Source organism: Phaenicophaeus curvirostris, chromosome 9 (genome assembly GCF_032191515.1).
Source record: "Phaenicophaeus curvirostris isolate KB17595 chromosome 9, BPBGC_Pcur_1.0, whole genome shotgun sequence".
In the NCBI taxonomy this organism is placed as follows: Eukaryota; Metazoa; Chordata; class Aves; order Cuculiformes; family Cuculidae; genus Phaenicophaeus; species Phaenicophaeus curvirostris.
In genome coordinates this window covers 31,249,483-31,393,661 of record NC_091400.1, presented here as the reverse complement: position 1 = coordinate 31,393,661, position 144,179 = coordinate 31,249,483, and the positions used below count along the sequence as shown (strand labels likewise).

At 42.1% G+C, this 144,179-nt stretch overlaps 1 protein-coding gene across 1 annotated transcript; it reads left to right on the top strand.

The window, feature by feature from the left end:
* Positions 1 to 40,452: 40,452 nt before the first annotated feature.
* Positions 40,453 to 140,933, top strand: TCERG1L (transcription elongation regulator 1 like). The gene is made up of 13 exons (XM_069863362.1): positions 40,453 to 40,778; positions 42,803 to 42,949; positions 43,805 to 43,985; positions 57,305 to 57,493; positions 101,161 to 101,286; positions 109,755 to 109,849; positions 111,927 to 112,015; positions 115,865 to 116,019; positions 121,683 to 121,752; positions 129,367 to 129,502; positions 133,275 to 133,364; positions 136,535 to 136,653; positions 138,971 to 140,933. The coding sequence occupies exons 1-13, from the start codon at positions 40,488 to 40,490 to the stop codon at positions 139,125 to 139,127; spliced, it is 1,845 nt and encodes a 614-aa protein (XP_069719463.1). The 5' UTR covers positions 40,453 to 40,487; the 3' UTR covers positions 139,128 to 140,933.
* Positions 140,934 to 144,179: the final 3,246 nt, after the last annotated feature.

Below are 144,179 nucleotides of genomic sequence, written 5' to 3'. Positions count from 1 at the left end.
AGAAAGCGCCTCTTAAAATAATTCTGCATGAACAAATGCCTCCATTCACCCTAGTCTTGCTCTTGACTTTATGGCTTCTCCTTAGCTGCAAGGTCCTCCTTTGCTACGCCTTCTTCCAAATGATACTCTTTCATTTCAAAATCCTTATTCATAAATGTCAACACTTGCACAGATAAGAATGGAAATGTGGGCTCTAAATCTTTATTTAAACTCATAATGACATCCTTCTGATTTTTAGAGTACTCAGCGTTAAGCAGTTTCCATTGGATTCCCAGCCTAAATCAGCAATAATAGGATGCCTCCCAACCCTGTAATATAGTCTTTCAACATATCAGTCATTAAAAGTTTGCATCTCATACAGACTCAGGGTTCACAGCTCTAAGACCTACCAATCCATATTTTGAGATTTATTGGGTGTTAATCTGCCTTTTAACTATAAATTTACTCATTTACTTTTGTGATGAGATGTGTCAAGGTAGTGTCAGCATTCGCTTGATCCTGGTAAAATAGGGAAGCCTTTCAAAGATGAATTGAGCAATTGCTAAATTATTCATAAGTAGTGTCTAGAAATCTTTACATTAGTTTCCTAAATCAGAGGAACTAGAAAAATTGGAAACCTCAACTAATGTCCTGGTAATAATGTGTCATTCTGAAAGGAATTAGAACTAATATTTTGTCACTTTTCAGCATTTTTTGTGAACACCGCTACATATAAATGCTTTGTGCTCTTTGATGGAAGGCTGTGGATGGCATATTTTGACCATTATCTAGATTGCAATCCCAGGAATATTGCAGGCTTGCATCCTAGTGACAATAATGGGAAATGATTACTGAAAGTGCATCTGCATTGTTAGCGTGGTGGGAAAGCGAGGTGCTTGTAAGCAGAGTGAAAGGCATTTTGCAAGGTGAACAGAGCCAGAGCCCAGCAGGCCAGAAGGATGCTCTGACTGATGAGTGGTCAATCTGGGTCACAATGACAGAGAGACCGGACAGAGAGCTGCTGTGTCCATTTCAAAGACTGAGGTCATTTTGAAACAGCTCCTAAAGGACATTACCTGGGGAAACGGTTTTAACATCATTATTACCAACGCAGGGTAAACCGTAGCCAGTGATATGTTGACATGAAGCCACGATTTTTCTCTTTGATGTTCTCTTATGCTGTTTTGTTCTTTTAACCTTTCTGGGGGCATGAAGGGGATTAAATGACCCCATCGAGGATTACATTTCAGGGCATGGAGGTAGACTCCTTTACCAAGGATGCAGAATGTAGATTTAATACTTTCTTTGATCTTTCCTTTGCACTGTGTTCCTTCAGGTGCAAGCTTCAGAATTACTGTATGTGTATGACTTCCAAAAGCACATTGTACTCAAGGGATTAAAAATATGAGGTTCCACATTTGCTATACATGCTGCTGGCTTGCCTCTCAAAGCAGATCTCATGGGCTAATTTTGTCCTGGCATTAGAAGGTGGAGGAACAGCAGGCTCAGGGGGCTCATTCACCATTACTTGCTGGGATAGAGAACTGCTGTCTGCAACACCGCTTAAATCTCACTTGCATTATTTGTGCTTTGGCATTGACCTTGCTGGGATTTCTAAAGGTTGTACAGGGAGAATCAAGGCAGCCTGGTTTGAGGCAGCAGCAAACACAGGGTCTATCCTCTGCAGGGCACTTGTCCTAGTGCAGCTCTGATGCGTGATGGGTGAACCACCGTGCTTCAGGACTGCATCAAACTCACTCCTGTTGTCCCAGCACAGTTTCCCAACAGGGGCATGGGGAGGATCCCTTTGCAGGGATCCTGGCTGGCAGTATCTTGTGCCTCTAGCCTCATACTCTTGTGCATGCACTTGTACATGCTTTCCAAACCCAGGATAGGGCAAGGCAGTCACCACTGAGAGGGGACCTCTTCATGTCACATCTCTACAGGAAGTGGAATACTGTTTTTATTTTATAATCACAACTGGTACATCCTTAACAGACTTTATAACTGTGATTAGTGAGTAATGATATGTTTGATTTCTTGTTGTTCTCCATGCCAATGACTAATTCAAGAGTCTCTAAGAAACCATCAGGGGCTGCCAGAGCTTCCAGCATTTCACTGAAGTAAGCTGGAAGGGGTTTCCTAAAAATACATTACATGCTGTAACCCACCCTACAAGCTTTTTCTGCCAATTTGCTGTTTACATCCACATTTACAACTAACATACCTAAAGTATCCCTAACCTAAAGAACTTCTAAATGCTTCAGGCATTTCAGTCAGATAGTCTCTCTGTGTATGTTTTATCGGCTGTCTCCGATGTTATTAATTCTATTATAAAAGCATCTTTGATGTGTAACTGATGTGGATGAACATCAAAGTTCTTTTTCCCTGACAAATATGTTCACGTAGTCTCAAAATGGAAAAGTCCTCATGTGACATAACGGTGTAACCTTAGATCACAGCAATGACCTATGATCAGATGAGGTTTGGCTTTTTGGACAGTCGGTGTCTTCTGCTTGCAGAAAGGATTTCTTTAAAAGTAAAATATCTTACTCAGAATAGCCTAAATCAGATGGAATTTAACTAGGTGAACATGAAAATAAAAAACTCAGAAATCTCTTTAATGTTTATTTTGAAGCAAAGTTATTTTAATGAATTCCAATTAATGGTAAAAGGAAAAAAACCTGCTTTTCATAGTTGGTCTCTATGGTTAGCAAGAGATGCAGATGTTTTTTTCACTAATTGTTCTAATCTAAATGTTTCCCTACTTTGCATTCAGAGTGCACCAGCTCATATTGCCCTATGGTGTTTAAATAAGAAAAACTGATTCCATGATGCTTTATTTCACCAAAATAGAGAAATATAACCTGATATACTTTGCATTTCAAAGTTAACTGACAAATTTTATAAACTTCTGAATTGAAAAAAAAAAAAGACAATGTTTCAAAGATCTTTTGCAACAAATTCACTAAATAGGTCTAATTTATAATTCCACTTGTCCTTGGAAAATTTACTTCACCAAACTCTTCCACTGCCTCCAAAAGAACTCCTCACTTGAATCTCTTGTTAGGCAGCATTGCCAAATAGATTTGAAGCAAGGATAAAGTAAACTTAAGGCCTGTATCTCTTAGTTATTGAATAGTCAATGTAAATCGTGAAAATGAGTCTGAAATTAAACTGCAGTACTCCAGAAGAAATACTGTAAGCTTCACTTGACATCTTTAGTTTGCTTTAGACATGAAAATGTTCCTGGGGAAATGTTTCTCTAGTTAAAGGAAAATTGTAAGGCTTCAGAAAACACTGAGCTTGTCAGAAACTTTGCAGTTATGCTCTTGAAAAACAAAGCATTGACTGGATTTTTCTCATATTTTTCGGATCAGTGTCAGAAAGTGCCGTTTCATGGTGGTGAGCCTGCCTTGCAACCACTCCCTGCTCAGGTTCCCTCAGGCTTCAGGGTTTCAGCCCCTTGCTTTTAGTCTGGATGTACTACAAATGACATTGCTAACGTTCAGCTGAATGTTGTCAACCACCAGGCCCTCTTTTTAAAGCATTCATTTATTTAAAATAATCAAATCAATGTTTTACCTGGGTTTAGTTTCAGCTGTCCAGATAAGCCTGGTTTACTACAACCTTAACCTTAAACCTGTCCTCTAATATAAAGTCATATTGTAATGTGCTGATAATCAGAATTATGAAAGAACATCTCTCTAATCTCAATTGGAGAGACTTTCATACATGCACAGTTTATCTTAATGAAGTTATTCAAAACTACTCATGGCTACTTGCGAAATCTTATTAGGAATGGCAGAGTAAAGGTAAAGCTCCCAGGAGATATATATACACACACACATATGCATAAACACACATAAAATTGTAATTACTAGCTATTTTTATGTTAATTATTTATACTGATCTCTACCATCATATATGGAACAGTATCCTGATCTAGTTAATAATTCTATGTCTTTGATCTGCCTGTGACCTTCTGGGATTACTGCCACGATCACTGTCCCCTTGTCTTCCTGAAAATGACATTTCAAGGAGACCAAATGGGGTTTTGACACAAAGCACTTAAATATATCAGCCAAAGTCAGTGTAAATTAAGCATGTGCTTAACTGAAGGCAGCGTGCTACTGATATGGATCTCAGTGAGATTTAACAGAAACTTAAAATAAACCTTATGCAATTCCTCAGTTTACACATGATCTACTCTTTTTCCTCATGTGCTGGTTCTTTATTGTGTTACAACACTGCCCATAAGAGTATGGGGAGACTATCAGAGACTTTCAGGTTCAGGAATGCTTATGGCATGATCACATAGAAATGTAGAATCATAGAACCATAGAATAACCAGGTTGGAAGAGACCCAACGGACCATCAAGTCCAACCATTCCTATCAAACACTAAACCATGTCCCTTAGCACCTCGTCCACCCGTGCCTTAAACACCTCCAGGGAAGGTGACTCAACCACCTCCCTGGGCAGCCTCTGCCAGTGCCCAATGACCCTTTCTGTGAAGAATTTTTTCCTAATGTCCAGCCTAAACCTCCCCTGGCGGAGCTTGAGGCCATTCCCTCTTGTCCTGTTCCCTGTCACTTGGGAGAAGAGGCCAGCACCCTCCTCTCCACAACCTCCTTTCAGGTAGTTGTAGAGAGCAATGAGGTCTCCCCTCAGCCTCCTCTTCTCCAGGCTAAACAACCCCAGATCTCTCAGCCGTTCCTCATAAGGCCTGTTCTCCAGCCCCTTCACCTACTACTTCATGTAGTACTACAGTTAGTGTTTTCTGTAGGAATGCACATGAAATAAAGACGTTTTCCCACTTAGAAACTTACTATCAGGGCGTGAAATGTTGCCGCAACTCAACAGAAAGCTAAAAACATTTTAGACCCCTGCTTCTAGCGAGCCAGATTCTTTCGAAGAGGTTTCAGCAGGCAAGCTGCCAAGCCTCAAACTGCAGCCACCGAGAGAGATTTCTTTTTGCTCTGGCTCATTAGCCAGAAGCAGCTGTTAGTTCATTCAGTATTAATGTCAGCCATAATGAAAGACACCCACTTGTAGGAAGAGGTGAATTTGGAGAGAACTATAAAGAAGGACTCTGTGCCAACTTGCATGATGTCAAGTCAGGCTGGTTGAGTTATAACAAGACTCAATTTTTGCGAAACCATAAAGGGATAATGATAAAAGTAGAAAAAATGTACCTGCTCCTGACTCAGCAGACTCTAGCCATAATGCATGCACTTGACTTGAAATTAATGCAACATATAAAATTAAGAAGACTTTCGCTGGAATGATTTCAAATGTCGCAATGTAAGAGAGACAGAGACGGGGAGAGATGTATGATACTCTTCATGCTTGATACAACCTGTCTCTGCTGCTGCTTCAAAATTTTGCCCTGGGGAATATCTGAAAAAAACCCTTTCTGAAATGAAACTCACTTAATTTATTTTCCACTTCTGAAAATGCAGGATAAGACTTTACAAATACTTACCTAGTTTTCTACCTTTTATGAATTAAAAAGGAAACAACAGATCTGCAGTGAAGGTATTCAAGCCAGAAAACACAAAGCCAAAGTATCTGCTAGAGGAAATGTTTTTTTATACAAATTGCTCATTTTGCAGAAATACACAGGGACGGGGCTACTAAATGAGGGGAGGGCAGGAAAGAAAATAACCCAGAGGGTGTCAGGTCTGCTTGCAAAGATGAGGAGTAATTGGATGTACTGCTTGTGTGCAAAATTCAGATGACAGCAACTGATTTTATTTTATAAAAGAGAGGGAAAAAAATAGCAAAAACTATCTTGTGGATTGTTGGTGATGGGAAAGAATGAAGAATGGGCATGGGTGTTTCAGCAGCTCCCCTCCCCAGCTGGGAGAGTGTTGGCACTGCTGGCCTGAAAACACACTGCTCCTGCACTGGAACAAACAAACAAACACACACACCCCCAAGCACCTTTTAAAATTAAAGTTACAAAAAGGATGTGTGATCACAGACTTGTGTCGTGCTGTGACCTAAAGCTACAGTGACCAGTGTCACTATAAGCCAGACTCACGCCCTGGTCCCAGTAGCATTTCACACCCTCCCAGATGCCAAAAGATGTCAGATGATATTAAAGAAAAAGAAATTAAGGAACAATTACTTTGTGACTTAAAAAATATTGTCTGAATAGAAAATATAATTAGGTTTTGGGGCTTTTTGCTCTATCTGTTCCTGAGCTGAAGCGGCTAAGATCCTTTCCCTGCTCCAGGAGCTGAGGTGTTGGTAAGGTAGAAGAATTTCCATAAGCAAAACCCTTCTTCACCTTTCATTGCCATGGACTAACTGTGGTGACACTCAAATAGCTCATGTCTAAGCAACCTTCTAATTTTTGCAGTGTGTCACCATTCTGGAATTACAGAGCAATATGGTGCCGTGTAAGACCCATCTCCTGCACCACTTTACACAGGCTGGTTGGGTTTTGGCTTTCCTGAATGACTCTGCTGCAGCAGACTGCTGAGCCTGGGCAGCTTTCTCATATGCTGCACCCCGAAGTGGTGTTAGGACAGAGGAAAATCAGATCAGTCCTCGCATGTTAACAAATAAATATTATTAGATGTTGGTTTAGTTCAGACCCTCCCTCTCCCTCTTCCATTTCCAGTGCTGATGTACAAAGAGAAAAACACTTCAGTTCACATCTGCAGGATGTTATTTTTTCCAGATCGCTTTACAGCATTTTGATCCAGCTGTCAGCATAATGCTTTCTTATTTGTACAAATAGCCAGCCAAGTGCACAGGGTTTAGCAACGAAAAGATGGATCTTTTTGGCCACAGTGGAGACCACATTATCCCCTGGGGTATGAGAATTTCACTGGTAAAAAAGTCTGACCTAATTAGCTACAGCTCCTGTTGGCTTTTTATTCGAGTCACCTCTTTTTGGACTGAACAGGGAAGCGCAGATTCCCCTGATAGACAGACTGGGTCTTTGTTAAGTGCTGCATCCATGGAGCAACAAGGGGGTTCTACACCAGTTTGAGGCTGGGCTTCTCCCACACAATTTCATACTGGCCAGCAGCATCCACTCCCTGGGATGGAGAGGAGATGCAGAACAGCCCTGGCTCTTTGCAGTCCCTCCCGCTGCAGGGGATGACAGATGAAGGATGCCAGCACCACCCGCTCAGGGTGGAAACGTGTTTATGTGCAGCATTTAGCACAATAAACCTCAATGCTGAGCTCGGCTTCTTGGTGCTAACAGTGTCTCTGGATAATTAAGACAAAGCAGAAAGCTTAAGGGATTGAGACGTGTCATCTATTAAAGTTAATAACGGATATGTAAAGTTCGCTGCACTCCTGCAGAAACCTTTGCCAATTTTTATGCAGGGCAGTTCTAGGGAGTTTTATAGATTTAAAGTTAGTGAGATTGTGAGGGTGGGGAAAGAGGAAGATGGGAGATAAGAAATGGGAAAGCAAACAACTCGGAGTTGATTGGGGCTGAAGGGAGAGAAATCGAATTCTCGTTGCAGCTTTAAAGCAAACAGATAAAACCAAAATCAAAGCAAAACAGATGAAATGGAAAATATTAAAACCATATTGTAATGGGAGAGAACATGTAGTGTTAGTTCTGCTTCAAAGCCATGCACAAGCTGTACATGTGATTTATGTGAGGCAAAGTGTGCTCGTACATGAAGAAATAGGAATGCAGTTATTTTACAGGTTTCCTCCAAGAGCCCTTCAGCTGCCTTTCGCAGCCAGCTGTGCCGGCATTTCTCCAATTCTTTCACTTTATTTGGTGAAACACCCAGAGAGGTAAATTCAGCTTGTTTTGAACATAGGTAAGAGTAACGCCTCCTGTGCCCAGCCCCACTGCTCCTATAAGGACCAGTGTTGCAGTAAACAAGTGCAAAAAAAGCTGATTTTTCTCCTCTTTCTCTTCTTTCAACAGATACACACTGGTTTTCCCCAGCAAATTGGCATCTTTCATTCTCATCATTTCCAGCACAGCCTGCGAGTGCAGAAAATGAGGTTTCTCCTTAAGTGGGAAATATTAAGGTCATGAGCGTAATCTTAGTGTCTCTCTCAAACAGCTTGAAATGTGTTAGAAAAACACCTTTTTGCACCAACTTCTCCCTAGGAGGGGGAAAATTACGTGGTGTGCAGAGCAAATACAGGTGTGTTTGCTGGCAGGGTGCTGCTGCTTGCCTAACCACATCTTAGCCCATGAAGCCAAAGATGGGAATCAGAGGCTTCAGCCAGGAGGAGACCCAGGCAGCCCTTTTGCAGCTCTGCTGTCAACAGAGAACTGCTTGATATGTACAGCAAAGGGCTTTAAAGTTTTCAGGGTAACCTAAAGGTTCGAGGAGGTGGGACACAAGTTCTCCCCCTCTTTCCACCCATGGAAATGCAGGAGGGTAAGGGCAGGGTGGGTCACTGCCTTCACTGCCCACACCTGGTGGAAATCCCACCCCTGAGAAAAAAAAGCCACAGTCAGAGGGGATAAGAGGGCTGGGAAGGGCAGAGGACCTTTTGTAAGGTGATGGATAGAAATTCTGCTCTGCTATTCTGGTGAGTGCATCTGAGGGTTTGGGTGGGTTTCGTAGTACCCTTCAACACACACCTGCTTGTTGTAGTTGGTTCTTGTTGATAATTTCTTTGCTACCTGGGTTACAGGGGGTTATCACCAAGCTGCCCCAGCCTGCCTCCTCCTGTAGCTTCTCTGCTTCTTGCTCTTGTGTCATCTGCAGGCTGAAACAGTGATGTGACTAACAATAACCTATATTAAGAGTGGTATCAGAGTGGCATCAGTCTTTCTACATGACTGGCAAGGAAAAAAATCCTTTCTTTTTAATAATATGTGTTGTTTGCCTGTGTCCGTCAGTCTACTTTGAAATTATTTTTGCATCAGCTATGGCTAAGGGGATGCCCAAAACACAATTTAACCACTGGCAGATAATCTAATACCACAGTGGTCAGTTTTGACCAAGGACAAGTTGTGTGTTCCTTGTCCCTGCTGCTCTGGGGCTGTTATGGTTTGCAGTGCCACGTACAGATACATTGCAGCTACATATCCTGAAACCATGATGAGATGAGTCATGTTACACTTAATCTGAGTACGGCTTTAAACTTACCTTCTGAATGTGTAACATTTCACCTGCAGCTCTTCAGAGCTGCTAAAGTGAGTCTTAACTGTGATGTCTGCTCATAAGCACTTTTACATCTACACTTCGGGAGAAGCCAAAACTCCGGGAGGGAGCTGCTGCTGCTGCTGCTAGCAGCTAAGTATTTAAGCAGTTTTTTAGGTGAAATTGGTGAAAATAACCACTTGTGAGTTTGGATTTCCTCCCTCCTCAAATCTGGTCACTAACTGCTGCTTGCTTTTCCTTAGCTAGGCAAGCAGGTTTTTTAGGTTCAAAGATAATATGAACTCATTAATACAAGCTCTAGCCACATATTTTATGCAAATACTGGATGAATTTATAAGCTGTAACTTCTTTTCGATTTAGTATAGGATAGTTATAAATACCTAGACCAAAAATAGTCTTATTAGGAAAGCACTGTTCTCATTAGGAAATTCAAATGCACGTTGATTTTGCATATACATATATTAAGTTATCTGGCTTCAAGGATTCCTATGGAATAGCATTATGTATGTGATTAGATTATGTGGGCTGCAAGTGATGGGAAGGCATGACCCAAAGCTCACAGATTAAATTTCTTCTGTGTTGTTAGTATTATAAAGAAAATAGATACTGTGCAATGAGTGCTTCATTTTATTTTGACCTCATTTTCTGTTGCACTGCACCCTTCTTCTAACTCTCCAAACCCTTTCTTTTTAGAAGAGGGGGAGAGGTGAGGGAGTGTCCTTTCTCAAGGTGCTTCTTCGAGCTTAAAAGAAAAAGACATTCAAAATGGCTGAGAATCATCTTTCTGCTACTCAAGGTGAAGCACTGCCCCTGACGTGCACAGTTTTATAGTAAACAAAGAAAATGGACAAGGTGAAATACCATTACTGCTGTTTTCTAGAGTGGCAGCCTGCTCCCAGGTGAGCAGATCTATTTCCCTGCTGGAGGTCACCCTGCTGCCTGTGTGGAGAAGACTAAGGCTGAAAGGAGAAATGTGGCAATGACAGCCTGAGCCATGGTGTTTCTTGGCCTTGCTGCTGGTCTGTAAGAATAAAGTTGTGTTGAGAAGCAGCACAATGATGTTATTCTAACAGGCAGCTGGCTGGGGGCTTTATTGCAATGTGGCTGGTGCTACCCACTGCTCTCCTGAAGCAAGGGTATTTCTGGCCTGGTTATGAGCAATGTGGACCTAGAAGGTTGGGATGGAAGTGAAAACGAGCAAAATATAGTGAAAAGTTAGAGTGGGTCTCTATGCTTATACAGCAAAGGCACAGGAGGCGATCCAAGTTGTCTGAGTGCTCCTATGAACATCTGAACATTGCTGTAGCATCAAAAACTGAAGTTCCTTACTCACACCTATCGTGTAGCCTCCAAGTGAAAGGCTAGGAAGAGAGAAGCAAGATTGCCTGGTCTGTGGTTTCTGACAAATCTTTTGCTACGGGAGCGTGGTCCTTGCCCTGATCACCAGGACAGAGGTCTTGGCTTGTGTAAGGCTGGAAGTGGTTGTCTGGAACCCTGCCTGAGCCTGAGAAGAAAAGCAATAGCAGATTGCATACTGAATTACAGGCTTGTTTAGGATGTCTAAATACTGGAACTAGACACATGCTTTTAAATGTGTAATTTCAGACATTACAATTTTTTTTTTGTGAGAGCTGGACCCCTTGTCTCCCTAGGGATATGCAACTGGCTGATGTGCAGCTATGGCTCATTTATTAAAAAACTTTTTTTTTTTCTAATGAAGCCACAACAAATTTGATTTTTTTCCTGAGTGAAGCCTTATATGATGATGCAGGATGCATTCATTTGCAGCTGTCATCATTGATTACATGTTATCAGGCAGTTTTACATAGTGCAATTGATGTGGCAAACTGAAAAATGCATCAAATGTATTACTGAGAAGGGACCTAAAGGTGAGCTTTATGGAGAATCATAGAGGAAAAGTGGATTTTACGGTAAAACATCATTTTACAGGTGGCAATGTGGGCATACGAGTTGTGCACTTGTTTTACTTGCTAGGTAATATTCAGTCTTCATTATGCGGTGAAACTAAATAAAAGAAAATACTCATTTAGGAGTGTCATGGTGCTGTTGACATGAAAAATCTGCAAAAATAAGCGGAAGACTTGAGAAAAAGACCTATTTGTAATGACAGATAGCAGTAGTCACTGGCAGGCACGAGGCAAAATTTGTAACTTCGGAGATTTCTGAATTAGACAAGTTCTAGAAGCAAAAATGCTTTTTTTATTGATCCAAGACATGCTTTCCTTATTCCCTACTGTCTCACAATGAAAGTATTACTGCTTTTTCTTTTTGTACTTGACAGTTTTACATCTGCTCTTCCTGCAATTCCTGTCCTGATGGCTAACGCAGATACAAAAGAGATGCTCTTGCTGAGTGGCTGGGGCAAGTAATTAGACCATTAATTTTTCATTTTCCATATTATTATCATGATCAATTGCAGCCATGCATAGGCAGAAATATTATTTAGAAGTATGCATTAATTTTATACAGTAGTAATCAACTAAATAATACATTTTGATGGATTAATGCTGGAGTGTATTTTTGAAAACTGTTAGTCTGATGCTTTACACAAGAAAAACAATTCATGGACTTGCAGAGGTATTGGGGGAAGGCACCTTTGTGTGCCAGCAGTGCATGCTTTCTGTGGGCTGGGGGTCCTGGTGTACAGGGAAGCATGTTGGCTGCTGGAGGTCAGCTCTCCAGCCCTCCGAATCAAATTTACAACTCGCAGGAAATAAATTGCTTATTTCAGTATTTCTTCCTTGGTTGTGTTTTGTGTAAGTGCACTCCAGTGCTGTCTTGCCTACTTTTTAATGCATATGTGTTTTCTGCTAATTTTTGTTCAGGTGTCTTTGTGCAAGTTAAATAACTAAACACTTTACCAGTGTCTGCAGAGCTGGGCATCCCAGTGATGGGAGTTTCCTGGTGCGTTTGCTGTATTGACTTGTCAATGATTTAAGTGAATAGAGAAACAAAGTGGAGTCAGGCTAAATTTGTAGAAAGCCTGTTGAAACCAATACCTTGCTGGTAAATAATGTACATGTTCTAGTCATCGCCAAAGGAATGCAAGGAGAGGCATTAGAGACCCTGGTAGGTTGTAGATCTAAGCCGTATCGCTCAAAGTTTGGAAGATGCTATTTCTCAAATACTTCAGGAATTGGCTATATCGAAGTTTATGTAACCCAAAAATATTACCATACCTTATTAGTGGTATGAACACATTTCTAAATCCTTGCTTTTCAAAGAGATGTAATGTGCCATTCAAGACTATAAAACATTGAACTCAGCAAGCTGTTCTCTGCCTGACATCCAGGTAGTGATTAACTTAAATGATGCCTTTCTACACAGGGTATTTCACTGTCTAATGAACTTCTGGATGATACTGATTGCAATCAGTTCTCTGTCCAGAATTCAGAAAATGATAGCTTTTTTCTTTTGCAAAACAATTTACAGACTTTAAGCATACATCTTCTGCCAACTGTCCAATGAATATTAATCTACTCATAATAAACTGTCTTATGAATAATTCTAGTTTCACAAAATGAGTGAGTTTAAGATATTGCAAAGTTAAATGAACCATTAGTGATGTATCTTTTGTAAATATAGCCAGTTGTTGGATGTTGTTTCAGAATTTTCTGTCACATACTTTTATTCCTTCATTTATGAACATGTTACAAAGAATCTTTATCTTTACTTCCTTATCTATCTTTTTATTGCCTCTATTGAAATGATAGATGGATTTATGTTAGATTACAATGGCTATGGACCATTGCTAAGCATGAAAAAGACTGAAATGCTATCATCCAGCAAAGAACAGAAAACAGAAGATGATGAAGTAGCTTGATAAAATGAGAGCTAAGGATGCTTGAGTTAAGACTTAAGATCTTAAATCACCTCTGTTACCCAGAGCAAAACTTTCAGCCTGCCTCAGTTCCCTATGCTATAAAATACAGTTGTTATTCCCTCTTTTGTTTAAAACCTATTTTATTGATGAGACTACTTGAGTGACTTTCAGTGCAAGTGTGCTGCTTAGCTTAGGGTACTAAGCTCTACTACCAGATTTGTAATAACAAAAAGTTTGCAAAAGTTGACCAAATTAATCTCTAGATAAGTAGAGAATAAAATAAATGAAAGCTTTCTCAGCTGTGTCCTCAGATTATGAATTCATTGCAGTGCCTCTTTTTCTCAGACCTGTACTCCTGCTCTCATCTTGGTGGGTGACATCAACCGTTGCTTCTGTGGAGCCTCAGGACCCAACAGAAGTAGCAGGGGGTGGTCAGGAGGGCCCCAAGCTCACCTGGTCTGCATGGGTACCTAACCGCAAATTACTATAATCTCTGATTTCTGTGAGATATCTGTTTTTAGGAAACTTCATTTAAATATTGTAGTAGCATATGCCATGTGAAAGCAGCCTGTTTGGGATGATGCCCAGAGGTATCGTCAGGAAGAAATGTAGGGGAGATTTTCCATATCTACTGTATATAAATGTCAGTGCACAAGGCTGGTTGAGCCAGCATAGGCTCCTACGACTACAACAATGGGTGAATGGGAATTAGAAGAAACCCAAGGAATTGAGGGAGAGATTGGAAGGAAAAGAGCACAGGGTTACCCCAAAGTAATGGCCTCATCTTGTGGGAGCCTTTCTAGGACGAAGCACTTGCTTCCTTCACCTTGACTGCTGTGAACTGCTGAAGAGCTCTGCAAGACACCCGATGTGGCTCCTGCCTTTGTAGCCTCTTCAGGCACTCTGTCTCTACCCTGGTGTGAAAGCAGTGCGCATCCAAAGAAGAATGGGAAATAAGCACAGTGAGGTTTTCAAAGTAATTGTGTCATTTTAAACAAATCCACACTATCTTAGTAGGTTGCTTTCCTATTGTTCTCTTTTTTTGAAATGCAACCTACTCGGTTTTGTAGGTGAGCATCAGAGATGCAACATGAAGATTTGCTTTTGGAAATCATTAGAATAGTCAGACCATGTGAGCTTAATTATTAATCACTCAAACTGCAGTGAAAAATTCCTTTAACTGCTTCCTTCAAAATAAAAGATCGAGTAAACTGCGAGAGAAAAGCAATTTTAAAGAAAATGTTTATAGCCGTTACATGATTTATCGCCTAGAAACCACTCTCTGCTTGACTTTTTGGAAGTTCTCAGTAAAAAAAATAACTACTTTAAGCCATGCAAAATTTTGAAGTAGACAATAAAGTCATAACTACAGTGGCTCACTTTACTCTGCAATTTAAGGCATATTAAAAAAACTAGACTGTTCCTACTCAAAGCTTTTAAAGCTGTTGTTATGTGCAATTATAGGAATATCTTCATAATTGCTGGAATTCACCCTCTTTTGTTGAAGAACATACTCTACATGGGGAGAAGTGAATGGGGAAGAAAATGCACTGTTCTTTTGTTTGCATCATCTAATCCAGTGATGGGAGAGAGTGTTTTCCTTGAGTGAACACAGATCAGAAATGGTGCTTCGTCAGCAAGTTACTTATTCCTTTTTAAAATGCTACCTGTGATTTCCACAATGTGTCAGTGGCTGGACTGGTATTCACACAACTGGTGTTTCAATATTGTGGAGGGTTCACTAGACTAATCAAGCTAAAAACCTCTGATTAATTAGAAGTCAGCTGTACAGCAAACACAAATCCATTTCCTCTGAGAAATGAGGTGAGACATGAATCTCTCAGCTTCCAAACTTTGAATGGTTAAAGAATTTAGCTATTCATAAAAAATATGCAAGCTGTACAGAGACAGATAAGGCTTGCTTATGAATAACATTACCCTATAATTCTCATCTGTTGCTGTTATCCTTTCTCTGCAATGCAACAAAGATTGCAAAGTAGATAATAGAACCATTTGTAAATTAAACAAAATGATTTTTATGAATTATTCTATCATTTCAATTTATGCCTCTTTTTACGCTTTGGGCTAATTTGGACCTGACCTTTTTCCTTCACTCTTCCTAGCCCAGCTTTCAGCGCAGTGCTCGTTTCTTCCTGGCTCCTACCCACTGCACAGAAGCCCCTGTGTTCTGTGCATCCACTGCAGCATCTGGGAGAAGGGTGCAGTGTAGTTTGGTTGTAACTGTATTTGTGCTCTGAGGTGCATCCTTGCAGAACACATCTGACCATACAGAATCATAGAATAGTTTGGGTTTGGGACCTTAAAGATCATCTATTTCCAACCCCCCTGCCATGGGCAGGGACACCTCCCACTAGATCAGGCTGCCCAAAGCCCCATCCAGCCCAGCCTTAAACACCTCCAGGGATGGGGCAGCCACAGCTTCCCTGGGAAACCTGTGCCAAGGCCTCCCCACCCTCATTGTGAAGAAACTCTTCCTTATGTCTAGTCTAAATCTGCCCTTCTCCAGTTTATAGCCATTTCCCCCCTGTCCTATCACTACAAGCCTTTGTAAACAGTCCCTCCCCAAACAGGACTATATCCCGTAGTCCTGTTTCCATCTTAACTTGGATGAAAGTTACCCTGCAAGTCAATTCTCAATAAAACATTGCAGGATCTTGCCCCTCTGGTATAGTCCTGTTAAAAGACTTATATTGGTCCTCCATCTAGAGAGCTGATGATGCTGACAGCAGACAGATCCCGCCACGCAGCTCGTGATGTGTTGGATGGCTTGTCTCTGCATCCCCAGAGAGTGTGAATTTGGTGTAGCCTGAAGGTGTTGCTTTCTCCATTTTCAATTTGGTGATTTTTAGCTCTATTTTCTGCAGGAGATGGCAGCTAATTTTCTTCGTGCTGTTTCTGTAGCTTCAGGTGCTCATTTAATTTGCACAAGGACCTACAAGGGGAAGACCCACACCAGCCTGTGCTTGCAGGGACACCAGCCAGGCTTTACTGGAGAAGTCCTGTGCTTGGGAGAGATATTTACTGCAGGGTTGCAACTTCAACAAAAATCTATACAAAACAAACACATTCAGCAAAGCACTGGCCATTTTTCCTGTACTGAGAGCACGTACACATCCTCCCCGAGCGCAGCCGTGTGTATGTGGCTGGGAAGGTCAGGAAGGAGAGAAACTGGAGCTGGTTTGTACAGGTGATTATTCAACTTTGTTCTTTTATAGAAAATTAATTAGACCATTATCAGGGGCTCAGCAGCAGCAGGTTGCCATGTGCTTCTTGTGTGTGGGTGTAGTCCTGAAGGTTTTCTGAATCTTTTAATTACTAGTCGTAAGTGTAGAAAAGCCTTGTGGAGATATGTGCCTTTGGAGGAAAATATTAATACTATCTGGATCAGAGGCTGTGGAGAATATTTCTAGCTAGGTGCCTGGAAGCAAATCTGCTTGAAACAGTCTCTGAGAGAAACAAAATGAGAAGGAACAATTCCATGGGTTTGGATCAAGCTTACTACAGCAGTGAGGATATGTACATTATGGTTTTGATTTTAACAATCTTATCAAATCTGGCTACCACAGACAAGGTTTCAGAGGGCCTTTAGCATTCCAATATTTTTTTCTTCACCAAAAGCATCCTTTTGTCTGCTCCCTTCTGGAGAGAAAAAACCAAAAGAACTTCCTGTTTTTTCTTAGCTAATCTGGTTTCTTATACAGATTTTTAAGGCTTGTTGCTTAAGAACACAACACCTCATCTTTAAACAAGCAGTGTTACATTCCTCAATTGTCACTTAAAAAAAACCCCTTGCAATAATTATGTGCATTGAAAGCTGCCTGCATAGCATCACCTAGCACAGACTACTATGCTTTTCAGTAGCTTGGACTTGCTAAGGTCCATTAGGGTTTTTTTTCCAACATCTGGTCCATAATGCCCTTGTATATATTCTATATCAAATGAAAATAAACAAAAAACCCCAAACCCTGACTTTCTGGATTTATTCAACTTGTCAGAGGAACCTCAGTCTTTATCTCACACTTGATGTACAGCTCCTGCTCCGTTTGGTGGGCATATCTCCTATATTTTGGAACACCATATTTCCTCACAAAATGGTGTGTGAACACTTGGGGTTTCTTTCTATTTGACAACTCAAAGGACTGAACGTTTTAACTATCTCTTCTACCCACAAGCTCTGTGCTGTGGTGGCCACAGGATTATTTTAGGCTAACACTTTTCAAAAGTTGATCATGCAAAGCAGCATGTAAATGAGATGGGGGAAGGGGGCATAATTAGTCAAAGGTAGAAAGCAATTTTCCGTGGGGAAAAAAGGGGCTAACAGGAGTAGTAGTATTAATAAATGTATTTATTTTGGACCTTGCAGGGTCAGAAGAAAAATCCAACACTTAGTTCTGCCCTGAAGTAGAGAATAACTCCAAAGCATTGAGTGTTTTGTCTGTAGCTTTGTATAAATATACTGAAAACAGCATTAAGTACTAATAATCCTACCCAATAATCTCCAACAGACTACTGGTTAGAACAGCATTTATTACCTAGAATGTCACCTGTGATGTTGTGTAGTCTCTGGCAAACCTTAAATGTCACAAAGATTGTTAAAACTAGAGATTTTGAACAACGTTTCCTGCTGTTCTAAAAAACAGTCAATTTTTTCTTTTGTGACAATCTTCAGACTATGTTTGTGCAATCGCAAGTAGAAGTTTCTGCATGTAATTTTTATTCTGAAGACAGACATTAAAAAAAAAAATAGCCTGTAATAACTCATAATGTCAATTCCTAAATTGTGTTTCTGTGGAATTGAGATTGGCACTGAGATTACATCAATGTTTTCCTTCAACTGTGGATCAGTGAAAGACCTGCATATTTATTTTGTTGATGAAGACAAATTCTTCAAATGTTCAGTTGCATTAGGATAATGTCTGAGTGTGTTTCCGCAGGACTATGATGATAAATTAAATTGGTTGGTGCTTGGTGTACGCGTGTGCAGTTAATCAGTAAAATGTTTCAGGATAATATGTAGAAGTTACCTACCTATGAATTTGTTCTACATGTAACAGTTCACATGTGTTGCTGCCACCATATCTGCTGGGTTTTCTCTTGCCACAAGTTCAGTTAACTCTGCTTTCACCTCTTCTGTGCAGAGATTTAGCTGACTTTGAATGTTCACCTGAAGCATTTGGTAAAAACAGAGTTCTGCCTGGAGTTCTACCTAGCCTTGGTTTCATCATGTAAAAAAAATTCATTTGTGAGACAGCGTAAAACTTGTTTTAACTGAGCTTTGTTCTCTTTTTCATAGATTCACAAAATCATAGAATGGTTTGGGTTGGAAGGGACCTTAGAGATTATCTGATTTCAAACTCCTGCCAGGGGGAGGGACGTCTCCCGCTACAAGTCACTCAAAGCCCCATCCAGCCTGGCCTTGAACACCCTGAGGGATGGGGCAGCCACAGCTTCTCTGGGTAACCTGTTCCAGTGCCTCACCACCTTCAAAGTCAAATATTTCTTTCTATGTCCAATCTAGAACTATACTCTTTCAGTTTAAAGCCCTTACCCCTTGTTCTATCACTACATGCCCTTGTAAAATATCTTTCTCTGGCTTTCTTGTAGGCCCCTTTTGGTACTACAAGGCTGCTAAAAGGTCTCTCTCCAGTCTTCTCTTCTCTAGGCTGAGCAACCCAAACTCTCTCAGCCTTTCTTCACAGGAGAGGTACTCCAGCCTTCTGATCATCTTCAAGCCTTCCTCTGGATTCATTTCCTTCCTGTGCTGAGGACTCTAGAACCGAATGCAGTTCTCCAGGAGGGGTCTCATGAGAGCAGAGCAGAGGGTCAGCATCGCCTCCCTCAACCTCCTAGTCATGCTTTTTTGATGAAGCCTGGGATACAATTGGCTTTCTGGGTTGCAAGTGCATATTGCTGGGTCGTGATGAGGTTCTTGACAAACACCCCGAGTCATACTCTTCAGGGCTGTTCTCAATCCATTTTCCACCCAGAAATCCATTTTCCACCCAGGGCTTGGGATTGCCCTGACCCAGATCACATGCACGACCTTGCGCTTGGCCTTGTTGAACTTCATGAAGGTTGTGTAGGCTCACCTTTCAAGCCTTCTTTTCATTGTTTTATTCTCCTTCTTACTGAACTTGCTTGTTTTCAGTATCCATCTCATCCTACCCTTGGTTTTACTCATTATTCTTTCCATTTCTTTTCCACCTTCTTGATGATCTTTCATCAGTCTGCTTTTTGTGCTTTTTCTTCACGTTGCTTCCTTTAATTTTCCTTTTGACATTATTTTCTTAGAATTGCTTTCTGGCTACATATTTTGAAAAGCTCTGATGGGAGGGCTGCTGAAGTGGTTGGAGGTTTTTGGTGTGAGGTCACATCCATTCCTTGTTTTCTTTCTGTGCATAAAGCTGACATGTTGCTAGCTTGGAATTCAGAAATGCCTTCCACATCCTTGCAGTCAAACCCAGATTTTGGTCCTGCATGAAGATGGCTAAACTCATATGTTAACCTTACTGGGAATGGGATAAACTTCAGGCCATTCAATCTCTTGTGAGGTTAGCTACAAGAGGGAAGGGTAAACCTGGGGATGCTTATCTGCACCAGTAAAGGGCTGGTTGGGTGTTAATGGTAAGTTTTTTGGTAATCTCATCTCACTGATACTGTACTCCTATGAAAAGGAGAGAGAGGGGGGAAAAAAGTAATTCCAAACATATTTCATTCAAGATAACGTCTATCCTTCCTGCAATAGTGGCTTGACCATCTATGGAAGAAATATGTTCTATTTAGTTTCATATTTCAGACTACTTCAGTTTCAACTAGTACAGCAGTAATGAATCACTGACCCTAGAAAAATATCACTGATTTGATTAATTAGCACTTAAAAGAGTTCTTCAGAAAGGAAACTTTCAAAGGTTGGAAATAATGCTGGTATTTTATGTGTCCTTTCATTAACTGGAATCCTAAGAAAAATTCTGCCATGATTTTATGGGGATTACTTCCCAGTTGGTGCAGTGTAACCTCTGATTATGCAACCTTTAGCACAATCATTACGATACATAGATCAGAAGGGAAATTCAAAGGGAAGTAGATTTCATTCGACTGAGTTGGAATTTCTGTTTAAAATTAACTTTTTAGATTCAGGAAGCATGAGATCTATTCAGGCTAGATAATGTATACCTTCTCTTTTTTTTTTTTATTCATAAAGATGGTATTATATTGCGTTCCACTATTTTCAAGGAGATATGTCACATACTGACCCTTCTACCAGTTTCATCCTTCAACAACAAAACTACATGATAATGAAGGAAAGTTACATTCTGTACCCCTCTGCAGGAGATGGTCAGGTTGGGTATTTGGTAGTGCTCAGAATTTCTGATGAGGTAGGTGAGAAGCTCTGCAAAGGAGTACAATACTTAAGAGCTGACTGGTGCCATTGCAGGTGATCATCTTCATCTCTGCTGTGTATACAACCTACCAATGCAGTGTTTGCTCTAGAGACTTGCCCCAGAGTCTCATCAGTGGACCAAAGGAACTATTAATGAGCTACAAAAGACTTTGAGCAGTCACAATCTGTTTTTGCTAGAGGGAGTGTAAAGCCTTGCATGTAACCAATGAATGGTGGAGAACAGTTTCTGAGTAGAGAAGCTCAACAGACACCTGGGGGGTATTTTGACAGCGATTAAAAATGTCCCAACAGAAAGCACAGTCATTGGTGTCTGTGTAGCACTGTGCAAAGAGTCACAGTTAGATGGCAAGTTGGTGAGAGGAGGACAGAGAATTTGACTCTGCTGGCTACCTGGAAGGCATTCTGGGTCAAAAAGTCACCTTGCTGCAACCTGGGCAGAGGTACATGGAGTAAAGAATAGAGAAAACTAGGCAAAGTCCAGTGGAATTACAGAGAACATTATCCCGACCTCCTCCTGCTACTGCCTTCCCTTGCTCTGTTACTTTTCTCTCCTTTCCCATCTCTGTTTTGTGATTTGATTTTTCCACTGCCCCTTCCACTGGACCTAACCTGTGCTGTAGCCAATCTCTTATCCCTGTGTTCACACAGAAAACTATGTTGACAAGCAAAGATCTTTCAAAGCGCTATGAGCTATTACTTACCCTTTTATCAAGATTGATGTTTTGAAAGTGATCTTTATTTCTTCTTTTCATGCTTTCTAGTAGACAAAAGCAGAATTTTAAAGAGGTCACTGTATAAAGGAAAGAGGTCTGGCAGTGGGAAGTCCCCCAGGCTACAAGCCTTGCTGCTGGAGGCATCTGAAACCTGGGAAGTGGTCTCACCTTGCTCCTAGTTTCCTTTGAGAGGCCAGTGTGATGGGCTCAAGAAAAACTCTCTCTGGGTCTGAATAAAAACTGAAATACCACAAGTGGTGTCAGAAATACCAGCTAACTGCTGTAGATTTGGTTGCCTTTTATGATAGCTGGTGAACCACCAGATTATAATAGGGTCTGATAGTCCAAGTGGTTTGAGCCAGGGAGGGACAAGCTGACCAGCACCGTAACAGGGCAGTGGGAGCATTCTTGCATCAAATTCTAGTTGCTGGCACCTACCCTTTATAATTCAAGAAGCACACAAATAGTCTTGGATGAATTAACACCCATCGATTTAATGAAACCCCTACATTTGCTTAATTAATTCAGTTTTCTGGCACTCATGCCTGTGCCTGTTCTTAAAAGGTGTTAGGGAGAAAATAGAGAAAAGTAGCTTTATTTTTTTTTTTTTCCCATTTAGGAAGGGACAAGTGCTGCAGTAATTTAGAATTTAATCTGAAAACGAGTCATGGTATTATCTTTGTATGATGTGAAATTATTACATGTTAATTAAATTAATTGAAATATGTTAACTGGTGATTAGTCAAATGCACTTTAATTGGATAGATGGTATTATGGCACAGAGAATAAAGCAACAGACACGTCTTATAGACCTCTCCTACCTTGGGGTGTCTACATACGCAGTAAACAGGCTTTGCATTTTATGTTGCTGAACTTTACATGAGCAGTTTTCTGCATATTGTGCCTCTGGGATATTCTTTGATCCATGCTGCTTATGCTTTATTGGACTAAAACTACTTTAATAACTGCAGAAAGCTGTGTTTGGATTAGAGGGGAAAATTAATGCTACAAGGACAGAAATAACAAGACTGATTCTACGTCTTGCTTGTCTGACTCCAGACTCATTGCACAAGCGAAATCTGTTTGTCAGTGTGCAGGACTGACTAAAATGGGCATTTCTGTTTTCTGTTAAATATCACATATCAGTAGGGGAAAGAAAATGTTTACTAAACCTAAACCTCTGCAAAAGTTTATAATTTGAATTGCAGCACAGGTCAGAAACCTGGTCAGTGCCTTTTGGAGGACAGCAGAGCAGCCTTGCCCTTTCAGGCTGCTATTTCCATCTCACACGTTACCATGGGTCAGTGCTGGGGGGCATCTCAAAGAGGTGAGCTGAGCAGCTGTGGCAGAGGGTCCTCCTGCTCAGGAGCTGAAGGATCAGGGGAGGGACAGCTTCTGCTTCCAGAGACTGCTTCAAAAGTTATCCAATTCAAACCATTTCTTGTCTTTCACCATCTTATGCGCATTTCTAAGCTAAGTGAGGATTATAATGGATGCTGGATAACTTTTAGCCACGCATTATGAAAAATTAAATGTTTCACAATGCAGCAGTCCCAAGTGTGTGTGCTTCTTGAGACTAGTAGAAAACTCACCTTATGGAGAATTCACTTAAATTTGGAAGAGAGTTGTTGTATTATGATTAGAACTGGTATAATGTGAAGAGCCAACACTTTTGCTAACAATATAAGAGGCTTCAACAATGGAGCCATAACATTAAAATGTGATATTGATTTAGAACATTTCCCTGTGGTGTGATGCTCCCTCTCCTGTCTGTGCATCTGAAGGAGCAGCCCGCAACTAGGGGCTCGCTGCACGCCACAGAGCTGGGATTTTGCTGGAGGCTTTCACCACTTCTCCAGAATAAACAGTCAGCTCCAGCTCAGCTCCAGCAACAGCTTCCAACACAGGCTTGTTGTCATCTGTTATGACTAGATTTGATAGGAATGGTTGATAGGAATGGTTGGACTCGATGATCCAGTGGGTCTCTTCCAACCTGGTTATTCTATGATTCTATGACTAGCAGTCTGATCGGATCTGATGATTTGGCAATTCTTTCAGAGAAAACCCCAAAATAAGTCTATACTGTTTAGGGTGACTACTTACAAACGAGATGAACATTTTTTTTTTTTAATTGTTGTTATCATTCTGGTCTAGTGTAATATTTTTTTCCTACCTACACTAGTGAAACAGGCTTTAAAAGAGAAAGCATAAGTAGTAATCTATTGCTAATAACTTCTTCACTTCATAACTAAATTTGTCAGCCTGAAAAGACCTTTTACAGACATGTGCAAACATAGCGATTCATGTTTGGAAAGCTGTCTTCTGGAGCAGGGCAGCCTCTGAAGCCATGGTTTTCTTTTCTAAAGATTAATTGCTGACTTCATTGAGACAGTGAATTGTGTAACTATGATGACTTAAAACTTGCCTTTTTAAAAATATATCCTTTTTGTTTATATTGTTCCTAAAACACTGCTGGCATTGCAGCCCCACTGCAGAGCCTACGGGGTGGGGGGGGGTGTTGGTGCATCCTGTTCCCCACCAGTGCTACTTGGGGCTGCAGGGGGCAGCTCCCCTTCTATCTGCAACCTGGCTCAGTTTGGCGAATACCTCGATCATGTCTGACTTCCACTGGTGGGGATTTGGACTTGTACCAGGAGGGTAGTGGTATAGGGGTGCACCGCTGGGCTCCAAGAGGTAGCTCTTCTGGTGCTCAGGCAGCCAGGTATTCATCAATAACCACACAGAAAATCTTCCTAGGATAGTTTGTGTTTGTGAACGTACTGATGATACTAGAGGCAAGCCTAAGTCTTCCTGCCCCTTTTAAAGTACCCTAGTCTGGTTTTGTTCTATGTTTTGGAAACAAAATGTTTGCCATAGGCACTAAGACATTTCTAGGAAAACAGATTTTCCCTTAGGGGCTGATTGGCTTTTGGGACTGGTGGGGCTCTGCAGTAGCAGAGGTGAGAAGAGAATAAATGCCAGTACATGAAGGGGACCTACAAGAAAGCTGGGGAGGGACTTTTTACAAAGGCATATAGTGACAGGACAAGAGAGAATGGCTTTAAATTGGAGGGAGGAAGATTTAGATTAAACATTAGGAAGAAATTCTTCATGATGTGTGGTGAGGTTGCCCAGGGAAGTTGTGGCTGCCCCCCTCCCTAGAAGTGTTCAAGGCCAGGTTGGATGGGCCTTGGGCAGCCTGGTCTGGTCGTATGTGTCCCTGCCCATGGCAGGGGGTTGCAACTAGGTGATTTTTCAAGTCCCTTCCAACCCAAACCATTGTATGATTTTATGATCTTGTCTCAGTGAATTGCCCTTCAATGCTGGGGCAGTCTGCAGGGCTGCAGCAGTTATAAGCATAAACTGAAAACTGGATCTCTAACTGCATCAGACCTCTAACTACTTTATTTTTTGGTTATATCTCTGAGTCGAGAGGTGAAATCCTCAGCTGCAGCTGGCAGGGCAGTGCTGATGTTACAACACAGAGAGTTTAGGAAAAGGTGGAAGATACGTATTTATTCAAAGGCAGTTTTTCACTTGTAATTAGGAGCAACATCAGGCTCCTGGAGAAGCTGATTTATTCTCACAGAAGTAGCACAAGTGCTCTCTTATTTCCTTCCTTGTTGTCACACTTAGATCCAAGTCACAATCTTCTTCATTCCCTTTGAACTCTATCTAATGTATTTTGAGGTCCAGGCTTGGTAGCATAATTTGTAGTTTGATAAACTTGGATAGAGTCCTCACTACTAAAAAGGGAAGAAGGCCAAGACAATTTCCCAGCCATCCTTCTGTGTGCAGAGACCCCAGAAGGAAGAGTGCATTCATGGGGCTACATAAATATTGCCTCTAATACTCCAAGTGCTATTACACTCATCAGCACCCTTCATTTGGACATTAGATCCACAGCCAGAGAACAGTGTTTTACCTTATTGCCATGGCTTGGCAATTTTATCTGATTACTGGAGTAAGTGGTGCATACGAAAGCAAGCTGCCTAATGACAAAGCCTTGATATGAGGGATCTAGAGATTAATCAGGCACATCACTTTTTCTGTAGGAAACAGCCAATTTCTTTAAAATTAATGGCTTGGAAGACTTTATAGTAGATGGAAACAAAAAAATAGAAAACAACTTGGCAGATTTGCTCAGCATGTGAAGTGCACGGAGACAGGTTTGAAGCAGAGTCTATTGGCGTAAAGTGCAGCATTGATGCTGTGGGATGCTCTGTCGTGGGAGTCAACAGTCCTTGCTTCATGGATGGATTCTGGCCCCGTGTTGGTGCCCACCAGGGTCAGCAGCAGAGAACTGGTGGCTCAGGGGAGCTCGTGGCAAGTCTTCCTGCTTGCTTCCATCCTGAGGACTCACACTCGCCAACATCCACTTGGGGAAGTCATGAGAAATGCCATGTCTCCCCCATGATGACCAGTCACAGCACATCTCACAGCTACAAAGCAAGCAGGTTAAAGATAATATTACTTTTTTTAAAAAATCTGATATTATTGGTATTCAACAAATAATAATAATGTAATCAGAGCAATCAAATCTTCAAATACTGTCAAATTATTTCTGGAATACGAAAACATGAAATGTTCTGTGCTTTAGGCAGCTTTTTGCTACAGAAACTGAACAAACTGCAGAGTTTCATATGCGTTCATGTTACAGGTTTTAAGCAGAGCTGTGTAAAATGCTACATTTCCGTGCCACGGGTTTGGTGGGGGTTTTATTTTTTTTCCTTGTTTTTTGGCATTTTGAGGGTTTTCTCTCCCATTTCTGCATGACCATGCTCAGCTCCTACATAAAACCGTGTTTGCTCCCAGCAGTGCAGCATCACCAGCTGATCTGGTCCCACTTGTGGGGAGTCTGAGCTTTACAGTGGACTGGGAGCCAAAGAAACTGCCTCTCACTGTTAAGCTCTCAGAGGACATTTGAGGAAACAAACCCAGTTGTAATTAAATGTTTGGGTATCTGCAAAACCCCTAGGGAATGAAAAAGAGCCAGTTAAGACTTTGATCATGTATTTGTCCAAACTGATACGTACAAGGCATTTTAAAGGTGTATAATGTGGAGCGAGGGGAGGTGGTGTGAGCTGGGCTGCGGTCTGGACTGGGCTGTTGAAATTCAAGATAAGAGGACAGCCTGAAAGAGGTTTTGCTCATGAGATCACAGACAAGGACAACTTTCCTGCTTGTACCAAAGGAAAAATAATTGACAGACTCAAAGTAAAATAAGAAAGCAACATAAAAGAGTAACAGCAGGTAGTTCAGGCTGCTCAGACACGCAGGAACTGATCATCATTTGGTGATGACGTCTGTGCTGTGTTCCTCATGGATGGAGATGGGTACCACTGCTTGTATCTTCACTGGGGCCCTAGTGAGGCTTCCAGAGCTGAGGCTGCACATGTTGGGCTGGGCAGTGGGTGCCAGAGCTCAGCAGTAAATCTCCAGTCAAGCCCTTGGTAGGGAGGACTCTGGCTCATGTTGAGTTCGGCTTGAGGGTAGATGCTCATAGAATCACCAGGTTGGAAGAGACCCACCGGATCAACAAGTCCAACCATTCCCATGGCTGAGTTACAGGCTGGGTGGGAATAGGTACTCCTATTTATTTGTTTTTAATTGGCTAGCTGTCTCATTAACTCAGAAAACCTTTGCCAATGGCAAGTGGCAGGCTGCACTGGAAACGTTACACTTTCCCCACATGATAAGAAACTTTTTGAGTTCTGCTGGCTTGCTGCCATAAATATAGGAGGATTTTTAATGGGAGAGCTTAGGAGAGGGCAGGCCATATAGTTAATCATGTCACATTATGTAAGTGGATAAATAATTTTTCAGGAAAGACATTAAGCTGTCACAGTCTGCTAATTATACAATTGAAAAATCGGCCATGTTGCTTTGAAATATTTGTATTTGGGTTTTGTTTTCTTTATAAAGTTATTGGAAAATCCAGTTCACCTCCTTCCACCATGTCCACCCCTACCCTAGCATACTCAAGCAGGCCATTAGCATATTGTTTTTTCTGAAAGACCCCATGAAGAACTTGGAAAGGACTTAAAAAACCCCAACAACCAAGCCCCAAACAAACACGCAAAAGACTGTTGAGCTCAGGGACTTTCCCTTGATTTTTACATGGGGTCTTAACAAGAGACACAGAACTCAATTACCAAGAAAAAAACTTGTGGAAGATGTAATTGCCAACTACCAGCAGGACCCTCTTGAATTGATTACTTTTTCCCTTTAGGAGCTTCCTTGTCAGTTGAGCTTTCCTTTCATTAAAGTACTTCTTTCAATTTTCATCTGCTCAAAAATATCCTAAAAAGAAACTTGGATTTTTTTTCCCCTGCCTAGTAGAATAGCACTACCAGCAGTTGCTTGGGCTATTTTTAAATTAAAACAGAGTGAAGAAATTCTCTAGGAGAGGATTTTGGTAATTATTAGCCTCCCTTAAAGTCCAAGCCTAAAGCAGATAGTTTTCTCCACCACTATCTGTCTTTTTGGAGAAGAAAGGCAAAAGTCTGTTGTTGCGCCAGGGATGGAGTTCTTGTTTGTTTGTTTGTTTGTTTGTTCTGTAATGTAAGAGTTTTCCCTCTAGTCTTAAATTCAAGGTGTCTGGAAAATTAAACTGCTTTACAAGGTCAATCACAAGTCTTTACTGAGTAATAATGGTGATTTTTTTTCTTTTTAATGAGCAATGCTAAGATGGCTAGATGTGTGCTCCTTCCAAAATGCAGCCTTAACTGATTTTTTTTAAGCTGCTTAGAAATTCTCTTCTCTGTCCCTCTATCTCTTTCTATCTTCCCATCTTCTTATAAAAATTTAAGATTATATTCTTTGCACATTAAAATAACCCTTCCTTTTCCTATAGGAGAAGAAAGTAATAATTTGGGATTCTTTCTCAATGACATTTTAGTATGTACTCCTTTAAGGGAGTTAATCTTATAAAACAAAGTTTGTAAAGTGTTATTATAAATGGATGAAAACCGAAGAACATTATTACTTAAATGAAAGGAATTGATTTGAATGTAGTAATGCGTCATTTAATGATAATGATTAGCTATAAATACTTTAGGCCAATAATATTTTTTCTAGGTAAACTGGATATTGATATATGCTTTTGAGATGAGGACTTATAGTGTCATTTTTAGAGCATGTAATGGGTCCTTTTTCCTTAACATATTTAGACAGATAAGGAACAATGGGTACACTAAGATGAATAGGGCAATTGGCTATTGCAGGAATTACCACTGTCTATGACAATAAATGCAGTGGGTATTTATCAGGATACAAGGGCATATGATAACGATTCCAGTTCTTCTGGTGCCAGTTTTGCAACATCAGGTTAAATGGTACATGAACTTTGTGTTTTCACACGGCTGAATTTCAGCCACTGTCAGCTCTCCGAGCAGGGGCAGTGAGAAAATTTAGTTTTGTGAGATCTTCCAAACCAGGAGCTGGTCCTCTGTTAGGAGGATGTTTCTGTGGATGATCTCAAACACAGTTGCGCTCAGTTCATCTCGCAACGCTATGTCTCTGGAGCGGTTTTGCTTCTTTCTACACTTTAGCATCTGCAATGAATCCTTCTGCAAAAGAAGCCAAGTGAAGAAGGTTCTTGATGTCAGTTCATAGCCCGTAGGAAAAGTCATTAAGAGATGAGCTGCTTCACAGACCATTTTGAAAATAGTAGTTCTCACACAAGGCAGATTATTATTCAACAAAATGATTTCTCCAAGCTGCAAACAAAACACAAATTGGGCTTGTGAGATGAATGACACACCGCGAAGAAGCATTAGTTGGGAATGTTGCATTACATCCAACCCAGCTGGAGGAGAGTGTTCTTTTCGTGGAGCCCTCCTTCCCCAGAGCACTGAACAGAGAGAAGAAAGAAGGGATCAGAGGGAGTCTCCAGCTGTAATGAAGGGAAGAAGGCACGAGAGAAAATCATGCTTGCTTCTGCCCTCCGGTATTTGCTTTTAACACTGGAGGTGTTGTCCTCTTCAGTTGAGCAAAACATAAATAAGTTATGATGCTGATAATGCTCAACCCAAAGACAGAAATGCACAGCTTAGAGAGCTCTCTAGAGAGAAAGAGAGCATGCATTTACCTACTGTGGACAGAGATAAAATCAGTCCTTGAAGGATGTTTTTGTTTGGGTTTCTTGAGGTTTTTTTTATTGGCAAAGATTTCAGGGAAATGAAGGCGGAAGATGAACTCCAAAGGCCAGCTAAAGAACAACAACAAACAAACCCAAAAATGTACTTGGTGATTACGAAATCAGTTGAATCAACCTAACCATGTCAGAGGAGTTAAAACAGACCTAAAAACCAAAATTGACACCAGCCTGATCAAATCTCTAAGGCTGGGAAGGAGAGGAGTGACTGCCTGGCAGGGGCCTAGAGAAATATGGGATATGGAATGATCTTCTACAGCCTGATAATGAGTGATAAGAATAATTTTTTGTATTTGCTACTTGAGTCAATGTCATGTAGCGGGATAATACACCAGTAGAAACTGAAAGCAAAAATATATATTACGTTAATTTATTTTCATCTTATTTCTTGTGGTAATTTGCCTATTAAAAAACTAGTAAAAAAGAAACAACAGGATTACTCTACCGCCCTACGTAAACTTTCCCAGTCTTTCCCTGGCACAAAGTGTTGGACAGTTTCTCTCCTTAACTCAGGGGCTGTGAAGTCATGTCCACCTGCATGTGGTTCTCTGCAAGCTAGAAGGAACATCAGTAGCATCTCCAAGCTGAAAATTCACGTTTGGCTGTTTCACAAGATGATTTAATAATTTGTGCAGTTTTTAACATAAATTCCTTCCGAACAAGAAGACTCTTCTTATGAAACAAGAAAATAACCTTTTTTAGTGTTTTAAGCACTCATTTTAAAACAGAAAGCCACAGCCCAGCCAATGTTCATAGAATCATAGAATAACCAGGTTGGAAGAGACCCACCGGATCATCGAGTTCTTCACAACCTGTGTGCAAACAGGGTGATCAATAATTCTCTCTGTCTGCAGGAAATGTAAGAAGCTGCTGGAGAGTTCTAACAAGCAGCTCATCTGCGTCCATCACTATGTTGACCAATTGCTCAACTTTATCAATCATTTTGTTTTGTGCTGGACTGTACCCCGACATGGGTAACTGCATTCTGAGCTGTAGATGGAGCCTCAGGCTTGGGCTCCCCATAGGAAGGAGGGAGGCATTGCAGCTCCTGGACTGTGCTGGTGGACCTGCTGTGCCTGTGCATGGGTGAGTGCAAGTCCTGCTGGCATGGATTCAGAATGGATGCTGGTGTGAGGATGCAGTGGTGCTTGCCCTGGTGGGATGGAGAGGTAGGGCTGGATGTAGGGGCTGTTCTTTGTTTTCTGTGTCTGGTTTGAGGCAGCCGTTCCTGGGCTGGGAACTGAATCCAAGAGAGATAGATGAAGCCTCCTGAGCCCCCTCAGCATCTCCTCCTCTTCCCACTCTCCTGGAGCTCCTCACTGGAGGTGGGGGAAGCCGCAGGCTGTTGCTGCTGTCTGTTGTGTGGTTGCTCTGAACTACACGCCCCAAGTATTTGGGCTCTGACCCTTCCAGGGCATGGGACATAACTGCTGCTCTGATATTGTGGCTACCCAAGACAACAGGGCAGAGTCCTCTCCTAAAACCCAAACTGTCAGGTATGCATATATTTTATCAGCTTACCATGTAGTAGCTGAGAGCTCAGTACTTACCAGGGAAGCTTGGACTGGGTTCTGTTCTTGGCCAGAGGACTTTCAGGCACCAGAGGTTTCTAGCAGACCACAGACCCCTCTTCTCTCAGGCTCGAGTGCCTCCCATGCTCAGCATTGCTGCCTGCTCAGGAGGACAGCAACAGCCGTCTAGCTTGGAGGCAGGAATTTTAATGCAAGCATTTGTTTTTTAGAATGATTTTGTGTTCTACCTAATTCCTAAGTGAACGGCTGAGCACTTTAATATGTATGAAAACCAGACATCTTTTTTTCCAGCCCGAAGCTGCTTACAGAGAAAGGTGGCTCTGCCGCTGCGAGGTGATCCCTGCCTCGCTCACAAACCTACTTGCAGAAGCAGAGAAAGCTCGCTGCACGGGGGGAGGCGAAATGCAGCATCCAGCCCTGCCTGTAGGCTTGCCAGTCACCATCCTGAATTGCAGGAGAATGGACTGCGGGTGGAATAAATGGCCTAAGCTAACAGCCAACTGCAAAGTAAAATCATCCCTGAAATGGGTAATTAGGCAGTGAGCAAAAGTAACCGCAATAAGGAGAGACTGGCAAGCTCTATCCTGAAAGTGCTGCGAAATGCTCTTCTGAGAGCAGCACAGAACCCATTTCAGCTGAGTGACTGAAGAATGATATCGGGGGATTTAATGTTGGAGAAATTAAAGTTGAAGGTTTCCAGATGGAATAATTAGTTCTTGGTATTTTTTTTTCTAGCTTGACACTGATATTTCCACATTTGGTTCCCAAAATGGTTTTGAATAGAAGAACGTGGTCTGGTATGCTGTCTCCAACACTGAATCCAGAATAATAGTGATGTTATTTAAGAGCAATAATCTGGGAAGAGAAATAATTAGGTAATTAAAGTGTGTTAAAGTTACTACAAAGAGGAGAAATCCCATAAACATAAAATTTCTTGGCTGATAAAATGAAGTTTAAAACTTGCAATGAGCTTTGACATAAACATGTTAAGATGGGGAGGTAAACTACATGATTAAGAAGATAAAAACATATATTCATACCTTAGAATAATTTGTAGAAAGTAGAGGTACTAATGATTTTCCACCTTCTGCAGAGCCCAAAGTGCCCATGAGTCACTCTTCCTCCCCTCATATATTTTAAATAACCTGAGTTCAGTGTAACCAACTGTCTCATAATGCTGTCATTGCAATAAGCCTTTCTAAGCAATTTGTGAAAATAGCGTGTGGGCTGATGATAATTAGGTGCCTCAGGAAAAGTCTGTCCTTGGCATGAAACACTACTGTCTCTTCACCAACTGATTCGGTGCTTGTTGTGTACAACAGTAGTATGGTGGGTGGGTGCAGCACCTTTCAAACACTCCCACTTTGCATCCAGAACGTTGGTTTTGGGCACCATGTCTGCACCCAAAAACCTCCTCCCTGTATGCTGTGTGACATGACCATTGTTTGAAGACCAGCAGTCACTGTGCATGCTGGAAACAGCAGCTCCAAGACAGAAAACTGTCCTGTGGGTAGATTCAAAGACTTTCTGCAAGACACAATGTGATTGTTTCCAGCCCACTGCAAAGCTGACCACACTTGTTCTCAGCATTGCCCGCATTTCAGAGCTGTTGCTATTGTTCCTGCTATTTCTAAGGTTCACTGCTGAGTTTGAACAGAGCAGGTTTCAGGAAGGCTCTTACGACTATCAGATAAACCATGGGGCTGCTCTGCTGTCTGTTGTCTTATAGGTTAATGCAGTGTTGCTCCTGTGTCTTTTCTGGAAAACTGATCTTTTTTAAACTGGAGATTAAGCAATAACAAACGCTTGTTTAGGACTGTAAGAACAGATATCAAGGCTTCTTCCAACTTCCATGCAAACCACAGTGTTAAAATGTGGAGTGGTCTACAGCAGTGAGGATAATTTTTTATCTGTCTGAGATGAAATGCAACTTGTTTTTGAGAGAAAATAAAAAAAGTCACTGAGTATGTGACAGACTTGCTGGACTGCAATATCTTCTGCCTGCCACGCTAGTGCTGTGAAGAGTGTTCAGAGTTGATTACTGCTCTTCACCTTTTATTGATAAAATAGCTACTAGTGGGCACTAAAAAATAGTGAATCTTTATACTGTGAAGACTACAGTTAGTCTTTTAACAAGGGAGTTCATCTGATTATCCATCAAGGATCTTTTTAGAGTAGTAGGTAGATGTGAGATGACACCATCTGTTGTTTGTTGGTTTGCAATCCACAGCTTTTTGATCAGCTAGATGTTTTGAGCTTATCGCATATTTTGCTGAAATTCATGAAACAGTTAAATTCTAAGCAAGTTCTTGTGAGTGAGTTCATTGATCTGACTTCACTAAGAACCTGGAATGTTCAAAACTTCTTCCCAGCTACCTAAAGTATTTGAAATGCATGCAAGATGTGGTGATGCACAGGACCAGATCTCCAGGCTTTCAGGCTTGGTGGCTGAAGAATATAAATCAGGAAAGCATTCCACTTTTGAAAAGTTAAAAATAAAACATCCTTACTGATTTTCTCCTGAGGTGTACCAGCTGCAATCCAACATCTTCTCTTCAAACCCTCAATGCTAAGCATGTGCCTCACTACTCTGGAGAACTAAGAAGATGCAAATGTGATTCAGAGAAGTCTACCTTTCTGCAACGTATCTCCTTCGAGATCTACAGAGTCCTTCCAGACAATCTGTAGGCTCAAAAACATGGTAGGGAATGAGGAAATTAATCTCTTTCTGCTAGTGGTCAGCAATGCTAACTGGGAATATCTTTTATGGAAACCCCTTAGAGCCCTCCTTGAGCATGCGGACCAGTGCTGTGTCAACATATTTGCCTCAGAAATGCTTGTACTTAAGGGAAGGTGACCACAGGTGGCTGGGAGGGAGCTCCTCCCTCATAACCATTCCCTGACATTGGGGAGAATATCCTTTCCCTTCCTATAATGTTTTGCCTAAACCAGCTACTGCACTTCCAAACTCCACAAACAGACGTGGTGCTTGAGGGCAGCATCACTGCCCTGACTGTATTACACAAATTCCAGATGCATATTGAGGATTCCTTTCTTACGGGTTTTAGCCATCCTCACCACACCTGTCTGGATGTACAGGGAAGACGGGTGGATGCATCTAGGGATTGCTTGGTCCCAAACTAGCATGGAAGCCTTTTGGGATGGTTTAAAAGGTTTAAAGTAAGTTGTGTGTGTTCTCAAGAGTGCTCTGGGACAAAGGGTGGCCAGAGGTAGATACCTTTATCTTAGAAGTTTTCTATCCTTCTGCCACTGCGGAGTGGAAGCAGGAATGGCTACCAGAGGGTTAAAATTCCACCAGAGATGTATTCCATCCAATTAGTTAAAAAGCAAATCTTGCCTCAAATGACTATGCTCTTTACTTTTCAATTCAAAAGGGAAATGTTTCCAGCAACTTAGTATCTTGTGTGAGCATACAAAATATGCCATTTTTTAAAATATTTTTCTTGATTTGAACGCCTTTCTGTTTCTTTTCTTAGCTGCCTGAATTGATCTTCCTATATGCAAAACTCTGCAGAGCTTTACTCTGGACTATGTGTAAGTTGCTCTGTTTTTAAATAAAAAAGGCAAGCTTGACTTCTGCATCCAACACGATTAGAATAAATTGGGGATTTTAGCATATGGGTCTAGTTGCCCCAGCAGTCCTGGCAGGAGATGTTTGCCTGTTTCCTCTGTGCTCCTGTTTTCAGTTGACCATGGTCAACAGAAGGGCAGCAGTCTCTCATTAGTTTTTCCTACCCATATAACCAGAGTTTGAAATTTTTTTATCAGTAACTCCATCTTTGTATAAAAAAGCCCTTAAGAATATTGTATAAGAAATCAGAAAACAAAATTATTGAAGTATAATGGAAAGAAAATTAATATTTTACAGCTTAACTTGTATTAGTCATCTTTACGCAAGCATGTCCTTCTCTGATAGCTGCTCAAACCGCCATTGGGTTAATCGAGCACCCAACAAGGTGAAAATTAGCCGTAATCTTCTGGTGGGCCATCAAAAAACCTGAAGGCTGGCAAGTTTGAAGATAGAATGAAAAAGGAGCAAATGGCAAAATTGGAAATGGAGAAGTGTCAATGACAGAGCATCTCCAGAGATCCCCAGCAGCATTAACAGGACTTGCTTCATCCGCACCAGCAGAAGGTGTTGATGTCACCCGTTTCCCCACTCAGAGACCATTTTCTGTGCTCACCTTCTTGTAAGTTATAAACCAGCCACACTCTCAGGTTGGCGGAGAGCTGTGCCGACATGTAGGACAGATCCTGGGGTGACAGGACCATCTGCAAAGCCTCAGCTGCTCTGTCGGGTCTCCAGCCCATGGCCAAATCCTGCTTCTTGCTCTTCCACCGCTCATTCTCACATTGGCTCTTTGCAGTATCTATAAGCTCTTAATCCGGGGCAGGTTAAGTGGGGAGATCCCTTCATTTAGATGATCTGTTTGTATTTTCCTGAAGTGTTCCCCTTGTTTAACCACTCTTCTCTGCGGTTCATCTTCTTAATTCTCCTTGTGTGACTCCAGTTGCAGTTCAGGGTGTCCTCTGTGTACTCAGTGGTGCTCGCCTGACTGCCTGGCCAGTTTTGCCATGGATCACCTCCTGGCAGAGAGGCCTTAGGGGGAGCCAGGTGTCTTAAGGCAAGTCTCACCTCCCCCTTTTCCCCTGGAAAAGGGCTTCGAAGAAGGCTGAAGTTATGAGCCACGCATGTTGTCCTCAAATGATTTTTATTGCATTGAGGCAACTATTAATTTGACTTTTATTTCTGTGATTTCTCTTAATGGGGTTGAAATGCTGCTCATGGAAATCAATGGAATTTAGTAAAGATCAGATAAGAGATTGAGTATTTCGCATTACAGGAATAGAAACAAAATGTCATTCTACTTCAGGATTTTTCAGTTGATGTGTTTGCCTTGGGGACTCTGTTCAGTGCTGGGCTGTCTTGTGCTCTGAGGAGTGGTGGAATCTGCTCCACTATCCACCACTCACACATACTGCGTACCTCCTTCTCGACACAGCCACTGGCAGCGAAATCACACGAGAACCTGACTGGTTTAGACATCAGGTTTTAATCCCTATATCCAGGTATAGAGGGACTGCTGCTTGGTTCACATAATTTCCAAAAATGGGGATTTGCCAAAGCTTCAGATGAGTTGCAGAGGAGAATAAAAATAGCATCTTTGATTCTGCTAGTTAGAATAAAAGATGTAGGAACAACCAATGCTCATGCTACAGATGATATGCTGATTGCTAGCTGGACTCAACCTCATTTCCTTTTGTAGCATGTTATGTGCATGATGGTTTTATTAGATACATTTCTGAAATACCTGCTGTTTACCACTGTTGGAAACAAATGACTAATGCAGCAGATAAGGATTAACCTGAGGGACAGACTATTAGTCTGTGTTGTTATGAGAAAACTCAACAGAATAATCGCCTAGACAGGTCATCTGTTTGGCCAGATATTTTGACAGCTCTTCTTGGAAAGGAATAAGAGCTCCTCGTGTGGGGTTCCCAATTGCTGCTATGGAGGAGTAAAGCAGGTGGTTTAGTACCGCAAAAGAAAAATCTGCTTGTGTTCACGCTTACTTTTGCACACTGCGTGAGACGCCCAGAGACGGCAGAGAAGATTCTTTCTTCACGCTCCAGCCCCTTCGCACACTATGAAATGAACAGTTTAACCTGAGAGGCAGATGCTAGCAAAGATAGCTTCAAACCTCATTCCCTGCGACTCTGAGATTTCATAGAAATAGGGAGGAATTTATTTATTGGGAATTTGCTGAAGCATGTAATTCTGCCAAGATTCCGGTCAGCTATCAACTACAGGGAACTTCAGCACGTTCAAATATACATGGCTACAAATATATCTGTCTAGAAGGGTTCCACATAATGTCGTCTTGATCATAGTACAGGATACTGTTCTGTTCATGTGTGTCATAGCAAATTAAATTTATCCCTATAGGCAGCTACTGTGCTACAAAGGAGACTTACATCACCTGTTCTGTAAAACAGGCTAGTCATTGCCTGATATTGTCTTACAAGGCAACATTGGCATGAAGAAAGGTGATTAATAATGTCCTCACAAAGAAAAGTCTGTAGGTTAGGTATTAATGAAAGGGATCCCTTTTTGATGGTTTAGAGCTCTTTTTCAGACTTAAAAATGAAGAGGATAGATCTAAACCTTTTATTTCAGTGCTAAATTGGCTTTTTGGCTACATAAAGTGTACTTTGTGGCATATAAGGTCTAATGTGTGCTTCAGAGAGGAAACAGATTAACTGTCTCAGGTACGTTTTTTTTCTCTAAAGCTCTTCCAAGTTGAAGTTGCAATAGTGGGAAAAAGTTATGCTCCACACACCCCTCTTCTATTTTACTGTGGCTTTTCTATTAACCCTCCCTTTTGTCATGAAAAGTGAAAACCAACCACCCCTTGCTGACATGTCAGGTTTCCCCAGTTTGAAGACCCAGACCCATGTTGCTTCTCGTTTAAACGCAAGGGCATCCCTCCAGCATTTCCATTATGGAAAACACTACAAGGACTGGGCAGGAGGAGGACGCATTCAAGGCAGTTCCTGACCAGAATGAATCAAGAGACTGTGTATGGTTTGGAGATCGTAGAAGTGGTTGATGGTAAACAGCATTAGGGATGCTGCTTCATCCTTTAGGGGAGGCCACGCCATGCCCTGAAGATGACCGTGATGCAGATCTTGTGCTTAAGAGCACGGGATGTAAGTCCTTGTTCACTTTGTAAAGAGCGGCTTCAGAGCCAGAGAGCGCCCAGCCACCACCCAGGGCTCTGCAGGGGTGAGCAGAATCTGTCCTCTCTCTCCAGGTCCCACAGTGTGTGGCTTGTTCCCAGTAATGGCAATAGCTGCCTGGGTGCTCACTGTGGGCTTGGCTTCATCTCTGCGCTGACGCTGGACTCGGCATCACTGCCACTCACTGGGCTGGCTGGGAAAAGCAGAGCTCCAGCAGTGTACATCACCTATTTCTGGTGGGTGATACGGCCCCTCGCTCCTGCTGGCATCTGCCTGCAAGCTGCAGCATGGGAGCACTGAGCTTGGACCACAATGTGTATGGACTCCTTATCAACCCGCTGCACAAACAGCCTGCGAAGCACTCAAACGCTTCCCCAGCTCCAGGGAGGAAGGGTACAATAATTCTGTTACTATTTATTAAACTGTAGGAAAAGGAAGCCTAAGCCAAAAAAGCAGCTGATGCCTGAGTGAGCATCCTTCAGCCAGGCTACAACACAGCTGTCTATCAGATGAAAATCTCTCCTCTGACCCCCACTGACGTGAGACAGCTGATACTTTCTGAAGCCACAGTACATATACGGACTTTCCTAGCTAATAATCAAAGAATCATAGACTATTGGAAACTGGAAGGGACCCCATGAGATCATCAAGTCCAACTCCCTGCTCCTTGCAGGACTGCCCAAAGCTAAACCATGATTAAGAGCATCATTAGACACTAAACAAGTTGCTGAACTTCTTTGATTTTTTTCAACGTTTTTCCTCCCCAAAATAACTCTTCAGGCACTAATAAAAAGAAAATGTTCTGTATTGCTGTTATTTTCAGTATTTTACAGATAAACTATTGCATATACATCAGACTACTCAAGCATGTTTGGTAGGAAACAACCCTTTTCCCCTCCTTTTTGTTGTTGTTGTGTTTCTGTTTCTGTTTCTCTGCTCACTTACAATTACCAGAAAGTGATTTTTGAGTTTTATAAATAGTCAAGCAGTAAAACATTTAGATGTGATCTTCCCTTTATCTGATTCCAGTCACTTCATAGATTACTCAAGTTTGTATTTCCCAGTATCTTTCTGAGGGTAATTGTAAGCAATATATTTCCCTGAAATTGTGTTTATCCACAGATCATAATAATTTGATTTCAAAATTTCTTGGGAATTACCTTCACTAAGGTTATTCAGTGCCAGGGGAGATCCAATTCCCTTGCAGACCAAATAAAATTAGAGAGGCTGAGAAGAGAAGATTAAATTCAGAGACCTTTGACTTTCTTCTGTGCAGTTTTAAGAAGCCCCTGGTTTGCCTGTATACAGCTGTGTGATTCTGATGGAGTAAGTTTTCCTTTATGCTCTGACACTCTGAGACTGTGGTGATTTACAAACTGGGAGCCGGTGCAGCTGGATATTTGCCTTTTCTCACCGGGCAGCACTTGTGCTACTATGATGGAGAGCTGGAGAATGCTGGTGGTTGGGCAGGGAAATGTAAACAATGATTTTTAACCGTAAAGTTGAAGCGTTCATGTGTTCTGTGAACCTAGGCTCAGCCTATTTTACTGTTATTCATTCCTTTAATTTTTTTGCCGGAGAAGCTGGAAGCTGTGATGCCATCAGCAGCTAGGAGAGGCTTGCTCAGCTCCTCTTTCCTCCCAGCCATGGAAAGCAGGGAGAAGACAGGAGAAACAAGCCTACAGGTTACAAGCAAAGGATTTGCTTGCCCTGGGGACCACTTGAGCCCAGAAGGGAGCTGCTCTGGGGCATTTGCATAGGTCGTTTTCCCTCAGATCATTACATGAAGTATGATGACTCACTCCTTGCTGCTAAAGGTCACGGATGACCAAGGGTCAGAAGGCTTAAGCTTTAATGAGGAGCTCTCAGTGGCTTCTTCCAGGGCATGGCAGAAGCAGCGGGGATGCCTGGCATGTCCCAGGCACTAGGACTGTGGGCACCTTCGCAGCAGCACTTACAGAGGTCAATGAGCTGGGGTTGTTTAGCTGGAGAAGAGGAGGCTGAGGGGAGACCTCATTGCTCTCTACAACTACCTGAAAGGAGGTTGTAGAGAGGAGGGAGCTGGCCTCTTCTCCCAAGTGACGGGGACAGGACGAGAGGCAATGGCCTCAAGCTCCGCCAGGGGAGGTTTAGACTGAACATTAGGAAAAAAAATTCACAGAAAAGATCATTGGGCACTGGCAGAGGCTGCCCAGGGAGGTGGTTGAGTCCCCTTCCCTGGAGGTGTTTAAGTGATGGGTGGATGAGGCGCTGAGGGGCAGGGTTTAGTGTTTGATAGGAATGGTTGGACTCTATGATCCGGTGGGTCTCTTCCAACCTGGTGATTCTATGATGCGCCGGGCACCTGCTTCCCAAAGCAGCAATGGCAAGGGGCTCATCCTCCCCTGCCTGCGAGCAAGTTTCTGTCTATAATGCTTTTATTTCTGCTGCAGACAGGAGAAGGGCCTCACCGGAGGGGTGCCCATGGGTTCCCACGCCTGCTGCCGGTGTCCCTGGAGAAGATCTCCCTGGGGAAAGGCTCCCGGGGAGGCTGCCGAGGCTCCGCGGTGCCGCGTCTCCCCGCCTCGACGCCTGGTCCTCCCGGCGCCCCTCTCTCCCGGCTCGGAGCCGCGGAGCCTGCGCTCCCCCACGAAAGCAGGAGAGACGATTCCCCGCAGCCAGGCGCCGGCGACAGAACCTTAACGCGGTGCGATGAGATGCTCAAAAGCCTTTCCCCTCCTCCGATCCCCGCGCCGCTCCCCCGCCGTGGGGCTGAGGGGGGGAGGGAGGGGGAGGGAGGTGAGGGGGATGCCCGGAGGCAGCCCAGCCCGACTCCCGGGCGCTTCCCACCCCTCTCCCCGCCTCCCCGCGCTCCCGCCCCGCTCGGGCGGAGCCTGCCGGCGGCGCCCCGCCGCGAACTGGAGTTTATCACTCGGCGCCGGTGCGCGGAGCTGCCCGGCTCCGCCGCTGCCCGTGCCATGTAGGATGCTGCCGGCTCCCGCGGCCAAGCGGCCGCCTCCCCTGCTCTGGCCGCCGCCGGCCGCCGAGCCCCCGGCTCTGCCTTGGGCTTGGGTGGTCCCGGGGCTCATCAGGGTCGGCGGCGCCGCCGGGGCTGCTGCTGCTCCCCCTCCTCCTCCTCCTCCTCCTCCGCCGCCGCCGCTGCTGCTGCCGCCGCCGCCGCCCCCCCCCCACGCCGCCCTGGGCTGGCGCGTCCCCTGCGAGCCGCTCCTGCCGCTCCTCGCCGACCAGCGCGCCGCCGCGCTCCTCCCCGGGCAGGTAAGGGGCCGCGCGGCACCGAGTCCCGCGTCGCCGCTGCCCGTCGGGAGCGTCTGCGGGACGGAGCCGCCCGGGGCAGCGGGGGCAGCGCGGGGGAGAGGAGGCTTGCTAGGTTGGAAAAGACCTCTAGGATCGTCGGGTCCAACCGCTCCTGTCTGCCGCTAAACCGTGTCCCTGAGCATCTCGTCTCCCCATCTTTTAAACACCTCCGGGGATGGGGACTCAACCACCTGCCTGGGCAGCCTCAGCCAGCACCCGATGACCCTTTCGGTGAAAATTTCTTTCCTGATATCCACTCTGAACCTCCCCTGGCGGAGCTTGAGGCCATTCCCTCTCGTCTTGTCCCCTGTCACTTGGGAGAAGAGCCCAGCTCCTTCCTCTCCACAACCTCCTTTCAGGTAGTTGTAGAGAGCAATGAGGTCTCCCCTCAGCCTCCTCTTCTCCAGGCTAAACAACCCCAGCTCTCTCAGCTGCTCCTCGTTCTCCAGCCCCCTCACCAGCGCCGTTGCTCTTCCCTGGACTCGCTCCAGAGCCTCAACATCCTTCTTGTGGTGAGGGGCCCAGAACTGAACACAGGATTCGAGGAGCGGCCTCACCAGTGCCGAGTACAGAGGGAGAATAACCTCCCTGGACCTGCTGGTCACACCGTCTCTGATCCAAGCCAAGATGCCATTGGCCTTCTTGGCCACCTGGGCCACTGCTGGCTCATGTTCAGTCGCTGTCAACCAACACCCCCAGGTCCCTCTCCTCCGGGCAGCTCTCCAGCCAGACTTCTCCTAGTCGGTAGCTGCACAGGGTTGTTGTGCCCCAAGTGCAGGACCCGGCGCTTGGCCTCGTTAAACCTCATCCCACTGGTCTCTGCTCAGCGGTCCAGCCTGTTCAGGTCCCTTTGGAGCCTCCCTGCTCTCCGGCAGATCCACGCTCCCTCCCAGCTCAGTGCGACCCCGCCCCGCTCTGCAGCCTCTGTCCCGGGGTCCCTGTCCCGGGCTGTCCCCGCGGCTCGGCCCCCGGGGCAGAAGGGCTGGCAGAGGGGCTGCTGCTCTCTCCGGGGAGGCTCATCCCCATCACCCGTTAAGCGGCGGCTGCAGGGCGCGTTCTCTGCAGAAAAGAGACCAGAAACGGGGAAATTCTCTAATACTGCTCGCCCATTCGCGTGTGATGTCGGCTGCTTCTGGTTTTCTGAATATTTATAAAGGCTAAAGTTTTGAATCGTGTCGCTTGAGCCAATCTGTCTCACCAGCGCTTTCCCTGATGACTATTTCAATTATTAATTGCTGTCGTAAGGCTGCTTGCGTTTTGGCTGGAGCGTTTGTCCTGTTACGGTGGAGGCGTTGGAAGCTGCACTTGTATTTTTTCCTTGTCTTTATATATATTTTTTTTTCAAGAAAGAAGTAACAATACAACAGAGATTTGAGCACAGTAGTATCCACTTATTTCTTGAGAAGATTTCCAGCCTTTTCGAGCATGAGCGTCTCTTGTGGCTTGGGAGCAGAGTGAGTGGGAGGGAGAAAATAGGTAGTGCTGTGTCTAATGAAACAGTAACATCAATTATTCCCCCGTGTGAGACCACTTAAATAAATTGCAGAGGTGGTTTCACCATGGGAATCTATTTGCCAAATGAATTTAAGTTAAGAGAAAATACTTTTCCTGTATTTCCTTTGGTCCTTGCTGTCCTTAAGACAAATTTTAAAAACAGTTTCTAGTGATGTTTTTGTTTCAGATGTGAGATTCTGTTTGAGTAGGGAGACACCAAGCTTCCCTGGCGACTAGCAGCCATTAGCCAAGTATTGCTTTTTTGCTAGGCTACTGATTTGTGGCTTTTAAAAGTAGTTTATAATGTCTGTGCTATGTATCCCTCACTGTATAATGCCTAAAAACCCCACAAAAGGTTGTTGGACTGAAAAGACAAGTTTGAAATTTTCAGTACTCGTCTTTTATGTAATTAGGAAATTGTGAAAAGCATCAGTTTACTCAGGGTAAAACAATTTTGTGAACTTTTCTTCCTTTTTTTTTTTTTCCCCTAGTGGATATTTGGGGCTCATTCTCCGCTCATAGGATTTTCACCTTCTTCAAGCGTGGAATTTGTTCCTGTTTTACCACCTGTGTACGCATCTACAGTTCCGCCTCATGCTAGGAAAAACTGGATCGATAAAAGGCTACCAAGCTGCAAAGTAAGTCTGATCTTGCTCTGCTGAAGTATTTTTAAGGCTGACGTATTTAAAGTATATAAGCTGAAAAACGGGATGGGTTTTGTGAATTGTGAAGGCGTGTGAAAGGTCAGTAGTTTGTTAGGCAAAACCTCACGGAGGAGGAGTGTTGTAAGGGATGGTTACTGGAGGAGTCTAATTCAGCAGTTATACACGTTCACTTTTCTGAAGCTATAAAAAGACTAAAGTATGTTTACTATCTGCATTACTTTGGCTAGAATGTTTTAGTTTTACTGTGGGATGCGATTATGGAAGTTTTCCACTTTCCCATTCTTCTTGGTACTTCCACTGGTTTTTCCCCAAAAGGGATGCTGCTGTACAGCACTGGCAGTGGTGGAATCGCCATGAATGCTGCCATGACCCACGCATCAGTGTCATTCGCGGTCCTGCACCCCCAGCCTGCTCACAGTTACCTACATCTGTACATTTATGTACTTGAATAATTAAAATGCGGCTTTATCCCATTTCCTTCCCTCACCCTGATCTTCCCTATTCTGAAGGCACGGACATCTCTGAATTGCAGATGGGCTTGTTCTGGAGTAGCTATGTCTGGGACATGATTGCCTTCAGCTATTATTTTCTTTTTGTGATGCTGCATGAGTTGATTAGTTGTGTTAAAAGCTGGTTAGTTTTTAAATCATCAGCTAAACTCAGCCTGCAACATTTATGGAGCAGAAATTAACCTATTTTTGCATTTTTTCCTTGAATTGAGACGCCATCTGTATTGTAATAGTGACTTAAAGACACTTTATTCTTACTTCTATTTCAGAGTTCTGTGTCTCAAATCTTAGCATTCTTTTATTTATTTATGTTGGACAGATATACTTGAATAATGCATTTGCTCTGGATTCAGCGTGGATACATCCTGAGGAATCAAGACTGTTCCAGGGAAATGAGAAACCTCTGTTAATGACAAATCAAGTAGCTATGACTATAGCCAGGCCAGCTGCTGCCTCCAGGCCTCTTCCCACAGTAGTGTTGGCACCCCAGCTAATACCAGGTCAGTGGGATATAAATAATTACTTACCGTTGTTGTTGTTTTTTTTTAAATGGATCTTCTGAAAGATGTCTAAGCCATTTACTAAAGTAACAGTTTCATTCCATTCAGCTGAAAATCTCTTGCTTGATCTGAACCTTGATGGTAAAGTGCATTTTATCCTCTAAATTACTTTTAAAGAATGAAAAGACCTTGTATGTTTATAGAATATTGTAACAGATTATTCCATAACTGGTTGTCAGCTTCTGGAATGAAGGGGCCAGCCACTCTGAGCATTCTTGTTTTTTATTCAGACAAGAATATTCTGATGCAGTTAATGTAGAATTCTCCTGTTAGGTGCTAATTTTAAGAATTTGGTGTGATCTGTGTAGACAGCTATCAGTAGACAGGAGGAGTTGATCCATCATCTCATTAAGACTCAGTTACGCACAGTGTTATTTGTGAAATAAATTCCATTAATCTGCATAATTTGGGTACATTGCAGCTGTTAACAGAAGAGGTAAGCTACTTGAAAAAGGCCAGAAAATACATTACAGGAAAGCTCAATCTATTTTGGTGCTACAGTAATAATTTGAAATAGCAGTTGTCTTGTTGCATTTTACTTCTTAACCTTTTCTGTTCATGTTTAAGCCCCTAAAATATATGCTTAAATTCAGAATCGGGATATTCTTAATGGCTTGATGTCATTGTTTCTTCCTTTCTTAGATCGAAGGTAATGTCCATGTGGTTGACAGCAGAGCCCCTCTTTGCCCTATAAAGTACTACTTACTTTGCAGCCACGTAGCACACAGGAAGTTTTCTTGTATTTTGCCAGTAATGCAGATTCAATGGGAGTGTGCTGGAAGAGTTCCTTACTGTTTGGGTTCACTTGCCAGACTGATTAATTAGCAGTGAATATTGTTCTGTATTGAAACATGTTGAACCACTCAAATCGGTTCCGTATTTTGATGTTTTAGCAATCCGTTGCAGTAAGCTGCCTTCTCCTGCCAGAACCGCCCGATGCTCAACTGGAATGCTGCTCAGCAGTGCTCGGAAATGAGAATGCCACGGGCGGAACCCCATTATATTGATGCATTCCTCCCAGGATGCCAGGGGGAATAGTTGAGCAGTGTTCCCAGACAGGATGCGTTGTTTGAAGTGTTGTTCCTAAGGTCAGGCACAATGGTGAGGGAAAAGTTCTGTGCAGGGGACCGACGACCCATTTTTTTGTTTGTGTGTAAAATATTTCAATATTTTAAACATTCGTAAACGTTTTTTTATCGCATACAACATTTCAGACATAAAGCAGGAGTGTGCCTGGCAACAGGTTAGGGAAGCGTGCCTGGCAGAACAGGGGCATTCCCAGCCTGATGCCATGTTTGTAGTCTGCAAGTAGTACAGAGAAAAGATGATTTTTCTCCCCCCTGGACAATATGTGCACACGCAAGCCTCTTTTCACAGGAAATCTTCAGCTGGATCCAACTTTTCCTCTGGCAGAATGCTCAGCATTGTCTTCCACCTCTTCAGAAACCCCCTGAGCTGCTATTTGTGTGAGAGAGGTGCACAAATGACCCCCAGCCATCTTTCTCAAATCTGCCCACTCCTCTTTAAATCTTATTTCTGATTGATGCGATCAGTGTTAACCCCAAAAGATGGGATTATGAAAAAACTCTTGTGCTGAGAAGCCTGCACGGTGGTGGCGTTACTGCAGGATAGCAATATCGGTGCCCTATGGCCATAATCAGAAGCTGCTTCTAGGAAGTGTTATGGTAGGTCTTGAAGTATTTCCTATATAATCTTTACACTTAATATAGGGAGTAATAAAAACACCGAGAGCAAATTGCTTAGTTAAGTGGTTTAAACTGAGAAGTTAATAAGCTTTTTGCAGGCTGTGTGGCTGTATTCATTTTGAAAGCCTGTCTTACAGCAGGTTTGCCTTCTACCAGTTATTGGTAATGATATAATTGTTTTCTCAATGTATCAGCAATGTCACAAAGATAAAGGAATGAGGTATTGGAGTTTGGTGAATTATAATGCACATAATTTAACAGCTGCAAGCTCCAGCTACTAGAAGGTGTTATTTTCTGTAAGAAAAGGAAGTAGCTATTATTCTCACACATATTATAAAATGTGAATTTATGTACTTAGCGTTTTGTGCATCTAAACCGAATACTGGCATTATATTTTCCCACCTAGTAATGATGGCATGTTTTATGTCTACTGGGTGCTACAATTGTTGTGAGGAAGGCAGCGTCTAGATGATTTTGCAGAGAAAGGACTAATATTTTCGTCCCCTGCATTGTGCTCTCTGCTGTGTGGATGAAGTCATGGCTGGCTTGGTTCTGAGTTAGGTGTGCCTGACTCCATGATCCGGTGGGTCTCTTCCAACCTGGTGATTCTATGATTCTGTTCAATCTATGCATTCCGCACATTCTTGTGTTCAGTGGCTACTGGATGTGGGATGAAGGACCACCCACAAGACCCTTTGGTGCCACCCACTACATGAAAGCTGTAGCCCTCTGGTACGTGGTGTTCATTGGTTTTATTGTTATTGATGCTATTTGAAATGTTTGAAGGTACCTTCTTGCAGTTTGGCATTTCTGCCTCTCAAGAGCATCACCGATAGTGGTTCCTTGGAAAGGGTGTGTTCTTATTGGTGTGTTCAAGAAGGTTTTCCCATGAAATCTTGGAGAAAAAGCCTTTCATCCAGCCTCCTGTGAGGGAGGGAGCAGGAGACACGGATGGAAGTGTGTTGTCATCTCTTCAAGAAGCAAAGTGTCCCAGAAGTGCTGCATCAGCCGCCCGTGTGAGAGTGCCAAGCTGAGACCACCCGAGCAGAGCCCGCAGCAGGCTGCTGCTCCAGCAGTGGCTGGGTGGTGAGGGGACTGAAGGAAGTCCCCACCGATGTCAACAGTTCAGTGGTTTTGTTCAGTTGAGAATGGTGGCTTTCAGCTTATAGCCCTTGAAATCTGTGCTTGCCTTCTGCTTGCTCGAGGGTGACTAAAATGCAAGGTTAGTGAGTCAATGTCTGCTCTAGTTGTTTGTGTGGTCCCACATTGCCCAGGCTCCAGTGATTGCAGGGACTGAAAGCTTCCTGGCTCTCTTGGATATGCCAGTGTGATGCTAAACCCAGCAGTATGTGGGCTCTCTGGTACAACCAGTTACACGGTGTCATTACTGGGCTCTTTACTGGGTACTGTAATATTCTACAGCTCATTTCAGGGTATTGTGCTCTGAGCAGGTCATCTGCATGAAGACTGAGGAGTTCTGTAGGGAGACCCTCAGCCTAATGGGAATGGTTGGACTGTAGGGAGACCCTCAGCCATGATGGGAATGGTTGGACTCGATGATCCAGTAGGTCCTTTCCAACCTAGTGATTTTATGATTCTATGATTCAGCCCATTATAAGGAATTCCTATCCACACTTGAACCAGGTCTTGGCCACAATCAGTTCTACAAGTGCGTAGAAATGAAAGTTGCTTCTGTACCTCTTGCCAATCCCTTACCGAACAGGTACCCTCAAGAGATTCTAGGAGTTGAAGTTGGGGGCAGTTGCTCAGCTTCAGTTTGGAGACCTGCATAACAGTTAAAATAGAGAGTATATAGTACAGTAGCTTTGGCTGGGTTGTTGGGTAAATGGAGCCTGGAGGCTGCCTTCTGCGTTTCCACTCAGAGTGAAGTAAAATCTAGCACCTGAACATCTTTTTTTTTCCTTTTGACATGTCTGACAGTACTCGAGTGGATTGTTTTTTAAAATTTATTTTATTTTGTTTTACACTTTTCAAAACAAATTAAATTTTCTTACTGATCTTGAATGTGGCAGTGGCCCTGGTACCATGGTTCACTTCAGGAATAGCTGCTTAAGGTGTATGCAGATGAAAGCTTGATGACAAACACTTGTGTTCTTGGAGGTCTCCTTCAGGGAGCCTTGTCAGAGCTGTGAACACTGGGAGGAGACATTGAACAGGTGAAAGCCTTTTAATGGTTTTCATCTTTAACAAAATGCTCAGAGTATTGTTTTTATTGTTAGTGGTGGCAATCTAACCTGGAATGAAGACTCTTAGTGTTTTTCTGTGTCAGAAGAAAATAGTCATCTTAAATCAGATGTTTTCTTTTTTTTTTTATGGGATGATTTTCAGTAGAAAATATTTTGTGCTAAGTCAAGTCTTTGTTCCTGCCTCTACATTTCCACAGCATCCCTTTGTTGAAAAGCAATCGTTTTCCTCTTTCATACATTGGCACTGAAATCAGAAATACCAGAAAGAAGAGTTCATGTATATTCTTTCATGAAATTGCTTTAGCATTACTGATCCTATGTAGATAACAATTTTGATCCTTCCTTTTAGTGTCCTTTTCTTTCTTTGAATCCTTTTTCAGAACTGATCTAATATTTTTTGTCGGAAGCGTCAGTATTAGATGTACAGATACAGTTTTCTAGGTAATTTCAGTTTAAATTTCAGACATTACAAATCTATGGAGGAATGTATTTGCTTTGTGTTAAATTTGGGTTCCATTCTTTTATGCTTTTTCACAATTTTGAAATACATGACACAGGACCTCCAACCCTTTGTATTTCTCAAACACAATCTTTGTATCCGAGGCACGTCAATATATGTAAGTAGTCAGGTTTTGGGTCTCTCAAATTGGATTCTCTTTTATTTACTGTGCATGTGCTAGGGCTCCCTGTTTGTAAAACAAGAATAGCACCGCAGGAACCTGAATATCCCTGAAATGCCATGAAAACCCTCTTTGTTTGTGGAGCATTCAGGCACTGCAGAGACGAACACTTTATTAAGTCTCTGTGTGTGCTTGACTTTAATTGTAGCTGTTGAGAACTTCTTGTTTTGCTTAAGTTTGTGCTTTTTTGATGCTTTTTGTGAAAAGTGAAAACATTATCCCAGTTAAATTTAATTTTTTCCACTTCAATTGCAGAAATAAAAGTACTTGTAATATTTTCATGGGAAAGGCTCATAGTTCTGATCCATAATATTGTCCTACCTGGCTCCAAGACCTCATTATAAAGAAATTCAGATCTTCCAGTACCTTGCAGAGGCTGTTCATGTTTGTGAGGAGCCAGGTTTTTTTATTTATTGCATATGAGCTGGAAAGTGTGCTGTGAGTGATGCTGTTACTGGCAGACTCATGCAATAGCTGGAGTTTTTACAAATGGAAAAAGGCAGTAAGCTTTTTTCTTCCCTTTGGGCTACAGAAGATGTGGATATCAATATATTTTCCTTTGCATTGCGATAAATATGCTATATAAGTCAATCCACTGCTTCATTTTATTGATTGATAAATGTTACTGAAGTTGCTCAGCATCTGACATTTCAGACCACGTGCAGTTTAGGTGGTGATGCCAGCAGGTTCTCAGTCCTCTACATTCTGCAAGTATCAATATTGGTGCTGTAAATGTGTGTGCTATAGGGGTTCCAAGTATTTCTGCTTGATAAAAAGACAAAGTTCCTTCTAAGAGTGGTTGGAGGCTCCCTTTACAATCATGACAGCGTAAGGGGTGAGAGGGGCTGTACACCTGGGAGGTTGTGTGTGGGAAGGGGCTGGGGGGCTTGGGGAGGATGCAAGGGGTGTGGAAAGAGCACTGCATGCAGGCAGGAACAGGAGTTAAATTCCAGGTGGCTCTTGGGCTCTGGAAGGAAAGAACCCAACCTGTAGTGTAGCTGCACCAGACAGGAGTGGACTCACCCTGATGAGCTGGTAGGCTGGGATGTTTATAAATTGCTGTTCAGTAAGGTTTGGGTCTTTTTAGGAATGACAGGGGGAGATCAAATGAGACGCAAGCATGTCTCCATCTTCAAAGCTCAAACTGATTATTTCAAGGATGCCCTTTGTTGAGGGAGAAAGTGACGTTTTTGTCCTGGTTTGGAGTGCTGTCCTGACCCTGGCTGGTGTCAATGCCTGGGCTGATATCCTGCATTCGATACTCAAACAGCACAACATTGTGTAGGGGCAGGCTGAGTTTAACTGACACCCCATATTTCCTTCTCCTTTTAGAGATACTTCTACCAGAATAAAAATACCCAACTAGAATGATGTCTTGGTCTGCTAAAGTGTATTGGTCCTATTGTGGGAGGTGTCCCTGACCATTGCAGGAGAGTTGGAACTAGATGATCTTTAAGGTCCCTTCTAACCCGAATTATTCTATGATTCTTATTGCCTTTATAATACCAGGAAATATCTTCTAAATGGTAAGAGAGCCACATGGACCAAGCAAGGAGGATAGCTAGTGCTTGATACTAAGGGCTTGTAGTAAATACCCTTCTAATCCTGTTGATGAATAAAACAATAATAAAAGTAACTTATCTTTCCAATTGCTGCCTCTTTATGGGGAATTAACTGAAAAAAATTAAATAACTCAGAATATTCATAAAGTATTCACAAAATTCCTACAGGTATGACATTTACCTCTCTCAGTGAACTTGTATCTCCTCCTTTTTGTGTTTTGTGGTTTAATTTTTTTTATTTTTTTAAACTTCTTTTCACTTGGCATGTTGCATCTGGTCTATCAGTGTGCAGGGCAATTTATTGAGAAAGTAGAGAATTCAACATTTAAGTTGAGGGAATGTGTGCCCCCAGTCAGCTGCTCAGAGAGAGCCGGTGACAGCCCCCTCTTCTCAGCCCTGAGAGGAAAATCTGAACCAAACCAGTGTGTCCTTGGATGTACTGAAGCCAGTATATTTATGTGCATTTATGTATAGTATAAATATCTGTATTACTAAAAGACTCATGCCTTCAAATGTAACACTTTTAAAATCAGTAGCCTTTTAATCCTAGCTATCATTTTTTACATCTAAGTGATCATTTTTAACAGCTCTGTAAATGGTCCAACGTGTTGAGTTTTCAGAAATACTGGATTTGTAAGCGGTGGCTGAAATGCTTCTGAGGAAATGTTTTTTCGTCTGGTGTCTTGTCATATCCAAGCCCAGAAGAGCCATTCACAGGGGGGTTTCGCTTGCCAGCTGCAGGCACAGCCTTGCTGGGCAGCTCTGCCTGGTTGCCTGCTCCTCTGGCCAGGAGAAATGGGGAAAATAAGCAGAAAAGGCTTGTTTGTTTGGTTTGTTTGGGTTTTTTTTCTGTAAATTGTCAGGGTTTGCCCTGTTGTATTATTATTATTTTTAACCTTGTATTATTATTTATAAGCTGACCAAGACAGCTTCTCTGACACTGCCACTGTGGTCAGGAGAAGATGGAGAGGGCAGGAACTCCCTCTGTGGAGACTGGTGGCTGTGATGTGGCACCTTCTCACAGCAGGTGGAGCTGGGAGGATGAGGGCAGAAATAAATCGGCAATCTCTGTGCTGCTTTTGTTTTGGTATTTGCCCTTGTAATTGTTCATCTTCAAGGAAGGAGGATCAAACTATTATAGTAATTTTAGCATATTTCAACTACCTTCTTTTTTTTTTTTCCCCCCTCTCCATCAAGAGACAGTTGTTGTCAGTTTTAATTTTGTTAACAGTCTCGTGAAGAACTGTCATCTAAAAGACTTTAGTTTACAGACTCTGCAGGTGAGGGAAAAGGGAATATGGGATAATAAACAATAATTCACATTTCAATTTTTTTTTCTTTCTTTTGAGATGTTTCTTCATACATCTTTGGGAGCAGTGATAGGTATTCTATGACAGCTGCTGCCTTAAAGCTCAACTGGATGCGGTGCTCGGACAGCATCCTCGCCAAGCTGGGTTATGATCTCCGTCATCCTGGGCTGGTGGGTACTGAGGATGCAGGTGTGATGGAACTGTCAGGTTGGCTCTTCATTATTGCTCCCCGTCCTCAACCCATCTGGCAGCAATAGCTGATCAGGGAGTTTATTCTGTGACAAGTGTACCTGTTTGTCAAAATGTAGACTTGAGGCTGGTACGTAGTTTCTACACCACGCACAGGTCCCACACCGGTGAACCGGATTGGAAGGATCAGCTGGCCATGGTTGTGTTATACTACAAGCTGTAGAGGATTTGGGCAGCTTCAGCTGAGATTCAGTGAATGTTTCTGCTATGACTTTTTAGCCACAAATTAGGAACTTTTTATTTTATTTTATTTTTTTTAAACAGTGCTTGGATGCAGCAAACTCAGTAACAGAGGGACTGGAAAACAGTGTGTGTGTCTGAAGAGTGGCACTCTACCTGAGGTTGGGGCAAGTAGCAGGGAAACCCCAAAAGACTCATGGATGCAGGCAGTCAAGGTGTTTAGGGATCAGTTGGTTCAGGTATAAAAGTAAGGAGCTTGCGTACTGCTTTAAAAAAAGAAGTGAGAGTGGTATACGTCCTTCCATGGGTGAAGTTTAGTACCTCAGCGTTACTAACTTCTGTATTCTATGGTCAAAGCATTCAACTTATGTTTATTTGAATTTGTGTTTAATTTTACATGACTTCTGTGGCATACGCATTTAAAGTGAAATTTTTCAAAATATTTTTTTATTTTAAGCATACATGGAAAATATTTCAGATCTCTTAGAAAGCTACTCAGCACTTGGTTTGATTTTTCCTAATTGTGTTGAGTTCTAGTGTTCGTTTCTGATGCTAAACTACCAGAGATTAGCATGGGAAACAGCACTGAAACAGGAGATGTGGTGGTTGGAAAGCTCTGACAGAAATCAAGTGCTGTGTGGTTCCACATGCTTGATGTGTGTTCACCTGGATAGAAACAGATTGGCACACTGCAGTGGAAATCCATTTGTGTTATAATTGTGTCTTTGGGCTATTCCAGGCAAAAAAGAAGAGGCAGCCAGGTCTGTGTCTGCCGTGGGGTCCTTTGGTCCTCACCTGATGGAGAACTTCGTATTGCAGAAGAGTTCTGAAAGGGCCTTTAGGCACTTGCAGTAGCTCATGGGCTGAAAGGATAAGCAAAACACAGTGATTTTTTTAGTCATTAAAATAGGTTACACGGAACATTATGCTGGTGTGTATTAATACTTTTTCTCTCCAAGAGTGAGAAAGGGTTCAAAGGTTTTTAACCTGCATGGTTTTTTTTTTTTTTTTTTTAATATGGGTCTTTTGGGAAGGGTGTTCATAACCTTTTGGGAAAGGTGTTTTCCTGTAGCAAAACTGAAGACAAAGAATCAAAGACTGTAATTATCAAGTGCAATTTAAAATTTGTTACATTGTCTGTACAGTAAGTTTTCACAATACCAGTAACTTTTTGTATCCGAAAGGGAAGGTCTTGAAAGTACCCTTTTAGGTAAGGATGGATCTTCATATCTCTCAAGCATTAGCAGTCTTTCTTTTTGTCTTGTTAAATAAAGTAATTTCTGTTGCTATGGGTGTGTTTCCCTTCAAGGAAGGAAGTCTTATGGTTTCAGTTGTTAAGGTGTTAGACAATGTCAGTAGCCAAAAGGCAGTTTTAGCGTGCTCAGGTTGCATAGACCTTGTGTGAGTGTAGAGAGAGCACTGGGGCAGACAAGGGGGAGTGGAAAAGTTTGATGGATTTTGGAAAGGATGCTGAATATTCTGTGTTAGGCATGATACATCTGGTGGGCTTAAGTGGGTTGGCCTTTATATTGCTAAGGACCACCTTCCTCCCTGGCAGGTGACGGACATCACTTGAGGGTAGTGGTTTGTGCTGTGCGATTTTGCACGTGCCATGGGACCACCATGTCTGTCTGTTGCGTGTGGGGAAGTCTCACAGCTTGCTCTTGGTGCCCTGAAAACCCTGGGAGTGAAACAATGGGTTTAGGTGGTAGAGATTGTGGTGTTCCATCATGTGCTGGTTGGACATGGCAGCATGATCCAGGCTGGTTCTTCCACACTAGGAGTGGCACATGGCAGGTACAGGTCTGCTGTGTGAAAATGGGTTGTCTTATCAAGAGGAGGAAATTAGGTACAATTCACAAGTTTTTGTAGGTGATGGTGTGCTAGAAGGTACAACAGAAATGGCTCCTCTTCTGCACCTGTGCATGTAGACCCTTTTCCACATAGAATCATAGAATAGTTTGGGTTCTAAGGAACCTTAAAGATCATCTAGTTCCAGCCCCACTGCCATGGGCAGGGACATGTCCCACTAGGCTAGGCTGCCCAAGGACCATCCAACCTGGCCTTGAACACCCCCAAGGATGGGGCAGCCACAATTTCCCTAGGCAAGCTGTTCCAGCGCCTCACCGCTCTCATAGTGAAGAAATTCTTCCTTGTGTCTAGTCTAAATCTGCCCTTCTCCAGTTTATACCCATTGCCCCTTGTCCTATCGCTACAAGCCTTTGCCAACAGTCACTCTCCCATGAATGTAGGAAGTAGATATTTGGAGATCGTGCTTCTTCCCTTGTGATGGGTTTGTTGGCCGGTTCCAGTGCCTTCACCGTATTTACCCGCTGTCAGTGAATTATCTCTGAATCAACTGTTCATTACGTCAGCAGCTGCTCTCCACTCTTCAGTTGCTTCAGGTCAATATGTGCTGCCCATCTTGGATGTCTCCCCCTAGTCTGTTTGTGTGAGAACAGCAGAACTGGAAGGCTGGGAAAGGACACTGGGATGGGTTTGTTATTTAAGCAGATGAATATTACCTTACCACCAAAGATGCAGCTTGACTTGACAAAAACAGTTTTGAAGAAACCACCGTTGCTAGGAAAAAAAAATGTGGGAAAAAAAATTTTTTTCCCCTGAAGGGTATATCAATGATAGTATTTTACTACTATTTTCAAGACATTTGGCTCTTGAAATTCACATAAATGTGGGGTGATTAATGATGATTCTAAAAACCCCTTTCAAGATTTTTTGTTTAAATACTTGGTGCAAAATCTGATTTGTTTCTGAGAAGAACAACTTTTCTCCAGCTATGCTGAGTGCAGGTAGAAGTTGCTAGCTCTCAACACGTCACATCCCAGGCCAAGTTCCAGTTGCTTTGGCAAATTGTATGTTATGTTAGAGGCTGAAAAATTACTAAGATGATTGTTCAGTTGAGTGCAAAGCAAGAGAGTGGGCTTGATGACCTCCAGACACCCTGCCCATGCTCTCATCTCAAGTATTAACAGTTATAGGGATAGTCCTTTCTTCATGGAATTATTTAGAAGGGGAGAGAGAGAGAACATCAAAGGCAGGGAAATCACCAAAACTTTTCTTTCAACTGACTGATGAAACTTTAATAGGAGGACTGATGAAACTTTAATAAGGAAGCCCTGCTCCAGGAGCCTTACTCATCTGTGCTGGTGGAAGACTTTGGCTATCTAAGCACCTAAGACTTACATTATTTTGTTGCTTTTCTGGGCTCTTTGGGGAAATGACTTCTTTTCTAAAATAAAGGAACAGAATGAGAAGTAAACAACCGTTCTGCTCAAGTACCCTATAGGAAACCATTAAAAAAGTAATTTTTCATGACAACATTCGTTTTCATAAGAGCTTGAAGATATTTTGTGGGTTTTTCTCAGTTGCAGAAATTGAAATTAGGAATGAGTGGAAGCTCTTGGAAGCCAGGTATTTAACCTAACCTAACAGTCTGTGCTAGTCCTTATGAGAGTGAATAAACAATAAACTTGTGTTAAACAGTTGGATTACTTGGACATGTATTTATTTATTTATTTATTCAGTTTCTATTGTGACTGGCAGAATAGTCTATTTTTTAGCTATCCACAGCTCAATGATCAAAACTATATTTTTGGGGTTTTACCTGCATGCCTGTTAAAACACCTGCATATGCACTAATTAAATGAATTTTTCATGGCATTGATAAATACAGTAGAAATAATAGATTTTTTTTTTTTGTGATGCTTAACGAAAAATATTTGACTTTTGTTTTGCTAGTGCAGAGAGCTTATTTTGTTGGCAATTGTTTTTAAAGAGTTATGAGCAAAGCTGCCAAAACCTAGTATAATAGATAGCCTCAGGAGCCCCAATTAGCTGCAACCAGAGCAGGTTCCTTTCCAAAAACCACTGACCCGCTCTTTATCCAATGCCAGCTGAGTGCAAAACAGCATTTGCCACCTGAAAGTTAAAACCTTTTAGGCTTGTGAAGCCAGAGCAGGATGGAAATGCCTGGATGTGAGTTCAGGATTACATAGCTGTGTAGAGGATAGTTACCTGCTTGGAAATACAGTCTTAACTGGGCTTACTCAGCTGTAGTTGCCTTACCCAGAGCAGTGATGCCACAGAGGGGCTGTGCCACTCACCCCAACACTCTTGACAGTCGTGCTTCCCATGGTCGTGAGCCGATACCTTGTTCTCCTCACAGATACATGAATATAAAAAGCAATCCTGTGAACTCACAGAATGTGTGAAGTGAGGAGCCTGATCAAACTGATTTTTTTGCAGAGCTACAGTTGGCTCTTATTGCCTGAAGGATTTCCACATGAACTGAAAACATTTGCCAAACTACATAATAAGCTAATGATTGCTTAATTTTTGAATACATAGCTCAGTGTAGAGGGAGCAACAGCTGGTGTTTGTCAAATTAGGTTTTCTCCTTAAGATTTTTACTACTAATTTTCTTGTTTATTTAATGTATTTAGCCAAGATTGAGCTTTGAAGTCCTTCTCCCCTTAAGGCTCCAAGGTAAATGTTACGTAGTCTGAAGCGCATTTCAGCCCAGATTTGGCAGACTTCTGAGCTCCTGAGTGAAACCATTAGAAGTTTCCTGCATAGTGTGTTTTCAAGATGAAGGTTACTAGTACATTAAACCTATAAAAGTCAGATATTTGCCTGCGTATTATGGGAGAATAGCTGGGCAGATAATGGTAACACTGAGTGACTGATGCAGCAAGGAACAAAACCATTCAGATTTGAAATTGGACAATTTGTCCTTAGTAAAAGTCAAAATAAGGGTGATCATGAGTCGTTGTGATGCTGTAGGAGCTAAATAAAATGCCAACCAATGTGTTCAAATATTTGACTTCTTTACTGAGTTTTTTTCATTTGAATTTAATAGCTCTGCATAGTTATATACTGCCTTGTCCCTCTAGATTATAGAATCATAGAATCGTAGAATCGTTTGGGTTGGAAGGGACATAAGATCGCCTAGTTCCAACCCCCCTGTGATGTCCCACTAGATCAGGTTGCCCAAGGTCCTATCCAGCCTGACCTTGAACACCTCCAGGCATGGGGCAACGTTCCCAGGGCTGGGGCAAATATAACAGTATGCTCACATGTATGGGGTTTTAATATCTAAAAATACAACAAACTGGGACTTCAAGAATTACTATTAGGAAAGGGGCTTTGAGAGTACTTAGAAAATATAATATATTCAAAATCTAGTGTCTCACTAAGAGACGCACGCAAGCAGTGGAGACCGGGTAGAAAATGTTGCAGACTTTTGTTCCAACTTGCATTGAAATTCGGAATGCTGAAAACATCTTCTGTAGAACTAATGGTTTCCAATTAAAAATAAAATTTCTTGTATCTCGCCCTTCCACAGGTGGTTGCCAGAATAGCCTTAAACCACTCAGTGGCAATCAGGCTCTGACACTGGCCACTGCAGCCACCACCGCGATGGTGGCAGTAGAGCCTGAAGCACCCCAAGGACCTTCAGCACCAAGTGTCCAGCCCTGCCATGTGCTGACCTTCTCCCCTATCAAAATTCCAGTTTTGACTTCGCCTTTTCCAGGTAAGATCACTCTTGGTGGCACCAATGAGCAGGTTTTTATGTTTAAAAACAGAGACGGACTTCTGAGTGCGAGTTTTGCTGTTGGTGTGCTTTGGTAAATTAAATATTCAGGAGATAGAGGTGGCATTACTGTAATCCAAAATTAAAGTTAATTTTTCCTCATGCTGCTTAGAAGTGTTGTCTGAAATTGTGTATTAAAAGTGAATTCAAAATTCCGTCTACATTTGCAATGTTGATGTACACCATGATGTTTGCAGGCAGTAGATGAACTGAGCTGCATCCTCTGTCATCTTAGTGGCTTCTGTAACAAAGTGTGGTCTTAATGTCACCAAGGCTTTATAGCAGATCCTCAGGTTGCAGTGCTGGCAATTGAAAGGTATCTGCTCAACATACAATAATATTTGATTAAGACTTAAGTAGCTTGTTTGAGTCTTTATAGTTATAAAATGTGGTGGAAGAACACAGTCGTATTTTGTATTTTTCTAGTAAGTTTAGATGTGATTACTTACTGGAAAAAATACTATTTTCTCAGCATGACTCTGTGTAAATACTTCCTGAATATAGCAGCTGGGGAAGTACTGTGGCATCCCAGACTGGCTGTGGAAGTCAGACTGATTTAAAGTCTTTAGGGTAATTTTTGAAACTGTACTTCAAATGCTTGAGGCTATATTTAGAATCATTTATATACCAATTAAGTTAAAAATTTAAATTAGGGTGCATTTTCCATCTTTTTGGTAGTTGAAGTGTATCACAGCAAGATTCAGTGAGATTGAATTTTGCAGCAGGTATGCAGTTACGACTCTCAGTGCTAAGATGAAATCTTTTTATGTGAAATGTATCTCAGTAATTACTGTTCCTGTTGAGCAGCCATTAGAATCACCTGGATAATTCCTGCCAAGGACGTACAGCAGTGGTTTTGTGTTGAGGGAGACTGAAGAGCAAACTGACCCATAGGAAAGAGGGTACAAGTCTTTTAGACTTTGTTGAGAAAGGATGGTACCGGATTAAGAAAAGAAAGCAGAGTCAGTTGCTGCTGTGGGGTGGGAAGTTGGTGATGCTTCCCATAGGCTGTTATTTGATCCAGAGAAACAGTTTTGCCTGTTTGTGAGTGTCTTAGAGGAGAATTGAAAGGGGAAAATAATATTCTGTATCAATGCTGAAAAGCAGAATTACATACCAGATGTGTTTTTCCTTGGATTGATATGCTTGGACAATCTGGGAAGGAGCCATGGCAGGACTTTTGATGTACAACTGCGAAGGTTAGCTCTGCATGAAGCATGTTAGACATGGTCGAATATTATAATGCAGGGAAGCTCTACCACGGAAGCTCTACCACTTCGATAACTGGCTGAGCTCTGCAATGATAAACAGGTCAGGCCATGATAATTGTTGCTTTCCTTTCCAATGAATGTGTGATAGGCTATCAAATATCATGCCTTGAGTGCCTGAGCAATCATCCTATTATCAATCGTTCACAGTAAACCACAGACTTCTGGGTTTTTTCCCCTACAGAGTATATAGTAGCTTTTTAGAAAAGAAAGCTTGAAAATGCCCAATCCTTGTACAATAAACTTGAGATTCGCCTAACCATTTTTCTCTATTAATCACCATCTCTGGAGGGAAGGCTAGTGCCTTTGCAAAGACGTACATAAAACATTTCTATGAAATTCCTTTTTATTGTGCTGGTGGAAAAGAGGACTCAAAGGTGTTGGGTTTAGATTATCTTTGTCAACACCAGCTTGATGAACAGCTTCCCCAGCTGGTGCTGGGCTGGCTGCAGTGCACGATGGGAGGGAAGGAGCATTTGCGTGCCCTTGGGAGCCAAGGACCACTCTGCTAACATCCTCTGCCTGCGCCCAGAAAAGTATAGCCTGATAAAAGAGGGGTGAAAGTTCTTGTAAGTGCTAACAAAGGAGCCAGGCTTTTGATAGCTGTGAGTGGGAATGGGGGAAAAGGAGGTGTGGAAGCCTCAAACTCAGCATGTGCTCTGCACAATGGGGATGACCCTGCTTTCTCTTGCCACCACACCAGGGACAAGGTGCTAAACCTGGGTTTAACTTCACTTACAGGAAAAGATGGGTCAATTGGCCAAAGGCTGCTCTCTGCTGTCAGAAAGAGATGTTTGTATTGCCATGTAAGTTAATGGCTGGGGAAGCATCAAGGAATTGTAATCTAATGTACAGATAATCCCGAGTGTGGAGCGTGCTTTATAGCCCTGTTGGCCTCTCAGTTAAAAACATCTGTGTGTTGGTGTTTATTAAATATGACTTATTGTTCTCAGAAAGAAATACATCTTGGAGAGAATATAATCTGTGGGCCATGGGGGCAGCTACTTTTTTCTTGATCCATTTGTGATTTATGAAGTAACATGGTAATTAATGAACTTTCTGTGTTCTCCTTGTCTAAACTTTATGCAGGCGATGTTCGCATAATAGGAATGAACTTGGGAAACAAAATTATTCCCAGCTTAAATCTGCATGTATATTGGTGCCTGTAAGGCTGAACACTATGAGCTCAGTTATACACTGTTAATTGGTTATACTGGAGATTGGTTTTATAATACCACCCTGTGCAGTACTGTATTTCTAATCACAGAAGTTTGTTCAGTCAATAACCTGATTGAATATTTAAGGAGGCCTTTTAATATGATTAGCTTTAGAGCCTTACATTTTGGCTGTAGTACTTTCTGCGAGTCTGATTAGTAAACTTGTTAAGTTAGGAAGAAATAGCATGTTAATGAAGGAAGGTGGGCTGTTGGGGAGTTATGGCAGCAGGTGCTGGCTGGACAGGATCCAGGCTCTGGCGTTTTCCCAACCTCACAGAGGGAATTTTCTGGGGCTTCCTTGAAGCAAATCGCCGTGTCCCACGAATTGAGAAGAACTCGAAGTTTGCAGAATGCTGTGGTAAACTTCTACAAGTTCATTTTAATACAATTTATTTTATATTTTGTAAAAGAAAGTCAGAGGTAGAAGCTGTAATAGAGGACGGGTTTTTTTGGTAATTCAAAACTTGTTCAGCCTTTCTGTGTGCGGGATCCTCTGAAGTATCCTGCTGGATCTTTGGCCCTGGCGATAAGCAAACAAGGGTGGGATGTGCGGGTGACTTGGCTCTGTGGTAGAAGAAACTTCTGTAATTAGTTTTGCTGTTGGATATTAGTTTGGCACCATGCTGATCTTACATTTATTTCATCATTAAAAGTTTTTATTTGAAAGAAGAAACATAGAAGTACCCTATGTTTAAGGCTGAGGAAACTTTGTCTCTACATGAAGTGTTCTGTGATCTTTGGGGTGGCTACACTTGGATGTTACAACATAATGCAAACTGAAAATGCAAGCAAGGCTCTGACCACTAGTGAACAGTAAAAAAGGAAAAAAAAAAAAGGAGGGACATAACTTTCACTTTTTCTTCTCATCCTTGGAAGTTTGTGTTTAGATGTTTGTATTTTATATATCCTCCCCCTCACGGCTTTTAGGTCTCGGACTCAGTGCCTCTGTACTGAGGCTAAATACCAACTCAGAGCATTGCATCCCCCAACATTATTGAAATCTACTGTCCTGATGGGCAGTGGCTAGAAATGTTTCTTTTTTCTACTGGTAAATAATTTCTTTTGGTCTGAGAGCCCACTATAGCTGCAGTCTCTCCTGCTAGAGTACATGAATTTTCTGCTCTTGACGCTTCTGGACTGAAGATTTAAACTGTCAATATCTGTTAATAATCAGAAACCCAACTGAATTGCAGTATGATGTGGTCATTTGAATAAATTGGTATTATTAATCCCTGTCTGCAGAGGGGTTTTTCATGATCTGTAAAAGGTGTTTTCTGCCATTGCCCTGATTCAGAGCTGTGTAAAAATCTCAGAGTCAAGTCAGTGCTGGAGTAACTTTATGGAAGCGGGTTTGTGTGATGTTCTAAGCAGAAATGGAAGGAGCAGGGTGTTGTGTCACTCCTTCCCACTCCTACTTGCACTCTAAAAAATCTCAGCTTTGAATGTGCATGGAGAATGTGTTTATTGAAGTTCTTCCTTTTATTATTTTTATTTGGTAATCATTATGGACAGGACAACTCCGTTTTTCTTAGGTGCCTGAAAGGCACATTATTCCTCCCTGCCCTCAAAAAACACATCAGTGGTCAGGTTCCTTGCGGACTGGAGTGTGAGAAGACTACCAAGTGCCTGGTGTCCTGACTCCAGCTCAGTTAAAGCTGCAGGGGCTTTGCTAATGATTTGAATGGCCATAGGGTCACATCCACAAATAGCAAGCAGTTGTTTGATAAGTCTGAAAAATCTTGAAATCCTTGTATGTGTTGTTGCAGGAGGATAAAGCTAAATGCAGACAAATGTGATGTGGAAAGCCAATGGTGCTTGGAAACACTGAGGCTCTAGGATATTACAGAAAAAAAAGCTGGAAAAAAAACTCCAAGCAGGCTGCGTTGATGCCATTTCTGTTTACGAAAGTCACTTTCCCCCCAGTATTTATTAAACAAAGTTAGATGCTTCACTTTTCCTTCTTGATGGGGTCTTTAATATGCTTGTTTTCCTTTGTTGAGGTTTCGTTGGGTTTAAGACTGTGTCTATTATCATTCCCTTATGGTAAGCTCTGCTGCTAACGTGCTAAAATGCGGAGCGGTGGCAGCAGTCACTTGGAAAACTTGGCTAGAGCAGTTTTTTGAGTTTTAAACAAGCAAGAAAGAAGAACTATTTGATGTCTTCCATGCAGAGTATAGGATAATGACAGATAGAATACTGGTTGAACCATCTTCTAATGATGACTATCCTGAATATTACAACTAGACTTCCTTATGAAAGTGGTTAAAACTGTAATTATTAGAGGCTCTCGCAATGATAGCATTAATTCTTTGGTGCAGTTTTCACTTTCTTTTAACCGCTGCTGAGCCTCCAGCAGTTGATTTTAATGGGGAGGACTATGATGTGGTCAGCCAGCATTCGCTTTTAGGGAGAGGGATGTTCAAGACAGTAGTGGATAACCTAAAATTTGTCATCTGCATTTTCATCTGGCAGCTTCTGGAGGGTAAAGTGTAGTTATTTTACCTTACGCTTTATCTGTGATGGCTTGAGATAAACCTCAACCAAGCTGTAAATACAGTATCAATTTTGTTGGCTAAACAAATATGAAAATGTAGGCAGCTGAGTCATTTATAAGCTGTTCACTGAAACATCCTTGTGTATCCAGTGTAGCCACGTGAATTCTGACTGTAATGGCTTCAATTATTGGCATCTAGTGGGGAAAAAATACCAAAATTTCAATACTAGCAAATAATCTTCTCCCTGTGAAAAAAATCATCCTTAAGCAGAGGGAAGCCAGCTGGGTGAATCTGACGCGATGACTTGTTACATGGCACCATGACCTTTTGGATGCAACTTCTATTTTGCATCCCAAAAGATGTTGGACCTTTTCTAGCTGTTTTGTTAAGTGATCCTTTTACTCATCCTTTTTCTAGAGAACCTTGTGATATAACTTAAATTGTTTGCAAACAGCAAGTGTGTTAAAAGCAATGCTTCGTTAAAAAAAAAAAAATCACATTTCTTTGAATAATTCTAATCTCCATCATTTGGGATCAAGAGAGGGTGTAAAAACTCACAGGCAACAGCAGTAGGAAGGGATTCAAAGCAGAGTGGAGCCTGGGGTCATCGCTGATGCAGGGGTGGGCTCAGCCATGGTCAGACTTGAAGCATGGTCATGCCTGGACCACTTCTTCAGTCTCTGTCCCAGCCCAGACAGTCATCACTTGCTGTTCAGTTTTCTTTCCAAATAAGTTTTGTTCCAGTGCAGAGATGGGCCATCCTGGGAACAGCTTTGTCTTGGGATCGTGTGTGGGAATGTTCACAAGACTAAAATGCAAGTATCGAGGGAAACGCAGTGTAGTGAGAAATGTCTTAACACAATATTTCTGTGCTATCTGCTGAGCAGAAAGACAACTTTTTTCACATTGGTGAGCTAAAATGGATGTTTCCAGCAATGCTGTTTTGAACTCTATTTCGGGTAATTCGTTAATTTTTTCTTTTCTTCTCTTTTCACCCACTGGTGGTTCTTTTCATACATGTACTAGGCAAAATGTTCCCTTAAATATTTAATGTCAGCCTTGCTGTTAACTTAATTTCTATGCCAGATTTAACATGAAGTCTAAATAGAAGACTGTGGCAATGCAGCTACTCGGTGATCTGCATTGCATCTTCATGCTTATTTGCTGTGCTAAATAAATTTGCTCTGTTGTTTACCAACAGAAAACTTAATTTTCCAGCACCGATCAAGCCCAGTCTTTGAAGAGGACCCTATCTTAAAAAAACCTAAAATGCAATAAACCTTGGGAATATAGACAGTTATGTGAAGTAATTGAGGTATGGGATATCTAGTAGTCTCTAATATCACTTTTATAGCTACTGTATTAAGAATTGGGGTATTTATTTTCTTATGCTCACATATGATTTCTTAATTATTTGAGCGAAAAAGGTAAGATAGGAATCTGTGGTTATGGACTCTGTAAATTAGCAGTGAGTACAAATATTAAAAAAGGCACCATCTGCCATATAAACCATTTGCCACCTGTTCCCTTGCTTTCAGAATTATTTAATGGTTTGAATTTAATGTTTTAGCCTGCCACAGAACAGCTGGGAAGTGACTAAGTATTTTTCCTATCAGTACCTTAACGGCCAAGCAACATTATATGTTAAAACCAGCTCTTAATGCCAGCGTTTCTCTACGTGCTCTTCCATTTGTCTGTCAGCTTGCTTCATTAGCAAGTTCTGCTGATGCAAAACACATTTTCATAACAACAATTACTCGATTATTTTTATGGTGGTTTTTTTGAAGAAACAGCTTCTCTTCTACAGCAAACAAGTGAGGGCTATTTCAGCGCTTAGGAAGGGTTCAGTGCACGTTGCAGGGAAGGTAGTGTTATAGCAGAGTTACTTGTGTGAAGCTATTAAGCTCAGCCTAAAATCTTCATTCTCTAGTTTCTTGATGTTTTCATTGCTGAGGTTGTATGAGTGAGGTGAGATAAAATTTGGCTGTAAAAAAAATATTTTTTTCCTGGGAAAAGGAAGTTTAGAAATTCTCCAGCGCTTTCCAGTTACCTGGGGGTTTATTTTGTTCATCTTCTCCCAGCTCCTGGCTGGTGGAGTTAGGGTGATCCAGCAGGAAATTCATAGATCATAGAACAAATTAATCCAGGCTGTGTGGAAACTGCTAACTCTTTTGCAGTTTCTTTTCTTCTTTTTATCTTAACAAGTTCAATTAAAAATGTAAATACCTGGAAAGATTGTACAGTTCTGGGCATTCGGATTGTTTCTCCCTGCTCTGCTGGTCTGGGTGTGTTCTGCAGGGCTTCTTCCCCAGGCACTAATTCTCATCATCAAGACAGATTCATTCAGTGATGATTTTCCTTGTGTATTTGCTATTTAAGATAGTCTAGTCACTATGTATACTGGAACCCCTAGATTTTAAGTGAGCGAGAAATAGCATTATGGAAAATCAAATGAGCAAATCCAAATATTCCAACCAAAAATGTTATATTAATCTACTCGGCGAGCTTTTCTTTCCCTTTCCTGGGTGCTCCACATGTCTAGCAGTAAAACAGGCTTGACTTTGAATACTGAGTAGTTCTAACAAGCTTGTTGTAAATGATCTGCCCAGCTTTAATGCTGCGTAACGAAGCAAGCAAATGAATGTTTATAGTTATTAAAGTGATAACTTCCTGCTTGAGCTAATATTCCGCATAAAATTACTTTTCAGTTTCGTATCTGTGTTGGCACGTGCATGGAAGGCTTGCATGTACAGTGGGTTTCTAAGCTAAAATAATGCAGGGATCACATTTAAATGAGTATCAATTTTCTTCTGCTGTTCAACAGTAAATCTCTGCTGGAAACTGCAAGTGCTCTGCTGCCCAATTAAGACTCTCTAAGAAAATGGGATGATTGTTCCTAAGATGGTTATTATTGTTTGTGTGAAAATTCAGCCATCCTTTTCTGTCATTCTCATAAAGCTGGATGGCTCAGCACGGCATTTATACTGAGAAGGGCTTGCCAAGGCAAACATATTGCATGAGAAGGAGATGTAGAGTAGGCAGAACTTTTTGATATTGCCAGTAATTCACATTATCCCCATTGAAAAATAAAGTAACTAATGGAGCATTTATTGATGCAAATATGTAGATGGACTAAACTGGCTTTATGTGTCATGTTGCAGTCAGTCTATACAAATAGACAGGGATTCCCAAGGTATTAAGATGATGTGTGTCTGAGCCTATCCTGTGTATCTATAGAAAAATACATCTCTAATCCTCCTTTTCCTGGAATATCATTGACATGATTGACTAGAAGTAGAAGGCAAGATCTTCTGGTAGGATAAAAATACACTTGCAGAGGGAACGTACTGCTTTTGTACTTCATCTTATCTCTTGCAAGAATCCTACGGCCAAGCTGGTATCAGTTATAAATTAGTCCTGCTTCATTTATGCAGTGTTCTTGGATAAGCAGCTGTTTTCTCTAGTGAGGACCAGAAGAAACTGCTTCAGTGTCTTCAATGTAATATCAAGATATTGACAATAGCAAAAACTAAATTAAATATTTCATGTAGCAGTTGGAAAAGACAAACAATCCAAACCATTTCATTCATGCCCAACTATTTGTTTGGTAAATGTCATGAAAGTCAGACTAAATGTCCTATGTGTTTAACTCCTTGTTAAAACAAGTAGTAGATGTTTTCCTTCAAAAAATGCCGGTGCCCTGCTGTAGAGTGTGTTTAAATCAGATTTCATGTGTTAGTAATAGCATTTACACTGTTAAAATACCTGCGGGGTGGTATTTCCCCATTGAAGAGACAAGCAAGTGGTGCTGACCTAGGCAGTTATTGCTGCTGATGCTTGGAAGATTAATACTAATACAGCAGTTAGTTTCCCTGTGGAAAGCACAGGAATTTTGAAAAATCCTGTCTGAATTGGTCACATTTTGCTTTTTTCCCAGTGGGACAGACTTGGGTGTGTTGGGCCACAGTGCTGCCAGCTCCCCTTGCTGTGGCACAAAGTCAGCTAACAGCACACTATATATCGCTTTTCTTCCTCTTTTATGCTTTGTAATTATTTGGCCAGCTTCTTACTATTTTCATTTCTGTTGGGAGGTTTGAGTTTCTGCCTTTGTGGGATACGTGTGCCCTGTCTCTCTAGATCTCATGTGTAAGATGAAGGGTTATAATGGGAACTGGTGGGATCTTTGCAGGATCTCTCTGTTTTAAGGGCTGAATTCCTCCCACCTGTGGCAGATGGAATGGTTGGGGATCCACAGGGAAAAGCTCTTCTTTTCCTGAAGATGCTAACCTGCCCACCAATGTTCCTGAAGAGTGATTGCTCAGCAGGGGCCAGATTCGGGTGTCAGGGTGTATGTTTCACACCCTTGCTCAAACATTTCATTTCATAGAATCAGAGAATCATAGAATCACTAGGTTGGAAAAGACCCACCGGATCTTTGAGTCCAACCATTCCTATCAAACACTAAACCATGTCCCTCAGCACCTCGTCCACCCGTGCCTTAAACACCTCCAGGGAAGGTGACTCAACCCCCTCCCTGGGCAGCCTGTTCCAGTGCCCAATGACCTTTTCCGTGAAAATTTTTTTCCTAATGTTCATCCTAAACCTCCCCTGGCGGAGCTTGAGGCCATTCCCTCTCACCCTGTCCCCTGTCACTTGGGAGAAGAGGCCATCACCCTCCTCTCCACAACCTCCTTTCAGGGAGTTGTAGAGAGCAATGAGGTCTCCCCTCAGCCTTCAGCTACTTCTCATTAGCTGTGAGAGACTCTGTTTACACCCATGGAAGACTCTTCAACAAGGGATTCTGCAAGACATTTTTTTCTTATGCAGACTCAAATTTAGTTGAGATTTCTGTAGCTTAAAACAGGGTCTCAGCTAAACTCAATGTATAGTAAATGAAGCAGAAGTCTTAGAAGAAAGAAACAAATTGACTGAAACAAATAAATAGGTCTTGCAAGGATAATGTAATACTTTCAAGAAGAGAGAGTCATTAGATTGCCCCCCTCCAGGAGAAGGTGGACAGATGAGAATTATTGTTTGCAATCATGTGTTTTAAATCGGAGCTGAAGGAACACATTATTGTTGTTTCCTTGAATTTATTTATGCAATTAAACCATTAAGAACTTCGCATACATTGCTGAGGCTTAATACAGTTACGCTGTAATGTTGCTGCAACGCAAAATAATTCAAGGTACGATGATGCAAAGCCATCTTTTCTGAACTGCTTATTGGTACCCACCAGAAATATTGTGGAGGCTTTGCGAGTATTACAAAGGAGCAAATTTTGCTAAGGTCCGCGTTGAAGATGGAAAGATGGCAACAGGAGAGACGTTACTGTATATGCATTTCTCTTGAACTAGAGAAAATTTTAAGTATGTAAGAAGAGAAATGATTGAATGCTTTTTCCTTACTTAGTTATTTTTCAGAATATGTTCAGCCAACTTTATTCTAATTTTCCAGCTTATTTTGGGGGCTTATTTTGATATTACAGAATGAAGTTGTAGTGTGGATTTGAACCCACATGTTCTCTATGTTTGATTTGAATTTGCAGTACTGAATCAGCTCTGTGTACTCTGTAAACTTAGTGTGAAACAATGTCTGGTGGAGAGAGAAATTCTGTGGTCTCAGTGGATTGATTTCTTCTTATAGAATTTGCATCGGCAGAATCTTTTACCTTCTGGGAGAAATGTATTAGACAAGGAAATAATTTCACAGCATTGCCTGAAATAGAATGGGTTCTCAAAAGGCTAATAGTTCGTTAATGTTCTCCTGAACAGTTTATCTAATGTAATTGTGAACTGAGTAAACTGTGTTACAAAAATGTCCTTTGGATAATTTAAGAATGCCATTACAATTAATCTTGGAAATTCAAAATAATATATAAATACCTGTTTGAAAGATTGTTTTAAAGAAGCCCAAATGTGACTATAAATTTCAGGGAACCATAATAGTTATGTGCTCTTGCTCACGAGCAGCTCAGAGCAGATGGAGAGGTCTGGGAGGCTGAGAGCTCAGGGTGGTTCCCTGCCAGCCGTTCTGCCTGGTGGCTTTGGTCCTCCAGCCCCAAGGACTTGTGGGTGGCATGCACGCCCCGAGGGAGGACACAGGGGATGGGAGGGGGTTACTATTATTATTTTCACTTATTCAGTAGAACAGCTATGCCTGTTCAGCCTCTGAGGTGGTGGGAAACAAATTTGTAGCAATTTTCATGTATTTTTAACCAGTTACGGTTAGAAATCAGTGGACGTTTTCTGGCTGACTTTGTATGTTTCTCAATCAGACCCCTCTATATAAGTGTAAATAAATTTAACAAGGTAAAATGAATCTTAGTTTGTTGGCTAGAATATAAATAAGGAAAATTAATTAAATTCCACAATTTTAAGTGTGCCATAGATGCCTCCCTCGAGTAGCTAAATAGAATTTCATTGATTTTTATTGCAAATTTAGTCCCGCTTACAGCATGCAAAGCACGATGATGATGTTTCTCTAAGTGAGGCAGGAGGTCTGGCAGCCCCTGAGGAAGGGCTGGTGCTGGCACTGTGCTGACCCTCACCCTGCACAGGAGGCAAGCGCGGGGGATTTGGCTAAAGGACTTTCTCTGAACTACAGACCCCAGTGTTGCTGTGCTGGACTCTGGCCCTGCATCAGTGATGTAAGGTGAAAGCAGATGGTGTCATGTCACAAATATCCAGAGTAAGACACAGAAGTGAGAATTTTTCATCTAGAGATTTACCAAAGGAGCTGTGCTGTTTGTTTGGAGGAGCGGACAGCTAATAGCCCACAGCAGAGAGTCTGTCTGTCTGTCTTGGGTTTGTTTTGCAGAACAGGTAAAGCAGCAAAGTGTGACCAGACCCCCATGGTTCCAAGAAAGAAAAACCCTCCTACCAGCCCCGTACTGTGGGGGCTTCCCTCTGGGATTTCAAGAACCAGTTTTTTTTTTAAATCCTAGCTCAGTTGCCATCATAAAAATAGTGCAAAAATTGGAAAAAAAAAAAAAGAGAGAGAAACCATTTCTGTTTTCTGCTTTACTGGTTTCAAAATTCCAAGTCTAATTTATAACTCAAATCCTCATAGAAATAAATATTTGAAGATTTTACTCAAAATACAAAGGATTAGTTCCTGCAGAAATAATTGCTGTGATAGGGCGGAGAGAAAGTGGAAGTTCCAGAGGTTTGATACTGCATAATTTAGTATATTCTTTCATAATTACATCCTATTAAATGAAGAGATTGAAATTTTATGCTGAAGTTAGTTTTCATAAAGCTGGAAATGAATCATAAAAGTTTTACAAATGAGACCATATTAAGGAGTACTGGGAAGTGTTACAGGAGGTGAATGGTATGGAGTGATCATCACAGTCCCCTTTCTGTCCTCTGTGTGAGCAGGCGCTTCCTGGCCATGGGCAGAGGATGGGTGCAGGATGGTTGTGCTGCAGCCACCCTCCTGATGTGTTTGCTGATGCATCTCCCTGCACCCTCTGCCTGGGGAACTGCCGTGCTTACAGCCTTGGAGACTGCTGCCTGTGAAATGTGCCGAGCTGCACTTGGCATAAATCACGGCTCTTGGGTTTGGGGACCTACATCCTTATTTTCCAATTTTATATGATGGATTGAATGAATAATTCAAAAGGAGCCTTTCATCAGATAGTGGCTGTCACATCCCTGGGTTCAGGAGGTCTCCCTGTGTGAGGAGGTCACCTGAGTTAGGTGCTACTGCACTGAAAAACTTGCCAAAAATCTGATATTAACTTTTCTTTCCATTTGAGGGGACTGCTTCACACTGTAGCGCAACAGAAGCCAGTGGCACTAAAGAAATCTCAGTGGAATTTTAGACCTGTGTCCCTAGAAACACATATGAACCAGTGCCAGAAAAGCAGTGGCTCAAATGCTCCTCCTCTGAGTTGTGAGTTACATCTCATTTGTGTTTTGCTGAAGAGTAAGATAGGAATGCTGTGATCATGCCCTTTATAAAAGGGAGTTAAGAGGAAGTAATCTTTAAAATGAAAACCCAGAAAAAAATTATATTCTTGTTTCTTTAATCTCAGTATTAATAATTATGCTATTTTAAATGTAAATAAAAAATTCAGATTTTGAGAGCATACTGCTTTAGTTCTGAAACTATGAGATGTGATGGCAGAATACAGAAGGGTTTAGCGTGCTGCCTTTTTACAGGTGGTCCTTGTGTGGAGAACCGGATACAGAGAGTGTGCTGCCATCCTTTCTCCAGTCCAGCTTCTAGCAGGAAGGATGGCAACATTGAGCTATTTCCCTCTGCAATGGCTGCATCAGGTCTTTGTGTCCCAGCAGTCTATATCGGTGTCATGCAGATGAGATCAGGGATCATTTGCCCCATATCCGTCAGCTGAGAAGGCACAAGGTGATTCCCTGGACCCCTCGCCTACTCCCCACTGGAAAAGCAGAGCTTGGGTAAGACAGCTTTGAGCAGGAGGCAGTGCACCCATGAGTGGCTGCCTGCACATCCCTTGGGAGCAGCATTGCTTGAGAGGGACTCCTGGCTGCAGAAGTGATCAGGCAATGGCCATCCATCTATCTGGGTGGAAAACTGGTTGGCTGGCCGGGCCCAGAGAGTGGTGGTAAATGGTGTGAAATCCAGCTGGAGGCCAGTGACAAGTGGGGTTCCCCAGGGCTTGGTGCTGGGTCCAGCCCTGTTCAATGTCTTTATCAATGACCTGGATGAAGGCATCGAGTGCACCCTTAGCAAGTTTGCGAACGACACTAAGCTGGGTGGAAGTGTCGATCTGCTGGAGGGTCGGGAGGCTCTGCAAAGGGATCTGAACAGGCTGGACCGCTGGGGTGAGACCAATGGGATGAGGTTTAACAAGGCCAAATGCCGGGTCCTGCACTTGGGGCACAACAACCCTGTGCAGTGCTACAGACTAAGAGAAGTCTGTCTAGAAAGCTGCCTGGAGGAGAGGGACCTGGGGGTGTTGGTTGACAGCGACTGAACATGAGCCAGCAGCGGCCCAGGTGGCCAAGAAGGCCAATGGCACCTTGGCTTGGGTCAGAAACGGCGTGACCAGCAGGTCCAGGGAGGTTATTCTCCCTCTGTACTCGGCACTGACGAGACCGCTCCTCGAATCCTGTGTTCAGTTCTGGGCCCCTCACCACAAGAAGGATGTTGAGGCTCTGGAGAGAGTCCAGAGAAGAGCAACGAAGCTGGTGAAGGGGCTGGAGAACAGGCCTTATGAGGAACGGCTGAGAGAGCTGGGGTTGTTTAGCCTGGAGAAGAGGAGGCTGAGGGGAGACCTCATTGCTCTCTACAACTACCTGAAAGGAGGTTGTAGAGAGGAGGGATCTGGCCTCTTCTCCCAAGTGACAGGGGACAGGACGAGAGGAAATGGCCTCAAGCTCCGCCAGGGGAGGTTCAGGCTGGACATTAGGAAAAAATTTTTCACAGAAAGGGTCATTGGACGCTGGCAGAGGCTGTGCAGGGAGGTGGTTGAGTCACCTTCCCTGAAGGTGTTTAAGGGACAGGTGGACGAGGTGCTGAGGGTCATGGTTTAGTGTTTGATAGGAATGGTTGGACTCAATGATCCTGGGGGTCTCTTCCAACCTGGTGATTCTATGATTCTATCTTCAGTAACTGTAGAGCCTGGGCTGGAAACTGTGGACCCAGCCCCTGCTCCCAGGGCTGCCACCAGCTATGGATGCTTGTTCCTGTGTTCAGTAAGTCACTTCTGGAGTGACAATCTGCATGCTGTTGGATGGCATTGGTTTTACTAGCTCTGAAAATACAAGGTCCAACACAAAAAAAGAAAAAAAAAAAGGCTAGTCCTGTAGCTCAGGATTCAAGAGTAGGAGGGAAGAGACAAAGAGGTGATTACGGAACGTGTTCTGACCTGCAACAGTGATACAAGGCTCAGCTCAATTGCTTCACTCAGCATGAGTGGACATGTGGTCAAATAGAGATGTCTTCTTACCTACGGTCAGAAAATCTCGGTGTGCAAGGGTGAACAGCAAGTTAACATAAACTTTCTTGTGAAACTAAATAAATCCATGACAAACTTTTCAATTACTGACTGAGGCTTGTGCTGAAGAGATCCCAGAGATCAAGTCGATTCTCAAAGGAACCCATTTTTTTGACAGAAGGAGATGTGAAAGCAAACCCAACAGAAATCCTAAACAGCCTTTCAGAAAATGCTCTGCAGAATTGCTTTGAACATGGGCAGTGTTGTGTGTAGCTGTGTGTCAGCTCAGAAGGGAACTGTTTTGAAGGTGATTGCAGTTGATATTGTTAAATCATTAAATGAAAAGAGTTACAGATATAGTCTTGTTTTAATTGTGTCCGACCTTTTCAAGCACAGAGGACACGCAGTCTTTCAAAATAAAAAGGTAACCAATTTTTTTTAAGCGAGCAGAGAAGCTTGGTTTCGCTTCACACATTGCTTATTTTGGTGGTAAATCTGGAGAATGATTGAATTCCATGGGCTTTGTAAATTACACAAACTAAGTATCCAGATTTCATACACTTCTAACAAATAAACAGTCTGACTTTCTGTGCGGTATTGCACAAATCAGCTTGGTTTTTTTCATGCCTGGCAGGTATGCTCTGTTTACTATAGGCAAAAATAATTTTGCTGGGAGAATAGCAGTATTTGATTTTTTTTTTTCCTGAATTAATATATTTGCTTTCCAGAGGATCATATTCACCAGCCTGCTTGGATTTAGAAGGCTGTAGTCCCTTTGGAAAGGATAAAGATAACTGTCCTTTCACCATTTGCTGTAGGAGGGCTCGGTACTGCATTTCCTCTGCAAACATACATTGCTGGCCATGTCTTCCCTAGATGTGTTACAGGATTTAATTTCATTATCATGTGGTGGTGAGCTCATACAATTCATGGAAATGAAAATGAATATCACTGCTACCCCACAGTGAGGAAGTGGATTTTGTTTGATCCTGCCTCCAGGTCCCTACCTACAGATTGTAGGTCCTGAGATATCCAGACTCTTCTTTCTGGTTCTAGTGGCATCTGCGTTCTGACAAGGCGCGTGATGGGATCTGTCTTGCTGAGGATGTTTTATCCCTGGTGGGTAGAGCATTTCCCTTTTCATTGTTTCCTCTCTTGCCTTCTGTCTTTTCCTGTGCTGTTTCTCCTCTCCTGCCTCACAGCCCAGGCCAGGTAGAAAAGTTTTTAGTATTTTTTTTGTTTTCACAGAGAGTCACGCTGCCCCAAATATTGCCATCATTACCATCTAATAATAGGACTGAGTTCTTAGGTGCCTCGTTTTTGGCACAGTTCTGGTAGGATTTCTTTTTAATTGGTAATACCACAGTGATACTTTCTTTTTTCTTATTATTTTTTCAGTGTAATATTTTGAAAACCAGTATAATATTTAACCAGAAAGGTATTAATGTAAGAACGGCAGATCTGAGACACCATCGCTGGTGATAAATGATGATAAATGGCATGAGCTTATCCTGGGGAGTGTGGAACAAGGTGTGTTCCATCTGTGTCATTCAAAGAGTGCTGTTTCCCATGATGTCCAAACAGTTCAGTAACTTAGAGAAACTTGTCTGATTTGAGAATAATCCCGAGAAGCGTGGCTTATAGAATTGTTCATTTGTGATCTCCAGTATGTGTTTTGGTGTCTGTTGGTATCCCTCCCTACTTCTCACAAAGTCTTTAGAGGTGCTGGTTTTCCCTGGGCAACCAGCATAGGGAAGGGTCTTGCAATTCAGCTGAACCAATATCAGTGCAGGGAAAAAAAAAGGGGGTGGAGGGGGGGGAGAGAGAAAAATGGAGTATTTGTTATTATTTTTCTGTACTGTGCCTTTGTGCTGCTAGTGTGTGTACGTGCATCCATGTATAAATGCACACAACTGGGCTGGGTGGTGCAGCTGCTGTTGGAGATGCTGCCTGACAGCTTGTTCTGGCACTGGCCCCATTCCCAACCGGTGGCTGTGGCTGGTGCTGGGAGCAGGAATCACACGGTGCCAGGCAGAGTGTGAAAACGTGGGAATAATTTTCTTTGTTGACTAGAATCGGTACAAATATTTGTTTTCCTTTTTAATAGTTAATCTACAAGAAGTGGTGTTTTCACATTAATTTTCATGAACAGGCTCATGGGAGGAATTGAGCTGGGCTGCCTCCTCCTGAACATCAGTGTTGAAAAGGCTCGATCTAGACTGAAAACAGTGGCGCTGAAAGTTAGACACTTCAAGGGGTGCTTTTAGGACAAGTCCCCTTGGGTAACTGTCACAAAATACAGTTTTTCTAGTCTGATACTTGGCCTTTTTATTTTTATGTTTTTACTTTTCTGTGGAATTGCCTTCCTTCTCTTATCAAAGACTTAAGTCGAAATGTATACTTGCTTCTATTACTACTGCTTTGGACAGAAGGAATAACTCTTTGGTTTCTAGATATAAGGAAGAAATTGTTTCTGATGAGGGTGATGAAACACTGGCACAGGTTGCCCAGAGGTGGTACATGCCCCAACCCTGGAATCGTTCAAGGTGAGGTTGGAGGGGGCTCTGAGCAACCTGATCCAGTGGAAGATGTCCCTGCTTATTGCGGGGAGGTTGGACTGAATGACATCTTAAGGTCCCTTCCCACCCAAGCTGTTCTATGAATCTATGATTTGTATAGAAAAGTGACTAAGTTGGTGCCAGGGTAGCCTGGGTGATGGCTGGGGAGTTTGAAGGAGTTTGTCAGTAAGGACATCTTCTTCACTAGGAGGAGGAAGAGGAACCCCTTAGGAAAGGAGAGACTTGGGTATAGTGTGATCTGTAATTACTGAGATGGATTCTAGGAGTCGATTAGTGAGAACAAAAGCAGGGAATCTAATTTCACACTTGATGTATGCAGCTGTTAGGAAGCTTGCTGTAAGTGGTGCTGAACATCTCTGTCACTAAATACAACATCTTTCCTGAAGTGGAAGTCTTAGGAGCATCTCTCTGTACCCTTATGTGGCCACCTGACGTGTAAAACTTGAGGAAAACCTGAAATTTTAGACATGGGGAATCCCACCTCCATTACTTCAGGCGGGGAATCAGGGTTTGATGATGCAGAAGCCGGGCGTCTTCTGGGTTGTACTATTCTTCTTTAAAATTAATAAGAGTGAGAAAAAACTTCCAGATAGGTTTTGCATTTTCAGTCTTCTAAAACTGTGGAATCTGACCCCAAGCAGAGAGTTTTGGGCACTGGTGAACAGAAGTCCGGACAGCTAAGTCAAGACACTTGCATAGGGACAGTAGCTGAGACTCTGGGGATTTGCATCATTTGCTTTTCTAACTATGAAGCTTAAAGTGGCGTTTAATAGTCTTGTTATTTTCTTTTATGAAATATGTCGTTTTTAATACCATTATTATGTTTCTTGATTTTACAGCTTTTATGGTGACAAATCTCATTAAAAGTTGGGAAGTGGTTCGTGTGAACTTCTGCTGGTCATAGAGCTCTCATTTAAATTTGGACGTTTTTTTCGATTAAATGCCAGTGACAGGAGATAGCTGATGTTGTGCAGAGGATTAATTCCCATCTGAGATCACAGATGAGCAAGGCAGTACCAGAGAGAGGGGTGGAGTGCAGGCAGGTTGGAGCAAGGTATGTCTCCGGGTATGTGGACTTGAAGAACTGTTTCTCCGCAAAAGGGAAGAAATGAGGATGCTAAAAAAACCTATCTAAAAATCATTCCTCTGAGAAATCTTTTAAATTGAGAAGCTTCAACTTTCCCAAACACGGCATCAAGACTTCTGAAAAGCAATCAGAGTTGTAACTATCTTCAATTAACTCCTATCGAATGGCAAAACCATAGTGGAGAGGGGAGCGGACAGGTTTGCAGGAGATCTTTTTTCGAGGGGTATTCCATGGACATAAAACCAGCTGGCTGGAGGTGTGGGAGAGGGTGCCACCAGTTGTGGGGCTCGTGATCCCTCTGGGAGGTCAGCTCAGTGCCAGGGCTGCTCCCCCTGTGCGTGTCCTCTCTCCCTGGCAGTGGTGGAGAGAGCAGCTGGTTCTTGTGTCGTTGCTTTCCTGCTCCCTTGGGTCAGGGAGAGATTTTTTTTGGTTGTTTTCGAACTGATGGTTTACAAGCATCAGAAATACGGTACACAGTTTTTAAGACAGCTAAATGTGGCACTTCAGCTGTTAGCTTTTAAGGGGGTTTGACTAGTTTTTGACTTCACTTTGGTTTTAAACCCACTGTGACTTTGCTTGTTTCTCCACTCGTCTGTTGGAAATAGCAAAAACCCACGTTGTTAAAAGAAGAGGAAGTGGATAGAAAAACCTTTCCCCAGCTCAGCTCATTGGCAGGAGATGCTCATTGACACTTAGTACTTACTTTGCAGATTTACAGAAATATTTGCTGACTTTCTATGCACATCTTCAGTTTCCACTCCAATGAGCAATTTACTTCATCATTTACTTGTTCCTAAAGTGGTTATATCAATGCATACTGAAATGAAAGCTTAATATCATCCTACAGAAACAAAAATGCAGTTACTGCTTGTGCTGTGGAGGGTGCAGAAATCGGATGCGCTCAGCTCCATGCCTGCAGGGATTTTGCTTTTGCTGTTGGAGGTATGTGATGACTTTAGGATTTCCCACCTTGAATGGAGAGCAAGGGCAAAGCTACAGAGTTGTTGTAGTAGGAAAAAAATATGGAGTGGGCATGTTAAAGCCTGGGTAAAAGAGAAATAGAAAGTTTTTGAGGCAGAGTGTAGGACTTGCTCTATAGTGTATTGGATGAAACTAGGGAGGAAGACTGCTGTTCATGGCTTAACTGCAGGGAGACACACACAAGAGGCATGGGAGGTGGTGGGACAGGACTGAATTGCGGCAAGTGGTAGTGGAGGACAGAGGGACATTTCACATGAGGAGCAACATCATGGGGAGCTCTGAGGGAAAGGGCTGAAACCCACCTTGCCTCTAACCTGCAAACAAGAGTGGGCTGCAGGAGCCTCCTTTGTTGATCCATAGATGTCTAAATTTACTTTCAGAGTTTTGCAGAAGGGTTTGGGGCTCTGTTTAATTATCTTAAAGTACTGGGCAGAGTCAGCTGCCCGTGGCACTCCCACAGACATTCCTGCTGCCTTCTGCTATTTCAGTTCTAGGCGGTTTGTCCGGCTACCCAGTTAGTGCATGTGCTTGCATTTTCCAGAGAGACTGGTGTAGTCAGTTTTTGATTTTCTGCAGTCCCACATCTAATGAAGTCGAATCCTTACGTTGTTTCTAGAGCAGCTTTTTTTGACAAGCTGCTGTGCTGCTATGTCTGTTCATCTGATCTCTTCTGCCACCAAAACCTGTCTTACTGAGAAGAATTTGGTGCCTTTCCTAGATCATGGCATCTGTTTTCCAAAACAGTTTTGAGAGAAGAAAAAAAAAATTATCTCATTTTTCTTTTTGATATTGGTCTTAACCCAGCTTCTATTTTATGCTAGAAACGAAGTAATGGAGATTAAAACCTGCCTGGAGGTCAGGGTGCCCTGGGCATCCAACTCTGCAGATTGGTGGGCTGGTTAGGTGGCTGTCGTGTTTTTGATTCTTTTATACTCCAGGCTTTCTAGCAAATTCATTTTAGTTGCATAAATTGACATAAAAGGGTAGCTAGAAAGTTTGGAAAACTTCCTGATTCAGCTTTCCTGAAAAGCCAGTTTCTGCCTGATTCCAGTTGCTGCTGTAGGATTTCTGTGGAATTTGGCGTTTGATTGAATTGCTTGGGTTTGTGGTTGCTGGGTTTGTGGTTGCTGCTGCAGCATGCGCTAGGTGTGAGGAACAACAATGAAGATGTAGCAGTGAGCCCTGGCTAGGATTTTGGAATTGGCTGACAGTGTGTGGATCATGCGTGGGCCATGGACTGATGCACAGCCCCTGTGGTGGGAGAAGCTGGGGACCTGACCTGCCGTGGTGCAACCTTGGCCTCTCTGGTGGAGGTGGAGTGGATGGAGCTCTGCCAGCACCCCAAGCTGGTCATCACACAGACCTCTGAGCCTCCCAGTAGCATTTCTTCCTCGCACCTCTGTCCCTCTTATTTAGCAGTCGTGGATCTATGTGCGTGATTGCTTTTTATTAAAAGTGGAAAATTTTATCTCTGGTTAAGTAGCTATGACCCACTTAGGTTTGGGTTGCATTTCCTGGAGACTTCATCAGTAAAGTTTTTTTTTCTTGACTGCGTCAGATGAGTGCCCAGTCACCTTAAATGCTGTCTCTGTCTGTCTGTCTGCACACTGTGTGATCATCTTGTAAGGTTCAGGGTGACAGGGAATCCAGTCTGGAGAAGACCAACAATTTTCTAAATGTGTCTCATCGCAAAAGTAAAGAGGCTGTTTTTGCTTGCTTTCCTTCAAATCATTATTTTTTTGTATGTGTCTGCATTATATACTTGATATCAATACAGATCCTTTTGAAGAAGAAAATTTCTGTTGTAGACTTCAGTAGAAGCGAAGTAATTTAAAACCATGCCAGTCTAACAGATTGTAATCTAGTATTTGTAACCATGTTGTCTTTGTGATTTGTATCTTGTAAATATCTACTTGCATGAAATGAGATGAAATCATATTTCATCCTTAAAAATCAATTGTCCTGTTAAAATCATAGTGAATGAAAATTATACATTGCACAGCAGTATCATAGTCTGCAATCATGTGGGGCAGTCTGACTATTTTTCTAGTCTGTGGATATGAAGACAGTCATCTCTGTCCTTCTTTTATAAAGGACAAAGGATGAGCAGGGACCCAGCACTTGTTTCCATAGCGCATGCCAGTGCCAAGATCCATCTTCACAAACCTGGACCTTTCTGCTACTAGAAACACTTGTTTCAGCAGCTATTTGTGGAATAACAGCTTGTACCAAGCTGGCAGTGGAGATCCTGCTCTTGGAGTATGGGAAGAGATGCAATGCCAGAACATTGGAAATGGGAACACAGACTGAGGTTCTTGAACTTCTAATCTCTTGATTCATAGTATGGAAGAGAAGGCTCTGGGGAGACCTTAGAGCAGCCTTTCGATATTCAAAAGGGGCCTACAAGAAAGCTGGGGAGGGACTCTTTATTGGGGAATGCAATGATAGGACAAGCAGTAATGGTTTTAAGCTGAAAGAGGGGACATTTAGACTAAATATTAGGAAGAAATTTTTACTGTGAGTGTGGTGAGGCGCTGGAATAGGTTTCTCAGAGAAGTTGTGGATGCCCCACCCCTCAGGTGTTCAAGACCCGGTTGGATGAGGCTTTGAACAACCTGACCTAGTGGGAGGTGTCCCTGCTCATGGCAGGGGCGTTGGAACTGGATGATCTCTAAGGTCCCTTCCAACCCAAACCTTTCTATGATTTTTAAAAATAGAACGTGTAGGAGGAATAAATGGTACCAAACCCATCTGTGCATCAGTGCATGAGCCTTAAGAGCATCCTGAGATGGAAGACTTTGTCTGGAATCCTCCTGCATGGGAAGGGCCATTGGTCCAACCACTTCCCCAGGCTAGGGTGCATCAGTCCACGATGCTGTCATGCCCTCAGGTGAATCATCGAGAAATTCCATGCAGATTCCCTACAGGGCTGCGGAAGGATGACTCTGAGCCTGCCGTTACTAAGCAGTAATGTAGGTGTTGGGATTTTTTCCCCAAAACTGTTTAGATAGTTTAAGAGCCACGTTTAAAACAAGACAGCAAGGAAGATGCAGGACGAATGTGCTATATGATCTTGACTAGGCTCTACAGAAGTAATTGCTGTATTACTGGGGTTTGGGTCTGCTCCAGAATACATCTCGCTTAATCATCTAAAACTGATAGTGATGCACAGTTTTGCCAATTATTTGACATGATTATTATTGTTTTTATCTTTAAGGAAACAAGAGATCATTGCACATAAAAATAAAAACCCGTAAGCTCACTAATGTTTTTCATTTTAGATTATATATTCCTTGTAGCACCTCATCCTATTTTTTTTCTGTTAAATCTTGTATATTTGTTTCCTGAAGAAGGCAAACACTGATTCAGATTCGATGTAACCCAGTGCTGCTTGGAGAATGAAAATATAGCTGGGAAATATTAAAATGCTCCCAGGATTTTTCTTCAAACTACAATAATAGAAGCACTGGCTTGCTTCATAAGTTACTAGTGAGCATTTAACTCTGACTTCTACAATTTAGCCCGCTGCAGATGAACGGTCCCTGTGGGCTGCATAGTCTCATCCTGCCAGCTATCCTCAGAGTGGGTTTTATTCCCTACAACAGCAGCACCTGGGTCAGACCATCAGTATAAAGAAACAGTTCCCTTTTTTCAGCTTTATGCGAGGATGGAGAAGGTTGAATTCAGGATGGGATTTACAAGCCATAGACTAGAGAAGGCTGGAGGAATGGAGGGTGTGGATGATGGTGGTGGTGGCAGTGGTGAGTTGCTGTGGTCTGTCCAGCACAACCAGAGATGAGATTTCAGGCTTCAGAGCAGTCTTGGTGCATGCCTGCAGCCTGTGCTTTCTGCCTCCACAAGATTTAAATAAGTCTACCTCATGATTTAGCCATAATAGCATGCACAGTTATTCAACCTTAGCTATTTGTATTAGCAGGCAATGTGGACTGTACGAGCACAAAGTACAACTCGGCATCCAAAAAATTCAGTTTCAGGTCTGTTCATTTCTGATGTGAGAAGAGCTGCTGAATGTAGTCTTGCCTGTACTGTGAAGATGTGTTTGCGTTTTGTTTCTCCCTTTGGTTTAAAAAAAACAAACCCAAACCAACCAACCAACCAAAAGAAACAGGTAACCAGTGTTGCTTCCACTTCTGGCCTTAAATTTATGGAGTTAATGGCAATTAAATATTTAAGTTCCCAAATCTGTAAGTCTGAGCTGGTTGGGTTGTGCAGTGATGGCTCTGTTACCACACTAGAGCTGTCGAACCAGTGCATTTCTGGAGAGCGGTCTGGCATTCATTCTAGACATTTCAAAGGGAGGATGCCTTATGCAGTAGGTGCCCTGGAAAAATAACACAAGTGAGCACCCCAAATTGCACCCTTTTGATAGGAGAAAGGGAGGTTTTCAGCACTTCTAAGACCCCATGCCTTTGGGAAAGGATATTCATCAACAGTGGTCTCATGCTTTATTTCCATCTTGATATCTGGTGAAACAAACTTTTCTTCATTCCTCCCTGCAGTTTTAACTAGCCCATGTTCTGATTCCTGTGCTTGGCCAGACCTGAGAATCACTGAAAACAAAGGAAGCTGCTGAGAAAAAAAAAAAAGGTGCCAAACAAATTTGTGTTCTTAGGATCCCTAATTTCTCTTTAATGAACTATAATATATGCACAGTTTTAAGCATGTTTTCCATATTTTTGAAATGCATTTTTGCAGAAGAAAGCCGTAGCTGTTGCCCGTACCTCCCAGCTGATCTAGATCTGATGCAATGTTCTGTTTCCTTTAAAATTTCATGATAAAAAATGTTTCTAGCCCAGAACAGCTATTGTTTGTGTAGCTGGCAGAAAATCAGCAGTGTAACGCTCCAGTAAGTTTGCATTACTATGGATTGGTTTTGGCTCAAGAAGGATCCCTATTTTTTAATCCATTTTGGCATATTAGAGGACACCTTTTTCATTTGTTTTCTGTTGCTGATACTTTTCTTCAAACAGGCATTTAAGAACTAAAAGCTTCAGTCTGAGGAGAGTGGCTGCTGCATGTTACCAAGGAAGCCAGCACAATTACATAGGCTTTGCAAATTAATCCATCTATTCCAAAGAAACCAATATTTCCTATATTTCTAACTATGGGAAGCAGAGAGAAATAAGTTAAAAGCATGCCAAAGCTGAGGTCAAAGTAATTCAATGAACCTTCAGCGTAGATTTCTGCAGATTTACGCTGGAGAAGGAATTGGATGAGCAAATAGATAAACTGCCAGGTGGCCTTGGCACAACTGCTCTACCTGCCAGCTCCTACTGCTATCCAGAAGTAGAGCGGCAGCATCCCCTGCTCAGAATGCATGGGAAGTGGGAGATGGCCACTGAATCCAGACCCATGTCTGTGCAATGCTCTGATGATGCTGGTGTTGGACCTTCTAGGTGTTACCTGAGTACTTGCTGATGTACCTGTGGAAAATGGGAATAAGTTTTGGAGGTCTGTGTCTCAGATTTTATTTTACTAAGTGTTGATTCTGTTAAGATTGGTGGTAAATTTGTACATGAGGGTACATGTGGTGCCCCGCACGCGGCACAACCCAGTGGCAGGTGGTTGGGGTCCAGTCCTTCTCCCTAGTAGCAAAAATCACTGTCTGTAGCACAGAAACTTCTGTCAAGCCATATTGTGAGCTGGTGCGTTCCCATTTTTTAAACATTCCTTTCCCAAAAGAGAGAGCTAGAGGAAAGGGAAGATCAAAGACTTTGTTTCTTTGCTAGGTGTGTTTGAAAATGCTACAGGCCCCTAAAGCTGAATGCCACGGAGTAGATTGATGCCTAAGGGAGATTATATTGTGAGAAGCTTCTCCATAAGTGAGATGAAATGTAAAACAACAGTCTTCTCTCAAAATCCCACGGGGAACAAAGTTTTTCAAGGAAACCTGCAGTAGAATGTAAGAGTCAATGAGTCCATCTTAATTTTAACCACAGTGATGCCGTAGATTTGTCAGTTGTGTTTGCCAGCGTAGGACAAGGGTGAGCTGCTTTTTTATCACGCTGAAGTACTTCATCTCTGTAGAAATACTGAGTCGATAACTGGTACAAGAGTATTTTCTGATCTTGGGAAGCCTGAAAAGAGACCCTGAAAAGTCACCATTCTGTCAATGAATCTTTTCCCAAGTAACAAGTGATAGAATGAGAGGAAATGGCCTCGAGTTGCTCCAGGGGAGGTTCAAATGAGATATTAGGAAGAATTTCTTCACTGAAAGGGTGGTTAGGCACTGGAACAGGCTGCCCAGGGAAGTGGTTGAGTCACCTTCCCTGGAGGTATTTAAAAGATAGGTAGATGAGGTGCTCAGAGACATGTTTTAGTAGTGGACAGGTACAGTTGGACTCTATGGTCTCAAAGGTCTTTTCCAACCAAATGATTCTATGATTCCATGAAATTTACTGTACAGATGCCCAGGTCTCCATCAGGTTACTTCTGGGACGTGCTAATCAAAGACACACAAACCACTTCCCTTGAAAATCCAAATGCAAAAAATATTTTTGAACTTTCTTGCGGGATGCATAGTGTGCCAGAGTTGCTGTCTGGTCATTGGAAAGCAGCAGAGGACTTGGGCAGATTCCCGAGTTGAAATGCTGCCACAGTCAGAGCACTGAATTGTAAGAACCAAACAAAAAAGAAATATTGTTTGTTTTCTGAGCCACCATCGTAAATACACACATTAGTATTCATCCTAAGTAAGGATATTCTCGTTGAAAGCAAACAGATATTTATTTTCTCTGCGTTAACTGCACTTTGAGAGCTGAATCTATCTTCTCAAGCACCTTTTCCAGGCATCACAGCCATTTCCTATGTAGATGGTTATGAAAATTCTCCGTATGAGCACTAAGCATGAGGAGCTGAACCATGCTGCGTGTGCTGCTGCTCTCCTCTCCCTCAGCGAGTGCCTCTCCCACTGCTCACGGTTACGGCATCTGCCCCAAGCAGCACGGATAGGGCACAGCCGATGTGTTTGTGATCCCTCAAATCGCCTCATTACATGCAAGACTACTACTTACGCAGAGGACAATGTTTTCCAATAATCTGGCTTTTCTGTAGAATGCGCTTGCCAGCCTGGCACTCAGGCATGGAACAGAGGATCATTGTAATGAAATGTAAATATTTTCCAAACACAGGGTCTTTTTTGTCAGGAGCCTGCTGCTGTCTATGAGACATAGGCCAGCACGCTGTTCCAACAGCTGGTTTGGTGGCTTGTTGGCTGCTCCTTGAACCCCGGGAACTCTGCACATGGTGACTGTTGGCATGGTTGGTGATGGGGACCAGCAGAGAGGTGGCTGAGAGCTCAGTGGGGTTGTGCAGGGGAGCATCGTTTGATGTAAGAAACCCCTGGTAAGAAATCCCTGGGAATTAAATCTGAGCAGAGTCCTCACAGCTAAACCCAAACAGCCCTTAATTCATTTGTGATAAAGAACAATGAAAAGGGGCTTTCCAAAAACAAAGATCATTCAGCAGAGGTTGGAGGAGATGACTTGCTCTTGCTTGCTGGAACAGCGGTGTCTGCTGACTCCTAAGCGTGTAAGGAGATCGGCAATTACCTCCTTAAGTAATTTTCTGACCTAATGAGGGCTAGTTTCCTACAGATTTATGCCTCCTGGTACTTAAATAAGTGCAAAATTCAGTTGAAGGTTTTTTGACATTCAGAGCACTTTCCTTTCCTGTGGATGCTCAGGCTCTGAAGAAAAGATGAGGTTTTACTATTGCCTTCTTTCAGTCTGAGCACTTAAAGTATCTCTTTCCTCCTCCCTGCCCTGTTGTTCATGAATACGGAGATATTAATTCAGTCTTTAAAAGATCAGCCTTTCTTTTTAGGCTTGTACAAGAGCTACTAGCAGTTCCAAATGTATTTGTGGAGGAACACAGGTACATTTTGGGCAAGTAGCCCCTGGAAAAGAAGGTACGATGATAAAAAATTGCTTCTGAAGGAGCCTGAAGCCATGCTTGGGGCAGCCCTGGGGACATAAAAGCTCATCTCTTAACAGCTCAGTACTGACCTTCCAAAAGTTTAGTGATGAGCGAGGGATAAAGGGCCTTGGGCTGATGCTGTTGGAATCTGGGTCCTCAGTGTGGCTGTTGTATTTCTGTGGCTGTTCTTCAGAAGATATCTTCAGTCTGGGTTTCTGTTCAAAGCTTTATATACTTGTTTATAAAATTACCTGACTATGCTCTAAGTCAGGCTTGAGGAAGGCTGTAAAAGCCACCAGAGCAGGACAGCCATCTGAGGAACCTTCAGTAGGGCTGTGCTGTTGGAGTCACATCCCTCCAGTCAGGGAGGAGGGATGCAGTGTGGGGGTGTTTTGAGGGATGCTGCTGGTGCTTTGTTGGGAAAGAGCTTTCTGCCATGTTTGCCGTCTAATGCCATTCTGAGTCAAACAGTTTTAATTAAGAAGTGGGAATTTGATTACTTCTTATTAATTAAATTATTATCCTTGGTACTATTTAACTGAAGTGAAAAATTGGGTGTATTCCTTAGAAAAGACTGATGATAGTTTTCCATGTTGTCTTTCTGCTGTACATTTGTATATGGGCACCTGTATGTGTATATCTATCTGTCTGTAGTTATGTGTCATGCTACTATTTTTCATTTAACTGGAGTAATAATCTTCTTATAGGGCAGTTTATTAGTCTGATGGAATAGCAGTGAGGTGACTAAGCTCCTATGCTATCCATTTTTAACTAAAGAAAAACAGAATTCTGTGTCAAAATTCATAAGCCAGCTAATGCATTTTCCAGTTTGCTGTGACGCCCCCGAGTCTCTTGTGTCTGTGCCAGACGGTACCATAACCTGCTGAGAGACCTGTCCTTTCTAGAAACAGAAATTCATTTTAGTATCACCCTTCACCCTGATCTCATTGCCATTCTTCTATTTCCAATCTCAGGTCATTGAATATATTATTTTTGCTGCTTTCCAGTACAGTAGAAAAATAGATCTTCACTAGCAATTTCCTTTTTTTTTTTTTTTTTAATTCAAAAATAGGAAAACTGAAATATAAAGCCACAGGAAACCCAGACAAAGAACTGCAAAACAGTCAGAGTAATGTTGCCAAAACCAATGATGCTGCCAAAATTGAAAGTGGTGTTTCTATTTGGATAGGAAACTATAGTAAAGTCTTGATTTATAAAATGGTTCATTTTTTCTCCCTGCCTGCTCAAGTGCTTCATGGACAGTACATCTTGCTGGTGTCTACTGGGGCTGTGCATCGGGTGGGGCACTGCTGGTGCTGGGAGTTGGGCACCTTTGGGGATGTGTTCCTTCACCTTGCCACCTTGTGGATGGAATAGCCACTGACTTGTAAGACCTGTTGACGCTTCAGGGGGTTATTTTACCTAAAGACTTGCTTAGCCATCTATATAAAGGATCATAAGAACGGATGCTGTTATCCCCATGCCCTTGAAGAAGGTGAAATACCATCTGCCAGGACTGAAAGGGTTCTCCCATGAGTGCCTTCAGCACGTACTCACAGTAAGCCTTGTCTCCTCTGAAGAGTGTCGTGGAAACTGTGCCTTTTAATGACAGATCTGTATATAGTTGCTACTGAAAAACAAGCTGTCCGAGGCAGTTTTATGGTCCATGCTTAGAAAGATCCTTGCTGTGCTTTCTAGGTGTTTTCTTTGCCAGCAACCCTCCCTTTCTGAGTTGACTGTGAACCAGTAGATGTTTGGCTCGGCTTTGGCTCCACATTCAGTTCATTCACTGGAACAAGGGAAAATTGCTCGCAGATCAGCCTCTTTACACTTTTACCACATAAAGAGGAATGGAAAAATGAGGGTGAATCTGGCAGTATTTCACCCAGCAAGTCTGACTGTGGCTTGCACGCTCTGGGGAAAACGTGCTTTTAAACTCCTGGTGTAAATACTGTTCATACTTGGCCTGTCCTCAGTAAACAAGCAAACGTATTTGCATCTCATTGTTAAATTTGCTTCAGATTCTCTCTGTTTTCCAGCTGAGAAGTCTGGGGTCTGTTAGCACGTTCCAGGTGAGGGAGCACTCAGCAGTAGTGCGCAGGTATGCACCATAAATTATCATTACCCTATGTAACTGCTTTCATGGTAGATGCTAGGGAGGATTATAAACAGTGATTGACATTCTTCTACCCCTTTTGTTTTTTTGAGGTGGCTGTCGTCACTGCATCTTATATAGCATCCCACGTACTGCAAGCGTGCTGGAGATTTTCTCCAGTAACCCAGTGCAGGAGGTGGGGAAAGGCAGAGAAACAGGCTATCTTTGCTCTGGCCTTTTGCTGGTTTTGGTTTGGAGTGGGAAAAAGGACAGAGCAGGCTTTGCTAAATCTTTTAGCAGCTGAGCAGTGTCTGTGCCGGCTGAAAACATTTCTTGCAAGGATTCAAGCAGCAGCACCTTTACAGACCAGTGAGGGCAGCTACTGCTCAAAAAACGCAACACGTTTTGCAGTCTGAAGCAGAGGGAAGAAGCTAATCAGATTCAGAAAGTGCTGAATATTTTTAATGAACGTATGTGGACCTGTCAAAGAAGCAGAGTAAGGAAGGAGGGTTCAGCAAATGTGGCTTCTAGGTGGCCTCAGCTGTAGCCAACCAAAAATGGCCTTGAGGGGAAACGTGGTGTGACATTGAGGAGAAAGCAGAAGCAGAGGTGAGGGACTGAATGTAGCTGGACAAGCCTGCAAGGTTTGTAAAAAATAATTTTTTTTGTTGTTGTTCCTGTTCAATTTCTCCTATGTTCAAGCAAAAAAACTTCTCTTGTCCTTTGCAAATAAGCAATGTTGTCCCGTATGACCTAATCATGATGAATGTTGCTTCTAAAGGTAGCAAGTCTTTGGACCCCAATTTTCACTAATTTTGGGGGTCATAAAATGATAACAACAAAAATAAAAATAAATTGCTGTGTTTCTGTATTTGATTCTTATTACTGGCAGTTAGACACAGGGATTGAAATTATTAATTTAATTGCTCTCCTCTTTTCAGTAGTAAATGGCTTGTTTACATTCCAGGAATTTTTACAAGCTAATCTTCCCTGTTGCTGCCAACAGTTTGGCTGGAGCAAGATGAGCAAATGGTGGGTTCTCAGGGGAAAGCAGGATGACAAGTGCCTGCATCGCCTTGTCGTGGTGCAGCTGGTGGTGGTGTCATTTACTTGGGTGAGTGCCCTTGGGGTTGGAAACACGCTGCCCAGGGAGGTGGTTGAGTCACCTTCCCTGGAGGTGTTTAAAAGATGGGTGGATGAGGTGCTGAGGGGCATGGTTTAGTGATTGATGGGAATGGTTGGACTCCATGATCCTGGAGGTCTTTTCCAACCTAGTGATTCTGTGATAGTCCTCCTAAATAATATTGTATATTGCATATTATATATACAATGAAAGAATTGGACCAGGTACAGATTTATTCTGTTTCCTTATTACCGGTTCTTCTGCCTGTGACCATCCTCACCAGGAGGAATACATTTCTCTGCTAGGTTTGGTTTATATTGGGTAATGAGTTCCTTCTCATGCTTCTTACCCAACCTGCTCAATCTTAGTTACACATTTCCTTAGGTTATTAACTTCTTTTTCAAGATTTTTGAACTTTATCCCTGATTCTTCCTCTCAATTAAAATCAAAATCCCACAGGAGGCATTAGAGAGACAACAGAAATGAGTTAAATGTGAAATGCTGTCAATGATTTTTATAAGCAGGCTGTGGTTTCGCTGCAGCCTCGTGCATTGGATTTTCATTCCTAGTAGTTAGCTCGAAGCTATGGAGCTCCCCACAGCAGCAGCTGGGTATTACATGCATTTCTCAAATCAGACAAGTGCTATGTGTAGTGCCCAGTATGAAAATCCCTCTCAGACTTAATGCCTCAAGCTCAGACCGCAAAGGAGTATTTTGTAAAATGGGTCAGCCACTGTGGTGAGAAGGTTATGTAGATGCTGCATTGGGCACAGCACCTTTCCCTCTTAAAATCACAGTGTCTGTGTTGTGACGGCTGTGTCCACGTGGGAGCACAGCGTGTTCCAGCTATGGAGTAAGGCTAGTGTGTGCCTGCCTTACAGGACAGACGTGCTCATTAACTACTGCTGAGGAATTGATTACTGCATGGTTTCGCTCATCAGTTCTTCAATTTTCTGTTCCTTCCTGTAGTATCCAGGAATTTGTTGGAGATCCTTTCACAGTTTAATGTTTTTCTTTAAACCAGTTTTGTTACTTGGCAGTGTTGCAATAGCTTAATTACATTTAAATGAGGCTGATGCACACATACATGTATATATAGCTAAATATAGGTCCAGGTCCCTGTTTGCTGATGGTCCTTCTGATGTGTGACGTTCTTCTGGTGCTGCCTTGAACAGAGATGCAACCTTGTGCCCATTCAGCTGGAATAGGGATGACAGATAGGGTGGGAGTGGATGTGATGGAGGTCCTTAATGTCATGAGAGGTGTGGGCAGTTGTAACAACTGTTATAGTATCTCCATGCTGTTTTCTTACCCCTTTTCTCTATATATCACTACATCCTTGCTCCATTTCCATACCCTTTCCACAACATATGCGTTTAGCTATGGATGGCAGCTGGCTGCTGGTTGGGAAGGACCTTTGCTGTCATGCAGTATATCCAGCCCGCAGCTAACATTCTTATGGATACAGTACTGCAACACATCTTTTTCATGTTTGTGAGTTTAGACCACCTTTCAAACCAGGGTTCTCCATGCAGCCAATAGGAGTTACCCATTTGCAGTGCAGCCAGTGCACTTGTGGTTGTTTTCCAGGTACGTGCAAAGGTCATTTTGCTATGTTTTCTATAAGTTGATCTTATATCCCATTAGATTGTTCATAGCAGCTCCATCCCTTGCTGTGAATGTATTTTAGTCTGAAAAATCCACAGAACCCGGGACAATTTTGAGTAAAATTTTGAACTTTGGATGATGGGGAGGGCTTAGATTTGCTCAGTGCCAGAATTTCTTCTTGTGTCTGGATTTTACAGCACTCTATTCTTCTGCTCTGTGAGTTTGTATGCATTCACAGTTATTATCAGTAAGAAATAAGCAATTGATGGCATTTCGAGAGTAGTGTGATCTGCCTCTGAAACAGTTATTTTTTGTGAGTCCTCACCACAAAAGGAAACAGCAGCTAAATCTGCCACTGTGAAGAAAGCTCTTTTTGAGTGTGTAGATTCAATACTAGCATTTTATTTCATATTTATAGGTTGTCTGTTGCTTTAGGCTTTTCTGATGTTGGTTAGTTGGGTTTTTGTTTGATTTTTCTACGCAGAAGTGGAATTCCTCTAAGTGATATTAAAAGAGCAAAGCCCAAAGCCTGCCTTACATCAGCATTGCTTTGCGAGTCCCTCTGGAAGCGTAAGGTAAAGCCTTTCCTGAGTAGAGCCAAGCCACTGAATATTTAATACTCTTTGTTAATACGTTCTCATTACATTTCAATTTGGATGTAAAAAAGAATCATTGTGGTTCACATTTGACTTAGAAATAAGCATATCTTGGAGTACCTGCTGGGTACTCTTATTGAGTGTGGGATTTTCAGTGTTGCATCAGTGATTTGAAAGTCAACAAAATTATACTGTTAATAGGTTTTCTACTCTTTGGTCATGAGCTCACTTTTGAAAGCGACATTCTTGGGCTTTACACCGCTGATAATTTTTGCTGTCTTTAGAAACCAAAGAAGATTCTCTCTGTACACAGCAGAATGCAATGAATGTACATGCAAACATGCAAGAATGAAATTTCTGACAAAGCAGAGGAATTAAAATGCTGGTTTGCTAGCAACAACACAAGGTGCTGGAATAGATTAAAATATTATAGGAAAGGAAGCAAATTTCCTGTTTTCCCATGCCTGAAACCAGCTGCACTGACAGGACACTGCAGTCACTGGGGAAGCCTGTATTTGTAGAGATTTCAGCCTCTCCGGAGCAGTCAGCCCAGCAGCACTGCACTTTAGCCAGGTAAGCAATGTAAATCTTCTAGCTCTTTGCCTCAGTAAAAAGATTAAGCTGGAAAACAGCAGGAGCAAAGACCCCATAGTTTTCATGGAAATCGCTGACCTCCCGAGCCATGCAGACTGAACGAGATGACCCCAAGACCTGAACAGACCTGTTATTAGCTCAAGAGGAGGATTCATTGGTGCCAGGGCTGTTTATGGCCAGTGTCCATTAACTGGCATGTAAACTTCTAGGCTGGCAGCATAGGCAGCACCTGCTGGAACGTAATTGATAAATGCTGCCATGTGGTCGAGTCTGTGCACATACAAGGCTGCTAAAATGTATTTTCCATTTCTTGTCTTGTTTCTGAACTGTTTAAGGTGTGAAGTACTATTAAATATTTTTGTTTTCTTCACGAGGCTGCTGGCATCTTCCCTTTGACTCTAGTGGGCTCTGATGAGAGCTTTTCAGTAACAAGCAACACCGGTGTGTGATCTCCATCTCTCAGCAGCAGAGGCACAGCGATCTTTCTTGTTTTCTCTTTAAGTCAGTGAACTTTATGATGGGTGCCATTTGCACAGCAGTCTCCAGCAGAAAAATAACTTCCCTGATTTAAAGATGGCCTATAAATAACGAATACATTAGTGGTGCATCTTGATTTTATAAAAATATCATAGAATTAATTTGAAATGCACTGAGGCATTGAAGCTTTTGTGTTTAAAAGCTGATATATGATAAGACCATGGGGCGTTGTACATCCCTGCTTTGCTGTGGTTTCCTGTTGTGAGGTCTCCTGCGGCAGGACTGCTCGCTTGCCTTCTGCTCCAGCTCTGTACTGCTCCGTAGCAAATCCTGATCCAGTGGGACGTGTCCTTGCCCATCGCAGAGGGGTTAGAACTAAATTATCGTTATGGTTCCTTCCAACCCAAACTATTCTATGAAATACCGCACCTGCGAGATTCCTCTTTTCTGAAGTTCGGCTGCTGGGTTGGTATTGTGGTTTAGGGGAGCAGAACTGATGACCTGGGAGGCGGCCTGGGAGATTCCTGAAGTGGCTGCAGCATTCCCACCTCTCCCTGACTGCCTCCTGGTGTGGCCGCAGGGACAGGGTGGTGCAGGGCAAGCTGGGTGCATTCAGGTGCATCGGTGACACAGGGCCAATACGGAGTCCCAGCTGAGCCCATTAGGGTTTGCAGCTGAAGGTCTTGCAGACATTTCTATTTCAGTTGGAAAATGACTCTTGCAGGTCTTCCTTTTGGCTTTGACATGATTTAAAATTGTCCGTGAAAGGTGGCTGTGTTTGAACAGGCTGGGTCCCTCCTGCTGCCCAGGCTGTTACAGACTTAAAATACACTGAAAGTGTTGTTTTGAAGAAACTTGCTTCGTTGTTCCAGAAAGTTACCATGCTGCCCTTGGAGTACTGGCTTGGTGACCTTTATTTCATCTTCCAAGTGTGCATAACAGCTTGCTGTGCTTACAGTGAAGGTCTTGGGTACGTGCAAGGCACCAGCATCTCCACCTTTAGCTGCCCACTCAGAGGACAAAGCTGCCAAACCTGGTGAGAATTAGCAAGTCTTTTCTGATGCTTCATCCAATCTCTGGTCCCTGTGCAGGTGGCAGGACATCCATCAGATCCTGGCTCCTGTGATCGGGGAGTGGGCACCAGCAGTGGTGCTTCCCTTAGGGGAGGAAATTATTTGTCATCAGTGTCTCACCTCCTTCCCCCTCAATTTTAGTTCCTGCACAAGGGTTTGGCTTGTGTGGTTCCATGCTGGAGAGGAGTTCTCTATCCCCATTTTGGTGACAGTCCAGAAGGTGTCATTTTTGTGTAGTGCTTTCTCTGAGAAGTTGCCACCTGTGCTGAGAGCAGATGGGATTGATGGAAATGGATCTCTGCAGCAGTGAATTCTCTCCAGAGTGCTTCAGTTCTGCCTGAGAGACAACTGTGGGACCAGATTTACTCATCTCCTCCCTCTTCCAGGCAACTTCTTCCCACTTTGAATTATTAGGTTTTATTTTTCTTATTTAGTGTGAATTATTGAGGATGTTTGCCTTCATTTCATTACAAAATAAATATCCTTTAATTTCTTCCTTTTCTCTCATTAGTAGGTCAGAATTTGACAGGCAGATAATTATTAGCTAAAATAACAGGGGGAACAATTCTTTTTTGTGTATTTATGGTTAGGAAACAATCTGTTAGAGGTACAGCAGCTGAGGGAAGTAGGTCCAGTAGAGATTTTGGGAGGACCGGGTTTGCCTGAACAGCATCCATGGTGGATAGTCAAGAGTGGTGGATCTCAGTCTGTGGGAACCTGCTGGGGTTGCTCTAGTCTTGAAATAAATTAGATGACTCGTAATACTAAGGTTCATTAGGTATCTTGATCAGTTATGACTCTAACAGTTCTTATATGTAGTTTTAATGAAAGTATCCCTCTGATTTTGTATGCGTGAGTGTATCGAGGTGGTGGCCTGGCTTGCTTGTCTTGGATACCATTCACAGGGAGTGGAATGGTTGATGTTCTTACCAAGAGATTGGTAAGGGATCATGCTTATGATAAAGAGTGGTGATTTACTGTTATACATTATTATTGGAATGGGTCCAGAGGAGGCTACAAGGAGGATCAGAGGGCTGGAGCACCTCCCATACGAGGACAGGCTGAGAGAGTTGGGATTGTTCAGCCTGGAGAAGAATTGGCTCTGAGGAGATCTTGGAGTGACCTTCCAGTACCTGAAGGGGCTACAAGAAAGCTGGGGAGGGACTGTTCACAAAGGCTTGTGGTGATAGGGCGAGGGGCAATGGGTATAAACCAGAGAGGGGCAGATTTAGACTAGACATAAAGAGGAATTTCTTAACCATGAGAGTGGTGAGTCCCTGGCCCAGGTTTCCCAGGAAAGCTGTGGCTGCCCCATCCCTGGAGGTGTTCAAGGCCAGGTTGGATGGGACTTCGGGCAGCCTGATCTAGTGGGAGGTGTCCCTGCCCATGGCAGGGGGGTTGGAACTGGATGGGCTTTAAGGTCCCTTCTAACCCAAACCGTTCTATAATTCCATGGTTATTTCTTGTAACCAACAAGGTCTGCAAACCAGTAGATGGGTAGGCAAAGGCAGACTTTGTGGTGTTTTTAAAATCTATTCTTGGCTGGATTGTTTCAGGCAAAAGGATTAATATTCTCAAAAATGCCTCTGGTTTATATTTGTCTTTAACCATCTAATCCCGATGGTACAGAACGAGTGCTTCAGTTAAATGTGGTTTTCATATTTTTGAAACAAATACGTAACTGGAGGCAAATATGAAGTATGTTATAAAAGGTGAGAAAAGATGAAAAAGATGAATGGAAGTGCTTTTATTATTTGAAAAAAACCCTAAGTTTTTGAAGTGAGAACCTCAGTGATATTTTCGCTGCTGAATGAGATTGTGGCACAGGCTGCACTCTTGCTGGGCTCTGGAGCATCCTGCTCTGCAGCAGGTGTGGTGGTTGGTGCCTTTGTGGAGCATGGTGGCCATGGCTGCAGTTTGGCTGACAGCAACCCATAGTTGTACTTCTCCGGGCAGGTAGACAAATGTGGCTTTTTTCTTGTGGGGAACCTTCTGCCCTGGTCTAACCTTTGCATCCTGTATTTCCATACTTATTCTGAATACGAAGCCTTGCTGTGCTGTACATAAGGCGAGTAAGGGGGAGCTCTTGCAGCCCAAACGGCCGCATTGCATCCATGTAGGAGTGCACAGCAGTAACCATCTTTGGTGCACAGCATTGCAGCTGGCAGTGCATTACCTGCCTTGCAGCTCCATCCCTAAAACCCAGTGCCACATGAGCTGATCATCATTTTCAGAGCAGGTGGAGACCTCTGCAAGCGTCCTGGGCACATGGAGAGCGGTACCAGGTGGGAAGTGTGGCAGTGGCCCTCTAATCCTCCACCCCTACTACGTATGAAAGACAATTTCCTATTTCACTGTGGGTTTCTCACCAAGCAAATGTTTCAATTGTGTAGCTGGGTTTTAGAAGTTTTTACAAACCTTCTCCTGATTGCTTCCTGCTGCCTTTACCCACACATGTTGTGCTCTTATGGTTGATGCCATTTATGAGGCAGTCTTGCAAAGCCATTAATAAAAACAAGTTCTGAGATATATTTAGAGAAAATAAATATGAATGATAAACTGTGCTGTTCAATAATGCATGAAGATCTTTCGTCCCATGGCATAAAGAGTAGCTTTGCAAGAGGCAAATAACTTGTGGGAAGAAAAGTTTTGGTTTTGGGAGCATGATTCAATGCCCATAAAGCTCAACAGAGAGACTTGTGCTGACTGCACAGGGGATAAGATTAGACCTATGCTATAGATATTTTCACTATGAATATGTTAAAATAAATTATGTGGCCCCTGTTCTGATGGGCGCGGTGCTGTTAAAGGCTCCTTGAATCATACTGAGGAAAATTAAACTCAAATCCTTGCTGAACCACTGAATTAGCTCTAAGATAATGTTGATGTGACATAGTTCAATTGGAAAAGGTAAGAATTAAAACTATAACAGCAGCAGCAGGAAAATACCACTGCTGTAGCCATCTGCAGAACTATACAGGACCTATGTCACATTAATTTTGCCATGGGCAGCATGACTCCTGTTAACGTGGGTTGTTAGCATCCATGTGCTGTGTAATAGAATGATGAGGGTGAATGGGTCTTCTGAGGCAGAAAGTAAACATTTATGAAGAACAGTTTTGCCCTGAAAATCTGTCCTGTCTCTTTCAATGGGTCATGAGCATCGGTAATGTATCTGCTCCCTCTCCCGAGGTCTGTTTTGGCCACAAGCAAGTAGAGGAGAAAACAGGCAACAGTGATCTGTCTATATGGTATGGAGTAAAAAAAATAAATAGCCTTTAAATACTGTTTGCTAGAAATAACAAAGGTGGAAAAGTTAGTCATCTGTTCTGGGAAAAATCTGCTATTTAATTTGACTCCTGATAAATGTCTGGGGATGATGGCTTCTGCTGGCAGTGGGGCACAATCCATCAGGTATGTGATAGGGAATTGTCCATTCCCTTCTTTAGATGCTTAAGCAACAGCATAACAGTGACAATTCAGACATTCTGGGTGATGGGGTTGTCCATTATAACCAGTCCCAGTTTGACCGGAGCAGCTATGGAATGTAGTCTTCCTGAGCTGTCTGGGAACCAAGAAGAGAGAAAGCGTGCCCGGGGGTTGAAGGTGATCTTGCCCTGAAGCTGTGGCAGGCAGGGAGCTGTGTTCTGCCAGCCCTGGCTTTGGGCTATTCATAGGCTATGCTCCCTGCTCCCATTGGGAAAGCTTTTGCTACCTGAGGTTTTGCTAAGCCCTGAGACAGCGTCCAGTGCTGGGGCTGTACCAGCCATTGTCCTTCTGCTCTGCTCCTGGTGACACACCAGAGCTGGGGCGTGGCAGTGCGGCAGTGGGGACCAGCAAGCTGGAAGCAGGTACGTGGAGCCTTAGGCACCCCAGCTCTCCGCTGGGTTCCATCATCAGGGATGGAAATCAGTATCTGCTCATCATGGATGCAAATCAGGGTGACGTATCACTTGCCAGAGGATCTTTAGATTTCTGAACCTTCCACTCATCTGCTTTTGTCCTCCTTTTGTCCTTGTAATGTCCTTGTTTCAGTTAAATCGAGAGGTTGCTTGCTTGTGTTTGTAAGCGACAGTAAAATGCATCTGCACTGAAATAATCTTAAAAATGGGCAGATGTTCTCAAAACGCATGACTTGCTAGTCAAGGCTCCTTGGCTCTAACAATAATCAGAAACTTCATAGAAAAGATCACTTTTATCCTCCCCCTCCTCAGTACTGTTTTATAGAAAAATCTGTTGAAACCTAATCATAAAATACACAAAGTCTGTGTGGGTGGGTGTTAGGTTCTTTATGGTTCATGTTTAGGTCTTATTCCAGGTTATGATCAGTTCATGCTGAAAGCTTACATTGCATTATGACATTAAACTCAGTTCACAGAGTTTATTTGTATTCCAAATCCATCTATTGCAAAGTCTGCTTTTTATGAGTGTTAAGAACTAGAAAGCATAAATATTTATTCCTTATAGGTTATGATTGCTTTAAATCATTCAAGCTTATTTGGTGAGCATCAGATATAATTAAACTGAGCAGTTGAACTCAATCCACATATATGAAATTATAATATACATATGTACATATACATATGTATATGCTTGACTCCAATATGGATGGAAGCTGTGAGCTAATTGCTTTCATCTCATCAAAAGATGCACTGATAATTTTATTGTTCTGGGTGTGATAATAAATCAACATAAAGAAGCTGTTGAAATTCTATAATGGCAAGTCGTGTTTCAACATTCAGCATACACTTTGGGAACTAAATGAGCAGAGCTTATCTCAAGTGGTGTGTGCCTAGCTATAGGGAGATAATTAAGGACATTATGAAAATTATTCCAATTTTGGATGTAGAAAATTCCTTGTATAGAGAAATTCATGTGCATACCTCAGTGGATGCTTACGTCCACCTGATGTCCATTTAAAACTCAGAATATGGGTGTGAACCTACAGATGTCTGCAAGTGTAACCCATGTAGGTGTCATACTCTGCATGGTTGGAGTTCCAGTGCAACAGTCTCCTGCAAGCATGGGAAGCAGTGGTGGGACCAGTGGCATTTTTGGAGCCAGCTGTGATTTTCTCCCCTGTACAATAACGCAGCCACTAGTAAATGGTGGTAGTGGTGTGAGGCATGATGCCTGGCAGTTCCTCAAAGAGCTTGTCCAGAAAGTACAGGGCTGCTTGAGACAAGCCTGTCACCCTGGGGAGATCTTCAGCAGCAGGAGGGGACCTCGGCTGAGCCCATTTGGTGCCAAAGCTTCACGTCTATTAGAAAAAAATTCTTTATTGAGTGGTAAAGCTCTGGAAAAGGCTGCCCAGGGAAGTAGTGGAATGTCCTTCCCTGGAAATGTTCAAAAAATGTGTAGATGTGGCACTTTGGGACATGGTTTAGTAGGCGTGGTGGTGCTGGCATGGTTGAACTGGATGATCTTAGAGGTCTTTTCCAACTTTCATGATTCTATGATTCTGTGATCCGTAGGCGTGAACCTTTCCCCTTTCATTTGCAAATTTCAAGGTAGGAAAGGACAAGCCAGAGATTGCTGGCCATGCTTATCTCCAGTACTTTTTTGATTTGTTTTTATCTTTAAAGACAGTAATTTTGGATAGATTCAGGATGGCTGCATAGGGTTTTCTGAGTATATTGTCTTAGCTAGCAAGGCAGCCATGTAAATGTACCTGACCAGGATCAGAAGAGACCAGGTGATGAAATACTGTTTTAATCTGCCTCTGATGCTGCTGGTAGCGATAGGATGGAAGTGTTTTTTTGTTGTCATTAAAAGTATTTCAAAAATCCAAAGAAAGCCAAACAACTCTTGTTATATAAAATATTCTTCATGGAATTAATTACGTAGTAATGTACATCTAAATTGCACATGGAAATCTGAGCCTAAGAAATAGTCTCCAAGGATAGAGAAACCAGAATTTTAATCCATTCATCTGTGTGTCCTGTTGGTCATCTCCCTAAAGCTGGAGTGTCTGATGTGAGTCTGCTGTTGCATGGATTATTCCATAAAATCAGAGGCACCTGAGACTTCAGTGTTGGAACTGATGGTTCCTCAGTGTCTCTTTATATCAGAGAGCTCATCAAAGTTAATAGTTTTGCCAGGGGCTTTGACAGAAGCAGAAAAAAAGAAACTCATTGCCTCAGGTCCGAACATTGTCTTGAGCTGGAAAATGGTTCACTGTCTTGTTAGAGATGGCCAACTTACAAGCGCCTCCAGTTACATTATTGTGCTGTAGGTAGCACAACAAACATGACACTGACCTGTTCCTCTGTAAGTGCTTTATTTATCATTCTTACTTCAAAGCAAGTGTGGATTAAATTTATCTTCGTACCTTACAAGGTAATTTCTTTATCGTGCTACTGATCGTGTCTTCCAGGAATTTCTCTTATCCTGACTTAATGCCAAAAAAAAAAAAAAAATACCCAACCCCCCAAAAGAGAAAGAGAAATAATAATAAAATGTTTCTGGTGCTTTTCCTGCAGCTGCTTGTAATTCATCTTTCTTGGATTCCCCAGGTAGCCCAAGCTCCTATAGCAGGGGTCTTTGTTAGCAGCCAGTTCTGCCATCCTGGGGAGGAGACCAGCAGGAGAATGCTGCGGGGCTGCTTTGTTGGGACAGGTAGTGGATCACGGAGGTCTTGTTGTTGCTGTCACCCCTCTCTCCCAACTCCACTGATCTTAGCAATCTCAGAGCATCTCTTGGTACCCATCTGGCTTTATTCTAAACCACCACAAGTCTGTGGAGGGTTCTCACTCACCATGTCAAATGGGGTGTCATGCCTGGGCATACACATAAACCTTATGGCTTGAGAAAATCCCTACTTTGTGTGTATATTTTTACATGTGCCTTGAGACATGTCTTCTCCATTGCCTGTCATGTACAAACCCCTGCTGGACCTGGGAGGATAAAATAGCATTGGCAGTGTCCTCTTGTTCAATCTTTTCTGCCCTTTCCACTGGCTGGCTGGCATGACGGTGGCTTGCCGATTAACCCTTGGGATAGGAGGGCTCTACAGGTAAAGGCCGAAGGTTGGGAGGAAGCCTGTAAAAATATTGAATGGGCTTCTTAACGTTCTTACAATTTTCAAGCCTCTTAGGAGAAGGGCAACAAAATAAAAACGTTGGGCTGTGACATAGTGATGTGCAATAGCTGCAGGGCTGTTGGTTCTTGCTGTGTGTCTATGTGCTCATGAACTCTTTCTGGGTTTATGGTGCAAATGGTGTTTGTTTGCAAAAAATACTTATCTAAGGTGACTTCTCAGTTGTCTCAAGGCCTAAAATACCCCCCTTTTGAATGTGTTGTGCCTTTTCAAGTGCTGGTAAGCAGGATGCATTGTACAGCTCTGACTGCAGAATGAGAAGGATGGCTGCGCTAGTCCACATCTCAATGCAATGAGAAAATTCCTCTTCGTGTTATGCTAGCCCAGGTGATATCCAAGCCTCTAGTTTCAAGGAAGGAAAAATGACCTTCATAATGATAGAATGTTATAATTACCTTCAAAAAAGCGACCTGTGTCCCTATTTTGGCGAGAGTTACATTTAATAATCTGCTTTGGTGCCTAGAATACGAGAAACAAAGATCACTGAAGAGGTTTCTAGTGTGTGAGTGAATTTTCCTAACAGAATGAAGGTTACAGAGATGATGCATGTTACTGTGAAATGCAGAGAACTTGGGATGAGAAGTGTTTGACAGCATGAGAGTAGTTAGTGAAACGAAAGGGCAGTAATTTCTACAACTTGTCTCTTGCTTGGGAGATAAAACGTTATTCCCAGAGTTTACCATAAACTAGGGATATGTGCATTTCAGTTTTGAAATGGTGGCTTCTAAGCAGGATGTGGAGACTGCTCCTGAGACACCTGAATTTATGTCTGAAATGAGATGATGTGGTGCGGGTCTTCCAGTTTCTGAAAAATGATTTCACTCACAGTTGATGGGAAACAAATACTCAGGGTTTGACCCCAAGTTCAGCAATAGCCACGAATGCTCAAGAATGAAGGTTTAATTAGCATAGTTTTAGCAGCAGACTTGGATTACAACTTTATCATGAGTAACATATATGAGAAATCTAGTGATTTTCTGTTTTGTGCATTGTCTGAGCAGACTGTGATTCCCTTGGATAAAGCTGCGGTATTAAATTATTGGCAAAATAATTTCCCGTGGATGGAGTGGGACAGGAACAGTTTGTGATCAGTAAGAACAGAAACTGGAGGTGTGTTATTCAGTCTTAAATAAGAAAACTGATCTTATTGTAATCTATTCTGAAAGCATTAATGTATCCTTACAAATTCTTGTTTTGAGGGTCTCATTTTTATTAATTAAAAATTTCCACCAATACTTATTTGCTGAGAATTAAAGGGCCAGATCAGAATAGGGTTTCAACTAAACACAAACCCTATTGTTTTAACCATGCAAACAAGTGTAAGGGAAAATGTTTAGCAGGAGGTTAAAAATGTGTTCTTTGAAATATGGACGGAAAAAAAATAGGTTTTTTAAGACGTTTTTGTTTACTGGAAACAAACCAAAAAAAGATTTCTTTATGGTTTGAATGCAGGTTCTGCCTCTAGAATGGATGCTCGTGTGGGTCCTTTGATGCCAACGCAAGTCACCCGGGTAACTGCTGTGTCTGCACCAGCAGTGACGTTCATGGCAACCAATTTAATGGATCAGACATTAACAGGTGTGTTTATGTTTCTATATACTGATTATATTACTGAAGCATATGTTGTATATTTGCATATTTCCAACCAAACTGTGCTTTCCATACTGCATAGAAATGGGGGACCCTTAAAAAATCAGCTCAAATTTTATGATGTTTGCTTTAGCTAATTGCGAGCATATTCAAAATGTTTTGGATCCTGTTTACTAAGTGTGGCAATCTGCAGTAGCTTTGCATTTGATGATACAAAAGGCAAGTTTCTGCAACGTCCTTGGGCTTTTCATTTCCCATGCCAGTGTTATTCACCAGCATTACAGTGATAATGTCATTATCTTTTGGATAGTTGCTCCATGAAGCCTCGTTGGCTGAAGCCTCCGAGGATGCTTTATACTGCTCTGTGTGATAAAACTGGTTTATTCACTGTCATGTAAATGTGTGTGTCTTGTTGTGAGAGGAGGGGCAATGCTGTTTCCAAAGGCTGGAGGAAGTCTTGTGGCTTTATTAAGATTTACATATATGCATTGCAAATCACGATTAAAAAGTGATCAGATTTTGATTGGAAATTGGGACTATCTTTCCTGATAATGTGAAATTTCTCTTAAAATACTATGGTTGTGATGTCAGAACCTCTGTTAATGGCACTCAATCACTGCAATGGGGCTGGATGGGTTGTACCTCTGCCTGACCACGCAGCCACAGAGAGGGGGTGGCAGCCCTTGCTGGCTGTGAGGCACCACAGGGTCCTGAATGCACCTTCCCAGCCATGTTTCATAGAAAAAACTGGGGTTTCTTAGGAATTACTAGGTATTGGTTATATATGATTCTTCACACCTGGGGTTAGTTAGTATGGTTGTTGAAGTGTTGAAGAGTCAGGAGTAAATGTACTTGTGCCATGTTTGTTCACGTATGGATTTTTGGTATAAAAGCTCCGACTTGTCCAGCTAAGTCATTTCCTTGGTGGGTATCTGGGGTTCACTGGCTCTACCCATGGCTAGGATTAAAAGTTTCATAAAACAGTTTTTGGTCAACTGTGCTAGGCAAATCCTTAAGTAGAGCTGGAGGCTCCCTTTGAAGCAGGTCTGCCTGCTGCTGTACCTGTCTGGAATAAGATCCTCTGACTGAACTTACGTTGCTGAGTATGCCAGCTCTGTCTGGAAATTGCTGAAAATTTTATGACACAGACGCTTTAAAACTGAAAGAAAGTTCATACACGTCTCTTTTGACATACTTCCTTTTAAAGTTTCTTGTCTGGTTTAGTTTGCTTTTGGTAAACACCTACTTCTTTTATCATCTCTACAGTTATTGTGCTTGAAGACCTGCATACTCCTCCTTAAAGTCACCAAGAATTGTATTGACTTGCTTTCTTGTCAGAAGCAAGTGAGACAGAGGAAGTACTAAAACTGTTCAAATAATGCAGGGGCAGAAGGATGAAGATTTGTGCAAAGGCTGTGCTGATCTGCAGCTTGTTGAAAACAGAAATAGTGGTTTCTAGTATATTTCATATCAAATATATTTCATATAAAATAATCTTTGTGTTGGCAGACTTGAAAACACAAACAGTCCTGATTTTATCCCTCATACTGAATAAGAATTTAACTGTATAAAGCCTTTAGATGACTAGATGACTTCTGATGATGAGGCCAACATGATATTTGGTCAATAGGTTGCCTAAATAAAGCGGCTCTGCTCTAGGGAGGCCATCACTTTTATATGAACACAGGTAATGTAAATAGGATGAACATTGTAATTTTTTTCCAGCTTTCTCTTGAATATACAAAATACCACCTTCTTCCTCCTTTTGTTGTCTTTGTTTTGCTGCCAACTACATTTAAGAGAGAAAATGGTAATTTCACTAAAGTATGGTATGGATTTTTATTTAATGTTTTTGAGGAGATCAGACTCTTTTGTATAGGTTACTTCACACTGTCATTATCTCCAGTGGAAAACCAATCAAAGCAGGAATCATAGTTAATAGCAAATGACAGTAATTAAAGTGGTTTTGTGCATCAACCCTGAAGTGCTACAGAAGAGCAAACGTGCACTTTAGGAAGCTGTTGGAAACACTGGGAAACTGATAATGTCCCATGGGTGGCCAGGTCCTCAAGTCGGTGGGCAGTGGGGGGCCAGGGCTGATCTGCCTCCCGGTTGTTGCAGAGCAGGACCTGGTGCTGAGACCTTCTTGTGCCTGGGTGGCAAATTCAAGCCTAGCAGCCTGCTCTGAGTCACCAGCATGGTCAGGGGGACAGTTATGGTGGAGATGTGTTACGAGAAGATACTGTCCTCCAAGTTTGGCATGGGGTTTTTTTTGTATATGTGGGGCTTCTAGGGGGTGGTTTGGTTTTGGTTGGTTTTTTTTTGTTTTGTTTTAAATTTAAGAGCCATGGACCTTGAAAAATGTATTCATTCATTGTCTCCAGCCCAGGAGCAGAGTAACACAGGGGTAGTCATTTCAGAGAGAGGACTGGGGCAGACAACTGGAATACTGATGTATAAACCCATGAATCATATTGAGTACGTACCACACTTTAACATACATACTGGGGCCTCTGCCATCATGTTTTGCTGCCAATGGTTGCAGTGGCAATATTAAGCCATCATCCAAATTTTATGTGGCATTACAGCCATACATTTGTTTTGCAATGTAGATAAGCCTTTCTTTGACTTGGTTTCTAAAAAGAAAATCAGCTGTTCAGGAAGATGTGGCACAGTTGGATTTTGCTCATGACAACACTAACTCCATGTTTCTCAAACGACAAAATTAACAAAATGTTCTGTATTTCTGGAGCAGAAGTAGTAAACTTTGCAATGGTCCTGGCTTCTAGTAAACATTTATTTTTGTATTGGAAGCTGGAAAAGCCCAGTCTCAACTACAAATCCAATTTTTTTGCATTACAGTTGGTACAAAAAAAAAGGAGCGATAACTACCACCTTCACAGACCTTTTCATGATTTTATAGATATTCAAAGTGTGGATCATTAAGTGCCTTGAAGATCAGAGCTGGGAACTTGATATTTAAAAAGAATCACATGTGAAAATGCAGGAAAAGGGATGTCAGGAAGAATCAGCGAAGGTCTTTGAATCAGAGCCTGGCTTAACCTGGGCCAGCTTGCAGAGCTGAAAAAACAGCCAGAGAGAGAGACCAAGAAACGGCGTAAACAAGAGGGAAAAGCAAAACCAGGTAGAAACACCCTGCTGATGGGAGTGCAGCAGCAGCTGCCTGGTGCTCGGGGAGGGAGGAGTTGAAAGAACAGAGCCCCCGTGCTGTGCCCAGTGGGAGCTGTGGTGCTGCTCTGCCGGCAGTGATGCGCGTAGGGATGCTTCTGCCTGTGCAGCTTTATGGGAAATAAATACACAGGTCCAGTCTGCGAGGGGGAGGGTGGTACGCTGCCCACTCTGCATCGTGTCCAAGGGAACGTGCTGGTTGGGGCTCTTCACCTTTTCTTTTTTAACAAGTACCATCTATTGGGAAGCATTGGTTGTGTGCCTGAAGAGTCCAACAATGAAATGAGTCTGTCCTTGACCTCTGCACCAGCCGTGTAACCCATGGTATGGTGCAGCAGACAAAGAATTTGTCCTTGTTATTCTACTGTTCCCATTACACATCTCCAGAAAATAAATAAGTGAGTGGGAAGAGATTGTTGAGGAAGGGAAAAAGCTCAAGAAGACATGTTCTTGTGGAAGGTGGACACATCACTTGTCAGGGCACAGAGAAACCGGTCAAAGCAGAAAATAGACACTAATTAAAGGGTGAAATAGTGTACAGGCAGGAGCAGACTTTGCCCAGAGAAGTTCTGTTTCCCTAAAGCAGTTATGATGGGCTGATGGTGGGATCCCCACCTGCTGGAGCAGGGAATGGACCCAGCTGATGTAGCTGGAGCTGAAATCCCATACAAAAAAAAAAAACTTCCATTGAGCTTAATGGAGGTTTGGCCTCTAAATACCTTTGCAAACCAAGTTTTTTTTAATCTGTTCTCCATAACTGCTTCTGGAGTGAAGCAAACTTCCCTCTTCCTCTCTAATTCTGCCTTTAATAAGACGTCTGTGATCATGCACCTACATCCTCTGTGATATACCCAAGATAATATTGCTATTTCACCTTTACTTTTCATACTGTGAATTATTCATATCTCTGTACCCACTGTGGAGCCTCAGAGAGGTCTCTTTAATCAGATATCTTTATCTTACCATCTCCAGCGCATCCTTCGAAAGCATTACAGCAACTGCTGGAATGCATTGTTACTAACTATGCTGCTAAATTTAGGGGCAAAAAAAGGTGTGTGGTTATGCTGGAAATATGTCACAGTACCTTAATTGTCAGGCAGTAGTTTATTTTATGCACTTAAGTCAAAGAGGGATTAAACAAAAAAAAAAAAAGGCTAATTAATGAAAGAGGTGTAAACCTAAGCAAAGATGTGCACCGTTTGCCAGCGGAGGGTAAATATGCGTCTTGCTGGCTCTCCTACAGTGTGTGGAGGAGAAATCCTTAATGATCTGAGAAGTCCTAACAGTGTTCAGCTTGATGTCCTCCCTGGAAAGAAGAGCAGGTCTGCAGGTCAGCAGCATGGGCTTCCCGCAGCCTTCCTTCCACCTCCACTGTTGCAGTTTCACCACTTTGCTTTTTGGGAGCTTGTTGTCCCTCCTTAGCGCAGCGAGTCTGAGCCCAGGGAGCGCTCCCTGCCCCGAGAGCAGCAGGCGACTGCTGGGCTCGAGGGGGAAAACAGGCTTGAATTCTTTTTCTTTTGACGTTATACTTAGGGAAAACAGTCGCAATGTTCAACTCTAGCTGTAAAAATAAATTGCTCCCCATGTGCACAATGACTTTCAGGACTTTCTTTATTTTTTCTTTATTTCCATCTTATTTTATATGTGCTGACTGTCTAACGTTTTGTGGAAGTATATTTCACATGTGAATGCCTAATGAACTGTGTGCTGCAGAAGTTCACCTACGTGTGCTGCACCAGTGATGCTTGTATTTTGAGCAAAAGCTACAGCACCCAAGTCCCTCCCTGGGGGTTCAGCTTTCCTGTTTGGATGCTGTGAGGGAGCTTTTCAAAGGAGGAAAACAAGAGAATGCCTCAGGCATTTGCAGCGTAGAGTGTCTCCATGCCAAGGACAGGTGAGGTCCTTGAGTGAGAGAGCTGCCCGTGCCGGAGAGCCTCCCTGCACCAGTACGTCCATACCCTCTATTTCAACCCAATCTTCAGTTACTAAAGAGCAAGGCAAGAGAAGCAGTGACAAAAGCAATTGTGCCATATGTTGTACCTTCCTTGGCATCAAACTGGAGCTCCCAGGGCTGTGCGAGTGTGATTTAGGTTCTTACTCCTATTTTATTTCTTCAGTGTTTATGGTGGGAAAATCCTCTGCTGCTGAATTTTGCGTGTGCAACAGTTTGTTTAAATTTGCCAACTGACATTTATATATTTGTATTAATGCTTTTAAAGCTAGGTAAACATGTTTTCTTGTTCCTCATGCATGTGTGTATGTTTGTGCATGAATGAAAGATCTTGGTTGCTTCTTAAACCAACATAATAAGGAAGACTGTAAAAGAATAAAAATTCTAGTAATAATAAAAGGCTTTTTTTCGTAGGACTAAACAAATAGGCAGAAGGAGAAAGAAGCAGAGATGGAAGAGGGGTTGGTGTGATTTCCCTAGAAATTATAAGAAGAAATAAATCCCAAGTCCATTAAGCATTGTTTCCCGTACTGCTCCATGTCCAGCTGCTCCGTGTTCGAGTGACAGTATCAAACGGCAGTTTGTTTGCTACTGTTTCATTAGCAGCTAATTGGCTTTCCAGAATTGCTGGTTTAGGGATTAAGAGCAGAAGAGTTGAGAGCTAGGAATGCAGAGACGTAACCACATTGCTCAGCAGCATTGCCCTCAAAGGTGCCCGGGATGTAGTTGGCTGGGATGCCCTGAGCCCAGCACCAGTGCCAGCTGCAAAATATGACCAGAGCCAGCTGTGTGCCTGCAAAAGCTGGCCCAAACCTGGGCTGTTCCATTAGCCAGCAAATTGTTGCAAGATAAATGACTTGCAGAGCAATGTTTGCTGCAGAGTGAGATGTCTCAAAGTTCCTTTCATCGTCTACAAACATATTTCCAGAAGGCATGCTGATATTTTGGTTTAAAAAACTCTGCAGAGGGGAGGGAGGCTGTACTGGACATATTGCACCTGCCGTGCCGTGCAGGGCTGGCTCGTAGAACACCATGGGAATGGAGAACAAGCAGCCAAGGATATCCCTGGGGAAGAGCACTGGGGGAGTCGGAGTGTTGTGAAAACCCAGGGCAAGAAAATGAAATGCCTCTGTGTAACAGTTAAGAAGCTGCATGCCGTCTTTCTTCTGCGATGTTTTAGAGCTGGAGAATATGTTAGCAGAGTTAAATTTAAGCAAGGTGCCCTAGTTGTGCTTCCACATCTCAAAGAGCAGTGACTGTAAGAAGCATCCCTGGTCCTCAAGTGTGCTTTTGTTGTGTTTGCTTTCCTCATGGGGCTTTAGCCTGGCTGGAACCACCATTTCCCAGTCCCAGCAGCTGCCTCCTGCCTTTCCAGGTCTGTGTGCTTGGCACTTCTGCTCACGGAGCCAACCTTGGCAGGGTCCCTTTGTTGTCCCTCCAATGTCCCTGGCCTTCCTGGCTGCTTTTCTGGGATTTCCTCCACTTTTCCAGGAATCTAGCAGGAGAAGGTAGAGGTGGGCGCTCGCGGGCAGGCTGGAGCTGGGTGTGACTTTATTGCATTCAGAGGTGAACGTGTCTGGTAATTCTTTGATTCCCTGTTAATAGATGTATCATGAAAGAAGATAAATGGAGAGACCCTTTTGATATGTATTAGCTGCTTCCTACTTCTGGCTCCTTTAATATGGAAATTAATTGATATGATTTGTAAATCTTCTTTTCACTACCCATAAGAGTTTAGTAAGTAATCTTGTGAGAAAAATGACATATATTTAATTTTTTATTATTGTGATGTATTCCACGGTGAAGCAGAGTCAAGTGGCAGAGACTCCAACCTTTTTCTTGTTGTGATTTCTGTTACCTGTGTGCTTATTCTGTACTCAAATTGATTTAACAGTATTTTGAAATATGAATCTGCCATATAATATGCAGTCCTAGAAAAGCAGTGCGTGCAGGTAGTTTATTGAAGCTACCATACTGAAGTTTTAGCCTGTTTGTCAGACAGAAGGTGCTCCAGAGCTCTTGAGATGGATGAGGGGTGAGGTATATTTTCCTTCACTCACAGTACTGGTAGCACCAGTGCATGTTTGTGGTGCCATCGCACTGGAGCTCACCGACGAGCCCAGGTGGCTGGGTGTAAGCTGGGTGTCCCCCCAGCAAAGCCACATCAGGAGGCTGTGGGGGCAGAGCCATGCGTGCGGGGATGGATTGCCGTGGTCTCAATTCCTGAGCAGTTTGAGCCTCCTGGGGCAATTCCAGTGCTGTACTGGAACCCATCAGGCACAGGAATGCTTGGTTATCCTTCTACGTTGCTTGTGAGTGTTTTATCGTTAAAGAGTTGAAATGTCATCGTTATTTGTTATTTAACTCTGCCTAACAGTTCGCAGGCTTTAAGGCAGAAGTCCGAGTCATGGGGCTGTGATCAGAGTTTGTAGACTTTCATTCTAGGGGAACACATTGGGTCCTGGAGCCTGGACAGCAGCAGGTCACCAGCCGTACGTGCTCCCCATTGGAGCCGTTGCTGTCACTGCTCTGTTCTGCCTTAGCAAAGGCGATGTCTGTAGCTGGGAAGAAGGAGTGGGAGGGGGCTACGTACACTTTCCCTGGGACTGGTTAACTTACAAAGAACGTACCCTGTCCTCTGTGCTGCAGGTGGGATGGGTGAGGAGACTAGAGAGTCCCCTTGCTCAAACCTCCAAATGCGTGTTTTAAGAGTAATGGAAAGACAAGAAGATGAAAAAGCCCTAAATTAAAGTTAAAAATTCTTTACTGTCTGTTAGTGTCTCTGTTACCAAGATGTACAAATTCTGTAGCCAGTGGAAATGCTTTAATGTTTAGCATTTCAGGGTGGAGGCAAACTGTTTGTAAAGGAGATGAATGTGTTCTTACAACTGCTTCCAGTGGAAAAGCAACTAACCCTTATCAGCAGTTCCAGTGGAGATTAACCAGTATCTCCTGGCTGGATGCAGAAGGGGCTCGCTGGCTCTGAGCTCCTCAGGGAGACTGCTGCTCCGAGGGGTGCATGTTCCATGAAGAAAGGGTTTGGGTTCAGGGAAAGCAGTACAAAAAGCTCAGTGCAATAAAAGCCTCACTCTACATTAGAGGAATGTGTCCCGTTAAAACACAGCATGATATTTAGAAAGGTGATATGGTCCTCAGCACACACATGCATGTAAATGAAGGACTGGGTGAGGGGAAGGAAGTGAAGAGAGGAGTCTCAGAGCCACAGGGAGTAGTTTTGCTTTTTCCTTGACAGTTTTCCTTTGTTGAGTATGTATTTAGTGCACATTAAAAACCAAGAAATTCTTTCCCCTCACAGATAATGGCAAAGAATCAAGTAGATCCTCCTGCCCACCGACCTTGATTTTACACACGGAGAGGAAGAGTACGGCTGTGGAAAGTGATGGTGATAAGGTCTGCAGAGGCATTTCTTCTTTTATAAACCTCTTTAAACTATTGAACTACACAAATCAGAGTCAGGATAAAGGACTGTCCTCTGGCTGGAGCTGCTCTGGTGATAGGGGATTGTTTCCTACAGTCAATTTTAAAGAGCTATCTGTTTAATTTATCTTGGTGCTTTATAGGAGCTCTGTCACTGTAGTGTCAGAGTATCAGAGGAGGGATGCTCGCGGCTGGTTTTCTCTGTGTGCTGGAGGAGAAGCGAGTCAATGGTGTGTGTGCGCAAACGTGGAGGTGTGACGCAGCCCAGGAAAAAAATCATGTTTTGAGAAGTTGAAATGGAGAAACAGAGTCTGTGATTTGCTCTGTCTCACTGTGGGGCTGGGTGAGCCCCTGCTCAGAACAGGATTGCCTTGCTGGTGTTGTGATCGTTATTACAATATCAGCCTCAGGTGCAAGAAAGAATTTCTTTCATGGCCCTGTCCTTTTTGGTGTTACTAGTTTAACTGTGCTGGCACTTTTGTAGCCTTCCCTTACATATAACTGCATGGTCCTTGAATAAAACTGACAGCAACATAGCAAATACTATGTGCAGCTTACAGATGAGTAATACTCTACGTGTTTACCTTCATTCCCTTTTTATAAAAAAAGCGTAGATTATTGTATAAAGCTAAAGGACCTTAGTCATACTCCCAGCTTCTATGAAATTAATGGAAATATTTGCTTTCTGCGCAGCACATGCAGACATCATGAAAATGGCTGAAGCTAAAAAAGGGAAGCCTTTTTCTGAGTGTGGGGGTGTTGAAGAGCATCTCGGGCTCAGAAAGCTGCAGTGCAGAAGATGCTTAAAGCCACCTTAGAGCAAGTGTGCTCTGTTCCCCTGCCCTTCTGCTCTCTACGCACCTTGTTTGCACTAGGAGCGTTGTCCTGCAGGAGGAGAACCTGTGGACTGAGCTACCACTCAGTTTGTTTTCATTTGGCACAGCCCTATTGCGCAGCTGTCTTTGGGCTCTGTGCAAGCAAACCTTCCCTGCCTACCAGGCACTGCAGGCATTCCCCACATTTGCAGCTGTGTTGGTACTCAAGCACATTCCTTAGGGCTTTAAGTTGTAAAGCACTTCCAAGATTAAGACCTCCGGACATATGCTTTATTATTTTTTCATTAAGTACATGCTTCTCATGTATTGATACCACATTGAGCTAGATCTCTGCCTTCCTCCCACACCTCCCCCTTGCAGTTCATTTCTGTAAGCTACTACAATAAATAGCTCTTCTTCAGCTGGTAAAACACTGCCTGTATTTGTCAGCTCTGCCGTACAACCCTGCCGCATTGGCTGTTGTTCCATCTGTACAGAGGGATTCATGGGTTCAACTGGGACAGGAGTGCATCTATGTCTGCACCATCTCATGAGGTTACTGCTGGCTGAAGCCAGGGACAGTCTCTCTTGCCAGTGTCATTATGTCTTTAGGAGGTCCAAAAAAACTGCTCAAAAGCAAGCAGCCAGCGATGATAGCAAGGATGCTGAGCTCTGCAGAGCAGAATATGCTCCCCAGGCTCACTCAGCTGCTCCCACTGCGCCTGTGCAAGTGGTTCCTTTTATCATACACTGCCTCATGCACTTGAAACTGGTTCAGGTGCTTCCTTGGCCCATGTGGTACCTGCATCCTTTCCCTGGCCATTGCCCCACCGCTCCCTTGAATATGTTGCTGCTTTGTGCACGGACCCAGGGCCAGTGGCCATGAGAGCACCCTCCTGCCCTCATTAGGATGGGCATCACTCCCGATTCTTCTGATCAGGCAGCTCTGCTTGTTACTGCAGTACACAGAGTTATACTTGCTATCCCAAGTGAGCTATTTGCCTGGACAAAAGCATGTCTTCTGATTTTCCATTTGTATTGCTGTAAGTGGGGTGATGATTTTATTATTTCCCATTTATCTAGGCTGTTCTCAGCTAGCTTGTTCTTCATAAAGCAGCTTGTGGAATAACAGCAGTGAGGGTAATCCACTTCAGGTTAAAGGGAGTGATTTGTATAACAATAACGGTCTTCTGCATCACCTTTATTTGTTGACTAATCTATTTCTGTCGTTCAAGGATCATTCTTTCAAACTGGTAAATGAGGATGACAGCACATCAAACGGCAACAAGCCTGTGGCATCCACTCCAGTGCCAGGATCACCATGGTAAGCAAATGTAATCAGCCCTGCTAGAAGCCATTCATCGGTGCCATTTCACTTGCCAGATGTACATTAGTGGTCTGGTATGTGGGGAAAATACACTGCCCTGGGTGTTATGTAGCAATGCTGAGTTCCTATTACAGCTTCCACTGGTGCTTTTCCTCACTAATCATGTACTTAAGGAAAATCTGGGGAGGCAGCCGCAAACCATTGTGCAGGGGAGTGACTGAGTCACCATTCTTGGAGGCATTAAAAAGACATGTAGATGTGGCACCTGGGGACATGGTTTAGTGGTGGACTTGGCAGTGTTAGGTTTACAGTTAGACTTGATGATCTTAAAGGTCTTTTCCAAGGCAAACAATTCTGTGATTGTATGAAACATGGTGTGAGATCTGCACTGGGATCCATGAGATAAGGGCAGTGTACTGCTTAGCTCCAGCTCAGCCAGGGACCAGGTCTGGCAGAAGGCAACCAATGGTTTCTATTTGTGGTTTTGTGGGCATGCATGGCCACTTGCCTGCTGTGAGCAGGGCTGTGCTCCTTGGGCTTTATCACCGCATCTCAGCCTTGGTGGTGCTTGGACCTCCACTGAAGTGCACCACTCTCAGATCCGAACTTGTGATATCTTAATCTCTAAGGAAAAATTTTGGGTATCTTGATGACTGTTTAGTGACCCAGTGAGTACTCCAGGTGTAAGAAAAGGTGTCCAGATCTGGTCCTTGGGACTGGAGGGAGGGGTCGTAGTCCTCATGGTGATGGTTGTCCCATGTTCTGAGGTGGCAACATCTCATCTGCTCCATGGCGCATGATGGATCACGGAGCATGCCTGTAGGCAATGCAGTCACAATCTACAATTATTTTTCTGATAGGTTGAAACTAGATATGCAACTCAAATTAAAACGTCCTGAATTTACTTCAACCACTCTCCACCCATAGATTGGCTCCCTGCTTCTGTGGGACCTATAGTTGATGTCATCACCAAGCAACTGTCAGAAGGACCTAGACCATAATTTTTAATGGCAGAAAAAATTCCAGGAATGTTTCCAGACCTTACATAGCTTATGAAGTAAAAAATAACTATTACCATCATCTCGTGTCTTTGGATATTCTTAAATTATGATTTCCTAAAGGGAAACATGATTAGAACAATATCTGCATTTCTAGTTTATGCTCTGTGGCTGAAACAAAATACCATGTGTCCTCTGTGGATAATTGAAACCGTTATTGTAGCAAAGAGGAACAGGTGACATGTTACATGGGGAAAGGGACATTAATTTTAAATTAAATGTCAAATTATATTAGTCATGGAAAAGTGAAGAGGTGTCACAAGGGAACCCAGGGTTCTAACCTGCAGTGATGGCACGCAAGACCTGGCGATACTCAGTGATTAATGAGCACCATCAACATCTGTGTGCACGGGCAGAGGAACAGGGAACCACAGCAGTGTACCAGCAGAGACAAAACACACATTTGCAAACCCACTGGTTGTAATTGCTGTCACATAATGGCTTCGACAGTCCCATGTGCATGTGGTAGCATCACTGACCCCAAACAAGATGCGGCTTTCAAGTTTACCATCGTTTGCAACTGGTAGCCCAAGCTGTTCAAAAATTTGGCTTATTTGCCAATGAAAGAAATTGCAGCAAAGGGCATTTCAAACGGGGCGTTTACTCCTGGGCAGGATTAGACCTGTGGCCTGATTATAATTCTAGCATTTAGTAAAACGATAACAATAACCCATTTAAATTGATCAGCTATGTCTGTCGTCTTCACCTAAATGGCAAATTTTTTTTCCCTTCCTTCTGGGATGACTGTGATATTTATGGGAGTGTGGAGACTTGAAAGTGTTCCTGTACAAGTCTCTCTTGGGACTTGAGGTGTTCTGCTGGAGGGGTTCAGAGCAGATGGGTCACTGCTTTGGGAGAACAGAGGTTCATGTAACTCCAAGGTACGAAGTAAGAAGTCATAAGTATACCTGATCACTGCCTGTCAGTGGATTAGAGCATCTGTCTTGTGAGGCTTTTTTGTGATTGAAAACAGTTGTGCATTAAAATAAGTAGGGAATTATTAAAATACATGTCATGTCTGTGTCACTGAATTTGTGTTACCAAAACTTCTGTGGAGCATTAAGTGTGACTGAAGTCCACAGCTGGGTTTGTTCAACTGATTCTGTGCTCCTGTTCATCAGGAGAACATTTAACTCCGCTGAACATTATTATTGTGATGTTTGGGCTCAGTAACATGCACTGAAGTGCTCCCGGCACCCTGCAGTTCCCTCCACACTTTCTTACAGAGGATATGTATTTTTCATTACATGTTTGGGCAAGATCAATGATGTTGTCTTACTGGTGGTGCACAGGGTATGGTGGATTATCTTATTATAATACTTTGCAATGATGGAGCATTTTTCACATTTTCAGTCTTTACCCAGACCAGACATTTTTTTTAAGCCAGTTGTGTTCCCTGCTTTTAATAACAGTTAAGCATCAGAGCTTATAATAATAAGATTTGTTCATTCCAGGTATATATGGTTCAAAGAGACCAACATTTTCCCATTATAAGCATGTGCGTGAGGAAGTCAGAGTGCATAGATGATGTTTGTTAGTTTTCATTACGAGTCGGAACGTGTGGGCTCTAGATTGATGTTTTGTTTGTTAATTTACATACAGATTTAGTGAAGTAAAACTTGAGGGGTTTGAATGTTTAAGGATGGTGTGATACTTATTTTCATACTATTTTAACTGATATAAAATGAATATCAGAACAAAACATTGAACAGCTATCACACATATTTTAACTGACCAAATCAAGAAACTGTGGTTTGCACAGCAGCAACTTGGCTGCATTTTTCAAATTCAGAGTTCATAGATACCAACCTAAACCTTAGGTGGCAGGGTTCTGCAGTGGGTGGTTGTACCTCTCCATCACAGGGTCCTGGAAACTGGCTGGAATGCTGCAGGGTTCCCACTGGCATGCTGTGATTACACCTCCTCCCACCAGCAAAGTTCACTCGAGGTGATGTCTGCCCAGCCCTGGCCCATGAGCATCAAGCTGATGATTGCTCAGCCCTGCTGCTGAGGCTTCTGCTGCTTGCTGCTCTCAGCCACAAATATAGAATGTGAAATGCATTTACCTGAGGCTTCTCTTGCTGAAAGTACCACGGTGTGCCTCCTCACCTGGTTCTTTTTCTCTTCTGTGATGGAATATTTAACCTGCTGCTTTTTTGGAGGTGTTTAGAGTGTTTCTGTGACCCGTAGGAGGACAGCCTGAGAGAGTTGGGGTTGTTCAGCCTGGAGAAGAGAAGGCTCCGAGGAGACCTTAGAGTGACCTCCCAGAACCTGAAGGGTCTACAGGAAAGCTGGAGAGGGACTGTTTACAAAGGCTTGTAGTGACAGGACTAGGGACGATGGATATAAACTGGAGAGAAGCAGATTTAGACTAGACGTAAGCAAGAGTTTCTTCACCATGAGAGTGGTGAGGCACTGGCCCAGGTTGCCCAGGGAAGCTGTGGCTGCCCCATCCCTGGAGGTGTTCAAGGCCAGGTTGGATGGGGCTTGGGCAGCCTGATCTAGTGGGAGGAGTCCCTGAACATAGCAAGAGGATTGGAACTAGATGATCTTTAAGGTCCCTTCCGACCCTAACTGTTCTGTGATTCTATGATTTTATTGATATGGAAAGAGTTACTGTACCCAAGGTGACTGGCTTGGGCTCCAGTGCTTGGGGCAGGCTGTCAGTCGGAAGGGTATCTCAAGCAGACACAGCAAATGGAGATGCAATAGGCCAGCTGCGACGGGTTAATTTCTTGATCGTGGGTGTATCTGACATTATCTAAGCATAGTTTATCACTTGGAATAGGTGTGTAGTCTGGACTGGAGATGACCGGGTCTTCTTCTTCAACCCTACAATGCAGCTGTCAGTCTGGGAGAAGCCAGTGGACCTGAAGCACCGTGGTGACATAAACCGAATCATTGAGGATCCTCCTCACAAGCGCAAACTGGAAGCTGCAGCAAGTAACTAAAGCCCTGTGATTATTTGCCTCTATTTAAACTCAAATGTTGAATGAAACTTGGTGGCTAAATACATTCAGTGGAAGTTTGATAACTGTAATTAGAAGGGTTTTCATTTTGAGATTTCATATAAAGTATTGTGTTAAAATTGATGTTTATTGCAAAACCCTTATTTTCACTGAAATGATGAATTGAGGGATAGAGCATTCTCATTATTGACTATTAAGGAACAGGTGGCCCCTTAGATTGGATGAATCTTTGATGTATAAAATGCATCTCAGAAGATGCTGTCTTTGTGTTTTATTACAGTTATTTCCAAGATGTACATTAAGAATGCATTACCAATGCATTATTCAACTATTACACAAAAGCAGATACTGTATAGCTAATGATTATCCAACCAAGCTGGGGCAGGGTGGAAATCCCAGTAGCAAACCTCTAATGAGTGCTGTAAGGTTTGGTGGAAACGTGGATGCTTCCATCTAAACATGACTCCACCAGTCACCTTCTAAATACTGCAGATTCCTGAAGGGGACAGTCATAGTTAAAGAACAATGTGCTGATCTGTAGTTAATACATGTTAAGTGGTTCAAAATACAGTTGAAAAGACACCCCTTGGCTTGTCAGTGATCCAAGGTGTTTGCTATCTGGTCCTTCCTATCACAGCCAGTTTGTGGAGGCAGTTTCTCCAGCCTGACTTTCCCACCCCAAGCTCCTCATCATGCCATCTTCTCGGTCAGCTATCCATATGTTTGTTGTTCAGCTCAGATTTTATCTGTGACCAGTCCAGGAGTAACCCAGCATGTCAGCCTATGCTTGCCAGTGCAGTAGTGGCTCCATAGTTTGTTCCACTACATTTCACACCAAAGATTATGTTTCACCATTTTTTTTGTGGACTCTCTGTGCTTCTGTTATTTCCTGCTGCTTTACGTTGGCTTTCATGTGGCAGTGGTGTTGGTAAGACCTGCCATTACCGGGAGGACACCTAGATGCATGGCAGTCATTTGAAATGCTCTTTTTCTTGATTAGCTTCTTCTAATTTTTGATTTTTCTGCTTTACAGCAGTTTCAGTGGAAAGCCTCCCTCAGCTGTTGCCTGTTCTTTAGGTGTGAGGTCTAGAAAAATGGAGTTGGGGAGAATGAGATTTTTGTCATTTTTTTTAAAGTGTAGTGGTTTATAATTGAAAATAAGGTAGAACTGGTGATCTCATGCGGTGACTTACCTTTTACAGTCAGGCCATCAGGGGCTATGGTACAGGCTTTGATCCATGGGCACAGTTCCCAATTAACTGCTGCAAAATAGAGGCTGTGAGTGTTCCTTTGTGGACTTGAAACACTGTCTGCAGGCAGATAAAAGTGAGTGATAATCAGGATTTATGTTGTCGGTATTAGCAGACGGTTACAGAAGAAAAGCTACAGAGAGTGGTTTTGTGTTGGTGTAGTCCTTATCAATATATAATGTCATTACATTTTCAGTATAGATTGCAATTGTCAGATGCTTGTATATATATATCAATTTTGTATATGACTTGAATAACTTTAGCTCTATATCTAATAATTCCAAAGCTGAAGGTCATTCTTCGGGAGAAAAATATAGCATACATTATTTATTACAGGATATACTGAAAGATCGATTAATTACTGACAAAGGGGAATGGTGGCCAAAGACAAAACTGAGGGTCGTTGTTCACGGTCTATAATTAATTAATGAGAAGAGTGTAAAGTCGTTGTTGATATGTGCCACTTCAAAAATCTGGTATTTTTCTGTGTGATCCATCCTTTTTATTTATTATCTGTAAGTACCACTAAGATTTGATTCATGGACCAGTTTCTTTATGACTGTGGTTTTCATTGTTGCTAATAGTCTTCATCTGCCTTGATATAACTTGCGATAGCTCAGTATTTGAGACATTCAGGCTATAATTAGTATATATTAGCTGCTGAGGTGAAAGGAATTATTTGTTACCATTTCTCTTAGCTCATAATCTGGAGTAAATAAATAACACAAATGAGCCGTGTGTTTGCAACAATGGTTGCCAAATTTATTTAGCTTAGTTGCTGCTGCTGAGTTTTAATTAGAATTTTTAAGACAAAGACATGAAAGAAAGTTGGCAAGCATAGTCGCTCGTGGGGCGTTATAGGTTATCTGTGCATTGCTCTGCTGCAAGATCAAGTGCATTTATAATTTAGGCGTAAAAGAAAAATTACTCATTTATCAATTACTCCGCCTCCACAAAGTATTAGTTCTTTGGAAGATTTATGAAGGTGTCATGGCTCTTTGCTAATGGGCTCCCATTAGGCCATCGCTTGGAAACGACAGGGAAGTGCAGCTCCTCCTGTGCCTCCGAAGCAGCTGTGGAGATGCTGCTGGTGCCGTAGAGCAGCTCTCGGCCAGCACCAACCCAGCCCCTCCGACAGGGATGTCGCCTGGGTGGAGAGATCATCACTGACCAGGTGGAGGGCCAGGACAGAGAGAGCGTTTCCAGAACTTTTATACCTTGATCTTTCACGTTCCCAAGTCAGAGCTGTCTGACAGGAGAGTGGTACATCGTCTGGTGACAGCTCTCTTGTCCCTCACTGTTGTTGCTCTTCTGTCTCAGTACGGTCGTAGACTGACCTTAATACCTCTATTTTCTTTCAAAGATTACTTGAAGTGTTTGTTTCATTGCAATGGAGAAAAAAAATTTTATCTCTTCATATTTCTTCACCTACGCATCCATTTTTCTGAATGTTTTAGGCTGAGAAAATTATTTTTTCACCTAATTAAAGAAAAACTGATATTTAACTACAGAAAATGGCATATTGATTCATAGTTGATTTGATCCCTGTGTAAAACCAGCTATGGTTTAGTTTACTCTGTTCCCACAAATACTTTGGACCCTTTTGCATTCATACAAAAATATGAAGCAGGGTCCCCAGAAACAGCTTAGGTAAGCTCCGAGGCTTACGTGTGTTGCATACTCCTTACAAAATTGCAAATCAGATTTTCTGTGTGGCCAATGGATTGACAATGCTTTAACTCACCTCATAAATGCTGGTGTTTCCTCTTTGTTCTGGAAAATGAACCGGAATTCATGACATGGCTGGAATTAGCTGAATGATCTAATTAATCAGCACTAAGCTTGATAGACCAGCAGGCTGGGGCAGTGCTCTGCTTTGTGATTTCATGGAAAGATTACTGTCAAGTAATATGCTTCCTCAAAGCTTTAAATCAATTATTAGATTTTGTGCTCGGCTGCCTCTCTTGCCTTTCAAAGTCAGTTTATAATCTTACCAGAGGTCCAGCAGTGCGATGTGATTGAGTAGGTTCCTGAGTGAGAGTATAGATACCATTTGTCATGTTTTACTGAGTTTTCCATTGCACTGAAATTTTAAGTGATGATGCTGACTCTAATCTTGTCCCATTTATCCAAGACCGTATACTCATAGCAGTCACTCATGCAAGCAAAGGAAGAAGGATTTGGTGTCCCTCCCTCACTATCAGATGGAAATAAACACTGAAATCAGTGTATTGTGTCACATTTTTTCTGTCTGAAAGCTATATGTTAATTAAAGATTTGGTTCTGTAAATGCCCCTTTCATGTATCTTTTCCACAAGAAAACTTAAAAATTATATATAATTTTCAGAAATCTATTAAAGATCTTGTCATAAGATGTCTTAAAATTTGAGTTCACCTTCAAGTAGCTGGAAGACTGCATATAATGGTTTGTCATCATCAGTGAGATTTCTCTTGTCCTGTGGAAACATTGAACAGGGAAGGCTCCCTGTGCGGGCCAGACTTCTCAGCATTTGCTCGCTTTACTAAAAGAACATCCCATCAGGACTTGTAATGTCCAGGCGTAGCATCCTTTAGCCAGGTCTGGAAGGGCTGTCTGTGGCATGTGACAAATTCAGGAGGTGCCCCACTGGACATGGCTTTTCCTTCTCTTTAATAGTGGTGAAATTTGATAGGAACAGGATTATGCTTGCCCAGTCACCTTTAGCTTCAGTGTTTTCTGAAAAACACCATTAAGGACCCTGCCATTTCGTGCTATTGCCTTCAGTATTCATTAAATTTAAGACCACCGCTGCCTCCACAGGTAGTTCAACTCCTGATTAATAGCTTGATAATATCTCTGTTGAATTACATTCCACCATCTGCATTTATAGGTTGTTTCTCTTATTTCTTTGTATTTTTAATTGGATGTCCCAAATTAAAATTTACCAGGAAGAGGTAGTAGTTCCAGTAAACTTATGTTTGTTTAGAACTTTACTAACTTAATTTATATGTTCAGAATGCTCATGTATTCTCAGGAGTGTTGATAACAAACTGTATTTTGGAATGCCATTCATTTCTCCTTATTATCCTTTTAAGTTGTAGTTAGTAAAGAGTCCATTTGTACCTGCTGTGTATTTCCTCCTCATGTGGTCTCTGTTTCTACCCCAGTTCTTCCCATGCCGCAACATTACAGCTGCTTTTTGTTTCCGATTATTCCTTTTGCAGTGATTTAGTGTACTTTGTCTTCCAGCACTTAATAGGAATAAAAGGTAACATTTGCTGAAAGCATACTAATAAGCATGTAATTTCCCTTAAAACAGGGAAACAAAATGAGCTAAGAACAAGATTTTTAAATTGAAACTTGAAATAAACGGCCAAATTTCTATTGGCTTCAATGATACAGAGACTGGACCCATATTCTAGTATATGTCTTGAAGTTACATCTGATTTCAGTGAGATCAGATCTCACCATAACAAGTTAATCAAACTTTTTATCTTGATAATCTAAGTTCAATTTTGATATGATTTTTTATTTTTTCATAGTTTCCAATAGGAAGACATGTCTTGATTACCGGTCTAATACAAAAACACTGTGGCTTGGTGCTTCTGATATTCCCCAGCTAGCCACATACAGATTGAATTTTTGTATTTCTCAAATAATTTACAGTGAACTGCTGAAGATTCACCAATACAAACCAAGCACTGGATGGAACTGACTTCTAGTGGTCTGTCCATTTGAATTTTAATGAAAACTGAAGGTCGTATAAGAGAAAAAAAAATAACTTCCAGAAATAAATACCTGTTCCATATGCTTCACATTTGTTATGTCTGATGGTGCAACCTCAGAGTCCTTCAAGGATGAGTGTCCAGGCAAAACCAAGAGTGTAACATTGCCTTGGAGATGTTCTGCAACACCAGGAGTGTGGAGGTCATTGGTATCTCCATAGCCTTGCTACACTGGTGGCTGAATTTGTGGAAAAGGAGCTTATATAAGACAGAGAAATGGGCTAAGAAGGGAGGTTCTGAAGTGAGTTAAACTATTAAAGCCTTCAGGCTGCCAGGACTGAAATTATTTTGCAGAAACATCTTTGTAGCGCTATTTGTAATTGAAGGGAGGAGAGAGCATCAGGTGAAAGAATAACAATATTTTTAAAAAATCAAGTCACAAATTAATGATGAGTAATTTTTCAGAATGAAAATGGCTGGTTTTATTGCAATCACTTTCATTTAGGTTAAGATGTTTCTGAGGGTCTAATGAAATATGTGTTATTTTTAAAATACTCTGTGGTACCTGAAAAATAGTAAATTCCTGAGCAGGGGCCAAAGACGAAAAAATCAAAGGTTAATATCAGGAATATGTATTCCCATTTATCTAATTCAAATCTAATAACTATTTATTTCTTTTTAGCAGATAAATGTGTTAGTTCTTGTCCAGGGGATGAAAATGATGATCTTAGCATCAAAACTAAAAGAAATAAGTAAGTTCTAAAGTTTACTTATCTATATGTAATGTTGGTAAACTAATGTCTGATACAAAAAAGTGCAAACAGAAATACAATTGTTCTGTGTGGATAACTGGACCAATAATTTATGAGAATCTTAAGGTATCCACTCTTCATTGAACTCCATGATTCTCTAAAATATCTGTTTCCCATGAACATCAACCATTTTTGTCTGACTCTTACAAATTTTGAAATGGTTAAATCAAGACTGTAAGTAGGTATATATAGTTATTTCAAAGACATTATATAAAATCTTTATCTTCATTGAAATGAAGCAGTTATTTTTTTCACTGGCATCAGGATTTCCAAGGTTTCAGTCAACTCTTACTATGCTGTATGCAGGCAGAGCTGCAGTCAGGCTACAGGCTCAGAAATAGCTGCAAGTATTTCTGCTATTGTGCTTTTATTTGACCTTTATTACCATGTATGTTTTAAATTCTCATGAAGTAACAAGCAAACAAAGCAGCAAGAAAATGAAGTACAGTGAATATATTGAGTGTAAGTCTATTCTTTCTTACATTGCTATTCTTATTCTACTACAATAGGTGGTTCTTATGACCTCATTAAGACTTTCTGTGGATTTGTATTAGTAGGAAGGAAAAAACTGATACTCCTGAGTTGAACACTCAGACTATTCAAGCATTTAATGTTTGATATAAAAGAGTGTATTTGTACTTATACATACAAATGTACTTTTAGTATTTACATAGCATTTAGTATTCATAAACAGTATAAAAGTTTATATTTAGTATAAAATATTCAAGAATACTTTTATTGAAGTCAGAAGATCTGACAATAATAGGTCAGTATTACGTCCTGGGTATAGAAGTGGGTGTTTTTCAGGTGCTACTGAGGTGATTCCCTTTAGGGACTGGTTGAGAAAATGTGAAAATGGAATTCTAAAACTCCAGAAGCTTGTTCATAAACTCTAGAAAAATGCACTTATTCAAAGATTACAGTAGTAAAGTAGGCTTAGGCTTACTGTGCAGTGTGTTGCAAGGTCAGACAGTGCCTCTTTCACAGTCTGAGAATAAAGAATATCGTCTTATCTTCATTGGAGTTCCATGACTACTTATTCACTCTTGAAAGACTAAATTTGGGATTTTTAGTCTCTTATTTGCTTTACACTCGAAAGGACATTGTCAAAATGATATGACCTGAATATGGACCAAATTTTTATGCATTAATAGAATTAATCTTCTATTATTTTTATTTACTTGCAGAAACACATTTTCATATATATTTTTTTCTTCCAAAGCAAATAGATAAATACAGTTCAAGCTGGGCAATCTCAGCCTAGTGAGACTTGCTGCATGATTCTCCTGCCTTAACAATTCATAGCATCTTTCTTGTATATATATTTATGGGTACATAGATACATATATATACACATATAAGCATAAATCATGCAGCCATCCAGCTAAAAGTGCAATTGTGTCAGAAATCCCGTAGCGTGGTGGCAAGCACCTCTGATTGCCAGCAATGTCTGCTGCAGCATGGGCAGCAAAACAGTGCTGCGGCATCCACCAGTGCTGCAAATGCATCTCACGTGGAGAAGAGCATTCATGGCACGTGGAGTTGTCCTTTTGGTCTTGAAAAGGTCATTTGAGTCATACACAACACAGACTACTCTCAGCTGTGACTTTATGCCCCAAAAGTTAACTCCAGTTGGAGGCCAGTTACAAGTGGGGTTCCCCAGGGCTGAGTGCTGGGTCCAGCCCTGTTCAATGTCTTTATCGATGACCTGGATGAAGTCACTGAGTGCACCCTTAGCAAGTTTGCGGGTGACACTAAGCTGGGTGGAAGTGTGGATCTGCTGGAGGGCAGGGAGGCTCCAAAGGGATCTGAACAGGCTGGATGGTTGGGCTGAGACCAATGGGATGAGGTTTAACGAGGCCAAGCGCCGGGTCCTGCACTTGGGGCACAACAACCCTGTGCAGCTACAGACTAGGAGAAGTCTGGTTGGAAAGCTGCCTGGAGGAGAAGGACCTGGGGGTGTTTGTTGACAGCGACTGAACCTGAGCCAGCAGTGGCCCAGGTGGCCAAGAAGGCCAACGGCATCTTGGCTTGGATCAGAAATGGCATGGCCAGCAGGTCTAGGGAGTTTGTTGTCCCCCTGTACTCGGCACTGGTGAGACTGCTCGAATCCTGTGTTCAGCTCTGGGCCCCTCACCACAAGAAGGATGTTGAGGCTGTGGAGCGAGTCCAGGGAAGAGCAACAAAGCTGGTGAAGGGGCTGGAGAACAGGCCTTATGAGGAGCGGCTGAGAGAGCTGGGGGTGTTTAGCCTGGAGAAGAGGAGGCTGAGGGGAGACCTCATTGCTCTCTACAACTACCTGAAAGGAGGTTATAGAGAGGAGGGTGCTGGCCTCTTCTCCCAAGTGACAGGGGACAGGACAAGAGGGAATGGCCTCAAGCTCCACCAGGGGAGGTTCAGGCTGGACATTAGGAAAAAAATTTTCACAGAAAGGGTCATTGGGCACTGGCAGAGGCTGCCCAGGGAGGTGGTTGATTCACCTTCCCTGGAGGCATTTAAGGCAGGGGTGGATGAGGTGCTGAGGGGCATGGTTTAGTGTTTGATAGGAATGGTTTGACTTAATGATCCTGTGGGTCTTTTCCAACCTAGTGATTCTGTGATTCTGTGAAACGTTAAATAGCATGTGATAATAAATGTGTATCACCTGCTGCTTTTGTGATCATGTGTGTTGTATTTCTGTATGGTATAAGAAATAGCATAACTTTTATCATACTTGAAATGTTTGAAGATTTGCACTGAGAGGCTACTTAAAGCTCTGAAAACCTTATCATAAATCATCATAAAATAAATCTTAGGTTGAGGAGGAACCAGTTATCATTTGCTGTATTTGGTCAATGAAAGGTAAGGGCAACTATGACATAATAAACAAGTGACATTTGGCTTAATGAACAGAACATTATCTCAGACTTCATTGTGATGATACCAATTCTCCAGAAGTTTGATCTGTCACCAAAAAGCCATAAAACGTTTATTTTTCTGTCAGCAGAACATACATCCCTAAACCACTACATTTCTATAGCTGTTTTGAATTTTAAATTCTCTTTTATAGCCTGTGAAGATTTCCTGACATTTTGCTTTGTACCACAAAACAACAGCAGAATATAGAGGTTCATGGACAGACTTTTAAAATGCTGACCTTTTATTAAAAAAATGAAGTCTAAACACATGTTTAGCTGTATTAATATTAGATTATAGTCACCAGTTCGTGACATAAAAAAGTGAAATATTGTAGAATTTTCATTTCAAATTAGAATTTAGTTATGCTCAGGATGAAAAGCGTATATAAACTCTTCTGCTATACTAAGATTGCTTTCGTTAATGTGATTGAGACATCCTGCTGCAGATTGGATGGTGTGACCCCAGCTGGGTATCCACTGCAGCAGGCAACCTCCCATCTCTGCAGCTGAGACTTACTAATGACTGTTTACACAGCAGTTAAAATCACTGCTGACATCAGTCTTTGGAACTGAGATTATTGTTTGTAAGTGCTGTGGGTCTCAGTTGCCTACATCTGTGTGTGCCTGAATTAGTCAGACAAAAGCAGAACCGGTCGATGAGAAGCTCGACATGAGCCGGTGATGTGCGCTCACAGCCCAGAAGGCCAACCGTGTCCTGGGCTGTGTCAAAAGCAGCGTGGCCAACAGGGTGAGGGAGGGGATTCTGCCCCTCTGTTCCTCACTTCTGAGACCTCACCTGGAGTATTGTGTCCAGTTCTGGAACCCTCAACGTAAGAAGGAGATGGAGCTGTTGGAACGGGTCCAGAGGAGGCTACAGGGATTATCCAAGGGCTGAAGTACCTCCCATATGAGGACAGGCTGAAAGAGTTGGGGTTGTTCAGCCTGGAGAAGAGAAGGCTCCGAGGAGATCTTATAGCAACCTTCCAGTACCTGAATGGAGCCTACAAGAAAGCTGGAGACGGACTATTCATAAAGGCTTGTAGTGATAGGACGAGGGGGAATGGCTATAAACTGGAGAGGGGCTGATTTAGATTAGTCATTAGGAAGAATTTCTTCACCATGAGAGTGGTGAGACACTGGCCCAGGTTGCCCAGGGAAGTTGTGGCTGCCCCATCCCTTGGGCATCCAAGATTCAAGGCCAGGTTGGGTGGGCCTTGGGTAACCTGATCTAGTAGGATGTCCCTGCCCGTGGCAGTGGGGTTGGAACTAGATGATCTTTAAGGTCCCTTCCAACCCTAACTATTCTATGATTTTTAAAATGTGGCCTGTAATTCCTTATAAGAAAAGCAGCTGAATCACTTTGCACCATAAACAGCAAAAAGGGAATTTTCAAGCTGCAGAGTCTGCTAAAGCACTGGTTAAGCTTGAGATTTGGATAAAAGGGTATGCATCACAAGCTTTTCATCTTCCAGTGTTCCAAATTGCACGTACAAAGTCTAAATCTGACTTTCTGTTTCCTGTGCTTGTTTTACTTGGGAGTGGACACAGTGCTGCTCTCTTCAGTTTGAATCTAAAGGTGAAAAAAGGTTTTTCTTCACAGAAAACTAAACAAATTTCCATTTTGGTGCTGGACGGATTGAAAATCTATTTATATTGCTGTAAGGTCCACATTAATAGTTGTATAGGGAGACAGAGAATGCTTTCCTGCATATAACGGAGAACGCTGTTGGGAGGTAGGGAAGCAGTGTCATTCCACTATGCCATGATGCTCTGAGCATCTGTCTCTTGCAGGTGCCCAAGCTGCTGGGCTGAACAATCACACTGGGGCTCAGACTAGCATGGAGCCCAGCCTCATGCTGCTCGGACAGGGAACACTGGCTCAGCGTGCTGCGTTTCTCCCCCCAGACAGGGCTTGATGTGTTCAGAGATCTACTGCACGTGGAAGGCAGGTTGCAGCTAGACATTCACAGCCTTGCACCTGATATCTGCAGCAAAACAGGAAATTGAACCCCATTTTTACCCACACACAGCCATTATTAGCATTTTTTTCTTAGTTAAGTAAGCCAAAAAAAAAAAAGAGGCGTTACATGCTTTCAGGGTTTGTTCTTAAATATGCTGTATTCTGTGTTCTATTTTAATTATTTAATATAAGTAAAGTTACCTTGGTAAATGATATGGTTCCTTTAGCTTAAATTGCCTGCTATTCAGAAATTGCTGCGCTAATGATAATGAGAAGAGTAATTAATTAGAAGAGCATCAAAGTTCCAGCACCATTCTTCATAATTCAACTAGAGGGTCATCACACAGATGTGTGATAGAATTTCCTGATTGCAGTATTTTTGCATCAGATGGTTTTTCCAGCATTCACATTCATGCCTGTATTTGTTTATACACCTTAATATATTGAGTTTACATTGGTAAGGAAAGACCTGCTATTTCACCTGCAGGTTTAGGAGCTCTGGGCTCCACAAGCTGCTGTTACGCTTCTATTTACGTATCATTGGAGTGTAAAGAAGCTGCTTAAAAATACTGAAGTCAAATCCTAGCTCAGGCAATGCTCTGATTGTGTTCTATACAAAAGCAAAAAAGTGTTCAGAGAAACTTAGGATTTCTGAGTTTTCTTCACAGAATGATAGATCTTGGGGGTCTCTGTCCCACCTTAGTCCCAGCAGGTCGCTCAGGTGTATGTCCAAGGGGGTTTGAGATATATCCAAGGATGGAGTACTGAGCAGCCTACCCTCGTGTCTGGCCATACTTTTAGGAAAAAAGCTTATTCCTATGCTTAGATGGTTATCCCTGTATTTCAGTTTGTGGCTATTGTCTTTTCTCCTTTCAGTGGAGTTTTGCCTAACCAGAGTTAGGCAAAAATATCTCACCACCCTATCCACTGAGATTTGCAGGCTTCCAAGATCATGCTAGTAGGCTGCCCCTAGGTGTCCATCTGAGGGGGAAATCACATAGTTTGTTGTGCAGGTTATTGTATTATCTGCTGAGGGAAGTTGTGCTCTCTTTTGTAATTTTTGGCATGAGAAAAAAGTCTGTATGGCTTTCAGCATCATTTTCAATTGTGTAAGGAGGACTGAAGGGCAGAGAGGCTCTTGGCTGATGGAATAGTGCATTGTATTTCTCTCAATATCAGCTCTTTGTGTACTAGTAATTGGATTGGGCCTTTCACGGATCATGTCACAGAATAAAATTTGCTATTACGATATAAAAGTCACTGTCATTCTGTGAAGAACACTGATTTGATATCTCTCAAATCACTAGTAAGGCAGCATCATTTTAGGATAAATGTAAGTGTAATGTAATTATTTGTAGAAGGAAGATAATACACTAGGACTCACATTACATACTGATCTAATTCATTTGCTTGGAAGTAAAAAAGTATTTTCCTGTTGAAATTTCAGACTAAGTATTATTCCATAGTGGTGAAAATTACATCAGTAGAAAATGCAGTCATGCCTAGTAGGAGGCTAAAGATCAAATTGCCTTACTTTCATTATCCTCACTTCGAAGTTGTGATCATATTAAGACTCCTAAGCTTGCCAGAAAGAGCCTTAATTTGTACTGAACTCATTCATTGCTCAAAGCATTATGAAAACAGCAGGATGGACCCAGAACAGAAGTCTGATTTTGAGGTCTGAGTTTGCCACCTTCTCTGAAGTCAGGAGTTCTGTACCTCTATCTCAAATGCCGTAACCATCCTGAAGTAGATTCCTTCCTAACTTCGAGGTTGCCATCAATTTAACCTCTCTCTGCAGATGCTGAAGGCACACGGGCAAATCTTTAGCCCTCCAAACAATGGGGAAAATACATGTTCACTTCCAGCATTGTGAGACTGCGGTCAACGATCTCTAACTGATAAAATTATGTAGCTATTCATCTGAATTAGTTCCAGTCTAGTGATGACACTGACTATGTAGGATAACCCACTTTATGGTTGCAACTTGTCCCACCCTGAAATGAGCACAGTGGTGCTACGTATGTGCCTTTTTCTATGAGGTCTTGTAGGCAAAGGGACTCAGGCAATAAGTTGTAAGCATTTTCTCAGAAACACCTATTTATTCTAATCAGATGCAATCTTGGAAAAAGGCTGTCAGGATATATGTAGACCTTCTGGCACTGACAAAGGGCAGGTTCTTCACTGATGCTTTATTGCAAGTTTGTGCATGCGATGCATTGCCAGATTACATCCCTCAGGAGCGAGCTCATGGGGTGTGTGGGAACATAAAATAAAGATTAGTGCTGACTTTCAAGTTTGGGGGCACAAAACAGGAAAGAAAAATAAAGCAAGATGAGCCTCTTCAGTCACTCCTTTAAAGTCTCCACTCCTTGACAAATTTTATATAAAGCTGTCACTTTTCTGTAGCTTGAAATATAGCGCAGTATTTTGCTACCGAGTTCCTCTTTGATCACACTGATAGACCATCCTTCCACATAACGAGTTGTCAGAGGGCCCTTGGCAGTGCCCGCAAACCCTGCAGTTTAATAACGAACTGCCAGTTTGGGTCACTTCTCAGCTGTCAGCATCCTCTCCCTGGCTCTGCTCCATGCTAGCAAAGAAGTCCAGCTGTCCTGGAGGATTTTCTAGACAGGGTCAAAAATCCCCTCCCAAGTTGACAATTACTGAACTATTTTCTATCTTATCTTGTTAAAGAACAGAAGATTCCCAAGCTGCTGACCAGGGGAAGGGTGAAATGGAAGAGAAAAATGAGGAAACATCAGCATCTCAGATCACGCCTCCCCTGGAAGAGCGCATCACTCATTTCCGAGACATGCTTCTGGAGAGAGGGGTAAGAAATGCACTTGTGTTCTGTGACGTGTCATATTTATGAAAACAGAGCATCGTCTAGGACCATTAGAGGAATCATTTAATAACTATGACTGAGTAGTCAAAGGAAGAGTTATTGAAAGAGTTTTTTCTGTCTATTAACCACATAGGCTTTGTGGTACTTTACTGTGACTTTTCTTCTGTCCATGCAGAACTGGCAGCACTTCACAGGTGCAATTCCAAATAAGTTCTATAGATAAACCCAAAGATAACCAGAGGTTGTAGTTCCACCTGCATAGACCAGTGGCTCAACAGGGCATGGTGACCATAGCCACACACTAACCTGGGTGTCCTACACGTACCTCAGAAATGTTTATTACATGGTGAACAAAGGACAAAAGATATTTAGTCTATATCACCTGAAAGATAGCAGCAGGCTCAGAAATATTCCTGGTAAGCTGTTGGCTTTTATTTTTTGGCATGGGAGAGTTTTCACCACTGCCAGCTCCAATGATCCCACCAGTGAGAAGCCAGATTCTCTTACTGGCTATCTGAAATCTGCCCAGTCTGTTAGGAAAGGAGGTACTGGAATCCTAGGAGAACATGCCCTTTTCCCTGGACTTTCCTAACTGTCCTTACACTTCCTTGAGAAGAGCTGTTGATTCCAGTTGAGGCTGAGGTGCAGGATCATGAGATGCTCAGGGCTTTGGGTTGAACATGGACAAGAAGGGGTGGCCCCTCCATGGCCACCCAGGCATCATTCCCTCCCACAGACCTGGCAGCTGTAGTGCTGGTACAGGTTAGTGTGGGGCTGAGAGTTATTGCAGCCATTTCACCTCGACCTAATCAAGATTACGAGTTCATAGATGAAGCATAAATTCAATTTACAGACAAAACCCATCAGTGCTATAAGCCTCATCATCAGTGAACTATGAATTACAGATCACGTAACAGCATCTGCTCACTGATTTTGTAAAGAGCTTCAGCCTGACTTTTGTTTTCTGTGGCAGCACTTCCAAACCTGTGCTGAACTGGCCACAAAAGACTAACCATCAATCTGAGGAATTTTGGATACTGTTGTTTATAATCCATAAAATCACCTGTCCAAAATTTCATCTCACAGTGTCCCATCTTCCAGAGGACTCTGAGCATGAATGGAATTAAGGAGCATAGCTAATTTGGGCCCTGATCCTGTAAAGGTAAATGGGTGTACATGGAGCAGTGTATGTAGATTTTGTATCTTTTGAAACACTCTGCAGATACGTATTCTACAGAACTTCATGTAATTTCTGTAAAGAAAAAAAAACAAGGTGTTCCTTGTTAGGCAGTAAAGCTTATAAAATTTATCACTAGTAATCAGAAGACTTTAAAGTTAGATAATTAGATCTTCAGAAGCCTGGCAGTAAATTATCTCTGTGCCAGACCTTCTTTATTAATACATTTTGTTATTTATGCTTAAAAAATGCAGAAGTGCCATAAATGAATACTGTTTGAAGACTTCTACTGGCATATTTTAAATCAGGGGCAAGAAGTCAAAATTTGAAAGCATTAGAGATAGTCTATAATAGGATTCCTTAAGTGCTTCCAATATAAGATTCAAATTGCTTATAGAAATAAGAAATTCAGGGAATTTACTGTTTGGTTTTGCTATTATTTAAAAATGCATAGATGATAGGTTACTTTGCTTTTGCCCTAAGCATTTTTAAATGTCCGGAGAAGCTGCTGGTTAGCACTAGCTGGTTGGCATTTCTTGAAATGCAATGAGGCCATTAGTGTTATTTTAAACTGATTATTTAAGTGAACATCTCCTGCCATTTCCTTGTAATGCTATTATTTTTCAAGGAGTTACTTGATGGCATTACAAATAGCTTGAACTAGATGGAGTTGTTCAGCATAGTTTTCAATCTTTCTACAAATTATATTAACAAATACGTATTCATTGTAACATTTTAAAAATAAAATGTGATTTTTGGCATAGTTCCAAGACAACAGCACTATTCTGTAGCAAGTTTTCCAATGTAAAAATATCCCGGCATCATAATATCCAAGTTCTCCAGTCTGCATTTCTAGGAAATTCTTCTCTTTGATACAATGGTGCCAGTGAAACAGGACTCTTTTAAGGATTCAAAATTATATTATTTCTCAAGATTTTACCTGCTTAATACCAAAGAGACAAAAAAGGGGTCTGGGATTCCTAACCCCCACCTTCCCAGCTCAGATTTTCCCTTGTACTTTACACCAGTTAAGAGCATGAGATGACAACAACTAGAAAAACCATGACAAGCTCAGTTCTTTCTTCTCCTTTTTGTCTGTGGTGATACTGGGCCACAAAAAAAAGCATCATATATTGTGGGAAGAGATGCATTCCCCACCATCCCCAGTACATGTATTCCCTGGTTGAAGTCTCATGATGAGGAAGACAACCGCAATACAATACACATTGTCACACAGATTAGTCAGAATATTAATATTTTATATGCATTTGCAGAGTCCCCAAATGAGTATCCTGAATGGTGTATGATGTGTAGCTAGAATTAAATTATAAACATCTGTAGTCAACACTTTATTTAGGTATATGTCTTCACTACATGAAATGAAGTAATTACTAAAGAAAAAATCATAAACAGGGATGATTACATGATAAATTAGTCTGAGTTGCTGATCTTTCTGATGGGGAAAGACTCTGAACCACAGGACTTTGCCACCTATATGGCCACAGAGAGCAAACTGCAAGCTGCAAGAAGTGGAGTGTTTGGATGAGGCAGCCCTGAATCGCTGTGCATCTGGAAAGTTAGCCTGAACTTTGAATCTTCTAGTTTCTAACTGCCCTAAGAGGAAACCCACTTTGCTTTGTCAGAGCTTTCGTGTTTGAGTGTTAGTTGTTTTAATAATGCATCACATACTTAAATTTTTTAGTGAATGTACTTTTCTTTGTTATTAAATGGAGTGATTTGAATATTTTGTGTTACTCCACAGTTTTCTGCAACAACCTGATTAACAGTGATGTTGTGCAAGGTACTAAAATCGGGCTGGGGATTTCAGTCTTGCACTCCCAGAATGTTGCTTCATAAAAACCCCAGGCAAAGGGGACTGGGCAAGTGAGAGACCTGCCCAGATTCACAGTGGTTCTTAGAGCTTACTCATCATAAGGAGGTTTTGGAGAAGATGAGAGAAACTCTGTGGCTGCGTGACATTTTCACTTGATATGGCTGCAGGAATGTGAGCGATGCCTGGGGCTTGGGTGGTTGCCCACGGTCCCACCTCAGAGAGCTGGATTCAACTGGAGAGATGGATCTTCAAAGTGGAAAGGTGACAGATGTGCTGTGGGAGGGAAGTAGCACATTTACTACAAAAACATGGTGCTTTGAAGGTGTTTGGTGTTAGTTCTTCAGTGTGTCCGTGCATTAACAGCCTCATTTGGTCTACAATTTAAGTTTTGTAGAGGAGTGGAGTTAAAGTTACTTAAATGGAAATTGATGCTTCTGTTGTACAAAGAGGATGAGGATAGTAAAACGGCATTTTCCTTTCTGCTACAGATTCTTTCCATCAAAAATATGGAATGAGCATCTCCCAGATACTCACTGAGATGTCCTAGAGCAAATCAATACTAATGGTGTGGGGGCGACCAGAGCGTTGCCAGAAACGGATTAAAATTCAACTTCCAACTGCTCTGAGGCATCCTTTAGAGGGTTCATTAGCTTTCTGAACTACTCTTTTGCTTCACCTTGGAACATTTTCTTCTTTGACATCCTTATTGAAATTCCTTAATGCAGCTGCGTTTGTGTTCTTCACAGGTTTCAGCATTTTCTACGTGGGAAAAAGAGTTACATAAAATAGTATTTGATCCACGCTACCTTCTACTGAATTCTGAAGAACGTAAACAGGTGAGCACTGTCTCCTGAATAGCTTCTGGTAGGCAGCAAACATCTCCCAAAGTAACCGTAATAGCAGAGCAATTGGCCTGGTAAGGTAAAAAAGAATTGCATAAAATTAAAATTACTTTTTTAAGTTTTTCAGTAAGAGTGAGTTTTTCGGCTCTGCTCATAAGAAAGTTCTGTCTGCTTTGAAAAGCAAGTGGAAATAATTGAGTTTGCAGATAGAGATGAGTTACCATGTCTTGGGCTATAGGCACATCTCCTGCTGGGTCTGGTAAACTGGGCTGTAGAAAGGGAAATGGCCATAAGGGAATGTTTCCACTCTAAATTATTTAAATATTATGGAGACACTACTTCATTTTTATTACTTAGAATATTTTGTAGGAGTTTGGCAGTATTTACTGTTCTGTTTTGCAATAACTAGTCTTGTTAGACATAAATGGGCAGAGCACTGTGGCTATGCTGGTGACTGCTTGAATGGGTTTAGTTTTTCTGGCAAGCTGCCGAGGAAAGTGGACTCTTTTCTGCTTTGTTTTTTGAGGGCGTTAATTATCACTAGAGCTGCAAAGTAGTCTAAAAATTTAGGAGAGATGCAAAGATGTTGTGGAGAAGGTGAATGCTTCTGTTCTGTAGTTATTTCTCTTCCCTGCCAGTGTTCCATCTTCCTAGAGAAGGAAGAATGTTGAATAAGGAATTGTCCATTTTTAAGTAAAAACGATGAAAAATGTACTTATTCCTGTTCCATTGCACTGTGGCCCATATTGTCTTGTGATTCTCCAGAGAGCTTCCCAGGGTATGGGTACATACATCTTCATTTACTACCTTTCCAATATTTTCTTTCCTAAGGAAAAAAAGCAAAATAAAGTAATAAAGAAATATGGGAATGAAAATGTAAAAGAAACTGCTAGAATGGAAAATACTTTTAAATAAGAGACTAAGCAGGAAGCTTTGTATTTATTTCAGAGACTTGGCAAGGACAAAACCCAAACATTGAGCAGTCAATCAATATATATTTCTTCTTTCGTTTTATCAGCCTTGGAGATGCTATAATAAAAATACATAATGAATACACATAATATTATGTACTTGAAGCACATTATCTGTTGACGGGGACCTCATTTGTAGGGCATATATAGTACTCAAGAAAAGGGTTATGAAAAGCAAGTAGTTGGCAGTCCTGTAAGTAGAAACCCATAGTCAGGTAGAGGTTGGCTCAGTGAGGGACAGTAATTCAGTCTCAGAGCTAGGGGGAAGAGGTTCATCATCGGTTGCTCTTCTGCAAAGTAGGATTAGAATAAAAGTAAGCTTGGGAGCATATGCCAAGTGCATAATATATTTTAGATACTGTGCTTGAAGTTAAGACCTCTAAACGTTGATTATGAGTAATTCCATTTAATTAGATCCCATTTTCCTTTAATAAGTAGTTTAAGAAGAAAGTTAGACTCAGACAAGAGTAGATGCCTGATTTAATGAAGGTATTTCTTGAAGTGTAACACAAATTAGTGGAAGACATTTCTTAGGTTTATGGAAACATTTACCTTCACGGTTCCTGACTGTGTGACGTGAATAGCAAGTGTCTGAGTACTTCTTAAATTATGCAAATGACTTTATATTGGAGGGAGCTAGAGGTGAAAAGTGGCTCACAATGAAAGTAAGGAATGGGTGACTAAAGGAGGGAATGAATGAATGAAAGAATTAATTGAGTTCCTGAGCATGCTGGCTGTACTGCCGTTTCCTTCTCTCCGTGGTCAGGCAGGTACGTTGGAAAGAGCAGGGAAAGCGTCTTGACTGTGATCTCAAATGTCTGAGGGAACTTCCTCTTGACTTGAAATTGCATTGAGCTGGGTTTGAGGAGCACAAACTCTGCTGGTGGTTGTGTCCTTACACTGCCAGAGGAACAAAGCAATTTGCTATTGAACATCAGCAGTTTGCTCTGCTTACTTAGCAATATTTTCCAATAGGTTATTAACAGTTGAAATGTGCTACTACGTTTAAGCAAGGAACAGTGAAGGGTGAAGCAGCAACTGTATTAGATAGTGAGCTCTTGTTAATTTTGATTTATTACCTGCATGATAGCTTCATTTATACCAGAGAGGGAAGAATTAACAGTGTCACCTATGTTACTTGTTTGATTTTTTCCATCTCCTCTTACGCTCAACTTATGCAGTTGCATACAGTATAATATATTTAGATTTCCTAGTTTTTTCATAGTACTGCTTTCATGGCTGTTTTTTTATGTTTACTTTTCCAGTACTATTTCTTCCCTTTTCCATGTACCATATTAAGTACCAGTTGTAATTTGGTTACTTTAATAAAACGTGAGTTTGTACCTGTGCATCCACATGGCTGATGAGAAAGCATCTGTGGTAGTACCCATAGTAATCATATTTAATGTATGTAATTTATGGTGGAAAGGATGGTGATTATGGAAAGCTAATAGCATCCTGAGTAGCAATTTCTTTAATTCGATAACTTAGTGTGCCACACTTTGTAGAGTGTGAAGCCAGCAGGGCCAGATTTTTGGTATTAAAAATGTGATTAAAGCAGTTGGCAGAATTTTGTGACATAATCAACTCCTTAACTTTTCAAGACAATGGAAAATCCTGGTGCTGAGCATGCTGCTGCATATATTCCTGCCAAATACTGGTAGAAGAAGGTTGTCAATGCTTCTAGACACATTAAAGCTTTTGGGTGTATATGTATGGAGAATCATGTGTAAGCTTGAATTTTTTGACAACTGATTTGAACAGTCTTCAGGCTTTTCTGGGGATAACCTACAGAATATTGACATTTAGCATTATAGACATTTTCAGGAATTCCAGCAAGTTGGGAAAGAGGCAAGATCCAAACTGCTGTCAGGTGTACAAAAATAATACTACAGGCCTGAAAATGTGAGCAAGACGCTGAAATCAGGAAATTTTGATTTATGTTGTACTTGATGTTTGAATGAAGATGTTATCTGTCCAAATTATGCCTTTTTTTTCCAGCTACTTAGTTTATGAGAATTGTAAGAATACATGATCAGTGCTATGTGAAGCAGGTTCAGCTGCATATGAGTCAGCAAATACGAACAGCAGATAAGAACTACAGTTCTTGAGAATGACAGCCCTTTGATCAAGCATAAATATGATAATAGCTTTGTTAATGAATCCTGTATCTTGTTTCCCTTTCTTGGAAAGATATTTGAACAGTTTGTCAAGACCAGGATCAGAGAAGAGTACAAAGAAAAGAAAAATAAATTGTTGTTAGCCAAAGAAGAATTTAAAAAGCTGCTTGAAGAATCCAAGTTATCGCCAAGGTATGGCATTTCTTATGAAGATTTGTTAAGATAAGCTTTCTCATTTAGCCTGTGCTTATCAGCCCCAGAAAACCATAACACGGAGCGTACGCTTTGTAGCAAGATTTTACATCTAGTGTTACAAGGCTGTTTTAACATTTTTTCCCTAATATTTCACAATATTTTGTGATTCTACTGGGAAAAGGGACGCACCATCTTCCTCTCTGTTCCTTTCTCTCCTTATGAATGTATAATATATGCTATAATTCTACAACATAGACAGGTATATATTAGTTATATAAAATCAGTGCCTGAATGTGAAATCTCATTTGTATTAGCCATACATGTGTAACTAGTGAAAAACTGTGTTTAGGTTTGGTTTTTGATGGAAGAGAAGCACAATTTAACAAAGTTAATATTAATGCCACATCACTAAATTAAAATAAAGCATTCAATGCGATAATTTTGATTTTTAGGTAATGGATCCAAATCTGCACAGTAGCAAATGCAGTGCTTAGGATAGCACTTGCTTATTTACAAGTTATGTGAAAATAAAGAAATTTATATTTTATTAGTCTAGTTAAACTGTTAGAACTAAGAAATTATTGTTTTCTCTAGTAAAATAAACAGGTAATTGTACAGAACTACCTGCCTAGACATGTAGATACAAGCAAGACTAAACTAGGAGGATTCAGGGCTAAGGCAGCAGCCGAACGCAGGTCAACGATGTTTTCAGCTTGCAAGGACAAAATCTTGCTGTCCTACAAGGCAGAGAACATGTCACCAGTTAATGTTTTCGTTGAGCTAACTGGGAGACCACAGCATCAAAGAAACTCATCTGCCTGCAGTAGTCTCTGGCTTGATTTTGGTATGCACGAAGATAAATCAATCACAAATATTTTCTATGAAAAGAAACAAGCCTTCATCCAAGAGACTTACAAATCTAAGTGTTAATTAGAGCCCCGATTTAGCCAATAATAAGTATTGCAAAATCATGTGGCAGAGCAGTGTGAACTGCACAAAGTCGTTGCCAGGTTGAGCGAGGCAGCGCTGCGGTGCAGAGGGTAGGACAGACACAGAGAAAATGCGGCGTCCCTGGCACCATCTCCAGGAACAACCAGAGCATGAAGTAGCCAGGCTTGGCATTGCCAAGGAAAACACCGATGGATCAGAGCTTCTCCAGTCTCCCTTTGTGCTTCTCTGGATTGACAGGGATAATTACCTTGTATTTAAAATAGGGGCAGGGTCATAGCAGGTTACTCAGGGCTTTACTCCAAGGTGGGGCTGTGCTCCTGGGGCAGCCTGTCCAATTGCCAGCCCATTTTCTTCAGGACTGTGACTCCTCCTGCTGTCACAGGAGTCCTGCGGGGTGGGTGGGCTGCAGGGAGCCTGATACCTCTCTGCCTGCCCTGCCAGGCTTTGCTGCTGGGCTGGCTGGGCACAGCATGAGAGTTGCTGCCCTTCCTATCGTCATCGCTTTTCTCCTCTCCTTCATTAACTCCCATCCTATCTCATGGCGCTGTGAAGGCACCCTGAAAGAAAATTAAGCTAGAAAATGCTGCTAAAAGAATTTACACCTTTGAAATATAAAGTCTGGGAGTTTAAATAAAAAGCCCTTGTTGCTGGTCTGTGAATTTTCATGTCATTATAGTGCCCCGTCACGCTGCTCGCAGACCTGGACCTATGGGTCCGTACTGGGTTTAGCAGTGGCATCCAGGCAAAAATACCAGTGAATGTTTCTGTTCTCAGATATCACGTTTGTGTTGGAAAATGCTGGACCTGGCAGTGAAATCATCAAGCAATGCTCCCTATGGATTTCAATTGCACCATGCCCATCACTCAAAGTCACAATTAATTTTTTGCTGTTTTCAGAAAAGATCAAACTAGCATAGTATTTTGTCAGGTGTGGTGTACAACTGACAGTCAAAGTGCATTTGTTTGCAATTAGACCCGGCTGAGTTTCTTTGCTCTGTTATAGGCTTATTATTAAATACTGGCCATAAGTACCAGCAGGCGTAGGTTAAAGCAGCAATAACCTGTGCTGCAGCAAATACTGCGTTAACGATTCAGAATTGTCCTGTCAGCTGTCACTCCTGGAAGTTAACCATTGCAAGCTGATCCATGAGTCCAATCCCTGGCCAGTTCTGTCATGGTCTCTCCTCCCTCATCCTGGGGGTTACCATCAATTTATTTTTTTTCTCTAAACCAGTTTGCTGTCAAATATTCCCCAGAACACCCGTTTTTAGTGTATGTGTGAAAAGTGAAGTGAGATCCAGGTCAAAGAGTCTGAGATGGGACTGACAAAGTTGTAGCTTTAAAATGTTTCTCTTTTCTGCAGAACAACCTTTAAGGAATTTGCAGAGAAATACGGAAGAGATCAGCGTTTCCGGCTTGTTCAGAAGAAAAAGGACCAAGAGCACTTTTTCAATCAGTTCATACTTATTCTTAAGAAGAGGGACAAAGAAAACAGGATAAGACTACGGAAAATGAGATAAGAAATCCTGAAACTGGCAATAAATACACAAGCCCATGCTGTGACTGCAGTAAGAAATTCAAATTAAGCCTAAGCATTCTGAGTTAAACTTGCAACAGCTTGACAACGAAGCGGATATCCCTGAGAAAAACTTTCTCTAAAGGGAGTTTATTGAACGTATATTGAATTTGTGAAGGTTGTTCTGCAGGAATCTGAAGGATATTTTGTTCTCAAATAATTAATGTTTCATATTGAAGCTCTCTTTTGTACAACATCCAGAGTTTGATGCATTTCTAATTGCCATGATATGTCAATCCCTTAATTGTTTTAATTATGCAAATTACTTGTAATATACACAAATTATGAATCCAATGCAGATTTGTAATTAAGCAGAAGCAGATGCCATCCATAACTATCTCAAGATATTTCCATCATTTACGGGAATTATCTAAAGCAATCTTTTGTTAACTTTATGTATTAACATAAAGTGTTAGAGGTACGGTGGTGTATGCAGGAATTCATTACCCAGTGTTCATACGTCTCTGTCCAGTTCTCTCCGTAGTAATAATATGATATTAATTGTTAATCTTAGTGAAGAGTGTGAAAATCTTGGCATATGTTCCACAAGCAAACTCTTAAGTTTCAGAAATAGCTTTCTAATTACTGCGAATGGTGCTTTCAGGCACATGAGCGATCGCAACATCTCTCTGTCAGAGTTACTAGAAAGAACCTACTTTGTAAAACCATCACCGTATGATTTCAATTATGTTACTTTGTGTGAAAAGTCTGCATGAGATTTTTCTCATCATATTTGTATAAATAAATATTTAACTTTTTTAACTAATAAATATTTTAAGCCAATCTGCAGGGGGTTTTAAGTTTCTAAACTTTTTGAAATATTGGGTAGTATAATGGAGGTCTCATGGTTTTTACTTAAGAGGGAGATAACCAGAGTTCCTACCGCTCATGATTTGTATGCAAATTCCACTAATACCAACTGGAGTTCTGAGCGTACTGAGATCAAAACAGTTGCTCTGACTATGAAGGTAGGATATCATGGCTAGAGTAAATCAGCACAGCTAGCTGTCAATATGTCCCTTCCTTCGTACTGCATGAAACACACACTGTCTTCTGTCTACGATCATAATCCTTTTCTCAGTTGAACTACCTTTTAAGTTATTATTCATTAAATTTACAGATTTCTATTTGGTAGGAGTGATTTTAATATTTTCTCCAACTAACGGTAATTTTTCTTTAGATTTGTGCTGAATATTTTTTTACAATCAAGGAAATAAAGAGTGTTTTATAATGCTTTGGGAAAATGAACTCAGAATAATTAAAAAGCAAGTACTTAACCTAAGATATTTATTAGAAAGTATGTGGAGTTTCTAACTTCTAAATGAAAAAATTGCCATTTATTTCTATGAGAGCAGGATCTGACCCAAAGTTGCTGTTTCTGTGAGCGAGGAAACAAGTTGCTGTGTTGGAGTTACCAGGTTGAACGGGTGCTGCCAGTTTTGTCTCATCTCTGCAAGGGTTTTACTTGGCACACTGGTAGATCCAATTTGATTTTACATGGCTTGTGAGAGCCACTTGCAACTTATTTAACAGATATTTTTACGTCACTGGATGAGCCTGATTTGCTTCCATCCCTGCGTGACTCAGGAGTTCTGTGTGAATTACGTACCAACAAATGCTGTTCACTTGTGTATGTGACAGGACTAGACAGCAGTCACCCAGAAGAGAGATGTAAGTCTTGTAGTAGACCCAAAGACGGACTTTGCAGGGGTTTTTATAAGGTTTTGCAAATTTTCCTGTTAAAAAAAAGGAAAAAGTAAGGTGCAGAAAACCAATGAGATCTTGCTGTTACGACTGAAAGCTCGTCTGTTTTGGTGGCTTGTACTCCTTGTGTTGTTTTCTACTTTAAATGTATGTGCATATCTAGTCGCTATACTGCCATCCCCTATTGCAAATATGAATAAAATGGGTTATTATTGTACTGGGGATTCTCCTTGATTTTAGCATTTCCTGACAACATCAGAAATCCTCATCACAATGTAAGTATGATAGGAAATGGATAATCTAATTTTCTTGTGAAATTCTCTGGCACACAAGAAGTGATCAGTGCCGGTGGTGATCTGCATCTGTTAGAAATCATCCAAGTTCAGCTATATTTTCTTATATTTAAAATGTAAGAATAAACACAATTAACCCCATGATAAGCAGACGATAATGTTTATACTAAGGCACATTATAGTGCAAAATGCTGATATTTGCCAAGGTAAAATACTCTCACAGAAGTGCATCAAGTTTGTGGAAGCATGTGATCTCATCCCAAATAAGATTTGTATGGCCTATTCATTTCAAAGTACTCTTAACAAATGATAGTCTTACTTCAGATGTCTCAAGTTAAAACATTCTGCTCTCTCTTTATTAATATGTAAGAAAAATGACTCTGTCTGGAGTGACTGCTTTATACTATTCAACAGGAGTTTCCTAAGATGATGGCAGAATCCATCCACTACGTTATCCTCTCCTGTTCTTAAATAAAAATGATTTTGTTGAGCTGAAAGAGAAACCTGGAGAGCAGTAAGAAACAAACAAAAATTGGTTTTAACTTAGACCACCTTGTTGTGGATGCTGTATTTATTCATTTTGGCTATAGGTACTAGTGGAGATGCTGCTTCTGCTCTAGGTTTGATTCCTCAGTATTCTTGAAAACACGGAGGGCAGATGCAGCGTGGCCAGTCCTGGGTTGGGGTGCAACCGAGACACCCCCGATGCTCGAGCAGGACTGCCTGTTCTTGGAGCCAGGGCTTAGAAAATTAAACTGCTTTTGTGTATCCTATATATAATGCAAAAAATCCAGGGAGCTGAGGGGAACCATTACATCCCTTTCATACAGCTTTCACCATGTATGAGAATTGTCATATATGCATTAGAATTGGAAATAAAAATGAATTAGCATTCATGGCTAATATGTCAAAGAAAATCCTTCTGTCACTACTTTAGTACAGTTCAAGATGGATATAGGTGCTTTTTGCTCTCCCACTTTATTATTTGGATTGGTACAGCACATAATAGCTCTTAATATTCAAATTCTAATTATTATTGTTTATAATCATATTACTTTAATAAAAGATAACTACAGTCTGGAAGGCCTTGAAGGTTGCAGGTGCCTTTGACAGATTCAAAGGCTCAGCTCTAGGTCTGTCCGTTTGTCCTACAAACGGTTGGATAAGGCTGGTTTTCTTGAAGTTAGAGTGGAGGTGGGTCTATGCTCCAGTCATTGGAAAAATGAGGCTATCCATGATGCCAAATCCAGCAAGTCTTTGAGAAAAAGGAGGCCTGATGCTTGGTTTGGTTGTGTTCCTCTGCACCATTTTGGTTTGTCACTTGGTATAACTTCATGGCTGATCTGGAAAATGCACAAGAATGATGGCCACAAATGTGTGACCATCATACATGAGCAGCATATAGTAGGTGCCAGGAAATTATAGCTGTATAAATCCAGGAGAGCTCCCCTATGGAGTCATACGTAATACCCCAGCACCACTGCAGAGCACTGTCTGTATGTTGGGTGCAGCTTTGGAGACAGCATTGATCCGCACAGCTCACTTATAAGGCACACACACGGCTTTGAGCTTCTTCAGGAAACTTTAAAAAGCAGTAGGCTCCATAAAGTGGTCAGAGTTGCTTATTTTTCTCAGGAAACATAATTTAGTTGTTTCGTTTCTGGAATATATCTAAATTTTTTTATGCGGGGATGCACACTTCAAAGTGTCTTAGCCAAGATATGGTAAGGACAGATATCCAGTCCTGCCTACCGTTGCATCTTTGGCAAGACCACATTGAAAATAGTTTTGAATAGAGCTCGCCTGTGTGAGATGATGCAGCAGCAGCCAGACCAGGGTAGCGCAGCCTGCATCGCTAGAGGACACCAAGGAGAAGAAGAGGAGCAGGTAGTGTAGCGGAAGATAACATTTACCAAACCTGAACAACTCCACAAAAACAAATCAGAGTACGCTGATTTTCATGAGTTAGAAATTAATTTTCAGGACTCCCTTTACCTTCTAAATGAAGGGCATGCTTCCCTTTATCTGGATAACCAAGAGGGAAATTAAATTATTCCTGACTTGAGTAGCCCATTGAATTTTTTTCTAGAGTGAGTGGTATCAAGATAATGTAGCATCTTGGGTGGATTGTGACTAGATTGTTCAAGTTATCTTTAAAAATGTTCTTCGTCTTCAGCTCTCAAGATTCCCATGTTTCCTAATACCTGTCACATTAAAACAAGTGTAATCCATCTTTTAAATACTCACCAGGATGACCTGACATGAGTGGATAGACGAGGGTGATTCATTTCTGTAAGGTCACTGCCCTAGTGCAGGGGTGGGAGATTGCTGGGGTCACGCTCCCTTCCATCTTTCTCCAAGCCAATGCACTTTTTCTGACCTTGGTCTGTTTGTAGCAGCCTGATCATCTCTGAGCCGCTCCACCAAAGGTTCTCCAACTTCTACATGGGGAAATTTTCACTCTAGTAGCAAGAAACACTCAAACTATTCACCCAGCTTTTCACAACCCTGTGCATCTGTTGAACTGGAGGTAAGTATCAAGCCTGATCCTATGAAGGGTTACGTTTACTTTGAGCTATTTCTCAGCTTGTGAGCTCAGGTGAGCCAGCTCTATACCTACCCTGCCCTGATCACAGCCCCAGCTAGGAATCACCTGGGAACTCAGGGTTTTTCCTATGAGTATGCTGGGCCCATTTCTCCTCAGCCTGTGGTGAGCAGGCTGTTAAAAGTAGAAAAAGGTCAAATTATACTGGATTTCTGAGAATGGGAATAGGGGACTGGGGCTGTTTGAGAGGTTTTTTTGTTTTTTTTTTAAATTCTAGAATGACCCTAAGTGGTCCTAAGGAAGCCAGTAAAACTGTAACAGCCTTGAATTTGTTATTTCTACAGAGGAGAAACAAAAATAACTAAAAGAGAATCTCCAACAAAATTTTTAATAGGTATAGTCTTTCTTTGTCATAAAAGCAAGAAAACCTTTGCAATGGTTTGAAGTACCAAGA

Coding starts and splice junctions, on each gene's coding strand:
- TCERG1L (XM_069863362.1), top strand. CDS start 40,488: ATGCTGCCGGCTCCCGCGGCCAAGCGGCCGCCTCCCCTGCTCTGGCCG. Junction 121,753..129,366: donor ATCAAAACTAAAAGAAATAA/GTAAGTTCTAAA, acceptor ATCTTGTTAAAG/AACAGAAGATTCCCAAGCTG. Junction 133,365..136,534: donor ATTCTGAAGAACGTAAACAG/GTGAGCACTGTC, acceptor TTTCTTGGAAAG/ATATTTGAACAGTTTGTCAA.